Raw genomic sequence first — 144179 nt, 5'->3', positions numbered from 1 at the left:
CAGGAGCCAAGGAATGAGGACAGCTTCCAGAAGCTGTAACAGGCGAGCCTCCGGAAGGTCCAGCCCTGTCAGCACCTCATTTTAGCCCCTTTTAACTCATTTCAGACTTCTGACCTCCAGAACTGTAAGAGAATAAGTTTGTGTTGTCTTAAGCCACTAAGTTTGTGGTCATTTATTACAGCAGCCCTAAGAAACGAATCCAATAAGCAGCACTTATTGGATGCTCCCTGTGTACCAGGCACTGTGCTAAGTGCTATGAGGTGTCCTGTCTCCTTAGCCCGTGTTATAATCAGGGAGCTTGTCCCCAGCTACACAGGTGTTAGGTGCTGGAAGTCAGGACTCAGATCTGGACTTCAGACCCCATATTGTTCCCATCCTGTTAAGAATCAGAGCTGTACTGTTCTCCACTAAAATGCACCAGAGCCTCTTAGGGAAATTGCTGATTCTAAAACTGGAGCAGGGAAGACAAGGTAAGACAAGATGAGCCTCAAGCATCTTGCAGTGCCAGAGAGCAAGGAAGTACTCAAAAAAACAAGGATGGCGGCATGTCAAAGGGACACGGGAGCCAACCTGAACATGCTCCCAATGGCCGAAGTTGGAACAATTTGAGCCACAAAATAAAGTAAAGTCCACCAGTGTGGACTAGGTTTAGTGACTCATTCTAAGGACTAGAGGATGGACAGGGGAAAGTGGTAACTTTACGGTGGAGAAGCCTGGTAGACAGCACCTTATCCAAGTGGTCAAGGTTAACATACCAGTGATAAGTCATGTGGACATTATGTATCCCCTGAATTGATGTGATGAGAAGCGTACTTCACCTGCTTGGTTCTTTCCTTCAAAATCTGTATCTCCAGTCCAAATTATGAGAAAACATCAGACAAACCCAAATTGAGGAACATTCTAAAACCAGTCTTCAAAATCATTAAGATCAAGGAAAGTGTGAGAAACAGTCACAGACCAAAGAGCCTAGGGAGACATGACAGCTAATTCAATGTGGTACATTGGACAGGATCCTGGAACACAGAAAAGACATTAGTGTAAACACTGGTGAAATCCAAATAAAGTAAAAAAAAAAAAAAAAAAAGAAAAAACAAAAAGGGAGTGTGTGGGAGGTTGGTGATCTGAAGAAAGATGAACTGTGGTTATAAAACACTGTGTTAGCGTTTGTTATTCTTCATTACAAAGCAACAACAATTTGATGGAATATATCGCTCTTTCCCATGTGTCACAGCACCTGAAGAGGTAAAGTAAGACAGATTATATTGTCCTCATTATTTTTTGTTTTTTTTTTTAATTTTTATTGGAGTATAGTTGATTTACAATGTTGTTATATATTATCCTCATTTTACCATATAATTCAGTGCTCCCAATTTATTGGGCACAGTTCTAAACAGATTAGATTATAACATCATGTAACTTGTTTAATCCTTACAACAACCCTAGAGGGTAGTTACTATTTTCATCCCCATTTTCCAGAGGAGAACACTGAGGCACAGAGAGGTTAATTGACTTTCCCAAGTTAACACAGTAAGTGGAGGAGCCTGACTGTGAGCAGGAGGGTTGGCTCCAAGTCTTGCCCGTAACCACTAAGCTACAGTGCTTTAGGTCTTTGGGGCTCAGAGAGCCTAAGTGATTGGCTCAAAGTCACAAAACCAGTTATTTCAGGACTGAGACTAGAGTTGAAGTCTCCTCGTTTCCAGTTCAGTGCTTCACCCCTGTTTCCAGGCACCACCATCCACACTCGTTGTTCCTTTTCCAAAGCACAGTGAAACTCTTGGAATGTCACGAGCTAATCTGAACATGCTCTCAGGAACCATTTGAGCAACAGAATAAAGTAGTATTAGATTATAACCCAAAGTATAAGATAAATAGGCGTGCATCTACACTAATATCTGTAAATGACTGACGAAATAAATAAATTGGGGAGAAAAGAATTCTTTGACTTTCACTCTACCTGAATAACTCAAAAATAGGTAAGAAGTCTCAATTACATATATTTGTGGTCCCAGGTTGAAAGTCGAATAGAGAGAAAAACTTTGTCACTGGTTTAGTTTCCCGACAGGATTCTGATGATTGTCTCAGAGCTGATGGCAATTCAGAATTTCTTAGGCTTTGCAGATATTGTCCTGACCGTTCTTGACTTTTTTTGATCCTTGAGGTTTACCTTTGTTTACACTGACTTTATAATTAATATCTTTTGGCACCCTTGGGAGTGTTACCTTCGTATATGTTCTCTGTAGTTGGATAGTAGTGTTGATTAACACCAGTTGTTCTCTTCAAAATATTTCATTTTAAAATGGAAGCATGACTTTCAAGGTTTGTAGGCTTTGGGAATGCTGTTAAGATTTTTTCCAAACCTTGAAACTATCTTTCCTGCTGTAGTATTCAGATTGACGCTGAAAGATTGCGGAATACTAACGGTGATCATATTTTCTTTAAAAATACGTCAGTATCTCAGGGTTTCTTGGATTTTCATGGAAAGTGGGTTGAAATTCTTAATTGAGAAAATTATCACTTGGATTCATGATTTAATTGTATTATGGTCTGAAAATAATCAAACTGAAGAAAAGCATTTCCAAATTTAGCAGCAATTGTAATAAACATAAAATTTGTAAAGGGCATTTCCATTTCCAAAATGTTCTTATTCGTGTTTTCTCCCTAGAGTCTAACAAAACCCAGTGAAGTTGGCATTATTGCCTTTCTTTTTATAAGTGAAGAAATGACCCAAGTTCACTCAGCTAGTTGTGGGCTAAGCTGAGATACCATCATTTCATGTTACCTTGAGTCCTTAAAAAGAGAGGATTATAGTAAGGCAAAATCTTGGCAACATGTCAATAATCATTGCTTTGACAGATACTACATATTAATTCCTTATTCTTAGATATGCCACTTTCATCAAAATGACAACCAACATTCACTAGTTTATTATGGTAATAGAAGATGAAATAAAATCAAGATCAGTAGTGGCCATTTATTATGATTTTACCCACATTTCAGAAGTGGGAATTTTAAAAGTCATTGTGAAGCAAATGTCTACCATAACATAGTGGGATAACAGATCAAATCTCTCAAAGATAAATTTTGTAAAAGAAAAGATCACAGTGCCTTAAAAATACCTAGCATAAAAATTGATATTCAGTAATTATTTTTTAAAAATAGTAAGTGATGTATGGTGAGGGTGGGATCTTCAGTCTTGGACTTCAACCTCTGGGACTTATTAGTTGGGATGTTTAATAGGGATGATAGAATCTTCCTTGCAAGGTTGTTGTATTAGAAATGAGAAATTTTATTTCCCTTGGCTAAGACACTATCTGGCACTCAATATTCATATTTTTGTTTATATTTTTATTAAATCATTGAATGTCCAGCTACCTGATTTAGGTAATCTATGAATAAAAGCTTTCTTTTCCCTGGAGTAGAAAATGTCAACCTTGAGATTTGTTCTTTCTCCATAGTTGCTACCATCCAGTGCTTTCAAAATTAATGTGCCAGAGAATTACTTGTTTAGGGCTCATAAAACCACTTCTTACTCTATTTACTTGGAAATGAATTCCATGGAGGGGAAAACAGCAGGCAATAGGGCAGGAGGAGAATTTTCTCTAAATGTGATATCAAGGAAGTGTGACGAGTATTGAACCAGCAGGTACTTCCGATGAAGAAGTATACGCTTTTCAAATAATGACGAAAGCCACATGAAGCAGAACAGTAGAGACAAGTCCAATTTGTTAAACAATCTTAAGATGTAGAAGTAAAAGTTCAAACATATTCAGCCTCTGCCTTCACACCTGAAAGGAGTTTTCTTCCCGTAAACATGGTTACGTTATGTACTATTCAAATACTCATAAAGTGAAAGAGATGAGTGAAGAGTAAAGATAAGCCCTACTAAGGCAGGGACTGGTAAGACAATGGAATTTCCTTTTGCTTTGAAGATTTAAATTTGCATAGACACTGATCTATGCAAAAATTTTTTTTCCCTTTTTCTAAAATATTTATTTATTTATTTATTTATTTATTTTTGGCTGTGTTGGGGCTTCGTTGCTGCGCATGGCTTTCTCTAGTTGCGGTGAGCGGAGGCTACTCTTTGTTGCGGTGCACGGGCTTCTCATGGCGGTGGTTTCTCTTGTTGTGGAGCACGGGCTCTAGGTGCACAGGCTCAGTAGTTGTGGGTCGCGGGCTTCAGTAGTTGTGGCTTGCAGACTCTAGAGTGCAGGCTCAGTAGTTGTGGCTCAACGGTCTTGGTTGCTCTGCGGCATGTGGAATCTTCCCGGACCAGGGCTCAAACCAGTGTCCCCTGCATTGGCAGGCGGATTCTTTTTTTTTTTTTTTTAATTTATTTATTTATTTATTTATTTATTTTTGGCTGTGTTGGGTCTTCGTTTCTGTGCGAGGGCTTTCTCTAGTTGCGGCAAGCGGGGGCCACTCTTCATCACGGTGCGCGGGCCTTTCACTGTCGCGGCCTCTCTTGTTGCGGAGCGCAGGCTCCAGACACGCAGGCTCAGTAGTTGTGGCTCACGGGCGTAGTTGCTCCGCGGCATGTGGGATCTTCCCAGACCAGGGCTCAAACCCGTGTCCCCTGCATTGGCAGGCAGATTCTCAACCACTGCGCCACCAGGGAAGCCCGGCAGACGGATTCTTAACCAGGGTGCCACCAGGGAAGTCCCTGTTCTAGTTATTTGTGTATGTGTATTTTACACATTTGATCAGGTAGATAATAATGTCTTATAATCTAAAAACGCAAAACTTCTCATAGAAAAATAGTATACTAACTGGTGGTAGGAGAATGGAAATAATATGGCAGTAATCAATTAAGCATAGCATATCAATCGTAAGAAACACTACAAATCACAGTGTTTATGAGAAGGACACACAATTACAGTCAAGGATAAAAAAAAAATACAGGAACTCTTCCCCAGCATAAAGCAATAAGTGAGTCCAAAAAGCTGAATTGTGTTACTGCATGATGAATGAATCATTTGCTGCAAGCCTGTGCAGCTAGCTGACCACAAACCCATTCTTTTTTTTTAATTAATTTTTATTGGAGTATAGTTGATTTACAATGTTGCATTAGTTTCAGGTGTACAGCAAAGTGAATCAGTTATACATATACATATATCCACTCTTTTTTAGATTCTTTTCCCATATAGGTCATTACAGAGTAGTGAGTAGAGTTCCTGTACTAGTAGAGTTCCCTGTCCTTATTAGTTATCTGTTTCACAGACCCATTCTTGTCCTTGCTCTGGTTTAACATCACCTGGTGACAGTTGTCTGCTCCAGCTTCAATATCGATGGGGATGATTCTGGGTTCCATGGATGATTCTAAGAATCTTTCTGTTATATGGTACCCCTTTTGTTAACCCAATGTATGAAAGTTGATCCAAGAGAACACTCAGGTCACAAGGGCATACCTTCCACCTCTGCTTCCCAAAGTAAGGTTCCCTCCCATTTATTTTTCTAACAGGTAACAATTTTAGAAAGGCCCTTAATATTAGTTGAAAGTCCCACTAATAGTTCCTAGTCAACTCTCCTACTCTCTACAATGTCTAGTTTTCATTTTAAAAATGATTGAACTGAAGCATCTGCATAGTAAAAAGCAAAGAGGACTGGAGAGCTTATGAAGAAAAAGAATAATCTCTTACTTCACCCCATACTACCATCCAGTGATATTCCTTGATGGGTCTCTTTAACCATTTCTATTTTTAGTTCTCCTAGTGATGATTTCTGTAATTCTAAATAATATTCTTGACTTATCAATTATGATAATTTTACTGATACCTCTAGGAAATGTGAGAATTCGCTCATTATATACTTTCCTCCACCTGTTTCCCATATCCTATGTCCAATGTTTATAGTTATGTTATTATTGTAAGTTTTTCTTTTGGTTACTTTTGTAATTTTAAATAATGTATTTATATCCCTGTTCTTGTTCCATCAGGAATAAGAGATCCTTTAGTTAGATTCCAAACTTGATGTAAGATAACACTATTATGTTCCTGAAAAAGGGGAAATTAGCAACAGAAAACAAATAAAACAAATATTAAAAAATAGAAAGATGATAGATTTAACCCCAAACATAAAAATAATCACAGTATGTGACTTCCCTGGTGGTCCAGTGGTTGAGACTCAGCGCTCCCAGTGCAGGGGGCCTGGGTTTAATCCCTGGTCAGGGAACTAGATCCTGCATGCATGCCGCAACTAAGAGGCCGCATGCCGCAACTAAGACCCGGTGCAGCCAAATAAATAAATAAATAAATAATCACAGTAAATGTAAATGGTCTAAACACTCCAATTAAAAGACAGAAATCATGAGATTAAATAAACAATCAAGGCCCAACTGGGGGAAGGGATAGTTAGGGAGTTTGTGATTTCCATGTACACACTGCTATATCTGCTCAATATTATGTAACAACCTAAATGGGAAAAGAATTTGAAAAAGAATAGATACGTGTATATGTATAACTGAATCGCTTTGCTGTACACCTGAAACTATCACAACATTGTTAATCAACTATACTCCAATATAAAATAAAAAGTTAAAAAAAAAGACCCAACTATATATTGCCTACAAAAAAATCACTTTAAATATTAAAATACAAATAGCTTAGAAGTAGAAGGATGGAAAAGATATTTCATGATAACCCTAATCAAAAGAAATCTAGAGTGGCTATATTAATATCAAACAAAGTAGATTTCAGAATGAAGCATATTACCAATGATAAAAAGGCAAGTTTCAAAATGATGAAGGGATTAATTAATCAAAAGGACATCATAGTTCTAAATGACCTTAGACCTAAAACAGCTTCAAAATGCATAAAGCAAAAATTGATAGAACTCCATGGAGAAATAAATTCCCACAATTATAGTCAGAGATTCTAACATATCTTTCTCAATAATTGATTAGAACAAGAAGAAAATCCACAAGGATATGGAAGACATAACGTGATCAACCAACTTGACCCCTTGACAGTTATAGAACAAACTAGTGAACAACAAAAAGTGCACATGAAACATTGACCAAGATAGATAATATTTGGGGCCAGAAAACAAGTGTCAATAGATTTTAAAGGATTTAAATTGTACAAAGTGTATCATCTGGTCACGATGGAATTAAATGAGAAATAACTAAATATATCTGGAAAAATCCCCCAAATATTTAGAAACTAAATGCGTTAGTTTGCCAGGGCTGTTGTAACAACAATGACAACAACAAAAACAAAAACTGTGTGGCTTAAACAAGAGAAATTTATTGTCTCACCGTTTTGGAGTCTAGAAGTCCAAAATCAAGTTGTAGCAAGGTTGCTTCCTTCTCAGTGCTGTGAAAGAATCCAGGATCCCTTCTTTATTCTTTTGTAGTAGCCACTTTCTTTTCCTTCTCACCATCTATTTCTCATGTCTCACATTTCAAGCAACCCTCTATTTCCATTGGAGACCCATGGGTTTTAGGTGCACTTACTTTTCTCTCAGGCCTGTGAGTCAAACATGAATTCAGACAAGCTAGTCAGAACATTTCATCTTTCTGGCCATCTACTCATGGGCGGGCGCATCGCCTATGCCTGTCCAATGGAATGAATCTCAGGACTGTTGGGGGGAACTCTGAAACACAAACCCTTTCTCCTTATGGACACTTTGGTATGCAAATGTGAAGACTGGAACTTCTTCCACAGTTTACCATTATGGTGAAAGCCTGTCTTGGAAGAGTGCTGACTCCTGAAAAAGGGAAGGGCTGAGGGGATGACAAAGAAATGGAGCCAGAGCCCTGCTCAAACCACACCTGAAGCATGACATTTAGTCGGGTGAGCTCTCTATCTCTACCACAAATTCAGCAGATAATTTTCCCTTTTATTTCAAGGAGGAAGAAGAAATTATTAAACAGCTTATCACCAAATTTGCAAACCAGATTTACAGTGGTGGAATGCCTTTTCCTTTCTAAGCCGCAGGTGTCTCCCATGCTCTGGATCCCACGTCTTTCTCTCTCTCCATTAACATTCAAAGTCACTTACACCTCTCCCAGTTAAAAATCCCTCACTCTATCCAATTTTCATCAAACAGATGCTCTATTTTTTCTCCCTCTTCTCACCCAAACGTCACAAAAGGATGCTCAATACTTTCCATTTCTTCACTTTTCTCTCACACCTCACATTCTGATTCCACAACTTCCATGTGATCAAAGCTGCTTTTACCAAGATCATTGGTGACCTCCATGTTGCTAAATCCAGTGGACAGTCTTCAGACTTCTGACTTAACATCTCACTACCTTTGACAATATTGTGCTCTCTGTCTCTTTCTTGTAACTCTCTCTCTCTGTGGTTTATGTACACCATGCCTTTCTGGCCGCTCTAAGGCCCTCTTCTTTTAATCAACTCTTAAATGTTAGAGTTCCTGAGACACTGACCCTAAGCCTGCTTTTCTTCTTCATTCTTACTCTCTACGTGAATGATCTCATCACTTGCCATGGCCTCATTATTGTCTGTGTGTCAGTGGCTTCAGACTGGTTCTCTCTCATGAACTCTAGATACATTTATTATCTCTGGGGCGTATTAGGCTAATTGTATCTAAACTTGAACTCATCATTTTCACTTCCAAAACCTGCTTCACCTTCAGGGTTTGTATCTTAGTAGATAGCCTTCCATAATGTTGTCCAATGCTAAAAGCAGAAACCTGAGAGTCAAAAGTTGATGACCGCCTCATCCTCTATCAAGTCCTGTCATAGGAGTAAGAGAATGAGATAACCATACCATACGAAGTTATGAACTGAGAGCAGTACTTCAGAGTCTAAGATTTTAGAGGTGGAAAACTTTCAGGCAATGTTATGTTCCAAAAGGTGACTAGGAGTGTAGAAGTCCTAAGTGGATGGGGAGTGAAGATCATAGATTAAGAAGGTTAAGGCAGTTATGACATTAACATGTTGGAAGTTTCTACATCATTCTAGAAAAAGCTTAAATATCTGCATACATTTAATTAAAAACAAGCATTAGGGGGGCTTCCCTGGTGGCGCAGTGGTTGAGAATCTGCCTGCCAATGCAGGGGACACGGGTTCGAGCCCTGGTCTGGGAGGATCCCACATGCCGTGGAGCAACTGGGCCCGTGAACCACAACTGCTGAGCCTGCGCATCTGGAGCCTGTGCTCCGCAACAAGAGAGGCCGCGATAGTGAGAGGCCTGCGCACCGCGATGAAGAGTGGCCCCCACTTGCCGCAGCTAGAGAAAGCCCTAGCACAGAAACGAAGACCCAACATAGCAATCAATCAATCAATCAATAAATAAATCTTTAAAAAAAAAAACAAGCGTCAGTTTTTCTTAATTAACATTCCCTCAGTGCAAATTGTTTTGCCAGGAGTTAGTGGACACATGGTTCTAAATGATTTCCAGCAACATGCAAATGAATTCTGAGACAAATAGAGACATTCTATACAGTTAAACACTAAACTGCATACTTCTTTTTTCCCCAATTAGGAGAAAATGATTTTTTTTTTCTCCTAACCTTGCCCATTGAAGATAGAACTAATTTAAAAGCTCTGGTCTCTTAACAACCATAGCTGATTCACACACTTAGCGTGGATAGTACATGTGCTTTTCTGGAAAGATTTGAATTTACTATCTAAACTTCCCATAGAATGTTTTTAAAATGTATTTAAACAGGATAGAGCAAGGTATTTTAACAGAGATAAGAGTACTTTCATCTCAGTAGTCATACCTTATACATAATCTTCATGACAAATCTACTCCAAGTTTCTTGACTTCCCACTCTTACCTGGCTACAGTGGTAGAACACGTTGGCTTGCTCTAATTCAGGGATTTGCATTCAAATTTGGTCTTCTATGCCACTCACAATAAAATGTTAGTAAATTGTTATTCATTACAACACTGTTTTTCTAGCCACTATACTGGTTGATGCACAAGTACATTCTGACTATAGACTCACTCCCTTGTTCGGGATTCAACTTCTACACTTCTTAACTCAAGAGCCACAAACTTTGTTGAAAAATCTCTTGTCACAGTCAAGGTTATTAATTATGGTAGTAGAGGAAGCTGTCAAAAAATGGCACAGTAAGCTCTTTGTGGGAAATTTAGTCAAGGCCGCGTGTTTTGTTTTGTTCTTTTTCCACGGCAGAAATACACATTCATGTAATTGCTTTCAACGTACATCAGTAAGAGGAAGGTCAGAAGTTCTCAAGTTTGATTTTTGTATTTACCCCATAGGCTCCAACACTTAGTCAGGGGCTTTCAAATTGATGGAATTTGATTTAGTTTCCTCCAAATAATGAATGTTATAGGTGCTTGGTCAGTAGGTTAAGGAAATTAAGAAAAAACATTCTTACAGGCAATGTAGAAAGAGCACAAAGAACCAGAGAGAGAAGTCAAGCAATTTTCAAATAAGCTTGAGGATAGAGCTCAAACCTGAGGAGGAAATTCATTAGAGAATAAAGTTCCTCCCAGATGTAAGAGGTTTCTGGGACCATTTACAGTCTTTTGGCTCTATTCAGTCACCAGTTTTTCTGTTCCTTTCATCCCTAACTGGAACATGTTCCAATCATCCTCTGTTGATAACTCTAACTAAATAAAATCAGTGAAATTCCCTTAGTCTCCCTTGGTTCTCTTCTGCCTCACCTGGTTTAAATCATGAGCTATCTCTAGCACAAGCCCAGGTACCCTAGGCGTCCATTAAATATTTATGGCATAAATAAACTCATCTTTCTGAAATACCAGTGAAATAAGTTTCTTTAATGTTTTATCTTTTGATACAACATACAACATGTGCATAAGACATAAATATTTAGTTTAACAAATTATTGACAAACACCCGTGTGTCTTCCCTGCAGGTCAAAACATAGAATGGCATCTGCCCCCTAGAAGGCCTCCACCTGTCTCTTCCTGATCACAATCCCAAACTACCTCCTATTGGAGACCGTTATCCTGACTTCCACTGTATTGTTTTGCTTCCTTTGGAGTTGTGCATAATTATTATATAGTTATATTATCATTATTGTATTGTATAATAATAATTTAATTTGGCCAATATTTGAAATATAAATATATCAATGGGATCATACAGTATGTAGTCTGGCTTCCTTAGCTCAGTCTTCTGTGCTTAAGATTTATCCATGCTGTCGTATGGAGGTGTAGTTCATTCATTTTCTTGCTGTAGAGTATGGTGTGGACCTACCTCCGTTTGCTTACCAGTTCTACTGTTGAGTTGTTCTTATTTGAAGCATCTACTAACAATGCTATTGGGAACATGCTAGGGCATGTTTCCTGGTGCACATAAGCATGCATTTCTGTGGGATATAGAGAGCCAGAAATAGAATCGCTAGGTCATAGTCTGTACACATTTTCAACTTTATTGTCAGACACTGCTTAAATGTGATTTTACACTGTTTAGTCCCATCAGCAGTGCATGAGAGTTCTCATTGCTCCACATCCTTGTTAATATCTACCAGACCCATATATGTAAAAAAATCTTGCCATTCTGATACACGCGTATTATCAGATGCCACTCTGACGTGTATGTAGTGACATCTTGCTGTAGTTTCAACTTGCATTTACCTAGTAGCCAATGAGGTTGAACACCTTTCCATATGATATTGATCACTTGAATTTCCTCTATTGGAATGTGCGTGTTCAGGTGGTTTTCCTATTTTCCCCGTGCACTGTCTGTCTTTTTCTTATTCATTTGTAAGAGGTCTTTATATATCAATAGAAAGGTTGATCTTAATCTTCTAATTTGCCCTCACCAGGCACTGGACGTGCTAATGTGTACATTTTATCTGTATGTACTTTATGGTATTAATTTCCTTGATGGTTCATAGTGGGCTATCTGTAAAGTTGAAAAAGATTAAGATAATTAAGCTAAAATCTATTTAATTTTCAACATACCTTCCATTTTAATTCTTATGCAGTTCTATTATCAATATTTTCCTTTTGTTTTCATTATTTATAATGAAATGGTTTACTTAGCAACCATTTTATCACTTGGAAGTGTCTATCAATCAGTCCATCTAATCTCTCCCAAGTACAGGACAAATTAAAGTATATTTTTCAATGGAACCATGTTTACTAATACGTGTAATAATAACCTGAAAGTGATAGTATTCTAAAGTGATTAGCACATAGTATGAGCTCAATTGCACTAGTTATTAGATTCTATTTAAGAATAGCATTAATATTACCTTCCTAAATCCTGATTCCTTAAAAGTAGATAATCTATATCTCGTTAAAGTTTTAGGAAACAGAACTTTGATTAACCAGAATACTTTATTTCATCTAAACTATTGCATAACTGCACTCTCATTCAAATCTAGAAGAGAAAAATAGTTATAGTCTTTTATATCTGACTTACAATATTTCATTTTAATACACCTTCAACTATCCTATATCTTTGCAAACATTCTTTCTATTTTTCCTCCTCCTGAGCTCTACCAAAAGAGGAAGCATTTATCTGAGAACAATATCAGTTCTCTAGAGGGCTTGGTTTAATATGGAACCCTGCCTCCTGTGGTTACGTAACAAATTGCAAAAGGATATTTGCATAAATGAAAACATAACTCAAATTCCAATACATTACAAATTTCTCATCATTTTGCAACTCATTGGGCCTAAAACTTGTAAGACTAAATGAGAAATTTTAGTATTAGCTGTAGAAGGCAATTTCTGGCAATTCTCCCTGAAGAAAAAGAATTCTAACAGAGCAAAATATTTCTTCTGATACTTTCTGAAGAATTTCTGTTTGCTTTAGAACACACTTGGGACAGAAAGACACCAAGGGCTCCAATGATCAATGTCTCCTTGGCATCATGGGAAACTGTGCTGGAGGAAACTTATGGACTCCAGAACCTCCCTCTTTAGCAGTTACAGCCTAAGTGGCCCTCTTAGGTATTTTACAAAATGTAAATGCTCAATGCTTTGATAGACACCCTCAGCCTTAGAGCAGTGCAGGATCCTTTCATCATAAATGGTCTTTGAAAATCAAAGGTTCCCCATCCTCAATGTGAAGACCCATGAGGCTAACATCTGAAGTGCTTTTGTAACTTCTTCTAACTTACTACTTTAGCTCTAGGGCACCAGAATTTTGATTTCTCTTCCTTTTCAGAGAACACATTTTACAGTGGATTTAAATATTATATTCTCATACAAATTCAGCATGACAGAAAATGTATGGAGACTCTTTGAAGGCTTCGAATTTGATGGGATCCTTTCATCAAACTGTTGGAACTGGATGTTAGCAGCATAATCTATATTTCTGCTTGGAGCTGGAGTCTATATACTGTGATTATATTGGACCAGACTCTAATAGGATACAGACCCTCTATTAAGAAATGACTGAACTGTGAGAAGCTATCTCTGCTGAATTTGCATTACTATTCTAGGTGTAGATATGACTTTTTAATAATGAAAAAAAATATAATGACCCAAATACGTTCTGCCCATAGCATTCATGAATTACCAAGTGAACATGGAAATGGAATACTGAGATTATTGAGTTAAGCAGGGGTGCTTTGTAAAATAAAACAAAAGTTAGATATTTCGTGGTGAATAACTCACCTACACCACTGACCGCTAATGGCATATATCAAGGTCCCTTTTACTAAAAAGCACAGAAAGGCTGCCTATAAAACATGCCTGGGAGTGTCCACATCTTAAAAAAAAAAAAAAAGGAGGAGGGACTTCCCTGGTGGTGCAGTGGTTAAGAATCTGCCTGCCAATGCAGGGAACACGGGTTCAATCCCTTGTCCGGGAAGATCCCACATGCCGCAGAACAACTAAGCCCATGCACCACAACTACCGAGCTCTGTGCTCTAGAGCCCACGAGCCACAACTACTGAGCCTGCTTGATGCAACTACTGAAGCTCATGTGCCTAGAGCCCATGCTCCACAACAAGAGAAGCCACCGCAATGAGAAGCCCACACACCACAACGAAGAGTAGCCTGTGCTCGCCACAACTAGAGAAAGCCTGCACGCAGCAACAAAGACCCAACGCAGCCAAAAATAAATAAATAAATAAATTTATTTTTTAAAAACTCTAACCATTATTATTCATATTTCTACATATAGATAAGTTAGGAAGCTGCCATCTTTGCTTGTCAATAATGGTCAACTATCAGGGACTTCCCTGGTGGTCCAGTGGTTAGGACTCCGCACTTTCACTGCTGAGGACCTGGGTTCAATCCCTAGTCGGGGAACTAAAATCCCACAAGCCACGTGGTGCAGGCAAAAAGACAAAACGGAACGGTCAACTATCAGCACTTTCATACGATTCAACCTAACACACACCATGAGAGCCCCTCTGATCTTGGGACCTGGCAGTTTACCCTTTAAGGCTTTGATTCAGTGAGCTAGAAGCCAGCACCTGCTTTCCTAACCCTTAGCTACACTTAGAATTCTTGGAGCCTAAAAGTATTTATCACCTTGTACTATTTCTTGTGAGTAAGGCTCTTCGTGTCAAATTCCCCTTGTGAGGACCTGGGGTTTTGCTGCCCTCATCAAGCGGTGGGCAAACTATAGCCATGGGCCAAATGGGCTGCCACATGTTTTTGTAAATAAAGTTTTATTGGAACACAGCTATGCTCATTCATTCATGTATTGTCAGTGGCTGCTTCTGCACAGTAACAGCAGAGTTGTGTAGCTGCAAACACTATGTGGTTCACAAAGTAGAAAATATTTACTCTCTGCCCCTTTACAGAGGAAGTTTGCTGCCCCCTGGTCGAGACTAGAGATCTGTAAAAAATAGAGTCCACACCTTTTAGGGATGCACAAGATGTTCTAGTGTAGTACAGGGGAAAGAAAACTTTTCTTTACGGTTATTTTTCTCATTATTAATAAAAGGGAACAATTAGATCTTCTAGTATGTCCCCAGATGGGCTCATGCATATGGAGAAAGTACTGGCATCTCATAGTAGGGAGGAGTGGCCAGTGGCCCCTTTGCCTTCATTTTCTGGCTGTCAGTGTATCGTGAAATAGTGGACTTTACAAATGCCCATGCAGTGTGTCTCCAGATTGTATTATCGAGTTGTAACTAACTTGAACCCCCCCAAATGGACAAATGACTTTAAAAGATACCAGTAAACAACAATATATTAATAACACTAATAATGCCAGCACTAGGGGGAAGAAAATGAGATGTGTATCAGTCATGTTAGGAATGAAAACCAATCAAATCTAATTTTAAAAGGTCCGCTAAGAGAAATCCAAAATGATCAAGAAGTTTACTTGAAATAAAGTTTCTCATGCAGTGCAATTAAGAATAAAATTCACCTGAAACTAACACAACATTGTAAATCAACTATACTCCAATAAAAATTTTTTAAAAAATAAAAAAATTCACATTAAGTATCTGTTGTGTTTCAGACTTTTAAGATCTCTTTTATTTCATCTGTATCATATTAAGTTTGCAAATTTGCTTTCTTTTACAATCTATGTACTGTATCAACTATAATATATGCATATAATTTTAAAATAAATATACAACCAAGCATGTAACAGTAGGTGGGTACTCAAATTTCCCTTTATTTCCCCTTAGAGCAGTAAGGGGAATACAGTACATCAAAACTGGGCACCATAAGTCCAGGCTTCTGTGTGCTGGAGCTCCTTTGTAATGCCTGTATTCAATGGTGTTTCTGTGGGTGCCCCCTCCTCCCTTCCCATGTTGACTTGTACCTACAGTCTCCTTGTTCATCTAAGCTAGTGAAGTATCCAAGGCCTTGCTGGATGACTATTGGGTAACCTTTTTACTTTGAATCAATTTCCTCCAGACTCTGTCTTAAATATCTCTGTGGGGGTGGGGGGAAGCTGTAGCGACTAGAGAGCAATGTGTTAGAGTAGAAAAGTCATGCAAGTCCTAGGGATATAGTGCTAATGTAAAGCAGACTTTCCCAACTAGCCCAGTACCCACGTGTGCTAACACATTTATTCCCCCAGCCTCCAAGGTGGAGGGCAGAGTCTAGGACAGCCAGAGACCACAGGTTGGTGGCCTCTGGCCAGAAGTAGCCTCTTCCCCTGGTTATTGCCGTTTCCCTTATAAATATCATTTTGCTCCTTGTGCCATGATGCGGGAAAAGGTTAGGAAGCAATTAAAAACCATAGGCAAACCCCTAACCTCACTGAGTTTTCATCCTATTACAAGACCATACATATATTAAACAATAGTTTGTATAGTTATTATTTATGATTACTTCATTACCTTTGTGATAAGTGCTAAGAAGAAGTACTAGATGCTAAGAAATCATATAACGGAGGTCTCACCTATCTGGGAATCAGGAAAGAGGTTTTTTGGTGGAAAATAAACTGAGAGCTACATAATGAGCAGAAAGTTTTCTATGTTGGGGGTGGAGGTTTGGAGGAAGGAATGAGGATGTGAAATACCCTGGTAAGAATTTTGAATTTTATACTAAGGAGCAAGTGGAAGAAATTGAAATGCTTCAGTATGAGCAGGTTTGCGTTTTAAAAGGTTATCATTAGTAAACTAATTGAAGGGGACAAATTGCTTTTAAGGAAGACAGTATTGTTGTAGCAAGCCAGTACTAGGCTGGGGCCATGGGGATGGAGCAAAGTACAGAGTGTCAGATGTTTAACTGTCTGGATTTGGGATGTAGACATGAAGAAGGAGGTATCAGGAGTGATTCCTGGGCCTCTGACTTTTCTAAACTGTGTGGGTAGGTGATGGGGCCATTCCCAGAGAGGGGCATCCCTAGGATGGGAGAAAGGGCGCATGTCCAGTTTGCAGCATGTTAAGATGGAGACGCTTCTGCAACAACTGGATAAAGATGGCAAGTTAAGAGTTAGGCATACAGGTCTTTAACCCGTGGCTGAGCGAGGTACAATGGGTAAATCAAGCCAGAGAGTGAATGACACGGGTAGAAAGTAGGAAGAAGAAAGGGGAGAAACAAAGGGGAAGGACTAGGCTTCAAGGTCAAATAGAAGAGACAAGGGGATTCCGAGGGAGCATCCAGAGCCTTAGGAAGACAACCAGAAAAACTGGTGTCATGCCAGCACCATGAAGAGGATGCTTTCGGAAAGGGAGCAGTCACCTGTGTTTAGTGATGCCAAGAACTCAGGAAGGATGGGAGCCGAAGAGTTTTTCTGGGATTTAGTGGCTTGCAAATCCTGATGACACGAGAGGGAGTTGTTTGGTGAAAGCCTTGTTGGGAAGTGAATAAATGCTGAAAGTTCAGACACAAAGTGTAGTTTAAAGGGAGAGGGAAAGGGGAGCACTTTCTGGGGGTGGGAGGTGGGGTCGAAATGGACTCGAAGGAGGTTTTCTTTCTTTTTATCCAGATGAGAGAGACTTGATCATGATCAAAACCTAATAGAAAGGTTCTTTGCTCAAAAGTCAGCTGCATTCTAATTTTAATACCGTCTTATTCACGTGGGGAACACTGGTTCCCCCTAAATGCTAGATTAATGTCACCTGGTCCCTAATTACGAATGCAGAAAATGGGTTGAAATAGTTAAATAGGGGGCTTCCCTGGCGGTCCAGTGGTTAAGACTCTGTGCTTCCACTGCAGGGGGCGCGGGTTCGATCCCTGGTTGGGGAACTAAGATCCCGCATGCCGCGCGGTATGGCCAAAAAATTTTTTTTTAAAAATAGTTAAACAATAGCACATACTTTCTAGTAAAATATATATACATATTATTTCTAATTCCAATTCTCCATATCTTACATTCATTCACTATTCAGCAAATATTTATTGAGCATGTACTATGTGCCAGACTCTGAGCGAAGCCTGGATACAGAGGTAACCAAGATCTTCTTGTGGAGAAGACAGAATGTAAGTAGGTTAAAATAAATAATTTATACATATATTATTATTATTAAAAATAATATAATGATTTTATTATAATATTATGAAAATAAATAATGTATTTTAAGTGGAGTTCAGTGCTCTGAGGACAGTAAAGCAGTGTAAAGATGTGGAGAGAGACAGATGACAGGGGTGGAAGCAATTGACAAGGGGTGGTCTAGGAAGGCCTTTCTATGAATCACTGTTGGTCAGAGACCTGAATTATAAGGAGGAAGGAGGCAGCAATGAAAAGACCTGGAAGGAGAGCATTCCAGGGAGAAGGACCAGAAAACAGAAGTCTGAGAAAAGTGAGTGAAGGCAGCAGGATAAGACCTGGGTGACGCCCCAACCTGAGATGTCGCATGTAAGGCATGGCAAGGGCTTTATTATATGTGCTCCCGGAAATCACTGGAGGCTTGTCTGGGGGAGAATGACATCATTTTAACCTTGCTCAGCTTTTGCCAGTAACATCTTTCCCACTCCAACTTTAGTAAAGGATCAGTTTTGTTCCACGGGTGCAGAAGTCTGTCCTAACAGATTTTCCATGAGATTAAAGTCTTGCTTTGGTTATTCTTGGTGTGTAAAGCAAAGTCATTCTTGAGTGCAGTATTAGAGAGAGGAATTATGGTGTGTGATTGTATAGTGATTTCTGCCTATTTGCAACATCCACGGAGAGCAGCTGGTTGGAGGGTGACATGAGCCACAGGGAACTGCCCTAGTGGTGCTTTGCAGCTGATCAAGGCAGCAGAAGCATGCCTGGCAGCGTCAAGATGTCCATCACCTTGGCCATGTTCATTAATTAGATAGGGGGAATCCTTTCACAGTATATACGTGTATCAAATCATCATGATGTACACTTTAAATATTTTACAATTTTATTTGTCAGTTGTACTTCAGTAAAGCTGTGGGAATAAAAGGATATCTGTCACCTGCTTGCTCGCTGGCATTCGAGGAAGAGAGGGAGGAAAGGAGTTAAAGATGGCATTGAATTCAACTTGAGAGTGTGTCTGAATTCCCGTGAGGTCTACTCAACTCCAAAAGAGTTCTCTGAGGATGCGAGGCCAGGTAGCAGGTGTTTATTAAGCAGCTGACCTCTCACAGAAAGACACATAAACCAGTGGAGTAGAAATTAGACTTGTGGGCTTTTTAGCATTTGGAATATGTCAGAACATTTGCAATCATCCCCTGCTGCTCCCCAACCTGGTTTTGTTTTATTCATTTTGCATAAAAGTTTGCCTCTGGCTTTGGATTTAAATCTCTTGATAGGAAAGGATGCCCCAGAGCTGGCTTCAGGCATGATTGTGCGGCTTTTACAAGGCGGGTCTCATAGTCATTGTAGTGAAATTTCTACAGGAGAATGACTGGACCCAGAAATTATGGAATGGCCCTAGAAATCTCAACAGAATGCAGAGGGGGCATGTGACCTCTGTAAATTCGGGCTAAGAATGCAGATGCTGCTTCTAACTCAGTGTTTCTGATTCTCTACATAAAGCAAAGGGGATTCGTCTGGAACTAGGCTCAGGGATGGATGTGTGCTTAATGGTGGAATTATTCAGTTAAGTAATGAACGGGAATGCAATGGGTGAGGGAAATGCTGGAGGATCAGTCTTCCATAGATGGCCCAAGATCTCGTTATGCGACATGAAAAATGATGGTTGGCTGTAAACATACCGTTTCTTGAGGTGTTTCAGTGTTCAACTCCAAGACTTCTTATGGTTTACCAGACTGAGAAGTTCATTTCCAAGAATTGCTTTTCTTCTTTCTTCAGTTCTAAGAGTCCTGATCATAGTTCTGGAAAAATGAGCTTTTCAAATGTACTTCCTAGGCTGACAAGAAAGAAGGAAATCTATAAAGGTCAAAGGGGAAGGGAAAGTGGGAATCCCAAGAATTGAGGCGGGCTCAACCTGGTTTTCACCCTGAGGGTGTCTGATGACCCCCAAGTTCTGTTTTAGAGGCTTCATGGGGCCCAGGGAGCAGAAAATAAAGCTTAGGGAATACTAAGGTAGAGACTTTAATAGGAGAGCCCTCCATAAGGCTAGGATCATGAAGAGTTTCACCCTTAGGGTTAGAGTGAACAAGAAATCCACCCATAATGCAGAGGAGACAGCTCAGAAACTCCCCTGTCTCCACCTTTTCCCCAGATGGAAGGAGTGGGGAACCTGGCATATTGATGTGGTGGAATACTATACAGCAGAGAAAATGAATACACTATAGACAGCTCCATGCACCAGCCTGGGTAAATCTCAGACACATAACACTGATCAAAAAAGCAGCAAGTCACAGAAGAACACACGTATGATTCCATGTATGTAGAGTTATATGACACCAGTCATGCTGGATTAAAGACCCACCCTACTCCAGTATAATCTCATCTTAACTAATTACATCTACTACCACCCTATTTTCAAACAAGGTTGCATTTGAGGTACTGGGAGTTAGGACTTCAGTATATCCTTGGGGGGGGGATATAATTCAACTCATAACAGCATAGGCCAGCACCCCACAACAAAAGATTATCCCATCAAAAATGCCAATATTGCTGCTACTGAGAAACCCTGGAGTATGGCAAAAAAGAAAGCAAGGGAATGATTGAAATAATTTTGAATACCTTTTGGGGGTGGGGGAGTAAAAATATGAGACTAGGGAGGGTACTTCAAAGATCCTGGAATGTCTTCTAGCTTCAGCTTGCTGGTGGGTACACAGATGTGCATTTTATAATCCTCAAATATACTTATATATTGCATACACTTTTTGCCTGTATAATTAAATTTTTACAAGATAATAAAATTCAAGAATTATGGGGATACAGATAAGTTATAAGTGTAAGAAAACAGGCATAGAAGAAAATGAGCCTATTCTGATGCCTGCCTGCATTAATTCATTTAAGGTTCCCATAAGGTTATGTTTGAAGGTGTTATTTTGGGTCTCAGCCAGGAGCAGTCGTGAAAAATAGACCACGTAGTTGGCCAGGTGTGAGCTACCTGAGAGCTTCTTCTTATGACTATGCCACATGTGTTGAGGGTTCCCCAGTTGTTGGGGTTCCCTGATTCTGCCAGATCCCTGCTCTGTTCAGCTGCAGTTTCATTCCTGAGAGAGAAGAGAAACCACACACACACACATTACCTTCCACTGGTGGTTGGATCTCCTCTCCCAGACCCTGAAACTGCCTAGTTCAGTGGATACAAGCATGAGATCTGGAGGGAGACTGCCTTGGCTCTTGGCTCTGCCACTTGCAGAGTGGTCAAGTTCATTTCTCTGGGCCTCTGTTTTTGCCCTTACAAAAGGAGAATATTAATAGTACTTAATAATCGGGTTGTTCTGGAGAGTAAATGAGGTAATCTGTGTAAAACTGTGTAACAGTGGTGGCACGTGATTACCCCTTAATAGTGTTAGTTATCTCATCATCATCATCATCATCATCATCACCATCACTGTTATTATCCCTGCCTTGTCTCCTCTGGTGAGGTTACTTGGACACTGTGTGAATCCATCTTTTCATCATTCTCATCCTTTTTTTTTTATTGAAGTATAGCTGATTTGTAATGTCGTATTAGTTTCAAGTGTACGGTGAAGCGATTCAGTTATATATATATATAATATATATAGAAAAGAATCTGAAAAAGAATATATAAATATATATTAATTAACCATATGTTAATTATATAATTAATATCAATATCTTAATAATTATTATTTATTAATAATTTATTAATCACTGCTTATTGTTAATTGTATAATTAATATTGATTATTGTTTATTGTATAATTAATATTATAAATTATAATATAGTTATAATGATATTACTAACATATTCTTAATATATTAATAAATGATATATTAATAATCATTCCATCAATCAATTAAAATTAATATATTAATTATTAACTAATATATATTAATTATTTATATTGATATGTATATTCTTTTCCAGATTCTTTTCCATTATAGGTTATTACAGGACAGTGAGTATAGTTCCCTGTGCTATACAGTAGGACCTTGTTGTTTATGTATTTTATATATAGTAGTTTGTATGTGCTAATCCCAAACTCCTAATTTATCCCCCCACCTTTCCCCTTTGGTAACCATAAGCTTGTTTTCTATGTCTGTGAGTCTATTTCTATTTTGTAAATAAGTTCATTTGTATCATTTTTTTAGATTCCAGCTATAAATGATACCATATGATATTTGTCTTTGTCTGACTTACTTCACTTATATGATGATTAATCTCTAGGTCCATCCATGTTGCTGCAAATGGCATTATTTCATTCTTTTTCATGGCTGAGTAGTATTCCATTGTGTATATATGTACCACATCTTCTTTATCCATTCATCTGGTGATGGACACTTAGGTTGCTTCCATGTCTTGGCTATTGTAAATAGTGCTGCAGTGAACGTTGTTGGTGCATGTATCATCATTCTCATTCTTAAAACCAACACAAGAAGTAGACCTAAGCAATCAGCTTCTCCTTCTTTGGCTCCCCATACTCTTCTCTTAGTAGAGGGACTCTCCCAAGCCCTATTGCAACAGTCTAGCAGCAGAGAGGCATAGCAAGAGGGGTCCACAAGGAGGAAGAGACTCTCTTCCAGTCCTCTGACAAATACCTTGCTCTCTAGGATGGGATGGGGGCTGTGCTGTGAACTGGGTGACCCATGGTTCTCTCTCCACATCCCCAAGTTCTGCTTCTCCATGGAAGGTAGACTGTGTTGGTTGCAAGGTATACTAATTAAAATATGGCTAGCTGCTGTAAAGAATTACAAAAGGTGGAATGATTCAAACACAAAAGAACTGTATTTCTCCATAAAGTCAAAAAGAAGTGTTCCTAATTGGCAGGAAGCTCCCTTTCCATCTTGTGGCTCTGCCACCTGCAACACATGGCTTCCAAGTTGCTGAACTCATTTGCACAAAGTTGGCAGAGGGGAGAGCACTTAGAAGATCACGGGGAGAGATTTTTATGGGCCTGGTCTGCATGCCACGCACATTATTTCTACTTACATTCCATTGGCTACAATCCAGTCACATGACCATACCTAAGAGCAAAGGAGGCTGTGATTGGTAGACCACTAGGGAAGAAGATGATGGGATTTGGTGAACAGCTAGTGTGGGAAGGAGGGGGGAGGAATGTCATTGAATAACATGTCCAATGCAAATCACACATTTCACAGAATTTTGGTGGTGGAGGGAAAGGGGAATGCCTGACGACTTAGAAATTCATTTGCAAGGCTTAGGCCGATGCACATCATATGGAAGAATATCCTGTCCTCTGAAATCTGATTTCACTGAGCAATGCTAAACATTGGATTGCTAAGGGCTCATTGAATCCAGCAGTCTATCCAGAGGGGCACAATATTCTATGCCAGGAAATCCGGAGCATTTCATGCAGTGAGGCTAGGTGAGAGAAATTAGTATTTCAGCTGTTTCTGGAGTTTCCTTGCCTCCTTACCAAAGACAGGATATTAACACGCTCAATGGGGCTGAACAGCAGACATCCTCCTGACATTATCTGGGGTTTGCTCTGGCTCCAGGCAAGCAGGAGGGTCTCAGCAACAGGAGATCTTTGCATTCAGTGGAGCACAACTTTGCCAGTCATTTTGCTGCTTTTCTTGCACTTGAGATACATTGCGGCATCAGCCCCATCTAGGAGCTTGTTAGAAATGCAGAATCTCAGGCCCCACCCCAGACCTACTAAGTTGGAATCTGCATTTTAGCAAGATCCCCGGGGGAATCCTATGCAATTTAAAATGTTAGAAGTGCCCTTCAGGACACTGACTCTTGAGCTTGGTTGCACATTGGCATCACCTGGGCAGCTTCAAAAATGCTAATGCTTGAATCCACCTGCAGAGATGATATTGTAATAGGTCTGGGCTAGGGCCCGGGCTTTGGATTTATAAAAGCTCCCCAAGTGATGCCGTTTTGCAGTGAAGTTCGAGAACCACCACTTTAAACAGCGCACTCTTCCTCTCCAAAGATTCCTCCTTGGTCAGTGTGGGCGCTTGTTTAAAGGATTGTTCCAGTGCGTGTTTGAGAGCTAATCCAACAGTCCAGAACCATTCACCTGAAACTGAAAAAGACTAGGGGTACTGTGTGGACCGTGGTCGGCAGAGCAGCAGCTGACCACGGTGTCACAGCTGGGGGCTATGTTACAAAAGGCTTGGGCTGATAAACAATGACTACTTTTTCCCCTAAAGGCCACTGCAGGTACCCAACACCGCCACCAGCACCTTCTTCCTGTTTGGCACAGGCTTGGATAGAAGAAAAAGAGTTTCAAATAATTTTTTTCTGTTCCTCTGTATCATTTTCTCAGAACACACAATTGATATAATGTTCTGATTTGAAGACCGTCCTGTATTTCAGGTTTGAAATCTGCACAGAAATAGGTTACTGGCATTTTTTCCCATTTCTTGCAAGATCCTAATAACGCTAGAAGACATCCTTTCCTTTAATTTCACGCTCCGCCCCAATCCCATCATACGCTTAATAAACAATGAAAGAGTAAACCTGGGTTGCTCCTGTCTGCTTGGGAAAAATGTATAAGAAGATCGCTCGCGGTGTATAAAACTTGGCCTGCATTTCTTCTTAGGTTGTGTTGCCCTGTGTTTATTTTTATTCACTGTTGGCCGGCAAAGCCTAGAGCAGTGGTTCACCTGTGGACTCTAAGCCTGCATCGTCATTATCCCTTGAGAACTTGCTAGAAATGCAAATTCCACAACCCACCCCAGGTGTTTTAACAAGCCCTCCAGCTGATCCTGATGAACACTCAAGTTTGAGAACTGCTGGGCTAGAGGTTGAGTTCAACTCGAGAAGCAAACGGACCATGCTCTGCCGTCTTCTGTCTCCGTAAGTTTTTCAAACTTTGTGAACCACAGTTTCCTCAACTGTAAAGTAGCGATAATAATAATGGTACCTAATCTGTGGAGTTGATGTGAGTTTTAAATGTCTTAGTGCAAGGAAAGTTATTTGCATGCAGATAGCCAATGTCCTATGAATGTTAATCATCATTGTTTGCTATTATTCAGTTACGTACTTTTGTATTAAGTATCATTTATACATTTGTAAACAGTTTTAAGTACATTCCACATGCCAGTGGAATTGTCTTAGGTAATGTAGATGCCAATTGGGACAAGGTCACACACTCACCCCCAAGGGGTTTGTTAACGCAAGTTCATGTGCCCGAGAGACACAGTGACGCCAAACAAACTGAAACGTAGGAGTTTGGAGCAGAGAGAGGTTTATTGCCAGGCCATGCAAGGAGACAGGTGACTTATGCCCTAAAAAGCCCTGAGCTCCCCGAAGGGTTTCGGCAAAGCACTTTAAAAAGCCAGGTGAGGGGTGATGTCGCAGGGTCTGTGATCAGCTTGTGCACAATTCTCTGATTGGCTGATGGTGCAGTAGCAGGGTGGTGTCATAGGGGTTAACATTATCAGTCCTTAGGCTCCAGGAGGCCTGGGGCTCTGTGCTCATGGTCCTCAAGTAGTTCTTCAATTTTTTGGAGAGGGGGAGGGTTTTTTTACATCTGCAAAAAGACTCAGGAAATCTGCATCAAATGCTGTCATCTAGGTACTTCAGAGAGGAGCTAAAGCAGAGGACATGGCGGAAGGCCCCCATGGGGTTCTGCTCGGTTACAGGTTCTTGATCTAAAGGAAGAGTCAGACAGGACAAGCAGAGAGTTCCTAACTGGAGTGAATCAGGCCTTGGGTGGTGTTCTCTTCAGGGAGTCTGGGGAAGGGTAGGGAGGGGAACACTTTGTTCATGAGGAACACGAAGGAGAGCGGAATACGCCGCCCCAAAATATGCCTCTTTGGCATAAGGATTATTTTGAGCTGATTATTGTTAAGAAACAGCTGACACAGGAGAAGCTCTGAGAACAGAGTAGAAGTTACCCTTTTATTAGAGACATTAACATTTATAAGGGAAATCTCCATTTGTAAAGGTGTCTCCCTCTCTGTACCAGGAAGAAAAGGATGACTGTAAATCTCTAGAAACTCTCTCGGTGGCGAAGGCATCAATTTAAATCTGCATAACAGTTTTACCCTTGTTTACTGTGCTTTGCCTGAAAACCTCCCCTTAACCCACTCCCCTCAACCCGACATCTTTTGTCTTTAGCTGAAGATGGTATTTAAAGTGGTGGCTTGGGCCCTTTTGGGGAGATACTCAGTTTTGCTGGGTCTCTCCCATGTATACAGGAGGTATACATGCTGTTAAACTGCTGTTTGTTTTTATCCTGTTAATCTGTCTTTTATTACGGGGCTCAGCCAAGAATCAATACCTGGAAGGGTAGAGGGAAAATTATTTTTCCCTTCTACAAACACAACTTAGAGTCTGAGTCTGGAAGCAGAAATTCCAATCCCAGTGGAACAGGGAAGAGCCAAATCTGACTACATGTTGGATCTGTTTCTTTTACTTTAACCTTTGCTTCCCATTGCTTTTGTTCACTGAAAGTATACTGTCTACACATAATGGCCTGCCTCAGGGAACCCTGCCCCTCTGCCTGAATGTTAAACCAAAGTGCCTCTGTTCAGGGAAACATCCGGACCCTGTCCACCTGTGAATGGCTACAGGCAAGAAGAAATTAACACATCCCTTCCCCGAGGCTGGCCATTCAGGGGATATTTGCAAATCCTATGGCCTTTTTACTTTACTTCCTCATCTCCTCCCCCTCTCTGTGCTATAAAAGAAACTGGCATCCAAACCCCGATAAGATGGTTTTTCAGAGATTCTAGTCCGCCATCTTCTCGGTCTGCCGGCTTTCCGGATAAAGTCGTCTTCCTTGTTTCAACACCTCGTCTCTGATTTATTGGCCTGTCATGTGGCGAGCAGAGCGAGCTTGGTCTCGGTAACACCAGGTCAGCTTCACCTGGCTGTGAGGCCCCAGGGCATGTCACTTACCTCTTGGCATTGGGTTCTTAACCACAAAATGATGCGGTGATCCAAGATCAGTTCCAAGTGTCCTCCCGCTACAGATACCTAAGTTTTAAAACTAAAAACAAAGGAACCCAGTGATGTTGTAACCAGTTAAGCCATCCATCTGAAAAACAGACACGTTTATGGATCAAGAATATTCAAATGAATATGCAAATGGAGACTGATATGTCATACTTTGGCTGGCCTTTGTCCCCGTAGTTCCCGGGAGGGAAATTTTAATCCTTGGAATTTCCTGAGTGTTTGAAGCGTCTGTTATTCATGGTGGGTCCTTGGACCACAACTGGGTTTATGCTAAGGAGACGACTCACGTGATTAGACCAACCGTTACCGAATCCAGGCTCGCTCTGCTCGCTGCACGACAGGCCAACATATGGAGAGATAAGGTGCTGAGACAAGGAATAGCGACTTTATTCGGAAAGCCGGCGGATCAAGAAGATGGTGGACTAGGGTCCCCAAAAAGCCATCTTATTGGGGTCTGGATGCCAGTTTCTTTTATAGAACAGAGAGGGGGAGGAGGTGAGGAAGTAAAGTAAAAAGGCCGTTTATCTTGCAAAATAGGAGGGGATGTGTTAATTTTTTCTTTTCTGCAGCCATTCACAGGTGGGCAGGGTCAAAATGTCTCTCTCTGAGTTGAACAAAGGCCTTTCGGTTTAACAGTCAGGCAGAGGGGCAGGGTTCCCTGTGACAGGCTATTATGTATGCTTGCAGCTATAGACAGTGATTATAATAACAAAAGCAATGGGAAGCAAAGGTTAAAGTCAAAGAAACAGATCCAATATGCAGTCAGAATTGGCTCTTCCCTGTTACACAACCTTGTGATTAGAGGGTTGGGGCTTTGAGCCAGGTGATGTCAGCTGGACCTTCAGGGAGCGGAGGGGGACTGGATATTGAGTCCAGTCATGTAGCCAATTATCCAATTAATGATGCCTATGTAATGAGACCCCAGTAAAAACTCAGGACACCAGGCTCCAGTGAGCTTCCTGGTGCGTGAACACACGTGTGCTGAGTATGACGTGCCCTGATTCCACGGGAAGAAGAAATAGCGGGCTTCCCTGGTGGCGCAGTGGTTGAGAATCTGCCTGCTAATGCAGGGGACACGGGTTCGAGCCCTGGTCTGGGAAGATCCCACATGCCGCGGAGCGACTAAGCCCTTTAGCCACAATTACTGAGCTTGCGCGTCTGGAGCCTGTGCTCCACAACAAGAGAGGCCGCGATAGTGAGAGGCCCGCGCACCGTGATGAAGAGTGGCCCCCGCTTGCTGCAACTAGAGAAAGCCCTAGCACAGAAACGAAGACCCAACATAGCAATCAATCAATCAATCAATCAAATAAATAAATCTTTAAAAAAAAAAAAAAGAAGAAATAGCACTTGAGACATCATTAAATCCATTCTCCTGCATCTAGGACAGTCTAACTAAAACCAGCTCTGGCTGACCAATAAACAGTGGTCAAGTCCCAAATTTAAATCTTCAGGGAAGATGAACTCCACTTCCACTGGCACCGTATCCCAACATCACAAACCTCCTAACTATGATATTCTTTCAGATGTGTAACTCAGCACAACCCTGTGCACCCTGTGGGCATTAATAATCATGAAATTAGTAAATAAGTAACCAAAACCCTCCTGCTCCATCCCTCAAGGCTGGTCTGTCTTCCATATAAAAGATGAGCATCTCATCCACAAAATAACATCCCTTCATCTTCTGAGTCCTTCCCCAGTCCCACACACACTCTGCATTCTCCATGTGGGATTTGGTATTTCCCTTTATGCTCCCACCAGTTTTTTAATGTTATTTTTCTTGTTTTGCAGTCAGCTGCTGTTTTGTATATGAAACCAGAAGTTGCTGTCACACCAGTCACATCATGGGCATCCACAGTCAGAATCTTCCATGTGACTCCAAATCCTGTGCTCACTTGACCTACTGGGGTCCCAAATATCTACAGAGAAAGAGGTACTTGGGTGTAAGTGCTCAGAGTCATGTGTAAGTCATCCTTTGTGGTTAAAAAATACCCAGAGTTGTCCTCAGAGCAGTGGCTCGCAGAGTATGATCCCTGGCCCATCAGCATCTCCCGAGGACTTGTTAAAGATGCAAATTCTCACGCCCTAGCACAGACCTGCAGAATCAGAAACACTGAAACACTGGGGGTGCATCTTAACAGGCTCTCCAGGGGATTCTGATGCACGCTGAAGTGTGAGAACCACTTGTATAGATTTTTAATTGTACTGGAATTTGAAACTCAGTACGGAAAAGCCAGTGAGCTTCATGAAATGTAATTGCTTCTCGTCTCTCTATTTCTGGCTGTAACCTGGAGACAGGTTTGCCAGCAGAATCTCCTGAGCTTCCCGGCTGAACCTAACAGAGTCATTCTATTCCCTGGTTGAGTCATCTGTTTACCCCAGGACAGACTGCCCTTTGTGTGGGAAGAGGACCATGTCAAACCAGTGGGAAGTTTAGAAGTAACATTTTCCTTCTAACCCGCATTTTTCTCGAGTCCACATCTCCATCTGCATGTGGTGAGAGCTTCCAGGGGGCTCAGCTGGGCGAAACCACCACAGTGTCTCCCAGATGTTCTGTGTGTTTGCTCCCAGATCGCTCAGCCCAAGAAAATCTGAGGCAGCAAGATTTCATCCCACTTGTCTGCCTTTAGCCATGGTTCAGAAGGCCCCTGTTACATGCTGTTCCTTGCTATTCACATTCACATCCCACTCGGTGTGACTCATCTTCTGGCATTCATCCCTTGCAGGCAGAGGATGGACTTTTAGCCACAGTGCAAAACACCCGATTCTCTCTTATGACATTTATTTAAACTTCTCTTCCAAATCTCCCTAAAGATTGCTGCCAGGGGTGGCACCTCCTCTCGGATGCTCATCTGGAAACTGAAGGTGTCCTCTGAAAAGGGGCAGAGAGGATATTTTAACTGGGGAAAATGTCTTCCACTACTGTGGAACCTGGGAATGAACGCAGGCGGATAGCTTCAAAATGAAGCTGTGTAATTAGGCACGTCTGGTGGAAATGACAGTCCGCAGGTGGCACACCGCTTTGGAGGTGTGATCACAAACACCAGCCCCCCTCGGGAGATGAGGTAGAGGCAGTTAGGACTTAAATTAGTTTATCTTTAATTTGCATTTGATGTTGGTATAACATTGGCCCACCAGGAGGTAGAGAGTTGATGAGTTGAGAGTCACTGTTTTGCATAAGAAGTACTTTGCCTTCACATCTGTAGAACTGTGCATGCGCGTGAACTCTGCATAGATCATGCCAGAGACTCTGATACACTGTAGGCCTCTTGGCTGTGGGAGGGGGCGACTTAGATTTGGAATACGGTGTTCCCAGGAATGATTCACCTACAAGCATTCTCTTTTGCATTTATGAACGCTTCACCACATTGTTTAGGAGTCCTTAGCTTGAACATACGACACATTCTGCATGCCTGCTTACCTTGTTGACTATTTTTGTTAGGATCTTTTGGTGCAAAGTCAGTTTCCCAACACTAAATCAAATCTCAGTTGGATCAGTTGTCTTCAAACTTAGCTGAATCTTAGGATCCGTGGAGAATCTTAAAAATCCCAAGGCCCTGGGAATTCCCTGGCGGTCCAGTGGTTAGGACTCCATGTTCCCACTGTCAGGGGCCTGGGTTCAGTCCCTGGTTGGGGAACGAAGATCCCACAAGCCTTGCGGCACAGCAAAAAAAAAAAACAAAACAAAAACAAAAACCCAAGGCCCAGGTTGCACCCCAGACCAGTTACATCAGACCATCTGGGGTTGGGGGCCAGGCATTGGTATTTTTTAAAAGTCTCCAGGAGATTCTAAAACGCAGCAAATTGAGAACCACTGACTTAGGCAATTTACATGGCCATTGGATGGGTGGTTGGGAAGGGTCTTGTGGGCTCAGGATAGGTGAATCCATTTCACAAGGGAAAGGGGATATTGTGCTATGCCCTGGTAATGAGGCTAAGTGGCAAAAGTTGCCCAGCCTTAAAAACAGGTAAAGTAATCAGTGATTTTGGAGAAACAGACAGGGTTCTCTCCCGCCCCCCAGCCTGTAAAGTTTTCTCCTACCTATGAAAGCATTCACTCTTGAATCCTGTGTGCCAAAACACAGCTGATATTGAAGCCAAATCCAGCCTCTGTACCCCAACACCAAATTAAATCTTGGAGGTAGAGTTTTGGGTGAAGTAGAAAAGAATAGCTTTATGGCTTTGCCAGGCAAAGGGGGACACAGCAGGCTAATGCCCTCAAAACTGTGCGTCCCGACCTGGAGGGGGTAGTGAGGAGTTTTATAGTAATGGTTCACAGAGGGCATGATCAGCTCGTGGACATTCTTCTGATTGGCTGGTGGTGAGGCAAGTGGGCGTCAGCATCATCAACCTTCTGGTTCCAGCTGGTCTGGGGTCTACGTGCTTGTGGGCAGCATGCAGTTAACTTCTCCCACCTGGCGGGGGTTTCGCTATGTGCTAAACAGCTCAAAGATATTGTTATGTGTGTCCCTTGAGGGGAACCAGGACCCTGCCCCAAGGCTGCACTGTTGTTTCTCTTGACTGTTCCTCCCTTGTCTCCACATCCCCTCCCTTCCCTAATTAGCATCGGTTTGAACCTGCTCCTTGGAACTCAGGGAAGGTCAGGGAGGCTGAATGAAGCCTATTTCCTGTAATCAAGAAATGGGGGACACAGAAGGGCTTTTGTGCTCAGGAGCCCCACAGGGTCCTGCTCCGTAAGGATATTGCTGTTGAAGATAAGGGAAGATGAATACCTAAACTAGTGGTTTTCAATCTTGACTCCATGTTAGAAGCCCTTGGGGAGCTTGAAAAATCCAGCTGACCTGACCACACCCCAGAGCAATTAAATCAGGGTCTTTGGCTGTCAGGCATCAGGATACTGAAAAGCTCCCATAAGTAATTCCAACTTGCAGGCAAGGTTGAGAGCCAGTGGCCTAAAACAGTGGTCCTCAAATTTCCTTGCTGTAGGGGAGGAAAAATAATTTCCCTCAACCCTTCCGAGTTCTTAGCTGAGACCCTGTGATAAAAGATTAACAAGAGAAATACAAAGAGAAGTTTATTGACATGTATACCTCATGTACACATGGGAAATACCCAAGGAAAATGAGTAACTCCTTGAGGTGGCCTCGAGACGGCCTAAGTCACCACCTTAAATACCACCTTCCACTAAAGACAAAAGAAAAGTGGTGGGGAGAGGGAGTCCAGTTATGGGAGGTGACCAGGAAAAGCACGGTAAACAAGGGTAAGTTTTGTTACGAAGACTAAGGCAGTGCCTTCTCCACTGATGAGTTTCTGGTGATTTAGTCATCTTTCTCTTCCTGGTAGAGAGAGGGAGACCCTCTTACAAATAGAGAGTTCCCTTGTAAATGTAAATGTCCCCTACAAGAAGGTAACTTCTACTCTGTCTTCAGATCTTTTCCTGTGCCTGCTGTCTCTCAAAAGAATCTTTGTGCCAAAGAGTACAGCCTCTCTGTACACTGGTGCCAAATCGAATCTTGGAGACAGAGGTTTGGGTGAAGTAGTAAAGGGTAGCTTTATTGCTTTGCCGGGCAAAGGGGGACACAGCAGGCTGCTGCCTCGAAAAACTGTGTCCCAACCCAGGAGGATTTGATGAGTTTTATAGCAATGCTTCCCAAGGGTGGGGTTGCTGACAAGATTAGGGTCTCAGGTGGTCGGTCTCCTAATCTTGATGAGCTTCTCTGATCCCTTTAATCTTGCCTCAGGTGGTTTCTTGGCTGTTCCTCCCTTGATTAGGAACTGTTCTAATGTGTCCTTTGGAACTCAGGGAAGGTCATGGAGGCTGGTGTCTTGCCTACAAGAAAGGGGGACCAAAAAGAGGCCTCGATGCCTGAGAACCTCACAAAGCCCTGCTCGGTTTCAGAAGGTGAGAGAATATAAGAAGGCATCACAATTTAATCCCACCTGGTCAGTTTGCCCAAATCCTGTTCTTTCTAGTGGATAGAAATAGCTGTGTCTCTGGCTAGACATTATGCTGGAACATAAAACATCCTGAGAACAAGCCGCATTCTCTTATTTGGGGACTGAGTGTGAAGATAACCCTCAATCAGAAAGCTCCAAGTCAGTACCTTCCCTCACCTGCCTTCAGGCTCTATTTTATCAATTCCTATTAAGCTACATTCTTTATCCCCGAAGAATTGTCCTTAACCTTAGCCACACGTTAAAATCACGAGGGGGAGATTTTAAACTCTCAATGCCCAGGCCATACTCTAGACCACTTAAATCAGAGTCTAGAGGAGTGGGAGGATGGGAAGGGGGGTGGTAGTACTTTTTAAAATTGAAATCATTGTAGATTCCAGTGCAATGGTTTTAATTTGCATTTCGCTAATGGTTGATGATGTTGAATATCTTTTCATGCGCTGATTTGCCATCTCTGTATCCTCCTTCAGTGAAATATGTGTTCATGTCTTTTGTCCATAGTCTCATTAGATGATTTGTATTTTTACTGTTGAGTTTGAGCCTTCTCTGGGTAGTCTAGATATGCGGTTTGCCAATATTTTCTCCCAGTCTGTAGTTTGTCTTCTTCAGTGGGCTTTCACAGAACAAAAGCTTTTAATTTTCATGAGTCCAATTTATCCATTTTTCCCTTTATGGACGGTGCTTACGGTATAAAGTCTAAGAACTTGCTGCCTAGCCCTAGATCCTGAAGCTCTTCCCCTATGTTTTCTTCTACAAGTTTATAGTTGGACATTTTACATTTAAATCTGTTGATCCATTTTGAGTTAATTTTTGTATAAGACGTGGGATTTAGGTCTAGAGTTTTGTTGCTTTGTTTTTGCTGATGGATGTCCAAGCATCAGTAATTTGAACAGGTCTCCAACGTGATTTCCATGTGCAACCAGGGTTGAGAACCAGTGGCCTGGTGATTGAAGGGCACACCTGTTAGAAATCTGAACTCTGAGATTTTTCAGGAGCAACATCACAGTAGGATTTAGAAACAACGACAGGAAGAAATGTGTGCTTTTAGAACAGCACTGTCCAATAGAAATACATAGTATATAATATATTAGTATATTTTATATATATATATACAAAATTAAAAATTTTCTAGTAGCCCCGTTCAAAATTAGGCCAAATTAATTTTAATAATATATTTTATTTAACCCAGTATATTGAAAAATTACTTCAACTTGTAATCAAACTAAATATTGTTGAGACATTTTGCATTCTTTTTTCTGGACTAAGTCTTTGAAAGAGAGTATGTATTTTATATTTATAGCGCATCTAAGCTGGACTCACCACATTCTAAGTACTCAACAGCCACATGTGGTTGGTGACTACTAAACTGAAAAATAGAGTTTTAGACAAAGACACCCTTGTTCCCCACCCCCTGTTCTTTGCATGTTTGCCGACTGAATATGAAATTCTTGCGCTATTTCTACCTGGCACAAATGAAAGGCTACTCATTTCAAATAATACAGGCTGTATTTAGAAAACCTTGCTTCTTCTTACAGCCGCGTGAAACAATTCTCTTCTAGACACATGCACTCGCGGTGGAATGTACTTTCATAAATATTTATGTTGCGCCAACAGTGATGGGCCCCCAGCCTTGGAGTCACGATGCTCTCCCCCCACCCTTGGATTCTTACCTTATTTTCCGTCAACTCAAATTATTAAGTTCACATGAGTGTGCAGTGTTCTGAGTTCATGAGGACCCTGTTGATAGATGGAACTGTGCAGCAGTGAGGGCGGAACAAGATAAATTTTACATGTCATCATTTAAACCGTCTAAGGAACAAAGAGCAGAGCAGGACTGATTTCCATTCGACCAAGCACGGCAGTTTAAATAAATGTCCCCTTAGCCGTACGGTGTGGGCTAGAACCGAGTTTCTCATCCTCGGCGCTGCTGACCTTTTGGATTGGAGCACTCTTTGTATGGGGACTGGTGGAGCTCTTCTCTGCACCGGACGATGTTTAGCAGCGTCTCTAGGATCTACACATTCCACAGGTGTGACTACACACAGTGTCTCCAGACATTACCAGATGTTCCCTAGGGATCAAAATGGCCCCCCCCCCCCCCAAGCTGAGAATCACTGAGCTGGAATGAAATGAATTTCTGAGTCATGTATGGCCTTTTTGGTGGATTTGGTTTTGTTTTGGATTTTTCTGGCCTAATTCGAACTTTTACATGACTGTGTTCAAACTCTTAAAAGATAAACTGAGGCTTATTAAAGAATTTGAGTTTATTTAAGCAACAGTGATTAAAACTGAGCATCCAATTTAGCAGACAGAAAACTCTGCAGAGCTGTACAAAATGAAAAAATGAAAGACTCTCACAGAAAGAAGGGAGTGGAAACAAGGAAGTTACATAGGGGAGAAAAGCAGGTTGGTTACTGCAAGGTGACTTTCCTTTCGGGCAGGTGACCTAACTAGTGCTGATCGGGTGATTCCTGATTGACTGGTTTAAGATTCCATTTTGGGGAGAGCTAAAACTGGAATTAACTCTTGGGTTGGTGATGTGGAGCTTAGCGTAAGCCACTTCATTTGGGGCCTGTTGTCTGGTTTTGTAACACTTCAAATTGTGGAATATTTCATTCTCCAATTTGTTTTCTTCTTTGGGAGAAATTATGTTTCTAAATGTACCTATAACAGACTTTAATCGTTGGGAAAATGGCACCCTTAGTTTCAGGCCACGGTACTATGGACTCTTTGAGACGCAAAAACAGATTCTCATCTACTCTACGATGTAAGATTTATCTTCGAAAAAGACCTCTATTGGCTGCTTGATGAATTCTCTCTCATCCTGTAAGGCCAGCCCAAATGCCACCTCATTTGTAAAGTCTTTGCTAATTTCCACAGAAAAATGACGCCTTTGTCAGAGGTCTGAAGCTCCGCTAAAAGCATCTATTCGTTATTACAGTTATCCCTGCATAGTGAGCGAATGAAGGAATGATTCCAAGTGACATTATGGGCAGGAGCTGGAGGATGAGGCACAGCCAACTCTTATTAAACCAAGAAGCATGTTTCATGCACCCACAGTCAATGGACAGAGCAAAAGCAATCAGAAGTAGATGCATGCTTGGAACATGGCCGAGAAGCTCTCCAAAAATATTTAAAAATTAATTAAGGGGGTGATAACATCCATAAAGTGAACACCCAAGACCAGAATTGTTAAGAAAAATGGTCATCAGTGCTGTTCATACCCTTAAGTAAACTGGAATCAATGTTGCAAACTCCTCTCGCCCTGTAATTTGTGACTTTCAAGATGTCTGAACTGACGTTCACAGTAAATGTCCTTTAACAGTCAAGAATCTCTATAAAAAGTTATTGTGCAGATGCTGAAACACTCATTTACACAAAACATGACACTACTGTCACTAGATGGAAATTTTATTTTTTTATAAACTTATTTATTTTTGGCTGCGTTGGGTCTTCGTTGCTGTGCACAGGCTTTCTCTAGTTGCGGCGAGCGGGGGCTAATCTTGGTTGCGGTGTGCGGGCTTCTCATTGTGGTGGCTTCTCTTATTGCGGAGCATGGGCTCTAGGCGTGCGGGCTTCAGTAGGTGTGGCACGCAGGCTCAGTAGTAGTGGCTCAGGGGCTCAGTAGTTGTGGCTCGCGGGCTCTAGAACGCAGACTCAGCAGTTGTGGTGCACAGGCTTAGTTGTTCCGCAGCATGTGGGATGTTCCTGGTCCAGGGCTCAAACCCGTGTCCCCTGCATTGGCAGGCGGATTCTTAACCACTGTGCCACCAGGGAAGCCCAGATGGAAATTTTGGAGTTTTACTTTATTTCAGTGCACATCAGGGAGATGGCTAAACTCTCCAAGTAGGTCTGTCTGGCTAAGCTGGAATGTTTGGAAGAAACATAAATCAATTCACTTCCACCTGTGATCAAGAACAAGGATTCCAAACATGCCGAATTTTGCTTTCCTAAGCACCAACATCAAATTCAATTTGCCTTTAAGAAGAAATACTCAATTCAGTCGTTCTCCACCTTGAAGGTACTTGAGAATTTCAGACACTCAAGCTGCCTGATTTCCTGGAGGATTCTGATTCAGGAGGCCTGCTGGGGCTTAATAATCTGCTTTTCAAATAAGCCCTGCAGATAATTGTGATGTGCATTGGCCTATAATCATTCTTGCAGAGAGAATGATGACCTCTAACCCAGTGATTCCCAACTGGGGGTGATTTTGCCCCCACCCCCATTCCGCCACCAGGGGCGTTTGCTAATGTCTGGATACACTTTTGGCTGTGACAGCTGAGAGAGGGGTGCTATTGGACAGAGCCCTGGGTTGCTCCTAAACATCCTACAGCGAACAGAAGAGCCCCGACAATAGAGAATGATCTGCCTCAAAATGTCAGTGTTGTCACAGTTGAGGAACCCTGTGCAAACCCACTGGTTCTGAACCTCGGCTCCATACTGGAATTACCTGGAGAGCTTTAAGAGATTCTTATGCCTATGTCTCAGCCCCAGAAAGTCTAATTAGTCTGGCATGTAGCCTGGAATTTAGGACTTTTAAAACTCCCAAGGTGATTTTTAATATGCAATTAGGGTTGAGAATCATGAATCTATGCCAGTGGTTCTCAAACTTGACAGTGCATCAGAATCACCAGGAGAACATTAAAAACAGAGATTGCAGGCCTCCACCCTTAGCGGGTCTGATTCAGTAGGTCTTGGGTGGGATCTGAGAATCTGCATTTCTGCAAGTTCCCAGGCTGTCCTGGGAGGCATTGAAAAGTAATTCTCACTCTTTGGTCTCATTCTGAGCTGCGATTTTAATTTTGAGACTGCTAAGCTACAAATAGTCCTGACGACATGAAGAAGAAGAGAGGAAGAAACTTTAATTGACATGTACACACTGCTATATTTTAAATGGGTAACCAACAAGGACCTACTGTACAGCACAGGGAACTCTGCTCAATACTCTGTAATGACCCAAATGGGAAAAGAATCTGAAAAAGAATAGATACATGTGTATGTATAACTGAATCACTTTGCTGTACACCTGAAACTAACACAGCATTGTTAATCAACTATACTCCAATATAAAATTTAAAAAAAATTTTAAAATAAGTAAAATAAAGACCAAAAAAAACCACAGAAACTTTAGATACCTTGACTTGAAGGAATGAAAAGCTCACCAGGGGGAGGGGAGGCAATCCTAACCATTGTTCAGCATCCCTCCCCTCTTTTGCGGAAAGGGGCCTGAGACTTCCCGTCCCAGGGCTGAACAGCAAAGGTGCTCAAGATTTTGTCTTTTAATCTACCTTGAACATCAGCTTCCACGATCCCTGCTGAGGACGAACAGGCAGCTAGAGATAGTGACAGCGCGTAGCACAGATGTGTGACTGTGGCTCATGGGTTGTCCTCAGGGTCTGCCCGGGGAGAGAATGCCTGGTTTCGTAGCTACTGCTTCCAGACCAGACTTGCAAATTACAGAGGGGTGAAGATGGAGTGAGTGGAGAACAAGGATGTGAGTGACCAGCTCCTAGTGTGGGGCAACGCTCCCGATACTGACTGCCCGCTCGTTCTGTGAGAGGCACTCTTATGGTACCCAACAAGCCTGTGGGAGAAACAAGGATGGGTTAGATGCATTTCCTAAAGGTACGGAACTTATTTACATTAGTTTCTTCATGGTGCTTCTCATGACCAGCCTGAGAGCACACAAATCATAACTTCCAATTTCTTATTCTACTGGCATTTCTTGTTTAAGTGACTCTCACCTTGCAAGACAGGGGAGATGGGTAGAATCGCAGTTTTGGATCCATTGCGCTTGGGTTGGAATCTTAGCCCGGCTGCTCACTACTTTTATAAGCTTGGCCAACTCTTGTCACCTCTGTGTGCCTCACTTTCTTCATCGGTAAAGAGGGAACAATGATAGTACATATTGTGTAGGTTGGTCACAATGATTAAGTGAGATAATATATTTAAAGTGCTTAGCACTGTAACCCACACATAGTGAGCTCTCCAAAAGTATTAGTTCTTATTATAGCATCCCAATCAGAACTCTTATTATGGAATATAAGCTTTATGAGCAGCATTTTAATAAATCAACAAAGTAAAATCAACCATGTTCTTTATTTTTAAAAAAATACCAGGCAATAGCAGAGGGCAGATTATTTTTAAGAAGAGCTTCAGTAAAGATTGCAAAGACCTCATTTCCAAGAACTTCAGGAAGTCTGTTAGGTTCAGTTGTTCACATGCATTGGCCCAATTGCCAATGAGCATGTTTATCTTCAAAGAGTCATTGACCCTGCCAAAGTGAAAAAAGGCTCAGGTCATTGAATGAAAACTCTCCGAAATGAAATGATTTCTCGGAGCAATGCAAATAAGCATGAACAACTTTAGATCCATCGCTTCCTATTTTTCTTCAGCAAAACTTGTGAGAGCCTATTGACATGTGTTTGGAAAGTTATATTCAAAGAAGCTTAAACAGCAACTGCAAGTCCAACAAGAAAAGAGTTTTCATTTAGTCCTGTTCGAGATGGTTGCCAGAAGGGTCAGCAGAGGATTTTGTGTAACATGAACATCTAAGCATGGCTTTCACATTAGCGCTCGCACACATTCTAAATGCAAGATTGAGAAACCAAAGAGCCAGCTGTCAAAAAAAAAAAAAAACTGATGAGAGGGGAAAAGAGTCATGAGGCCCTCTTGCAGCAAAATCATCAGACTGTGCTTCTCTTTTTGCTCTGCCTCGAAGGAATCAAGGGTGTCAGGAAGAGGGAAGAATCTTTGACACAAAGAAGAAGAAGGGCAGAAGATTATTATCAAGTCTAACCCTGTGAGCATGTTGAGCACGTGACTTTTCCGTTGGTGGTTCTGATGGGAAGAAGCAACTCACCAGCTGAGAAGAGGCACAAGAAAACAAAAGTCTTAGGCCCTAAACTGGCTTCAGATTGTGGGTTTAGATCTTTAGGTCAGGGTTTCTCAACCTCACACTACTGACATTTGGGGCTGGATCATTCTTGGCGGGCGGGGGTCGGGGGGGTGGCTCTGTCCTGTGCATTGTGGGGTGCTGTTGAGCTGCAACCCTGGTCTCTCCCCACCACATGCTAGTAGGACCTGCCCCTCCTCTGCGGTTGTGAGGATCAACAATGTCTGCAGACATTGACTGGTGTCCCCTGAGAGGCAGGATGACCCCCAAGTTGAGCACCACTGCTTTAGATCTGACCCAGATGAGAAAACTTCAGAGCAGTCCCCAAATGATCTGCAGAGAAAACCGGTTTTGAAAACATTTCCAATCCATTGTGAACCAAGACATTCTGAAACACAATAAAAATGAATTACTTAAAAAAAGTAAAGTAGCAAAAGGACGTAAAATACAAACCAATTTTTTAGTGGTTAGATTCAAATGAAACAAAATTACTCTATGAAGTTGGCAAAAAGGTTTCCAAATGCTTACTCTCCATTTCTGTACTTACCTCATATGGATGAGTAATGACCAGTAGACTGGCTTCAGTCCTCAGTAGTACTTATTTGGAGCAAGTTCGACTTAGAAAAAATGCATTGAATCAAGTAATTGCAGCATAGTAAGAAATTGTTCTAAAGTCTTTATATCATGTTCAACATTTCGTTACCTTTAAATTAGATGATTTAGGGCTTCCCTACTGGCGCAGTGGTTAAGAATACGCCTGCCATTGCAGGGGACATGGGCTTGAGCCCTGGTCCGGGAAGATCCCACAGGCCCCGGAGCAACTAAGCCCGTGTGCCACAACTACTGAGCCTGCGCTCTAGAGCCCGTGAGCCACAACTGCTGAACCCGCATGCCACAACCACTGAAGCCTGCACCCTAGAGCCTGTGCTCTGCAACAGGAGAAGCCTCCGCAATGAGAAGCCTGCACACTGCAACGAAGAGTAGCCCCCGCTCACTGCAACCAGAGAAAAGTCTGCATGCAGCAACGGAGACCCAGTGCGGCCAAAAAAAAATAATAATAATAAAACAAAATAATAGAATAAATTTATAAAAATATATAAATAAATAAGATGATTTAGGTTAGCTTTAGTGGTTTTGTTGGTGACTTCTATTTAGTTTTTTAAAGGAGTACATGCCTTTGGAAAGGCATGATAATTTTGTTTGTTTGTTTTGTTTTTTTGGCATGATAATTTATAGCTGTTATCCACCAGAAAGCTGGCTATGAAGACTCCCGCTGAAAAATAGCATTTGTCTTGTAGATAGTACATCATTTCTTTGATTCATTCATTGATTCATTAATTCAACATGTATTTGTTCAACAATCCACAGTGTACCAGGCATTGGGTTGGGCACTGGGGATCCAAAGATAAGTGAGGAAGAAGTTCCACCTCTGAGAGGAGGGTAGTGGCATTCAGAGAACCTTCCTGGAGGAAATGATATCCAGCAGGACCCAATGCATGACTAACAATTCACAGGACGAAGCAGAGGAGGCAGAGAGTGAGTTTCAGGCAGAGGGTACTGCATGCGAGGCAGTCAGCAGTCACCACCCTTTCAGGGAAGTGAAAGTAAAGCATGGCTGGAGTTGAGAGTAGAAGGGGAAGAGGCAAAAAAGATGATGCTGTAGAAATAATGCAGGGATCAGATCATGAAGTCCTTGTCGGCCCTTGCCATGCCAGCTATGGTGCCAAGGACCAGTGGCACTAGCATCACCTGGGAACTTTTTGGAAAGGCAGACTTTCAGGCCCTACCCCCGGATCAGCTGAATCAGAATCTGTGTTTTGATAAGAACCCCAGGGGATTCTCAGTAGAGCCTGAGAAGCACTTCTGAGACATAGGAAGGCTGAATTGTTTATTGAGCCTTTATCCTGAGGGATACAGGTAACAATTACAAGGTTTTTAGGCACTGGAGGTTGGCTAAACTAGTATCCCCAGGCACTCTTGCCTGCCTTTGCCATAGGTGCCAGGTAGATGTGCACATAGCTCAATATTGACTTTCCCAGACTCCCTTGCTGCTGGAGGAAGGGCAGAGCACCTCAGTGGAGATCTTTAAGAAAGCTACTGCTTTCCTGATTAAAATAACACGTGTGGCCGGCAGGTCCCTTGGCTGTTTCTTTCTACGTTTAATGAGGTTGTATTCCTGGAGCTGTGGCAGCCATCTTGACTATGGGAGAAAGGCCAGTGTTAGGCTAGCCTTGATCTGTTGGACTGTGGAACCGAAGTCAGGAGACGCTTCCTCCAGATACTATTTGTGTTTTTTTTTGTTACTTGCAACTGAAAGCCCTCCTATGACTAGCCTAGAATGATACATCATTAATATATCACTTAGTGTTGTGTTTGTACATACACAAAATCCAAAACAACATTTACTTAAGCAAGAAATATATTTACCGCTCTCACATAGAGAAAATACAGCAGTATGCAGTCTAGACTAGAATGGCAGTTCCTTACCACAGAACACCAGGAACTATGTTTATTATCTTTGTCTTTTTCACTGCTTGACTTCTATCGTCATGATAGCTGCTGACATTCCACCCATCACATCTCCCCTCCAGGTCAGTGGACCACTTCCTAATTTTTCAGGAGTCTTCCTTGAAATCCCACACCATACTTCTACATACAGTTCATTGGCCAGGACTTGCTACGTATTTACACTTTGCTGTGAAGGAGGCTAGGTGATGTATTTGTTTTTCTGGGTTGCCATGTACTAAACTAAAGACTAGAACTGTATGACATAGTAAGTGGGAGGAAGAAGATGTTTGATATCCATACCTCTCTGGAAAATTCCATCACAGTCAGGTTGACATTTCAGGAAGATCATTCTGCTAGCAGTGAGGAGAACAGGTTGTAGGGAAAGAACACTGGAGGTGGGCAGAACAATGGATTAGGCGGTGGAATACTCGAAGGCAGAGGGTGACAAACTACTGGCCATAAGCTAAATTTGGCCTCCTGAGACTTCCCTGGCGGTCCAGTGATTAAGACTCTGCACTTCCACTTCAGGGGGCGTGGGTTCAATCCCTGGTCGGGGGACTAAGATCCTGCATGCTGCGCACGCGGCCAGAAACAAAAAACAAAAAAAACCCAAAAGAAACCCCAAACAAATAAATAAATAAATGTGGCCTCCTGCTTGTTTTTGTAAAGAAGGTTTTATTGCATCATCGTGAGGTCACACACTTAGATATAGTTGTGTAGAGGGAAACAATCATTTTTTCCCTGTATCCTTCTGAGTTCTCAGCTGGGAACCTTGTAATCAAAGACAGTTTAAGAATAATGTATACCTTCTGTATATATGGGAGAGACCCAGAAAAATTGAGTAAGAGTCCCTGAAATGGCCCCAAGCCACCACTTTAAATGTCTTCTACTTAGTTAAAGACAGAAGGCAGATGTTGGAGAGGGGAGGGAGCCAGTTATGGACGGTTAGCAGGAAGTGAAGCATGGTCAACAGGGGTCAGGTTATGCGGATTTAAGTCCCTGCCTTCTCCATGGAAAAGAGTTTCTGGAGATTTAGTGTCATCCTCTTCCTGGTACAGAGAGGGAGATGTTAACAAATAGAGATTTCCCTTAAAAATGTAAATGTCCTTTACAAGAGAGTAGCTTCTACCGTGTTTCTGGAGAGTCTTCTGTGTCTGCTGAATATTTTATTTCTTAAAAATAATCAGCTCAAAATAATCCTCAGGCCAAAGAGGCACATTTTGGGGTGGCATATTCTGCTCCCCTTCAACTGCTTTCTCTGTATGACAGCGGAGTTGAGTAGTTTCTACAGAGACTTGAGATGTATCATTATTTATGGTCCATTAACTAAAGAACCAGAAAAGGGCTTCCCTGGTGGCGCAGTGGTTGAGAATCTGCCTGCCAATGCAGGGGACACGGGTTCGAGCCCTGGTCTGGGAAGATCCCACATGCCGCGGAGCAACTGGGCCCGTGAGCCACAACTACTGAGCCTGAGCGTCTGGAGCCTCTGCTCCGCAACAAGAGAGGCCGCGATAGTGAGAGACCCGCGCACCGCGATGAAGAGTGGCCCCCACTCGCCGCAACTGGAGAAAGCCCTCACACAGAAACGAAGACCCAACACAGCCAAAAATAAACATAATAAATAAATAATAAAGAACCAGAAAAGTAATTCAAGTTTTGAGATCTTGGCTATAATGAATAAAAAATGAAAGGGCCCTAGTGCTAGAACGGCCATGGAAACATGGAGTGTCTACAACATGTCATAGACTGTGCTAGAGTTGTGTTTATGCTGCTTGTTAATACCCAGTGACAGTTCTTTTTTTTTTTTTAATTTATTTTATTTATTTTTGGCTGCATTGGGTTTTCGTTGCTGCGCGGGATTTCTCTAGTTGCAGGGAGCGGGGGCTACTCTTCGTTGCTGTACGCAGGCTTCTCACTGCGGTGGCTTCTCGTTGCGGAGCACGGGCTCTAGGCGCGCAGGCTCCAGTTGTTGTGGCACGTGGGCTCAGTAGTTGTGGCTTGCGGGCTCTAGAGCACAGGCTCAGTAGTTGTGGCACACGGGCTTAGTTGCTCCACGGCATGTGGGATCTTCCTGGACCAGGGCTTGAACCCGTGTCCTCTGCATTGGCAGGTGGATTCTTAACCACTGCGCCACCAGGGACGCCCCAGTGACAGTTCTTTTTAATTTTGTTTTTTGATGATTGATAGTTAACATTTTTAAAGTATCAAAATATCATATAACTAACGTAAGTCACAATTTGTTTTTATTTTGTCCTGTATCTTTATTCTTTGTCATTGTATGATCTTTACCTTGTTTTGAGTTCTGTTAAAAAACAAAATTCAAGTGAGTAAATTTGAAAGATCTTATTGGCTTTATTCAACGATTCATGAAGGGCAGCATCCTGTCTAGCAGATAGAAAGGAGCTCTGAGGAGCTGTACTAAGTGAAAGACTTTTTATAGGCAGAAGGGAGCAGGAACAAGGAAGTCATTCTGGACAAAAAAGCAGGTTGGTTATTGCAAGGTTACTTTCCTTCAGGGGTGGCAGGGGTCTATCACGTGGATTACCTAACTAGTGCTGATCAGGTGATTTCCTTATCGACTGGTTTAAGTTTCTGTTTCTGGAAGAGCCGAAAATGTAATTAAGTCTTGGTTCGGTGACATGAGGCTTAGCATAAGCAATTCCATTTGGGGCCTGCTGTCTTGTTTTGAACAGTTCAAAACCATTCTGAGGATTTGTGGGAGGTGCCTGGATTTGCACAGACCTATGTGAATTTCAAAGGTCCTATATTTCCTAACCTGGAGAGACACGTCCTGCACATAATATCCTGAACATCCCACCATCTACTCAAAGGGCTTTTTGAGCCAAGAGCCCTTTCCAGTACAACCAAGCACTTTCCTCACTTGGGAAGAAGGAATCTAATCGTTGTGTTGGCAGCAAAGCCTGCGAGTTGCTGCTTTTGTTCAGTGGCTATTTGTAGAACCTATTTGTAGATGCAAACTTGCCCTTTTACTCTCCCCTTACAAGTGACAGGCAGGGTTGCTATAGTATGCAAAACAACTCTTCTTTCCCCATCTGCCTTCCAGTGACATTTCTTGGCTCTAATCATAATCTAAAAGCCCTGCCCTTCTCTCCAGTCCTGGCAATACTTGGTAGCTAGCCCTAGATTCAGGAATCCCCCCCTTTTAAAAAACATTTATTATTTGTTTATTTATTTATTTTTTGGCTGCATTGGGTCTTAGTTGCAACTCAGGTCTTAGTTGCGGCACGCGGGGTCTTCGTTGAGGCGCGCGGCTTTCTCTTTAGTTGTGGCGTGTGGGTTTTCTCTTCACTAGTTGTGGTGCGAGAGCTCCAGGGTGCATGGGCTCTATAGCCGTGGCACGCGAGCTTAGTTGCCCCAAAGCACGTGGGATCTTAGTTCCTTGACGAGGTATCGAGCCTGCATCCCCTTCATTGGAAGGCAGATTCTTTACCACTGGACCACCAGGGAAGTCCCTGGGAATCCCTTTTTGATATAAAGAAAATAAAGGAGACAAAGTAGTGGAGTTACGGGTTATCTAAAGGAGCTAAATAAGAAATGGAGTAATTTCACAGATCCAGCAAAGCAAAAATCCATTTAATTAGCACCCAAAGAAAACATACTTAATAGGAGCGATTGCCAGGAGAGGATTCGGTTAGTATTTTCTGTTTCCGAGGACCATCTTAGAGGGTAGAAAGTTGTTAATGGCACCTGTTAAGGTGTCTCTTTTATAGGTGCTTTGGAGAGCCTCAGAATGTTGAATAATTGGTCCCCAGAATAAACTCTGTTTAGCTAATGGGTTTCAAACATTAAATGAATCCATTAATTCTCAGTGGAGCATTAAACATCTGAATTCGTTTTGCAAAGCTGAATATCAAAGTAATTTTTGAAATGAGAATAAACCTAGAGCCACTTATTACTAGTGATTACATCAGCAGTTCTAACAACTAGACCCAACCAAATAGAGGTCAGGCCATACCCTGCCTTTTTTTTTTTTTTTTCCACTGTGCAAGATGAACCCTGCACAGGGGGTATGCTTCCACCAGTGTGGAAGAGGGTAATCATTAATTGCCTCAAGACCAGTGCAGGGATGTGTTATGGTTAGTGTTCTAAGCTGTTTCCCCTAAGGCAGATTTACATTTTCATTCATTCAGCAAATATTTATTGAATGCCTCCCCTGCTTCAGATGCTACATTTCCAGGATGAGTTTTGTTAGAATAAGGTCAACTATTTTCCACATAAGTCTTTTAGAAATTTGCCTCTCGTGTCCTTCTGCCTCTGAAAAGCCCACACTCTCTAAGCAGTGTGCTTCATTAGCCAGCTCCCAGCATGACACAGCTGTATAAGTGGGAAGGAAAGAGTTAACAGCTGATCTGCAATCCAGCTTTTCCCACCTTGGGGTCACACCAGGGGAAAATGACCTGAGCAAATCTTGTAGATTTGCTAGCTGGACTTCATGATGGTATTTGCTAATGGGGAGTCCTTACCTATGGAATGTTTTTGTCAGGATATACCAGGTTTGTATAGGATTCCTTATGGTAAATGTACCTGGAATCTATGGATTTCACGGCCAGCTGGAAAATGTCAGTGTCATCCTTTTAATTATCAGAGTATACAATGAATAAGTTTCATGACAAAAATAGCTCCTTTTGTGTAAGTGATACCCCATATGTTAAACCTGGGCCAGGGCCACCCCATCCGAAGGCTGTGATTCCCTGAGGATATAGAGCCCACGTCTTATTCCTCTTTGTAACACTGTGCCCAGCACAGTACCCAGTACCTAGAGAACAGTCAATAAATGTTTAGCTTATTTTAAAGAATATACATATGTAGCCCACTTATAAATGGCCACAAACTATTTAGCTAGCAAAATCCATAAAAAGAGCATAACAGCTTCTAACCAAAACTGTTGCAGCCAAGGGAATGATGAAAAGTCAAATAAAATGGGAAGGCCCTTAGGAAAAAGGACTTTGGAGCAAAAGGAAGGAGTTTAGATCAGTGTTTTTTAAACTTTAATGTGCATATGAACCACCTGGGATCGTGTCTATATGCAATTTCTAATGCAGGGGATCTGCTGTGGGCCCTGAGATGGTCTTTTCTAACATTTCTAAAGCCTTGTGGTCGGGAGCTGCAGCATCAGCATGACCTAGATGCTTGTTAGAAATGCAGAATCTTCAGCCCCGCCCAGCCTTTCTTAATCAGATTCTGGCTCTTTTTTCATAGGTTCTTGATTCCTTCGAACTCACTCTTTGAAAAGGGCCAAGGACTCTCTATTGTGCTTGCTGTCTCTGTCTCTGTCTCTCTCAGGTTACCAAGTCCTTCTTGAGAAGTGATATTTTCTTTGGTGCCTCTATAGGTCCTTCATAATTGATTGGCTTTTCCAAGCTTATGGTTGAGGGGCAACAAAGCAGATTTCTATCTCTTGTAACTTCCTGAAACCATAAAACTTTGAACTTGCAGTCCATTTGATTCAAGCCGTGTTTGTTTAGGGGCTGCCTGGCAAACAGTCTAATACTATTATGCATGCTCTTTACTGGAGGACGGGCAAATCCAATATTGAATAATGAGTCCTGTGGGCAAGGAAAGGCACGTGGAAATTTCACCTATAATTGAGTCAAAGAACATTAGATTCAATAGCTAGAGAAAAATGTACCTGGAGTAAATAAAATGCATTTGTATTTAGGTACCTCACAGGAGTCAGTCACCTTTTTATTCTCCCCTGAACCTTGAACAAAAAATGTATACTGATTTTTTTTTTAACGTATTTATTTATTTTGGCTGAGTTAGGTCTTCGTTGCGCACGGGCTTTCTCTAGCTGTGGCGAGCGGGGGCTACTCTTCGTTGCAGTGCTCAGGCTTATTGCAGTGGCTTCTCTTGTTGCGGAGCATGGGCTCTAGGCGCGTGGGCTTCAGTAGCTGTGGCTCGCGGGCTCTAGAGTGCAGGCTCAGTAGTTGTGGCACACGAGCCTAGTTGCCCCGCGGCATGTGGGATCCTCCTGGACCAGGGCTCGAACCCATGTCCCCTGCATTGGCAGGCAGACTCCCAACCACTGCGCCACCAGAGGAGCCCCTGTATACTGATTTTTAAGCCATGAAATGGAAGGGTTAATAGGTACAAGTAGCCAAAGATCAGTGCCAGAACCTTTGAAATTCAAAGATGTAAGTGAAGAAGAAAGTACTACTGGCATGAAGTGAAGTACTCAGCAGAATTTCTGTCTTCAGAGAAACATCAAGATGGAAAAGAAGACTCAAAAAGGAAATGCCATTAACACAGGGAGAGAGGCAGGCTGAGATGATAGGATTATATGCAGTTATATCCAAGTCTGCCAATACTTAGAAAATGCCATTAACTTGAAACATACTTACATTTAGTGGCTGTAATGAAATCCCCTAAATTAGGATTCTCATAATGGCCTTGAGGTCTATTTGGATTTGCCCTTAGTGAAGGAAAGCCAACAAAAGCGGGTGTGTTTCCCGGAGGTAATAGCTGCCTATGGGCTATGAGCTGGGGCTCAAAGTCATGCATGGGTTGGCTGAAATCCTGCCGAGCAGAGAGCAACAATGGCTGCCATTCATGATAAGCTTCCATCTAAGGGAGTCCCAAACACGTTTCACATATTTGATCCACAGAAATGTAGCAGACAAATATTGGTCCAGATAGGGTTAGGAAGGAAGGAAGGGAGAGTCAGACATAGGCAGTCTGGTCATGACTAAAATATAAGCTAGCTATAGGGGGGAAAGTGGACATCGAAATGCAAATCCACAGGAAGGTCTTGGAGCGTGCAGGTAGCATTGAGTTAAAATACACTTTCTGCCATATTCAGTTACTTTTACAAATGGAATTTAGAAAATGAGAGTCTAAAGAGCTATACCAGGCTGAACAGTATAGATCTTTATATTTACATGTGTCATGGCATTTTAACTTGGAAGCATCACCTTTGGCTCTGACAAATTTCTGTTGCAGGCTGGGCTTACAGGCATACAGGATCCCTTCAACATGTGTTAATACTCCTAACACAATGTTTTCCCAAGTGTATTCTTAGGATACTTAGTCCCAAAATATATTGCTTGAAAAGAGGATTCCATGGTTATAAAAATTGGGGAAATACATAATATTCTCAGAGATTTGTCAGGCACATTAGTACACTAAAGAGTCTGAGAAAGTTTATGGGGGAAAACTTCAGTTTTGTTTAATAGTGTTTCTCAAAATTGTATGACGATGGAAACCTTTTGGCCCAGAGTAAACTATAGAATTAGTATTCTAAGGGGTCTCCTTGGGGGGAAATGCAGGCCTATGGAGAGAGAAAGCAGCACTTTAGAAACTGCTCGGGCATGATATTAATGAAGCTATAGTCATTTCTGCTGAGATGCGAGTAGGGTAAGAAAAGCTCGGGGAAGCTCCCTGCTCACTCAACATCTGGGTGAGCCTGAACACTGTCCGGCTCTAGTGAGCCCATGACGAATGACGGAAGGAATTCCATCATTGTGACGCTTGGAAAGACAATGGCCTTGCTGACCTATAATTCCCCTCAGGGCTGCAAACCAGCTATTCTAGGTTCTTTGAGAACAGCCACTGTCTCTTTTACTTGATATTTTTCCTATGCCACCAAGTTACATGCTTTGCCTAAAGCTGTGCTTGGTAAATGTTAATTAATTGACATGAACAATTAATTAATTCTTAATTAACAAAAGCTAGAAACGAGGAAGGGAAAGGCTAACCTTGAACTTCAGAAGAGTCTATTTTTTAAAGCTAAAGAATTAATTCCTTCATCAAGTAGGCTCCACCCGTGTGGCAGGTAGGTGCTAGGTGCTAGGGACTGGAGGGTGAATGTCATCCCTTCTCCTTGTGGAGTTTATAGTCTAATGGGGAGAAAGTCATTAATAAATGTCACACAAGCAGCAACATGGATGGACCTAGGGATCATCATATTAAGTGAAGTAAATGAGAGAAAGACAAATATCATATGATATCACTTATATGTGGAATCTAAAAAAATGTTACAAATGAACTTATTTACAAAACAGAAATGGATTCACAGACATAGAAAACAAATTTATGGTTACCAAAGTGGTGGGGGGAAGATAAATTAGGAGTTTTGGATTAACATATACACAGTACTATAGGGCTTCCCTGGTGGCGCAGTGGTTAAGAATCTGCCTGCCAATGCAGGGGACAAGGGTTCGAGCCCTGGTCTGGGAAGATCCCACATGCCATGGAGCAACTAAGCCCATGTGCCACAACTACTGAGCCTGCGCTCTAGAGCCCGCGAGCCACAACTACTGAAGCCCACGTGCCTAGAGCCTGTGCTCCGCAACAAGAGAAGCCACTGCAATGAGAAGCCCACGCACCGCAATGAAGACCCAAAGCAGCCAAAAATTAAAAAAACAAAAAAATATATACACACTAATATATATAAAATAGATGAATCTGAAAAAATATATATATGTGCATATATATATGTATAACTGAATCACTTTGCTGTACATTTGAAACTAACAAAGCATTGTAAATTATACTTCAGTTTTAAAAAAAGTCACATAAATATCTAAATATAAGCAGCAATAAGTGCTATGAAGAAAACATGGTGGTATCATGGGAACATCTGATAGTGGAAACTGATCAACCACGTCCTTGGAAAGAGAGAGGCCTTTTCTTTTTGAGATATCATTGATACAGAACATTATATTAGTTTTAGGTGTAAAACATAAGGATTCAATATTGATATATATTGCAAAATGATCACAACAAATCTAGTTAACATCTATCACCACATGTAGTTACAGAATTTTTTTTTCTTGTGTTGAGAACTTTTAAGATCTACTCTCTTAGCAACTTGCAAATATCCAATACAGTATTATTGACTGTAGTCACCATATTGTACATTACATCCCCAGAACTTATTTATTTTATAACTAGAACTTTGTACCTTTTGACCCCTGCACCCATTTCACCCACCCTCCACCTCCATGCTCCGTAGCTATGAGCTCATTTTTTTGGTGATTTTTTTTAAGAGTCCAGAAATAAGTGAGATCATATGGTATTTGTCTTTCTCTATCTGATTTATTTCACTTAGCATAATGTCCTCAAGGTCCATCCATGTTGTCATTAATAACAAGATTTCTTATTTTTTTATGGCTAAATAATATTCTGTTGTGTATATATTTTGTATTTATCCATTCATCCACCAGTGGACACAGGTTGTTTCCATGTCTTGGCTATTGTAAATAATGCTGCAGTGAACATGGGGGTGCGTATATCTTTTTGAATTAGTATTTTCATTCTCTTCGGATAAATACCCAGGAGAGGAATTGCTGGATCATATGGTAGTTCTGTTTTTACTTTTTTTGAGGAACCTCTGTACTGTTTTCCGTAGTGGTTGCACTAATTTATATTCCCACCAACAGTGCGTAAGTGTTCTCTTTTCTCTACATCCTTGCTAACACTTGTTATTACTTGTCTTTTTGGTGATAGCCATTCTGACAGGTGTGAGGTGATATCTCATTGTGGTTTTGATTTGCATGTCCCTGATGATTAGTGATGTTGATCATCTTTTCATGTGCCTTATACAGTTGACCTAAGGTACCTTGCTTACTGGCCATCTGTATGTCATCTTTGAAAAAATGTCTCTTCAGATCTTCTGCCTATTTTTTAACTGTATTGTTTTGTTTGTTTGTTTGTTTGCTATTGAGTTGTATGAGTTCTTTATGTATTTTGGATATTAGCCCCTTATCAGATATATGATTTGCAAATATTTTCTCCCATTCTGCTAGTTGCCTTTTTTTTTTTTTGTCTGTGCAGAAGCTTTTTAGCTTGATGTTGTCCCACTTGCTTATTTTTACTTTTATTGCCTTTGATTTTTGGTGTTATAATCCAAAAAATCATAGCCAAGACCACTGTCAAGGAGCTTACCCTCATGTATTCTAAGAGTTTTATGATTTCAGGTCTTACATTCAAGTCTTTCAGGTCTTACGTTCAATTTGGAGTTAACTTTTGTGTATGGTGTAAGATAGTGGTCCAGTTTCAGTCTTTTGCATGTGCCTATCTAATTTTTCCAACACCATCTACTGAAGAGACTATCCTTTTCCCATTACATATTCTTGGCTTCTTTGTCATAAATTAATTGACCATATATGCATGGGTTTTTTTTCTGGGCTCTCTATTCTTTTCCATTGATCTATATGCCTGTTTTTAATGCCAATACCATACTGTTTTGATTACTATAGCTTTATAGTAGAGTTTGAAATCAGGAAGCATTATGCCTCCGCTTTGTTCTTTGTTCTCAGGATTGCTTTGGCTACTCAGGGTCTTTGTGGTTCCATACAAATTTTAGGATTGCTTGTTCAATTTCTGTGAAAAAATGGACTGGAATTTTGGTAGGGACTACATTGAATCTGTAGGTTGCTTTGGGCAATATGGACCATTTTAACAGTATTAATTCTTCTAATCCATGAGCACAGAATATCTTTTCATTTATTTGTGTCTTCTTCAGTTTCTTTCACTAATATTGCTTCACTGTACATGTCTTTCACCTCCTTGGTTAAACTTATTCCTTGGTATTTTATTCTTTTTGATGCACTTGTGTATGAGATTATTTTCTTAATTTCTCTGATAGTTCATTATTAGTGTATAGAAATGCAACATATTTTTGTATATTGATTTTGTATCCTGCCAGTTTATTGAATTCATATGTTAGTTCTAACATTTTTTGGTGGGGTCTTTAGGGTTTTCTATATATAATATCATGTCATCTGACAGTTTTATTCTTCATTTACAACTTGAATGCCTTTTATTTTATTTATTTTTTTGCCTAATTGCTCTGGCTAGGACTTCCAATACCATGTTGAAGAAAAGTGGTGAGAGTGTGCAGAGAGGTACCTTTTATGAACAAATGAGGAGCTGAGAGCCACCTTGAAGAGGTGAAGGTGGGAGGTTGGGATGGGGGGAAGTTCCAGGCATAGAGATGGAACCAGACTATTTAGAGGGAGAGAGAGGGGGAAAATGAGGCTGGGAAGGTCGTCCTTCAGCAGCTTGTAGGCCAAGTTAGGAAATTTAATCATGGGCTGAGAGCCATGGAAGACACTTAAGGTTTTAACCTGGGGAGTGATATGATAGGATGTGCATTTTCAAAGAGTCCTCAATGTCCCTGACTACAATATGAAAGAATGACTGCAGAGAGTCAGAGGGGAGGCCCAGACACTGCCTGAGATTGTTGCAGAAGTCCAGGTGAGAGATGCTGTGGATTGAAGAAGGGGGATGGCAGTGGAGAGGGGAGGGGCCCTGTACGGTCAAGGATGAAGGTCAGGTTTCTAGCTGGTGTAAATGTGTTACTGAACCAAACTGGGTTCTGCTCGCTCACGTGCGGTAAAGCCGATCTATTGACACTGGGTTGTGGTGAAGGAAAGTGCAGCATTTATTGCAAGGCCAAGCAGGGGGTATGGGTGGCTAAGGCTCAAAAGACCTGTTGGCTTTCAGGGAAAGGTTTTTAAAGATGAGGTGAGGGAGAAGGTTCTAGGGTGTGTGATCAGCTCGTGGACATTCTTCTGATTGGTTGGTGGTGAGGTAATCGGGACTCAGTATCATCAACCATCTGGTTCCAACTGGTCTAGGGTCTATGTGCTTGTGGCTAACATGCAGTTAACTTCTTCCACCTGGTGGGAGTTTCAGTATTTGCAAAACAGCTCAAGGATATGGCTCAGAATATTCTCTATAGTCCTTGAGGAGGAACTAAATTTGTTCCATAGCTAAACTATTGTTATTTTGTCTTGCTTGTTTCCCTTTGTTTCTGCTTTTTCTCACTCCTCTGATTAAATTTGCTCTTTGTAACTCGGGGAAGGCCTAAAAGGCTAAAGTTTTTCTATAAACAGGAGGCAGGCAGAGGACCTGGCAGGGGGGAATGTCTGTCCCAGGAAGGCCCCATAGGGTCCTGCTTGATTACAGTCCTCCCTTTTCCTTGATACTCCTAAATCTTGAGGGGGAATAGGTGTGGAACAAGAAAGGGAATAAAGTTTTAGATAGAGAGGTTAATCATAAACTCAGCAGAGGAACTCAGTTTTAGGGGTACTTGGTTTTACATGGATGGAGGGTGGTACCATCCATTGAGATAGGAACTGGAAAACTAGGTCTGGGGGAGGATCATGAGTTGTTTTTTGACATTTTGTGATGGACACCTGGAACTGCTGAGTTGATGATGGATACATATATCTAGACCTGGAACAGGAGGTATGGTTAGAATATCAAAGGGTTAATGGCTTGCTGGTGCTAATTGCAGCCCTGGGTGTAGAGGAGATCACCTATGGAGAGAAAGGAAAGAGAGCCCAGTTCTAACTTTAACGTCTTGAAGACTTGGTGGAGGAAGGTGAGCCAGTAAAGGACACTAAAGTGGGAGAAAAGAAAAGCAGGAGTTTGTTGTCTCAGAAACCTAGTGGTTGATACAGCCAAATGCTGCTGCAAGAACTCACTTCGGATTCAGGCTGAAGCAAGTCCAATGGAAGAAGTGATAAGGAGGTCGTTGCTGGACCTTAGCAAGTACTGTTTTGCTAGAATGATGGGAATAGACACTAGGATGGAGTGAGACAGCAGGGAGCAAGGTGGAAGAGGAGATGTGGTGAGGACCCTTGTTAAAGAGGTTTGTCTAAGAGGAAGCCCATATTTTACTTCTGATTTTGGCCTTAACTATGTGAGCAACCTCACTTATATCTGGCTCTCAACTCTTAGAATCAAGATGGTCTATTCCACTGTATATAGAAATGGTAAATATGAATGTTTTCCTTTCATTCATTCCCAATTCTCTTGTGTCTCTTAAGAGAATCTTGCTGATGGTGATTCTAGTTTTAAAGACAATACATATATTTATTATACTACATGACCCTCCCCCCACCCCCCACCACACACTATGAAGCAAACCAAATGCTTTATCTGGTGTTAGAAAGGTTTGGACTCACCAAGATATGGTTACTATATCCATCTCTATTTTGGCACCTTCCCAATGAATTTAGGAAAGAAAATTCTGACTATACTCAATTCTACCCTAAGCACTGAGTTTAGGATATAATTCCTCTATAAGGTACACCTCCACCTTTAATGACTAAGATCTTAAGTGGTTTAAGAGATCTCAGAGCAGTAAATACTGGGTTTACAAGGAAGCTTTGCTTTTTACATCAGTTTCCTTTTAAGCAACTTATTAGTTCAGCCACATGAAAAAAATTTAAATTTTGGTAGACTGCATCATACCATTGTTATTCCCCCTAATTATAACCTTCTCCCTCTCCACCCCTGCAAAAGGAAGTAGCTGGAGTCACGGAGTATTGGAAAAGAACCTAAAACACATTTTTGACATTTAGTTTATGCCTGAGAACAGTGATTTGGTATTTGACTCAAGCACATTTGCCTGTTAGTGGGTGAAAGCAGTTCAGGGCAAATTTAACTGTAAATAGTAAGTTCTACTGAATGAATCTGTATGACAATATTAGGGTGAGGGTTTGCTGCAGAAAAGAGAGAGGAATATTGGCATGGGAAAGACAAATGATTCACGTCTTAGTTTGTTATAGTCCCAGATCCTGCAAAAGGGGACAGTCATAATATTAGTAGTTTTAAAGTTTCTTGCCGTCAGAAACAAACATACATAGAAGATAAAATCAAGTTTGAATTCATGGGGCAATAGCAAATCCATGCAGAAGGAGTTTTGGGTGACTTACAAAAGCTAGTGACATTTTCAACACACATATACATACACTGCTCTATAATGACCTGAAAATTTGCAGGGGACTTTTTGGAATAATAGAATTCAAGGCACTGGACTTCGATACAAAGTAAATTAGACAGTAAATATGCTGGGAATCATGATGCAAGTCTCCATAAGAAAAGGATTTTTTTCCTTTCTTAGTTTTAATCTTTTCTCATAGCTACCTTAACAGAGCATATGTATGTCCGAGAACACTAATTTAAATAAACTAACTGAAATGGATTATTCGGAAAAAAAAAAAAAAAAGGAAAGTTAAAAAAAAATGAATTGTTTTTCACTACAGCTTCGTTTACAAAAGCACACAATTACTGGAAGTCCTCTTTGCCCTAGCACATTAACTCATCGTGAGAATGTTTCTCGAGTGTTTATGATTGAATCAATGTTTAAAATAGTGGAGACATACTTTCCCTTAACAAATGATTTATAAAAGTTTGAATATTTGTGTGCACTGAAGTTATGAGACTGGAGAAAGCCAACCAGGATAGAGACATACTGTCCTCCACGACTATCATTTGATGCGTAACACAGAAGTTCTAGTTCTAGTCTATTTCTTTTCATGTGAGGACATCTGTGAATTCAAAGCAGTCAGTCAGACTGGGTAAGATTGGGTTCAGCTTTCTGACCCTCTGTCTCCTGGTCTGCAAAGTGAGGGGACCAGATTGGATGAACTTGCAGGTTCTACCAACACACACTCTAAATAACCCTTTCCCTTGAGTGGGGGCTGGGGCTAGTGAATGTGATGGGATAACACTCCCATGATTTAGGTAAGCTTACACAGAAGGAGGGATTTGTCAGATGTAATGTTTCTAATCAGTTACCTTTGAGTTCATCAGAAGGGAGATTTGTCCTGGGTGGATCTGATCTAATCAGGTGAGCCCTTGGAAGTCGATCTTTATCCAGCTGAGCCTCCACGGAGGATGCCATTGGCTGACAGTCTTGTGAGACCTTGACCAGAGAACCCAGCCATGCTGTACCAGACTCAGCCCACACAAACTATGAAATAATTTGGGTGGTTTTAAGATGCTAACTTTGTGGTAATTTGTTACGTGGCAATAGAAAACTTCTATGATCTGATTGTATTCAACACATGACTCCTTGAGGTGACTAGACTATGGCTGAGACGACTAGTAGCGACACACCCTACTAGGTGCCCTTCTACAGAGTGATGGGTAAACCTCTCAGAAGGTTGATGCTGCACAACACAGCCCTCCATCAAAGTAAACAGTACATTAACCTGTACGTTTCAAACCTTTCACAAAGTAAGTTCTGTCTGTAGCTTAGAATACCAAGTAAGTTTCCAACCAAGGGTCTTGAGTGGTTATTTGTGTTTTGTCACCTCTGCTTCTCAAGTATTCTATCTTCTCTTTTTCCTCTCCTGCTGTTTAGGGTAGGTAAAGTTCTCAGAGCTGTCCTTTCAACATTGTAACCTGTTACTCAGATGTGGCAGTTCTGAGTGGTTGTAACAAGCAGTGGACTTGGGAGACTAGTTCAACTCTTGGCTCTGAAACCAACTAGCCTGTGACCTTGGGAAAAAGAATTATTTCTCAGGCTCTTGATTTCCTTATCTGTAAAACACAAGGTCTTATCAGGTATTCTCACATTATTCAGACAAAGGAACACGAACAACTGGTAATTTCAAGGATCACTCAAATTCTCACTCTAGAAAGACTTGAAAGTGTGCATGATCTTGTTCCTATGGGTCAGAGAGATGTTCCTCTGTATTCTTGCCAGTTGAACCAGTTGTCTCAAATATTTTAACACGTGCAAGAGATTGGCTTTACTTTGCATGGCAGGGGACATGAGTAGGGTAGGGAAGAGAATCTTTGGACATTAGAGGGAAGTAATTATATTCAGCGTTAAGGATGAAATTGTTACGAAGATGTGAAAGATCCTATGTGATATTTTTATGGAATTGTTCCAAATGTAAGGGGAAACTGTTATGGGTGGAATGTTGCAAGATGAATTCCAGGTGTGGGTGTGGTGTTATGACGGGGTGTGGGTGCAATGGTGGAAGGAAGCATCAAGCCAAGTCTTCCTCAGACTGGTAAGGGATCATCACTGGCCATCTACATGCGTCCCTTGACCTGGGCACCAGAATTCAGAGTGAAGTACCAAGAAGGCAAGGATGGGAGTACAAAGCAGGGAAAAGTTTGGAGAACTGACATTTGGCTTTGAGTGAGATGGGATATTCAGGACATCAACCCACGTGTGAAAAGTTCTAGGGAGCTGGAATGGAAGGTGTTGGAGGCAACATCAGCAAAGCCAGGCTAGCCTCTCCGGGGCTGCTTTTAAAGGCAAGATTTCCTCTCACTCTCACACTCATCCTGGGAAGTTGTACTTTGATATCAGAGGCACTTAGGGATGAGGAAACTGAGGCTGAAAGAGGTTAATTAACATTCCCGGGGCACACAGGTAGCAAATGTCAGAGAGGGGACTTGAACCCGGGCAGTCTTCGTTCAGAGCCCTCACTTCTGACCACCACTCCCTCAGCTGGGACAAATGGGAGGACTTCCATTCCGTGCCCTTGGGCCAGGGAGAAAAGGAGCCCTATGCTTCTGGGGACCCATGTTGTTCTGACGTCAAGAAACCTCGTTACTGGTAAAATTTAGAGAAGAGCTGGGTTGCTGTAAAGTAACTAATTCTTTTCTAGCTGGAGCTTTCCCCACAAAGGAGCTCTTTCCTAGAAAATTGCATCTTTCGGAAAAGGAGGCCACACCCTCAGAGTCCTGGGTAGGTGTGGGGCTCCTTGGTAGGTTACCGGTCTGTTTTTGTGGCTTCGTTTTGAATGGTTTTGTATCTCGACCTCTTTTGCAGTTTAGAAGATGGACCTGTCCTTTTCATTCTATTTTATGGAGCTGCACATGGGAGTTGTGTCTTCCAGTGGCGAGGGGAACCACACCAACAATCCCCAGGGCCTTTGCCATCACTATCCGGGGCCGCCCCTCCTGAACCACACCCACGTCCCGTGCTCCGGTGCCTTCTCGCCGGGACCACCTGCCATGCGCCCGGCAGCCAGGTAGGACTTCTTGTCAGCCTGCTTCCTGCAGGTTCCTGTCAGCAGGCAGGTGTATAGGTACTAGGATTGGGGGATGTAGGGCAATTCTGACACGTGTGGCCACTCTAGTGATAGGTTCTGTGATGGAGCCCCCAGCTGTGACAGTGAGGCCAATGCTAAGTCGGGAAAATGGAGAGCTGCCCTGAAGAGCAGCCAGACCCTGACCCAGGGCCGAGGAGAAACGGGACACACAAAGGACGGGTTCACCTGAGGACACAATTGTGTCTTTGGAAGTTTGTGGTGCCGTCCTTATAAAAAGGTAAGTAGGTCCAGAAGAAATTAATGTGATCTTTGAAAGGTCAGAGTGAACCTGAGCATTGATTTTTAAGATGCTTTATCAATTAGAGACCAGAGGTTTTTCCTGATGATATTTATTGCATAAATGTAATTATTTTTCTAAAACATATTAAAATAGAAAACATGTTCTTTTGATCAATTTATACAAAGAAAATACCAATATAGTAATAAAAATACTGAAAATATATGAAAAGCACCAGAATATTAGAGAAATTACACCGGCGACAATTCTAGGAATATATTTTTTTTTTTTTTGCAATTGTACAATAAAGTGCTATTAAATCCAGTCAAAATTAGTGGCAAGATATAAAAACAGTTATGGTATATTATGAAATTTGAGGCTAGGTTTACCAGCAATTGTATTTTTAGGCTACTTGCCTATAATGATATTTCATTAATGTTTTCATGGAAACTCTATGAATTTCCATTCCAAGTGAAAATAATTTAAATCTGAACGTTGGTCCTTGGTAATTTGGTCATGAACAGGTAATGACATATTAAAAAATAAAATTATTAGTTATAGCGTACTCAAAATAATCATACAAATGTGATTAAATAAAATCAAATGAAGACAATAAAATCAAATGTAAATGTATGTGATCAATTAAGACAAGTACAAAAGTTTAGATGCCTTTGATTTTATGGTTAATTTTCAGTAAATTTTGCTTAGTCACATTTAATAGACACACAGATGTTAACAAGAAATGTTATTAAATTCAACTGGCCAGACATCAGGGAAAAACATTTTAGTGAGTCAATGTAATTTTCATGTGAAACATTAAAGGGACACCGTTAGGACAATACATTTCCAATTTTGACTATTTCCTCGCTTATTTGCTGAAGAACAAAACACATACACAGATACTTTGGGATTAGATTATAACAAAGCCAGGAATCTAACATATAAGGGGAAACCGCTGTGCACACACACAGGGAGATACTATGGACAGTACTTAGGGTGGGCTGCAGTCACTTTCACGTCTGGAGGTGGCAAACTGAAACAGAAAAACCCAAATTAAGACAAAGTATCAGACCAGTGTCCATTTAAGGTTTTATTTCCTAGGCCAATTTTGAAGGAACTCTATTTTTTCATTCTTCATAACGCCGTTTTGGATCACGTTCTCAAGATGAAAGCCGCCAACACTACAACCTCAGAATAAAACATTCTCCAAACATGGCTCAATCAAAACTCAAAATTTATTTTACAGGCAGACTATTTTTTTCCTTCATATAAAGTAGATTTATATGTGAACCAACATGGACCGAAACTGGTTATATTAAATGAGAAAACAAACTACTTTTATTAGGCTCTGCTCCTGCGAGGTGTATCATGTTACGAATTGAGGAACCGTCCTCAGTATTGCTGTGACAAAGGCAGACTATATCAAGTGAGTCAATTAACCCTGGTCTGAGGTTTTTACAGTATTTTTCACTCTTAAACGGAGAAGTGACACTTTCGATTTTTTTTTTTTCACCCTTACCGATACTCCAGTCTTTCGTCAAGTTCCCTTCTCGTGGCTGATTTTAGCAAGGAATTGAAATGTAAATGAATTATACTGCTATGCATCTCAAAAACTAACTTAATTTTCAAAAAAATTTTATCTAACTCCTTTCATTTAGAAAGGAGGGTGAAGGGGGTCCAGTGGAGGATCAGGCCTTTAGAATAAGTGAAGCAAAAGGGTCCAAGTCCAGCCAGAGAGAGCAACGTGAAACTGTGTAAAAAAAGACTGGAGAGTTTCTTCTTCTGGACGTTACTGACTGACAGAATTTAGAGAAAATCCAACCAGACTTAGTTCCCCAAATCCTAGCTAGATGAGAGAGTGTGAGTGTTCATTAAAAAGTCTGAGATTAATAAAGGGCAGGCAGGCCATTAAGGAAGACGGATAAGAAACAAAGGCTAAAGGTGGTTTGGCATTAAGTAGTTGTACATTCCAAAAGAACATCGACTAGCATCTGTTAGTAGTTCTCAAAATTACAAAGTCATGGTTACAGAAATTACTCTGTATGTTTTTTTCAATATACATGTTCTTCTATATACATAGTATAGAAAAGCTAATAATAAGTTGGCTCAGCTATAATAATTCTGTCAAAAAAAAAAAGCACAGATGACAGTTTTTGGCTGCAACAAAGCATGTTACTTTTCCGTTCAGCTAACATATATACATGATAAAACAAGCTTTAAAAGTACTAAATCAAAAGGGAAAAATAAATTATCTCTATTAAGTCACACAACAGATATGCCTTTACTTACTTGACTAACTACCTATAGTCTCTTATAATCAATACCTTCAGCGTTTCCTTATTCTAACAGTTCATTTTCAAGACATGTTTCAGTTCGCCCCCTAAATGCCGTACATTTCCTTGGAGGAAGCACAGATGTGCGACACTTTCAGCATGGTGGAGAAGTTCTGGGTGTTACTTTTTCCAACTAATGAACGGAAAAGCCATGTTTCCTACCGAGCACCGCTTCTTTAACTGTACAACAAATAGAAGAAAGAGATGACAAAAGCAAGCGAGAGCACTGTTAAGGAAAGCAGCCATTGCTGGAACCAGATACAACGCTGAACTTGGTCTTCAAGCTTCCTACTGCTTTCTAGTAAACGATTGAGCTAAAGAGGGGAAAAAAGGACGAAAGGTTTGTATCAATAAAACAGTACAATAATCATGTGCATGACAAACGGGAATATTAGAAATCCCACAAACATTTACGGGATAGAGTCCATCTACTCTGAAAGGCTGGGAGCTGGAAATGCAATGCAGAATTAGATTGGGTTGGTGAACGGATGTGTATCTGTTTATTCTCATTTTGAAAAGGTCTAATTCTCTAGTTGAGAAAGGAACAAAGCAATCATTTCCTGGAGGTACTGAAACCAGCTATTCAGAAAGAGAGCCCCTCCACCTTTTTCAAATTTAAATGCACTACATGGTACCTCTTCCATGAGATCAAGTTCTTCGATACCCCCCAAAGCACCATGTGCTTTGCTATAAGGTCCCTAGCCCAAATTGAAATAGCCAGAGCTTTCAGAAAGTTAGTTAGAAGATCTCCAAAAGTAACTCACCACTTACCATTTCTGATCTGGCTTCCCTTCACAAAGAAGAGAGCATTTCTGTCGTGTCTACGCCAAAGGTTTTCTTTATGTCAGTGGGGAAAAAATGGATTTCTAATATTGATTAACATTAAAGACTTTTAGTTAGGAAGAAAGAACACTTACTTGTAGATAGAGATCCTCACTGGTTTTCTCTGACATGTTAAAGGCATGGTCTTTTAATGTAAGAGTGGTTGGCTTAGTACTCTCAACAATATGGCATCTTAACCTATGAAAGTACAAAGGAAACATAACTTCTTAAAGTTTTTAATGAATTTTTGGATAGTAAAATGTAAAATGAAAAAAGTTAAACACAGAAGTGTATGTAACAGAGGTGAAAGTACTCATTCCTCTCGCCAGATATACCTAAGGGAGCAGCTGGCTCAGTGTGTGTGTATCTTTGAAGGGGAGCAGAATTTGCCACCCCAAAACGTGCCTCTGTGGCACAAGGTTTATCTTGAGCTGGTTATTTTTTAAGAAAAAGCAGACAAAAGTGGAAAGCTTTTTCACTTTTCTGTAAAAGCTCTGAAAAGTGAATAGAAGTTACCTTTTTGTGAGACATGTACAGTTACAAGGGAAATCTCCATTTGTAAGGGTGTCTCCCTCTCTGCCAGGTAGAGGAGGATGACTTTGTATCTCTAGAAACTCTTATCAATGGAGAAGGCAGAGACTTAAATCCGCAGGACAACCTTAGCCGTGTATGTTGTGCTTTTCCTGCCATCCTCCCAGAACTGGCTCCCTCACCCCCAACATCATCTTTTCTCTTTAGCTGGAGGTGGTACTTAAGGTGGTGTCATGGGCCATTGCGGGAAGTTTTACTGTTTTCCTGGGTATCTCAAGTATACAGGAGGTATACACGCTATTAAACTTCTGTTTTTTTCCTGTTTTCTTCTGTTCATCTGTCTATGATTACGGGGGGATGGGGGGGAATCTTAGCCAAGAACCTAGAAAAATAAAGGGAAAATTATTTTTCCTCTCCTACAGTTTGGCAACCTACCATGGGAGCTGCTGAGATACCATACTCACTTGGGAGCCTGCAGATGGGATTCTGGAAAACTGGCAGAAGCCCGAGAAGGGTAAGAATTCTTACCAAAGGCAGCTCTCCTGGATCTCAGTCTGGTGCAGTTGAGAGAGGAAGGTAAAAATTTCACCTTGTCCCTTCTTTTCCAAATTGAGATTAGCAGGAGAAAATATTTGTGTCAGCTAGTTCCTTAGGTATTGTGACTTTGGTAGAGATTTTTGTTATGAGTATTTTTGTCTTCTACTGGTCCTCTTTCCTCCCAGAGATGGTCATTGTTTTCTTTTATCTCTGTCTTTTGTGTTGTCATAAGGAGAACCATAGGACAGATGAGATTTTCCTTTTGTTTTATTCTGTCTTGAGAGCTTGGCTTTATGACCAGTGAGAATATTCTGTCTGGTCTCTGCCCTCTGGATGATGCATGTGTCTGCATGCATCTGGCGACCACCTGAATAGGCTGGGGATCCGAGACACTAACTGATAAGCAGCATTCTCCGATGGTACCGGCTCTCGTGGGCGTCTGTCATGAGGGCCCCTTGTCGTCTCAACCTTCTTGTCTTATTTAGGGCTGGAAAAGTCCTATTCCAGTAGCGCTTACCCAGTGTCGCAGGTTTGTAACTGAAGGCATATCACATTCTTATGGGAAAATGGAGACACTTTTCACGACCCCATTCTTACCACCTGTGACAATGCAGGTCTTTGCTTTCTTAGGCTAACTCTGGGAGTGAGCTTTCTGAATCTTGTGAGGGCTGCATCTTTTGCACCCCCTTTCGGGATGCCTCTTGCATCCATGGTTAAGCCACAAAAAGGCTTATAGGTTTGAGTTGCTATTGAGATTAATATAAGATCCTACTACTCATCATTGGCCAAATGATGGATCTTTTGAATTGGAAAAACTTCTGTGTTCAAACATTTTTTAGAGAGCTCTCAGCCTAAACAACTGTCTTCTTGGTATCTATGGGAAGACCAACTTGAAAGGAGGACATGAAGGAGTATGGTGGCCAGCCTTAGGGACGTCCTTAGTAAGATGAAATTACAAAGCTCTTTTTACCTCCACTTTCAGAAGATATCTACCAAATTTAGAGAAGAGTTAAAAAGATCAGTGGCCATTCAGTTCCCCACTCACAGGGACCTTGATTGGCTGCTAAGGGGTGTTCTTCACACCCATGATTATACTGTAGTTATCAGACAAGCCCGATGGCCCCCTAGGGAAAACAGGCACACTCACACGGGCAGCATGACCAGAATTCCTCCCAAATTATCAGGAAATGGATCAGCTGAAGGCCAGTATTCAGGGGCTGACAGAAGCAATAGTAGGGTCTTTTTCCCCTAAGGTGAATTGGTCCAAGGTTGAATTGTGCACTCAGAAAAAGGAGAGCATTCAAAGGCCTTTGTTGAACGCTTTATACAGACTTTGTAAAGGCATGCTGCATTAAGCCCTGAAACTCCAGAACATAGAAATCATTTGATTTCCATCTTAATTGGAAATCTCCCTGATATAAAGCAAATTGAAGAAAATGTAGTTGGATGGGCAGGTCAGTCCCTTGATGTCATTCAGGCTGCAATCCAATTTTTTGAGGAATTAAAAGCAACTGTCTTTGTCTTGCAAATCTTCACAAAACCAGAAATTCAGCTCTAGAAGCAATTCAAAGTTCACCTATTCTAACCATTCCAAAACCTGCCCTATTTATCTCAAAATACTTGTAGGTATTATAAAAGACCAGGTCACTGGAAACAGAACTGTTCTGTACTTAGAAAAGTAAGAAAAAATTTAAATGGTAATTAATTACTCTAAACCTCTGATAATAGGTAAAGTACCCCCAAAACTCCAGGAAAAAAACTTACTTTCTCTGTCCCTTTGAGATATAAATTTTCTACCCCACCTTCTCTAGGACCTGATAGCCAGCTCTTAGAAATGCAAACTTTAGGAAAATGAAGCTCATCAGAAGTTAAAAAAAAGGAGCTATTTTGAAATTGGGCAAATGAGAAAAGCAAAACAAAACCCCCCCCCCACAAATATCAGTTTAAAAAGAAAAAAAGCTTTAGCACTCTAAGTAGGTAAACTTATTCCAACTGCCAGAAACACAGTTCAGATTGAACTGTTCTTTTATAAGCTAGTGAGTTTTGTCATTCTACCTAATTCATGGCTAAAATTTTGGAACCAAAGCTATAAGGTCTCTGGTTTGCATCTGTATGTTTACATGTGTTTATATATGTATGTTATAAATATTTGATATTTTTCTACTTCTGAATGGTACCGCCAAGATTAATTCATAAAAACTATTCAACTGGCTTAAAGAAAAATAAGTGCTTTTCAAATTAAATATTCCTAAAACTCTCAGAAATGTAGAAACTAACCCCAAATTTTTTTCAAGTTCACATGATCTGGGATAATCTTTCTTTGGTAAATAAAAGCTGGGTTAAATCAAGACAGTATGGTACTGGCACAAAAACAGAAATATGGATCAATGGAACAGGATAGAAAGCCCAGAAATAAACCCAAGCACATATGGTCACCTTGTCTTTGATAAAGGAGGCAAGAATATACAATGGAGAAAAGACAGCCTCTTCAATAAGTGGTGCTGGGAAAACTGGACAGCTACATGTAAAAGAATGAAATTAGAACACTTCCTAACACTGTACAAAAATAAACTCAAAATGGATTAAAGACCTAAATGTAAGGCCAGACACTATAGAACTCTTAGAGGAAAACATAGGAAGAACACTCTTTGACATAAATCACAGCAAGATCCTTTTTGACCCACCTCCTAGAGAAATAGAAATAACAAAAATAAACAAATGGGACCTAATGAAACTTAAAAGCTTTTGCACAGCAAAGGAAACCATAAACAAGATGAAAAGACAACCCTCAGAATGGGAGAAAATATTTGCAAACGAAGCAACTGACAAAGGATTTATCTCCAAAATATACAAGCAGCTCATGCAGCTCAATATCAAAAAAAAACAAACAACCCAATCCAAAAATGGGCAGAAGACTTAAATAGACATTTCTCCAAAGAAGATATACAGATTGCCAACAAACACATGAAAGGATGCTCAACATCACTAATCATTAGAGAAATGCAAATCAAAACTACAATGAGGTATCACCTCACACCAGTTAGAATGGGCATCATCAGAAAATCTACAAACAACAAATGCTGGAGAGGGTGTGGAGAAAAGGGAACCCCCTCTTGCACTGTTGGTGGGAATGTAAATTGATACAGCCACTATGGAGAACAGTATGGAAGTTCCTTAAAAAACTAAAAATAGAACTACCATATGACTCAGCAGTCCCACTACTGGGCATAAACCCTGAGAAAACCATAATTCAAAAAGAGTCAAGTACCACAATGTTCATTGCAGCACTATTTACAATAGCCAGGACATGGAAGCAACCTAAGTGTCCATCGACAGATGAATGGATAAAGAAGATGTGGCACATATATACAGTGGAACATTCTTCAGCCATAAAAAGAAACGAAATTGAGTTATTTGTAGTGAGGTGGATGGACCTAGAGTCTGTCATACAGAGTGAAGTAAGTCAGAAAGAGAAAAACAAATACTGTATGCTAACACCTATATATGGAATCTTAAAAAAAAAAAAAAAAAAAAAGGTTCCGAAGAACCCAGGGGCAGGACAGGAATAAAGACACAGACGTAGAGAATGGACTTGAGGACACAGGGAGGGGGAAGGGTAAGCTGGGATGAAGTGAGAGTGGCATGGACATATATACGCTACCAAATGTAAAATCGATAGCTAGTGGGAAGCTGCCTCAAAGCACAGGGAGATCAGCTCGGTGCTTTGTGACCACCTAGAGGGGTGGGATAGGGAGGGTGGGAGGGAGGGAGACACAAGAGGGAAGAGATATGGGGATATATGTATATGTATAGCTGATTCACTTTGTTATACAGCAGAAACTAACACACCATTGTAAAGCAATTATACTCCAATAAAGATGTTAAAAAAATAAGATACAAGGATGTAATGTAGAGCACAGAGAATACAACCATTATTTTATAATAACTTTAAATGGAGTACAATCTATAAAAATATCAAATCACTATGTTGAATACCTGAAACTAATATAATGTAAATCAATTATACTTCAATAGAAAACAAACAAACTGGGTTAATTGGTTGGTTTAATTAGACAGGCAGGTCTTCAGAGTTAGCAACATTAGATATAATAGAGACATGCAACCTTTATTCTACCTGGGCTTACTATTCAAATAAGTTCATGTTATCTCTGTTACAAAATTTGTCAGCAAGAACACCACCTTGGCATGATGGCTGATTTTGCGTAATGTCTCCTGGCGTTTGTGTGAAGAGTCTAAACAATTGTTGGGAGCAAGTGATTTAGATACATGTCAGCGAGATAAAAGTTAGGTGAACTTATCAGCAATGAGTATGTTTTATGGTATATCTTTAAAAACAGTTTTCCAAATGTCTTTGGTAAGTTGAAACTTTAGAGTTTTGCTCAGTTAAATGATAGGAAATTCACTGAATATCTAGATCATTTCCAAATAAGATAAAATACTTAAACATTAATTACTACACATAGGTTTATCTACTTTTGGCTTCTTATTACAGAATGAAAGCTATTTGGGTATATTAGTAAACATATCTTGTGCCACAATGAAATACTATGAGGAAGTATCTACTTCTAGAAATTATGAAATATATTCATAAATTTGCCAATCTAAAGAATGCTGGTGTAACAGACTGCAAATGCTTATTTATTAGTTTTCACTAGAAAGTAAGGTTTCTAAGGATTATTAAAACGACTAGAAATAAGTATATCAACCCTGTACATAAGAATTAGGATGTGTTTTTGGCCAAGAGAAGTAGGGAGATGCATTTTTGTTAAGGGAAGTGAAAGTGATTTTATCCTAAAGTAGAGCTATAGTTATTTCAGAGTAGAAAGTAGGAGAATAAAGGACAAACTAAATGGATACAGAAAGTTGGGAAGAGAGAAAGAGAAAATTTTACCTTGTGTAGTCAAGCTGGCTAAAATTGAATAAATTTGTTTTAAGGGTATTAAAAATAAGCTTAATAAGCTTAGTGTAATTACATAAAACTAAATTTTCTTTTTTTGCTAAGAGGACAGTTTTACTGGGCTGTTGGTCTGGTCTGCTCCTGATAAGAGATTGTGAAAGGTTTTTCTTTACCTTTTTAAGTAATCTGCCTAGAAAGCAAAGATTTTGCATTTTATCAAAATAATTTCCTGTGCTTCATGTTATCTTTATCATCAGGTCTTTGATTAAAAGACTCAGTTTTAAGATTAAGGCTAAGTTTTGCTCGCAACTATGTGACCTTCTGTATTTGCCTTTGAAATGTTTTTAACTGTCACTTTGGTTAACTGGATAATTAAGTATTGTTTCATAATGATTTATGATTCTATTTAGTCAAGCGTCCAAAACCTTTTGATATTTTTGACAAACGTCCCCAAATCAAATTCTAAATGAAGTCTTTTTGACCTCAAACTAACTTTGGGATTTTCCCCAGGGCCCCTGGAACATCTCAAAAGATGTGTTCTCTCTCTTTATAAAAAGATATTAAACCACTTAGGCTTATTTGATATGTTAAATTACATGGGACACATTTTCAAATAAGAATACTAAACCTTCTTGATTGTATTTGTATAGAAACATGTTTCACCTTCAAAGAGATTCACAAAAAGGACTCTGACAAGTACTCTAGAACACAGGTTTCTGATAACTTGAAGATTGTAAAACTGAGCTGGGTAAGAATTTCCAGAACTAATGGAAAAAACTGAATTCAAGCAGAAAAAAAATTAGTAACGTGGGATTGAATGAATTGATGAGAATGATTATACTTTTTATGACTTTTTGTTTGAAACATGTTTTGTTTCTCCAGATTTAAGGGAAACTTTTCCTCTTAAGCTATCTATGATTTACTGCAATTTGGTGAATTTTACCTTTGTAAGCAGAATTGAGACAATTTTTCTCCATACCTGATCCCTCCAGAATTTAGAAACTCTTAGTGAATATTCTCATTTTCATGGTGATATAGTTATTTGCACAAGTTCAATGAGAATCTGCTCTCCTTGTAACAGGACACAATTGGAAACATGGTTGTATTATCAAGGTTTTGACTTGAATGTCATATTTGAAAATGAAATGCATAAAGTCGGATATGACCAGATGGCTTTAAGGAACTAAAGACCCTTGGAAACAACTGACCTGGTACCTTGCTTACAGGGTTCCAGACAGCCTTACTAGGTGAGTAAGGAAAGTCACTTCCTGGCAAGCTCAGGAACCTCAATATTTTGGGGACCTCAAGAAGAGAGGAATTTGCCTAAATTGGCATAATAACCTTACCCTTGTTTACTGTGCTTTTCCTGATAGCTTTCCTCCACCCCACAACATCTTTCTTTTGTCTATCACTGGAGATGGTATTGAACGTGGTGGCTTGGGCCATTTGGGAGAGTTACTCAGTTTTCCTGGGTCTCTCCCACATATACAGGAGGTATCCATGTTATGAAACTTCTTTTTCTCTCCTGTTCATCTGTCTTTTATTACAGTGGGTCTCAGCCAAGAACTTAGAAGGGTAGAGGGAAAATTATTTTTCCTTTCCTACATCCTCCAGCTTCTTAATGCAGGTATAAATAACACAATTACACACAGTGCTCAATAACCTAAGAAAAGTTTTTTATATGATATTCAGTAGAATTCACCTGATCTTACGATGTGAAGGAAACCACCCTTTCTAGATGGGAGGCAGTGCTTTCACCTGGGCCTTCAGTACCAAACCACCAAGTCTCCCTGTTTCTGTGAGGTAAGTGATTCTCTTTTGACAGTTACAGAACAGCAAGCCATTAGAAGTTGATTTACAAAGCAACTCATGTATAACAAAACCAAAAAGAAAGAAAAAAACCCCATAATTTTGAGGTACTGTTTCATAAGAACTTCAAAAGTAGGCCCTCCTGAAACGTAACTTGAAAATTTAAACGTCTACTCCATCTAAAAACACGTCACAACTGGCATGAGCCTTATCTAGATCTGTGTTCCTTCCTACCTCGGCTTTAGGTTCTGTTCCTTCTAACTTTCTCAGGAATTTCACTGTCAATGGTTTATCTTGTAAGGTCAGCCTCTCCTTCTGAAATGGTCCTTACTATGGTTTTAAACAATGCTCAAATATCTCCCATTACAAAATCCCAAACAACCCCTTCTCAACAACAGTCTTCCTTCCAACTATGACCCTGGTCCCTCCCCAACAAGCCAAACCTCCAGAAGTCTTACTACCTCTGTTTCTTTGGCATCTGGCTCCTACCAACTGAAAGTGTTCCCCGTGAGGTCATCAATTATCTCCATCAGGTCACCAGCAACGGCCAACTCTCACACCTCATCCTTGACTGACATTGGCAGCACTTTGTGAAACACACTCTAACCTGGGCCTTAATGACACAGCTCACCTACTGCTTTCCCTCCTGACTCCCTGTATGGTCCTCCTTCATTTGGCTACTAAATATTCCTCTGAGCTCTGTCTGTCTAACTTTCACCCTCTCTCGCTGGGTACAAGTTAGAAGCCTAGAGGAAATAAAGCTCGTCTTCCCAGGCCCATTCTTATTCTTCTTGTTCTCCTACGCTCTATGAATTGCCCGCAAAGGGTAATCTTGTCCAAGGCATTTCAGACCAGGTCGACGTTCTCCCAGTGGTTTTACAGTGGTGCCCAAGCTGCTCCTCTGGGCGCTGTCTGCCTCCAACATTCTTTCTTACTATGGATGGGTCCTCTCACACTGTTCCAGCCACATCTGTATTCTTTCAACTCCTTATTTGAAGATTCAACTCAACCACAACCCTTACTAGGTTTCTCAGCTTCTCGTCTATAAAATGGGAAAAATAACTACCTATGACCTAGGGTTGTTTTAGTGACTAAATGAATAAATAAGGGTAACACACTTAAATAGAACTTGCTATATGCCAGCGCTAGTCTAAGTGTTGTTAACTCAGTATCACTCTTTCACCTATGTCTGCCCACAGTCTATTTTTCTACAAAGCCTCCCAGAGTAATCCTTTAAAAAAAAACAAAAAACAAGCCGATCACCTCACGGCTCTGCTCAGCACCAACTAATGGTCTCTCCTCTCAAAATCAGAAGTTCTCACTATGGCAATGATCTGGCATCCCTTACTGGATTCAGGCTACACTGACCTCCTTGCTGTTCCTCACCCAGGCCAAGCACACATCTTTTTCATTTATGGTTCCCTCTACCTGCAAAGCTCTTTTCCCCATTATCTATGTGGCCTATGCTCATTTCCTTCAGGTCCTACTCAAATGTCATCAGTGTGGCCATCCTTAACTACCCTCAACTGAGCTTTCTCAATCTTGGCACCACTGCCATCTTGGGCTGGATCATTCTTCGTCATGGGGAGCTGTGCATGGTGGGATACTGAGTAGCATCCCTGGTCTCCACCCACTAGATGCCCACAGCACCCCCCTGTCCAGTTATGACAACCAACAATGTCTCCAGGTATTGACAAGCGTCCCTTGGGGGGCAAAACTGGGCACACTCCGAAAAAAAACCCCACAACCAACCTTCTTCTCTATTCTCCTCCTCTTTTCTATACATCTTTTTTGCACACATGCACAGACATACATGTGTATGCCTATATAGTCACAGCGTTTTCTATTAAATAGGATAATTGTCATACATATTTTTCTGTGAGTAGGTTTTTTTCTTTTCCTAATAGTATATCACAGATGTCTTTTTCCTGTATCAGAACAAACAGACGTACTACACTCTTTTGAATGGCTTCAGAGTACTCCTTCTCAAATGCATTTCACTATTACTCTACTGATGAACATTTAGGTTCTTTTCCATTTTTCACTACTACAAACAATTTTTGTGAAACAGTGTTTCACTGCAGCAAACATTCTAGTACATAAGGTGAGCATTCCTACAAAGGTAACTGCTGTAAGAGAAAATCTGTGTTTGTTTGTAATTTTGACACATCCAGATTCTTGCACAGGCTGGCAAGCAAATCTCTATTAGCAATCTCCTAGAGAAACTCCAGGTCTTATTCACCTGGGTACCCCAGAGCCTTGCAGGGGTTGGGGCCCACAGTGTAAGCCTAGATATCTGCCAAATGCCAGGAGGAAGGGATGCCTGCTTAGCCCATGTAGGCGCATTCCTCTTTGGGATTTTTCCCATTGCAATTTGAGAGCCTGTAAGGGAAAAGCATACCTATGCTCCATTACTTTGTTTCTAGGAACTTCTTTCCAGAACTGAGTCAATTCTGCTGGGCCCGTGCCAGATGACTGTTCCATTTCTGCAGCCATGATCAGAAAACGGTCTTGGGCAGAGACTGTTAAACCTGCATTCCAAAAAGGTAACTTATATAACAAACAGGAACCTTTACAAAGGGACAAATGGTTGGCTATGTGGCTTAGGCATTATTCTAGAAAACAACACTAAGGAAAAAGAATAATATGGAACTATCTTAAAAAAGGAAAAAGTTCTCCTAAAGAAGATGAATTTTTTTTGTTTGAAATTCAATTTTACTTGTTAAAAAAAATTTTGTTTTAATGACAGCCATTCACCCGTCTCATTTTACAGGTGAGAAAACAGATGCCCAGAGTGTGGCGAGGTGACTTGCTGATACCCTGCTAATTTCTAGATTCCAGTCCAGCTTTGCTGAGTCATCACCCATCCCCAGGCCCCCCATAACACCCCACTGTGGCCAGCCAGGTGACAACTCACCCCCGTGGGGAGACACAACTATATCAACTGATGCACCCGGGTCACAACTGCTGTTGCTTGGCTTGACTCTGTACTTTTCTGGAGCAGTTGTTCTCACCTGTTTATAAAAAACAGTAGTCACATGACTTTTACACTCTCTGGGGGCAAATGGCTTTAAAATGACTTAAAAATCATTAATAAAGTCTATAAAACAATCTTGGTGGTTATGTATAGAATATATATTTTCCCATCTGCAGGAAAAAAGCATCTCAATCTAGTAGAAAAAAACACTCATCAGTCTGTCACTTAGCCTTCCTCTTAAATTAAAAAAAGAAATCCAACTGTTAAATATTTATCCTGTTAATCACCTGAATTTAATAATTCATGTTCAAAAAACAACACACATTAGAACACATGTTACAATAGTGTCCAGAAATTTAAAAGCAGTAATCAAAGGACACTAGGAAGTAGATGATTTAAGGAAGGAATACCCTACAATATGGGGCAGTGGTGGGCTCAGTCCTGTTACACTTAATGCTCAGTGTCTGTCAGGTTAGTATCCAGTATAAACTATACTCCAGAATATACCACACTTGGGGGAAAATGCACTTTAGATTTTATAGTTTTATTTTTTCACTCTCTCTATGAATTAAATTATTCATACAATGAAAAGTGATTTTTTTTTTTAAAACAAACATTAAATCCTGGGACTAATTTGGACAGTACCCTATTACTGCACACTAAAGACTAAGATACAGACCTCGGAAAATTTTAGATAAGCTGTGACACACGGTTAGAGATAGAAGGCAGTATAAGCCTAAAAATATAAATAAAAATACTGTGCAACTTCAAAATTATCAATCTTTCAATTTTCACACATAATTTATGTCTTTCAGATATTTACCTTAAATGCCACTATGTTTTTCGTTACATTTGTCAACACTATTAAAGCTTTCTTCTCTTCAGATTCTGTACTTCCAAAATACAGTTCTTCCGCTGGGCTAGGTGGCAACAAAAGCATAAGCCAATGGTATTGCTCAGAATAAATGACAATCTAATCATCAGCTTGAAGAAAAATATTTGGTTAATATTTTACACTCATTTGTATAAAGAGATTTCATCAAAGAAGATTACAAAACAATTACCTAATATATTTTGTATTTTAATCTTACTGATTCAATGCACGCTATTTAAATGTCCTATGGTTTCCCCCAAGATCTAAAAGCAAAATAGGAAAGAACAGGAGTGAATTAGGAATTCTGAATTAGTCCTATAATCAGCACCACCTTAAGGTTTATTTATTAAAACTCTTTGGTAGGTGATTGATTGATAGATAAAAATCAGAGAAGAAATTCCTGCTTCAACTTTACCTAATTACAAACATTAGAATGGGGCACATTTTTATACATCAACAGAAAAGAGTATAACTTAAAAAGAATAAGTCCTGACTATAGAAAGGTTTTTTCTAAGTAATATGGAAGGAGATAAACACAAAGTATGGGGTGGGAACTACAGGAAAAAATTGTCAAAAAATCAGTGAGGCTCAAAATGCAAATTTTACTATTATTGGCCACTGTATATTAAAAATAAAAAGACTCAAGCAAAGTTTGTGTAGTTTAATTACATGAGCCAAATCGGGTGCCTCCAAATAATGCAAAGGACTGTGATTTTTATTTATTTACTTACTTTTAAAAAAATTTATTTTTATTTTTGGCTGCATTGGGTCTTTGTTGCTGCACATGGGCTTTTCTCTAGTTGCGGCGAGCTGGGGCTACTCTTTGTTGCAGTGCACGGGCTTCTCATTGGGTGGCTTCTCGTTGCAGAGCAGGGGCTCTAGACACACGGGCTTCAGTAGTTGTGGCTCTCGGGCTCTAGAGCACAGGCTCAGTAGTTGTGGCACACGGGCTTAGTTGCTCCGCAGCATGTGGGATCTTACCGGAGCAGGGCTCGAACCCGTGTCCCCTGCATTGGCAGGCGGATTCTTAACCACTGTGCCACCAGGGAAACCCGGACTGTGATTTTTAGATAAAAAGGTGAATTCTTCAGATAGCCCTTGCCTTTGAGCTCCACCTTTAAATAGATTCATTTTATATCAGGAATATCTGCATATCAGAGACATTTATTCATGTAAAGAACACACATTTTAAAATAAGTGCTCTCCCAGGAGAGCTGTGCCCAGCTTTGGACAAGACATAAATTAGCATGGTTGCTGGTGTCTTTTTAAAACCCAATCTGAAATATACCACAGAAAAGACAGGAAGGTTATGGATCTCAGAACTGCTCTCAGTATCCAGCACAGAAACCATGAAAAGCTCTAGGGAGACAGAGGTTGGTTAGGTCCCTGTGTGTGTGTGTAGGATAAGCACTGATTTTCTGGAGGGATGGGTGGGCATTGCAGAGTTGGCTTTCTCCCTAGCCGGATCTTCTAGCCATACGTTGATAGTTATAAGCCAGGACCTATGGTTTTGACAGGCCTCCAGAGAAAAAACAGTAACTTCCAAACTAGTAGAGGGAAAAATGGGAAACAAACAAATTCCAAAGTGGGGGAAACGACAAAGAAAAACCATGGAAAAGAGAACATGCACATGTATTTCCCTCCTTCCCTCTCACACACACACTCATGCAGATGGTGAAGATAAATCCAAATAGAACAGTAATCAAAATATATGTAAACAAACTAATCTTGTCAGAGAATTTCAGATTTGATGTTTAAAATGTCTGGCTCTATTGTTCATGAGTCTTTAACAGTTACATAGAAAGGTTTCAAGTAAAGGGATAGAAAATGATACAGTAGGCCATTACTAAATAAAGTTGGTAAAGCAGTATTAACATAAGGCTGTACAGATTTACCAACCAAAAGCATCATTAGTGAGAAAGGTCTTTACATAACGATAAGGAAACAATACTGAATTTTTTGGATTGAACAACCTAGAAAGAAAAATAGAGATGTGCTGAAATTTGGCTTTGGTAAAAACCCTATTTTTCTGGTTCAGCTTTAGCTTTTGGAAGGTCAAATCGATAAATGGCTACTTCAGTGTCCTTTCTGGCAACCTCAAACTTGTGCGAGTCAAACACTATCAGTAAAATGAGAAAAATACATGTCATTCAGATTTGTTGTTAATATATGAATATTCACTCTTATTACCTGATGTGGGATAAAGGCCCTTTAAACGCACTCAACAGAATAAATAACAAAAAGGTAGCTACAAATATCCACTGTATCTGGAAACCAAGGTGAGTCTTCAGATAACCCTTAATTTTATATTTCCAGTTTCAAAAACAGTCCAGAAGTTTTCTTAATTTTGCAGTTCCCTCAAAATGATCAAGATACATTATGAAAGCACAGCTAATAAAATCCTCAACTAGTACCTGATGTGTAATAAGGGCCCTTTAAACACACTCAATGGTTTCTTGAAAGCTTTCATTTTGGAATCAACTTTTTCATTCTCTTCTGCTTTGGAAGTAGGTTCCGTTATGTTAACCTAAAGACAAAAAATATATATATATGAAGAAAGAAAGAAAAAGAAATTGAATTTCACACTGATAGGAAGTTCATTAGGTCAAAAAGTAAGCATTATAGTGACTCAATCCAAATTACAATCTTTAACATAGGTTTATTATATCTAAATTATATATTTAACATATAGTAACCTGATGATTAACCTATATTTGAGTGCCTACTATGTAAATAGGCCCCTTTAGAAAATGTAACATGGTCTTTCCCTTAAGAGTTTTTATTTTTATTTTTTTGGCGGCCCCACACGGCTTGTGGGATCTAAGTTCCCCAGCCAGGGATTGAACCAGGGCTCTTAGCAGTGAGAGCACAGAGTCCTAACCACTTGACCACCCGGGAATTCCCCTCCCTTTTAAGCGTTTTAAAATCTGTTCTACATTGCAATATATTTATCCCTCTATCAAGTCCCTGATATCTCATAAAAACATAACTAAGTGTTCTTTAAAAATGAAAAAGAGAAAGTAAATCAAGGTAATGTTTTCAGTTAATTACTTTTTATTTATTTTAGATAGATAAAAAATATTTTAGATAAAAGGATTCTTTTAAGATGTGTTTAGCCAATTTTTATACAAAAGCAGAGAATCAACCTTTTATATACTGTAGCACACTACCAGTCAACTAGTGCCATCCTTCTTCTTTCTTTCTTTTTTTTTTTTTTAATTATTAGCACCTTTAATTATTATTTATTTATTTATTTATTTATTTGGCTGTGTTGGGTCTTCGTTTCTGTGCGAGGGCCTTCTCTAGCTGCGGCAAGCGGGGGCCACTCTTCATCGCGGTGTGCGGGCCTCTCACTATCGTGGCCTCTCTTGTTGCGGAGCACAGGCTCCAGACGCGCAGGCTCAGTAGTTGTGGCTCACGGGCCTAGTTGCTCCGCGGCATGTGGGATCTTCCCAGACCAGGGCTCGAACCCGTGTCCCCTGCATTAGCAGGCAGATTCTCAACCACTGCGCCACCAGGGAAGCCCCTTCTTCTTTCTTTTTACGTACAAAGATGTGGAAGGGCAGCAAGTTAAGTGAATTACCTAAAATTACATAGCCAGCTAGTGGCAGAATTGGGGCTAGGTCACAGCTTTTGTCTCAATTTCATTTTTTTTTGTGAAAATTACCTTTTTAAGAAGAGCTGTTTGTTCTTCATTAGAAATTGTTTCCAAGGTTTCTTTGCCATCACTTTCTATATCTTCTTTACTTGAAGCTTCATCCTCACTGGCAATAGGCCCATTTTCACACAACGGTGTCTGGAAGTCATCATCTACAAGTGGTGGATAGCTATACTTGAAAGGATCCTGAGAGAAAAGAATTTTGTATCAGCTTGCTAAGAGGTGGGTGGAGAAATAATTCTCTTAGTAAAGTTAAAATCCATTCCTCTGGCCAAGAAAACAGAGTTAATTAGATAGTGAAATTTAAAACAAAGCAAGCATTTCGAAACAGCAAGGGAAAAAGCAGGATGTGGTGTGGGACAACTGGCCAGCCATCTGCAAAAGAACCAAATTGGATCTTTAGCTCATTCTTTTTTTTTTAGAAAAATTTATTTATTTTATTTTTTTGGCTGTGTCGGGTCTTAGTTGTGGCATGTGGGATCTCTCGTTGCAGCGCACGGACTTCTGTCTAGTTGTGGCGTGTGGGTTTTCTCTCTCTAGCTGTGGCGCATGCGCTCTGCAGCTGTGGTGCGCGGGCTCCAGAGTGCATGGGCTCTGTAGTTTGCCGCATGAGGGCTCTCTCATTGAGGCACACAAGCTCAGTAGTTGTGGCGTGCGGGCTTAGTTGCCCCGCAGCATGTGGGATCTTAGTCCCCTGACCAGGGATCGAACCTGTGTCCCCTGCATTGGAAGGTGGATTCTTTACCACTGGACGACCAGGGAAGTCCCTAGCTCATTCTTTATACCAAAAAGAATTTCAGATGAATAAAAGCTTTAAATGTGTGTGTATATTTTTAAAAAACAACGTAAGCTCCAGAACAACACATAGGAGAATTAAAAAAACAACAACAAAACCCGAAAAACACAAAACCTAAGTAAGGGAAGGCCTTTTCTAAGTAAAACATGAAACCTAGAAGGCATAAAAATATTGACAAAAATTGAGCATGCCAAAATGAAACATTTCTGATTGAGGGCAGAGACAAGACGGCAGAGTAGAAGGACATGAGCTCACCTCCTCTCATGAAAACACCAAAATCACAACTAACTGCTAAACAAACACTGATAAAAAAACACTGGAACATACCAAAAAAGATATTCCACATCCAAACACAAGAAGCCATAACGAGATGATAGGAGGGGTGCAATCACGATAAAATCAAATTGAATACCTGCTGGGTGGGCTACCCACAAACTGGAAAATAATTAGATGGCAGAGGTTCTCCCACAGGAGTGAAAGTCCCGAGCCCCACATCAGGCTGCCCAGCCTGAGGGTCTGGCATCAGGAGGAGCCCCCCAGAGCATCTGGCTTTGAAGGCCAACAGGGTTTGATCACCGGAATTCCACAGGACTGGGGGGAAACAGAAACTCCACTCTTGGAGGACACACATAAGGTCTGATGAGCACCAGGACCCACAGGAAAAAGCAGTGACCTCACAGGAGCCTGGGCCAGACACACCTGCTAGTATTGGAGGGTCTCCTTATGAGGCAGGAGGCAGATGTGGCTCACTGTGGGGACAAAGACACTGCTGGTGGTAGTTCTGGGGAGTGCTCATTGGCATGAGCCCTCCTGGAGGCTGCCATTTTCTTACCAAGACCTGGCCCCACCCAACAGCCTATAGGCTGCAGTGCTGGGATGCCTCGGGCCAAACAACCAACACGGTGGGAACACAGCCCCACCCATCAGCAGACATTCTGCCTAAAGTCTTCCTGAGCCCACAGCTGCTCACCAGAGGGACAAGACCCAGCTCCATATACCAATGGGCAGGAACCAGTACCTCCCACCAGGAAACCTGCACAAGCCTCTTAAATAAATGGTTTTTTTTTTTCTTTGACCACACCGTGTGGCTTGAAGGATCTTAGTTTCCCCAACCAGGGACTGAATGTGCACCCTCAGCAGTGAAAGCATGGACTCCTAACCACCGGACTGCCAGGGAATTCCCTGCAAAAGCCTCTTAGACAGGCCTCATCCACCAGGGGGCAGACAACAGAAGCAAGAAGAACTACAACCCTGTAGGCTGAGGAACAGAAACCACAATCACAGCATGTTAGACAAAATGAGACCAGCAGAGGATTATGTCCCAGATGAAGGAAAAAGATAAAAACCCCAGAAGAACAACTGCATGAAGCGGAGATAGGCAATCTACCTGAAAAAGAATGCAGAGTAATGACAGTAAAGTTGATCCAAGATCTTGGAAAAAGAATGGAAGCACAGACCGAGAAGATACAAGAAATGTTTAATAAAGAGCTAGAAGATCTAAAGAAAAAACAAACACAGATGAACAATATGATAACTGAAATGAAAAATACACTAGAAGGAATCAATAGCAGAATAAATGAGGCAGAAGAACAGATGAGCTGGAAGACAGAATGGTGGAAATCACTGCCATAAAACAGAATAGAGAAAAAAGAACAAAAAGAAATGAGGGCAGCCGAAGAGACCTCTGTGACAACATTAAATGCACCAACATTCACATTAAAGGGATGCCAGAAGGACGAGAGAGAAAGGACCTGAGAAAATGTTTGAAGAGATAATAGCTGAAAACTTCCCTAACATGGAAAAGGAAATAGTCACCCATGTCCAGGAAGTGCAGAGAGTCCCATGCAGGATAAACCCAAGGAGGAACACCCTGAGACACATAGTAATCAAGGTGACAAAAATTAAAAACAAAGAAAAAATATTAAAAGCAATAAATAACATACAAGGGAGCAGAAGCAAGAAAAACTACAATCCTGCAGGCTGTGGAACAGAAACCACACTCACAGAAAGACAGACAAGATGAAAAGGCAGAGGGCTATGTACCAGATGAAGGAACAAGATAACACCCCAGAAAAACAACTAAATGAAGTGGAGATAGGCAACCTTCCAGAAAAATAATTCAGAATAATGATAGTGAAGATGATCCAGGACCTCGGAATAAGAATGGAGGCAAAGATCAAGAAGATACAAGAAAGGTTTAACAAAGACCCAGAAGAATTAAAGAACAAACAAACAGAGATGACCAATACAATAACTGAAATGAAAACTACACTAGAAGGAATCAATAGCAGAATAACTGAGGCAGAAGAACGGATAAGTGACCTGGAAGACAGAATGGTGGAATTCACTGCTGCGGAACCGACTAAAGAAAAAAGAATGAAAAGAAATGAAGACAGCCTAAGAGACCTCTGGGACAACATTAAACGCAACAACATTCGCACTATAGGGGTCCCAGAAGGAGAAGAGAGAGAGAAAGGACCAGAGAAAATATTTGAAGAGATTATAGTCGAAAACTTCCCTAACATGGGAAAGGAAATAGCCACCCAAGTCCAGGAAGCGCAGCGAGTCCCATACAGGATAAACCCAAGGAGAAACACACCGAGACACACAGTAATCAAATTGGCAAAAATTAAAGACAAAGAAAAATTATTGAAAGCAGCAAGGGAAAAACAACAAATAATATACAAGGGAACTCCCACAAGGTTAACAGCTGATTTCTCAGCAGAAACTCTACAAGCCAGAAGGAAGTGGCAAGATATACTTAAAGTGATGAAAGGGAAGAACCTACAACCAAGATTACTCTACTCAGCAAGGATCTCATTTAGATTTGATGGAGAAATCAAAAGCTTTACAGACAAGCAAAAGCTAAGAGAATTCAGCACCACCAAACCAGCTCTACAACAAATGCCAAAGGAACTTCTCTAAGTGGAAAACACAACAGAAGAAAAGGATCTACAAAAACAAACCCAAAACAATTAAGAAAATGGTCATAGGAACATACATATCGATAATTACCTTAAACGTGAATGGATTAAATGCTCCAATCAAAAGACACAGGCTTGCTGAATGGATACAAAAACAAGACCCATATATATGCTGTCTACAAGAGACCCACTTCAGACCTAGGGACACATACAGACTGAAAGTGAGGGGATGGAAAAAGATATTCCATGCAAATGGAAATCAAAAGAAAGCTGGAGTAGCTATACTCATATCAGATAAAATAGACTTTAAAATATAGAATGTTATAAGAGACAAGGAAGGACACTACATAATGATCAAGGGATCAGTCCAAGAAGAAGATATAACAATTATAAATATATATGCACCCAACACAGGAGCACCTCAATACATAAGGCAACTGCTAACAGCTACAAAAGAGGAAATCGACAGTAACACAATAATAGTGGGGAACTTTAACACCTCACTTACACCAATGGACAGATCATCCAAAATGGAAATAAAGAAGGACACAGAAGCTTTAAATGACACAACAGACCAGATAGATTTAGTTGATATTTATAGGACATTCCATCCAAAAACAGCAGATTACACTTTCTTCTCAAGGGTGCACGGAACATTCTCCAGGATAGATCACATCTTGGGTCACAAATCAAGCCTCAGTAAATTTAAGAAAGTTGAAATCATATGAAGCATCTTTTCTGACCACAACACTATGAGATTAGAAATGAATTACAGGGGAAAAAACGTGAAAAGCACAAATACATGGAGGCTAAACAATACATTAGTAAATAACCAAGAGATCACTGAAGAAATCAAAGACGAAATAAAAAAATACCTAGAGACAAATGACAATGAAAACACGACGATCCAAAACCTATGGGATGCAGCAAAAGCAGTTCTAAGAGGGAAGTTTATAGCGATACAAGCCTACCTCAAGAAACAAGAAACATCTCAAGTAAACAATCTAACCTTACACCTAAAGAAACTAGAGAAAGAAGAACAAACAAAACCCAAAGATAGCAGAAGGAAAGAAATCATAAAGATCAGAGCAGAAATAAATGAAATAGAAACAATAGCAAAGATCAATAAAACTAAAAGCTGGTTCTTTGAGAAAATAAACAAAATTGATAAGCCATTAGCCAGACTCATCAAGAAAAAGAGGGAGAGGGCTCAAATCAATAAAATTAGAAATGAAAAAGGAGAAGTTACAAGAAACACCACAGAAATACAAAGGATCACAAAAGACTACCACAAGGAACTCTATGCCAATAAAATGGACAACCTGGAAGAAATGGACAAATTCTTAGAAAGGTATAACCTTCCAAGACTGAACCAGGAAGAAACAGAAAATATGAACAGACCAATCACAAGTAATGAAATTGAAACTGTGATTAAAAATCTTGCAACAAACAAAAGTCCAGGACCAGATGGCTTCACAGGTGAATTCTATCAAACATTTAGAGAAGAGCTAACACCCATCCTTCTCAAACTCTTCCAAAAAATTGCAGAGGAAGGAACACTCCCAAACTCATTCTATGAGGCCACCATCACCCTGATACCAAAACCAGACAAAGATACTACAAAAAAAGAAAACTACAGACCAATATCCCTGATGAATATAGATGCAAAAATCCTCAACAAAATACTAGCAAACAGAATCCAACAACACATTAAAAGGATCATACACCACGATCAAGTGGGTTTTATCCCAGGGATGCAAGGATTCTTCAATATACGCAAATCAATCAATGTGATACACCACATTAACAAATTGAAGAAGAAAAACCATATGATCATCTCAATAGATGCAGAAAAAGCTTTTGACAAAATTCAACACCCATTTATGATAAAAACTCTCCAGAAAGTGGGCACAGAGGGAACCTACCTCAACATAATAAAGGCCATATACGACAAACCCACAGCAAACATCATTCTCAACAGTGAAAAACTGAAGGCATTTCCTCTAAGATCAGGAACGAGACAAGGATGTCCACTCTCACCACTATTATTCAACATAGTTTTGGAAGTCCTAGCCATGGCAATCAGAGAAGAAAAAGAAATAAAAGGAATACAAATTGGAAAAGAAGAAGTAAAACTGTCACTGTTTGCAGATGATATGATACTATACATAGAGAATCCTAAAGATGCTACCAGAAAACTACTAGAGCTAATCAATGAATTTGGTAAAGTTGCAGGATACAAAATTAATGCACAAAAATCTCTTGCATTCCTATACACTGATGATGAAAAATCTGAAAGAGAAATTATGGAAACACTCCCATTTACCACTGCAACAAAAAGAATAAAATACCTAGGAATAAACCTACCTAGGGAGACAAAAGACCTGTATGCAGAAAACTGTAAGACACTGCTGAAAGAAATTAAAGATGATACCAACAGATGGAGAGATATACCATGTTCTTGGATTGGAAGAATCAATATTGTGAAAATGACCATACTACCCAAAGCCATCTACAGATTCAATGCAATCCCTATCAAATTACCAATGGCATTTTTTACGGAACTAGAACAAATCATCTTAAAATTTGTATGGAGACACAAAAGACCCCGAATAGCCAAAGCAGTCTTGAGGGAAAAAAACGGAGCTGGAGGAATCAGACTCCCTGACTTCAGACTACACTACAAAGCTACAGTAATCAAGACAATATGGTACTGGCACAAAAACAGAAACACAGATCAATGGAACAAGATAGAAAGCCCAGAGATAAACCCATGCACCTATGGTCAACTAATCTATGACAAAGGAGGCAAAGATATACAATGGAGAAAAGACAGTCTCTTCAATAAGTGGTACTGGGAAAACTGGACAGATACATGTAAAAGAATGAAATTAGAACACTCCCTAACACCATACACAAAAATAAACGCAAAATGGACTCGAGACCTAAATGTAAGACCGGACACTATAAAACTCTTAGAGGAAAACATAGGAAGAACACTCTTTGACATAAATCACAGCAAGATCTTTTTTGATCCACCTCCTAGAGTAATGGAAATAAAAACAAAAATAAACAAATGGGACCTAATGAAACTTCAAAGCTTTTGCACAGCAAAGGAAACCATAAACAAGACGAAAAGACAACTCTCAGAATGGGAGAAAATATTTGCAAACGAATCATCGGACAAAGGATTAACCTCCATAATATATAAACAGCTCAGGCAGCTCAATATTAAAGAAACAAACAACCCAATCCAAAAATGGGCAGAAGACCTAAATAGACATTCCTCCAAAGAAGACATACAGATGGCCAAGAAGCACATGAAAAGTTGCTCAACATCACTAATTATTAGAGAAATGCAAATCAAAACTACAATGAGGTATCACCTCACTCCTGTTAGAATGGGCATCATCAGAAAATCTACAAACAACAAATGCTGGAGAGGGTGTGGAGAAAAGGGAACCCTCTTGCACTGTTGGTGGGAATGTAAATTGATACAGCCACTGTGGAGAAAAATATGGAGGTTCCTTAAAAAACTAAAAATACAATTACCGTATGATCCAGCAATCTCACTACTGGGCATATACCCAGAGAAAACCGTAATTCAAAAAGACACATGCACCCCAATGTTCACTGCAGCACTATTTACAATAGCCAGGTCATGGAAGCAACCTAAATGCCCATCAACAGACGAATGGATAAAGAAGTTTTGGTACATATATACAATGGAATATTACTCAGCCATAGAAAGGAACGAAATTGAGTCATTTGTTGAGACGTGGATGGATCTAGAGACTGTCATACAGAGTGAAGTAAGTCAGAAAGAGAAAAACAAATATCGTATATTAACACATGTATGTGGAACCTATAAAAATGGTACAGATGAACCGGTTTGCAGGGCAGAAGTTGAGACACAGATGCAGAGAACAAACGTATGGACACCAAGGGGGGAAAATCGCGGTGGGGTGGGGATGGTGGTGTGCTGAACTGGGCGATTGGGACTGACATGTATACACTGATGTGTATAAAATTGATGGCTGATTTAAAAAATAAATAAATAAATAAATAAAAACAACATTAGCAAAGTAAAAAAAAAAAAAAATAACATACAAGGGAACTCCCAGAAGGTTATCAGCTGATTTTTCAGCAGAAACTCTGCAGACCAGAAGGGAGTAGCACGATATATTTAAAGAGATGAAAGGGAAAAACCTACAACCAAGATTACTCTATCAGCAAGGATCTCATTCAGATTCGACAGAGAAATCAACAGCATTACAGACAAGCAAAAGCTAAGAGAATTCAGCACCAGCAGACCAGCTTTGCAACAAATGCTAAAGGAACTTCTCTAGATGGGGAAAAAAAGGCCACAACTAGAAACAAGAAAATTATGAATGGAAAAGCTCACTGGTAAAGGCAAACTAACAGTAAAGGTAGGAAATAATCCACACACAAATATGCTATCAAAACCATCAATCATGAGAAGAGGGAAGTAGAAATGCAGGATATTGGAAATGCATTTGAAATTAAAAGACCAGCAACTTAAAACAATCTTATTCGTATATAGACTGCTATATCAAAACATGGTAACCGCAAACCAAAAATCTGCAATAGACACACAAAAAGGATAAAGGAATCCAAACAGAACACTAAAGTAAGTCATCAAATCACAAGAGAACAAAAGAGGAAGGGGAGAAAAAAGACGTACAAAAACAAATGCAAAAAACAATTAACAAAATGGCATTAAGAAGGGAATTCCCTGGTGGTCGAGTGCATAGGACTTGGTGCTTTCACTGCCATGGCCCAGGTTCAATCCCTGGTTGGGGAACTAAGATCCTGCAAGTCATGCAGCATGGCCAAAAAAATAAAATAAAATAAAAAATGGCAATAAGAACATACATACAGATAATTACCTTAAATGTAAATGGATTAAATGCTCAAACCAAAAGACATAGACTGGCTGAATGGATACAAAAGCAAGACCTGTATATATGCTGTCTACAAGAGACCCACTTCAAATCTAGGGACATACAGACTGAAAGTGAGGGGAGTGAAAAAAGTATTCCATGCAAATGGAAATCAAAAGAAAGCTGGAGGGCCAATACTCATATCAGACAAAATAGACTTTAAAATAAAGACTGTTATAAGAGACAAAGAAGGACACTACATAATGATCAAGGGATCAATCAAAGAAGAAGATATAACAATTGTAAATATATATGCACCCAACTTAGGAGCACCTCAATACATAAGGCAAATGGTAACAGATATAAAAGGAGAAATTGACAGTAAGACAATAATCGTGGGGGACTTTTAACACCTCACATCAATGGACAGATCATCCAGACAGAAAATCAATAAGGAAACACAGGCCTTAAACGACACATTAGACCAGATAGACTTAACTGATATTTATAGAGCATTCCATCCAAAAGCAGCAGAATACACATTCTTCTCAAGTACACGGGGAACATTCTCCAGGACTGATCACATGCTGGACCACAAAGTGAGCCTTGGTAAATTTAAGAAAACTGAAATCATATCAACAATCTTCTCCGACCACAATGCTATGAGACAGAAATCAACTACAAGTAAAAAACCGTAAAAAAACACAAACACGTGGAAGTTAAACAATATACTACTAAACAACCAATGGATCACTGAATTAATCAACGAGGAAATCAAAAAATACCTAGAGACAAATGACAATGAAAACACGACGATCCAAAACCTATGGGATGCAGCAAAAGCAGTTCTAAGAGGGAAGTTTATAGCGATACAAGCCTACCTCAAGAAATAAGAAAAATCTCCAATAAACAATCTAACCTTACACCTAAAGGAACTAGAGAAAGAAGAACAAACAAAACCCAAAGTTAGCAGAAGGAAAGAAATCATAAAGATCAGAGCAGAAATAAATGAAACAGAAACAAAGAAAACAATAGCAAAGATCAATAAAACTAAAAGCTGGTTCTTTGAGAAAATAAACAAAATTGATAAACCTTTAAGCAGACTCATCAAGAAAAAAAAGGGAGAGGGCTCAGATCAATAGAATTAGAAATGAAAAAGGAGAAATTACAACAAACTCCACAGAAATACAAAGGATCACAAAAGACTACCACAAGGAACTCTATGCCAATAAAATGGACAACCTGGAAGAAATGAACAAATTCTTAGAAAGGTAAAACCTTCCAAGACTGAACCAGGAAGAAACAGAAAATATGAACAGACCAATCACAGGTACTGAAATGGACACTGTGATTACAAAATTCCCAAGAAACAAAAGTCCAGGACCAGATGGCTTCATAGGTGAATTCTATAAAACATTTAGAGAAGAGTTAACACCTATCCTTCTGAAACTATTCCAAAATATTGCACAGGAAGAAACACTCTCAAACTCATTCTATGAGGCCACCATCACCCTGGTACCAAAACCAGACAAAGAGATCAAAAAAAGAAAATTACAGGCCAATATCACTGATGAACATTGATGCAAAAATCCTCAACAAAATACTAGCAAACAGAATCCAACAACACATTAAAAGGATCATACACCACGATCAAGTGGGATTTATCCCAGGGATGCAAGGATTCTTCAATATACGCAAATCAATCAATGTGATACACCATATTAACAAATTGAAGAATAAAAACCATATGATCATCTCAATAGATGCAGAAAAAGCTTTTGACAAAATTCAACACCCGTTTATGATAAAAAAAAAAACTCTCCAGAAGGTGGGCATAAAGGGAACATACCTCAACATAATAAAAGGCATTTATGACAAACCTACAGCTAACATCATACTCAATGGTGAAAAGCTGAAAGCGTTACCTCTAAGATCAGGAACAAGACAAGGGTGTGCACTCTCACCACTTTTATACAACATTGTTGTGTACAGGACTTCCAAAACTATCAGAGAAGATATAAAAGGAATTCAAAATGGAAAAGAAGTAAAACTGTCACCGTTTACAGATAACATGATACTATACATAGAAAATCCTAAAGATGCTACCAGAAAACTTACTAGAGCTCATCCATGAATTCAGTAAAGGTGCAGGATCCACAATTAATACACAGAAATCTCTTGCATCCCTATACACTAACAATGAAAGATCAGAAAGAGAAATTAAGGAAACAATCCCATTTACCATTACATCAAAAAGAATAAAATACCTAGGAATAAACCTACCTAAGGAAGCAAAAGACCTGTACTCTGAAAACTATAAGATGCTGATAAAAGAAACTGAAGATGACACAAACAGATGGAAAGATATACCATGTTTTTGGATTGGAAGAATCAATATTGTCAAAATGACTACACTACCCAAGGCAATCTACAGATTCAATGCAATTCGTATCAAATTACCAATGGCATTTTTCACAGAAGTAGAACAAAAAATTTAAAAATTTGTATGGAGACACAAAAGACCCCAAATATCCAAAGCGATCTGGAGACTATACTACAAAGCTACAGTAATCAAAACATTATGGTACTGGCACAAGAACAGAAATATAGATCAATGCAACAGGATAGGAAGTCCAGAAATAAACACACCAACCTATGGTCAACTAAACTAGGACAAAGGAGGCAAGACAATCTCTTCAGTAAATGGTGCTGGGAAAACTGGACAGCTACATGTAAAAGAACGAAATTAGAACACTCTCTAACACCATACACAAAAGTAATCTCAAAATGGATCAAAGACCTAAATGTAAGACCAGATACTGTAAAACTCTAAGAAGAAAACATAGGCAGAACACTCTCTGACATAAATTGTAGCAATATCTTTTTTGTTCCACCACCTAGAGTAATAAAAATGAAAATAAAAATAAAGAAATGGGACCTTATTAAACTTACAAGCTTTTGCACAGCAAAGGAAACCATAAACAAAAAGACAACCCACAGATTGGGAGAAAATATTTGTAAACAAAGCGACCAACAAGGGATTAACGTCCAAAATATACAAACAGCTTATGCAGTTAAAAAAAAAACCAAAAAACAAACAAAAAAACCCAATCAAAAAATGGGCGGAAGATCTAAATAGACCATTTATCCAAAGAAGATATACAGATGGCCAAGAAGTACATTAAAAGATGCTCAACATAACTAATTATTAGAGAAATGCAAATCAAAACTACAATGAGGTATCAGCTCACACTGGTCAGAATGGCCATCGTTTAAAAAAAAAAATCTATAAACCATAAATGCTGGAGAGGATGTGGAGAAAAGCGAACCCTCCTGCACTGTTGGTGGGAATGAAAATTTGTACTACCATTATGGAGAATAGTATGGAGGTTCCTTAAAAAACTAAAAATAGAACTACCATATGATCCAGCAATCCCACTTCCTGGGCATATATCCAGAGAAAACCATAATTTGAAAAGATACATGTACCCCAATGTTCACTGCAGCACTATTTGCAATAGCCAAGACATGGAAGCCTAAATGCCCAAGAGAGGAATGGATAAAGAAGATGTGGTACATATATATAATGGAATATTACTCAGCCATAAAAGGAAAGAATTAATGCCATTTGCAGCAACATGGATGGACTTAGAGATGATCATACTAAGTGAAGTCAGACAGAGAAAGACAAGTATCACATGATATCACTTATATGTGGAATCTAATAAAAAAATGATACAAATGAACTTATTTACAAAACAGAAACAGGCTCACAGATCTCAAAATCAAACTTATGGTTACCAAAGGGGAAACATGGGGGTAGTGATAAATTAGGAGATTGGGATTAACATATACACACTACTATATATATAATAGATAAGTAACAAGGACTTGCTCAGTCGCTTGTTCTACTGTATACAACAGGGAACTCTACTCAACGCTCTGTAATATATGGGAAAAGAATCTGAAAAAGAATGGATATATATGTATATATATGTATAACCAATTCACTTGGCTGTACACCTGAAACTTACACAACATTTTAAAGCAACTATACTCCAATAAAAGTTAAAAAAAAAAGACAGAAATAATTGGATGTTTAAGGGGGAAAAAAGAAACATCTCTGCAGCCATCTTTAATGACCATCATTCAGTAATAATAGAGACTTTTCATTTGGTTTTTCAGATGTCTGGGAATCAAGATACTTGTAACCAGTTTAAGGTCCAATTTGGCTGAAGAAATAATTGTGCATGTCTGTATAGGAAAATTTTAATTTTCTGTTACCCCCACCCCACCCAGTTTCTCTTGCAGTGAGTTGAAGTGTGTTAGGAGTTCTGTGGAGGATTATGTTGAGTTCTGATAGTCTGGAAACAGAATCTCAGACCTAAGGATAATATATATTTGTTATCCTTTAAAATAAATCTGAGTCTCAGATCATAAGTGTTGTCTAGGGACTTTGTACTATTTCTTCTTTTCTTTTTTTTCCTTTTTAAAATCATCTTTAGCTGGTTGCCAAAAGCTGCTGAGAACTTTCTGTATAACACACCATCCTCGTGGAGAGTAAGAGTAAATTGTGGTTTAGATATTTTATTCAGTTGCTGAGATGATCTTTGATAGGTTCCAGATGTATTGTACAAATAAAAGATGTATTGTAAAAATAAAAGGTTGATAACTCCCCCCAAAAAATATTGGTTCAACTTTTTTAAAATGAAGGAAGACAAAGTAAAGCACACACCAAAACTTTTCATTTTGCTAGTCCTTTGGTTCTAGTTGAATACAATTTTGCCAGTACAAAGTAGATTGTAAAAATCAAATAACTGAAATATTATTAATCAAATTAACCCAAAGCATACCAAATCCATAGGTTTCACAGTTTACTTTAAACAGTCATTATCCAAATATGTTTCATTGTTATGGAGTATTAAAAATTTAACACATATCTACTTACTCCTGGTCTCTTACTTCTAAGTAGTAAGATCATTTCCAAAAAATGGAAATGACAGTATATATTACATTTTAAATTAAAAACTGTTCAACAGTAAACAACTGGAAGCAAACTAAAGACACATCAAAAGGAAATTAAATAACTTATGGTTATTCCTTAAACAATTTATGGTTCATCTCTAGACACTGGAATACTATGCAGCCATAAACAAGAGTAAGACAACTTATCACATATTGATTTAGAATGATCTGTAAGACGTGAAGAAAAAAGCAGGATACACAAGTGTATAAATACACTACTTTTTTAAAACAGGTGGGAGCGAGAAAGAATTATATATATACTATAGTTGCTTATATATATACTGCATATTTACTATAGTTGCTTATATAGGTAACAAAGATCCCTGGAAATAAAAATAAGAAATGAAACTAGGGAGGGGAACAGTGTGGTTGGCATAGCAGTCCAAAGACTTTTTACTGAATACTTGTTTCTGAATACTTTTACTCCATAGGTTTCAGTTTAGAACCATGTAAAGACATGACCTATTCACAAATAAAAATTTAACACCTCGAAAACTTAAATAAAAAGTGTCTGTAACACTGCTTGCTATTTTAGGGTATCTATGATTTTTCTTAGGATGGTAAGATATTGCTTTTCCTTTTTCCTTGAGGAAAGAATACAGCCTCATGTGCCGTGACCCAGTCTTATTTTAGAAACAGGTTTCAAGTACTGTACTTACAGTTCCGCCCATGTGAAGAGGCAGGTATTCTACACTGACATAGTCTTGGACGTCATTTTTACTTGTAAACTTCAACAAACTCACTGCTTCTGGACCAAGCCAGGATTTCACAATTTTGAAAGCAGCTGAAGAAAAAACAGTCACTTCATTAAATTCCTTTCATTCTCTTTCTCGATTTACTTACTGTATGTGCTAACCCACGTCCTCTGAAATTAGTTCAGGCTAAAATCTGTTAATATGTATTTTTCCATGGCACAGTACTTAATTCACATTCTCTAATCTCTGTAGGCATCTACATTTTGACTGTCCCTTATGGGTTTCAAATGTTCCAGGAAGATTCAGGAAGATTAAATTATCCTGATGTTCATTAATAAACCTATCAGGGTTTTGGCCTCTGTACAATCCATCAATGATCCCAACTACTAAGATTTCCAGACAATGAATCAAACAGCATTGTGATTCACTAATATGTACAATAGTATGAGAAGAGTCATTTGCCTTATGCCTCTCTGATAAACCCCCAATCTGAAAAACCTTCTCAAATGAGAAGTCAGGAAGAGAAAAAAGCAGGCTTCCTCATTATGCGTGAGCCAGACCCAGACTTTCCATCCTAAGCCTAAACTTCTGTGCCTTTCTCCCAAGCCCTGCAGCTTAGAACTGTGACGATCTTATAGAACCTGCAAGAATAAACTGTTATCAAACACAGCTGTTTAGTAATTACAATTTTGTTCTGTCATGCCATTCTGATTTATACTTAAACTTTTAAACCTCGTTTCCATCATGACTTTCTAAGCACACTTTAAAGGAATAAAAAGAGAAATCCAGCATTAAATTTGCAAAAGCGTCAATGAAAAAAAATCAGGAAATAAAACAGCATGATAAACATTAAACAGTAGTTCAGAAAATTGCATTTTTACTTTGGCTAATTATGCTTAAAATTTTTTTACATAACATTTACATTTTCATTAATTTCAATTTAAAAAGTCTGAGTTGACATGTTTGAAGCTATGCTACTTGAATTAACTGAAGTGCAAAATCTGACTTTTTATAACAGCTTTATGGAGATTAAACTTACATACCATAAAATTCACCCTTTTAAAGTATACACATCAATGGTTTTTATTTAGTATATTCAGAGTTGTGTAACCCATCACCACTATCTAATTTTAGAACACTTGTCATCACACCGAAAAGAAATCTGCACCCACTGGCAATCTCTCCTTATCCTCCCTTCTCCCATTCCCTGGCAACCACTAATCTAGTTTCTGTCTTTATGGATTTGCCCATTTTGTATAAATGGAATCATGCAACATGTGTTTTTTTTTCCTACTGGCTTTGTTCACTCAGCATGCTGAGGTTCATCTGTGATGTAGCATGTATCAGTATTTAATTCCTTTTTATGGCTGAATAACTTTCCATTTTATGGATATGTAACATTTGTTTATCCATTTATCAATTGATGAACTTTGGATTGTTTCCACTTTTCACTATTATGAATAATGCTACCATGAACATTTGTGTACAACTCTTTGTGTAGACATATGTTTTCAATTCTCTTGGGGATATACCTAGGGGTGGAATTGCTGGGTCATATGGTAATTCTATGTTTAATGTTTTCAGGAACTGCCAAACTGTTTTTCCACAGTGGCTGCACCACTTAACATTCTCACCAGCAATGTATAAGGGTTCCAATTTCTCCACATCATTATCAACACTTTCTACTTTAGTCTGTCTTTTTGATTACAGCCATCCTAGTAGGTGTGAAGTAGTATCTTATTTGGTTTTTACTTGCATTTCTCTAATGACTAATGATGCTGAGCATCTTTTATGTATTTATTGCCCATTTGCATATCTTCTTTGGAAAAATGTCTATTAAAATCTTTCACCCTTTTTAATTTGGCCATTTGTCATTTTATTGTTGCATTATAAAAGTTATTTATGTATTCTAGACCTAAGTCCCTCATCAGATGTCTTATTTGTAAATATTTTCTTCCATTCTGAGAGTTGTCTTTTTACTTTCTTGAGAGTGTCCCTTGAGGTACAAAAGTTTTCAATTTTAATGAAATACAATATATCTATTCTTTTGTTGCTTGTGCTTTTTTGGTGTCATACCTAAGAAACCACTGCCTACTCCAAAGTCATATAGATTTACTCCTATGGTTTTTTCTAAGAGTTTTATAATTTTCACTCTGACCCATTTTGAGTTAATTTTTGTATATGATGGAAGGTAGAGGTCCAACTTCATTCTTTTGAATGTGGATATTCAGTTGTCCCAGTACCATTTATTAAAAAGACTGATCTTTCTCCACCTAATTGTCTGGGCACCATTGTTAACAAATCAATTAAGCATAAATGTTAGGGTTTATTTCTGGACTTTCAATCCTGTTTTACTGATCTATTTGTCTATTCTGATGTCCACACCACAACATCTTAATTACTATAGCTTTGTAGTGAGTTTTAAAATCAAGAGGTACAGGACCTCCCTGGTGGTCCAGTCGTTAAGAACCTATCTTGCAACGCAAGGGACGCTGGTTCAACCCCTGGTTAGGGAACTAAGATCCCACATGCTGCGGGGCGACTAAGCCCACACATCACAACTAGAGAGCCCGTATGCCGCAACTACAAAGCCCACGCGCTCCGGAGCCGGCACGCCACAACTAGAGAGAAGCCTGTGCACTGCAACAAAGAGCCCGTGCACTGCAATGAGAACAAAAGATCCTGTGTGCCTCAACTAAGATGCAACCCAGCCCAAAAAAAAAAAAAAAAATCAAGAGGTGTTGAGTCCTGCCATTTCACTGTTCTTTTTCAAGATTATTTTTACTACTCTGGGTCTCTTGCATTTCCATATGAATTTAAGGACAAACTTGTCAATTTCTGTAAAAAAAAAAAAAAAAGTGGGGGAGGCAGTTGGGATTTTGACAGGGACTGCATTGAATCTTAGCAATATTAGGTCTTCTAATCTATGAACAAGAGATGAGTATTTACTTAGGTCTTGAATTTCCTTTGATGGTGTTCCGTAGTTTTCAGCATATGAGTCTTCAACTTCTTTTATTATTTCTAAGTATTTTGTTCTTTGTGATGCTATTATAAATGGAATTGTTTAATTTCATTGTTGTATTATTGATTGCCAGTGTACAGAAATACAACTGGTTTTGTGTATTGACTTTGTATCCTGCCACCTTGATGAACTCATTTATTAGTTCTAATAGGCTTTTGTGTGTGTGTATTCCTTAAAATTTTCCATATAGAAGATGTCACTTGCATATATAGATAGTATGACTTCTTCTTTGCCAATCTGGATACTTTTTATTTCTTTTTCTTGCCAAAGTGCCCTGGCAATGTAAGTGGTAAGAGCTGACAACCTTATCTTGTTCCTGATCTTAGGGGGAAAATATTCATTCTTTTACTGCTAAGTATGATGTTAGCCGTGGGTTTTCATAGATGTTGGTTTTACATAGATGCCCTTTATTGGGGTGAAGAAATTCTCTTCTGTGAAAAATTAACTTTACCCAAAGAAAGGTCTGGCCTTTACCCTCAGCTTCTGGAGGTAACCTTCATGCCTGTTGGAGTGTCTTTGTTTGCCTAGGGACCCTGAGTCACACTGGAACGATACAATTTAGGGTGGGGGCTTTGGGTCACACAGTATCTGTAGACCTCTGGAGAGACTGGAGACGGAGATGAACCATGTGATAAACTGATCAGGCCTAGGAAATGGAGCCCCAATAAACACTCTGAACACTGAGGTTTGGGTGAGCTTCCCTGTTTGAAAATACTTCATGAGCATTGTCACATACTGATGACGGGAAAGTAACACACTCCACATTTGGTACTTCCCTGGATTCTACCATATGTTTTTTTTTTTTACCCTTGGCTGATTTTAATCTGAATTGTTTCCTGGTAATAAACCATAACTGTGAGTACAATAGCTTTCAGTGAGTTCTGTGAATGATTCTAGTAAACCTGAGGGTAGTTTTGGAAACCGCTTGAACTTACAATTGGTGTCATAAGTGAGGGTAGTCTTGTGTGAACTACTGTGATCCAACTAACTTTGCAGTTGTCCCAACTCTTTGCACCTTCTATTCCTAGTTTCTTAGGTGCTTTTATCAGGAGAGTGTAGTGGATTTTGTCAAATACTTTTTGGGTCTATTAAGATGATCATATGGTTTTTTTTCTTTAGTCTATTAATATGTTGGATAACTGGTTGATTTTCATATGTTGAACTAACTTTGCATTTCTGAGATAAATCCCACTTGATCATAGTATATAATCCTTTTTATATGCTGCTAGATTCAGTTTGTTACTTTATTGAGGGCTGGTCCATTTATATTCATAAGGGATATTAGTCTAATATTAGTTTTCTTTTTCTGTGATGTCTGTTATTAGGGATATACTTGCCTCATAAAATGAGTTGGGAAGTGTTTTCTATTTTTTGGAAGAGTTTGAGAAGAATTGGTGTTGATTTTTCTTTATATGTTTAGTAGAATTTACTAGTGAAGCCATTTGGGGTCTTAGCTTTTCTTTGTGAGAAGTTTTTTGATTACTAATTCAATTTCTTTTTTTATACTTCTATTCAGAATCTTGAGTCCATTTTGATAGTTTGTGTCTTTCTAGGAACTTGCCCATTTCATCTAGGTTATCTAATTTCTTGGCACACAACTGTTCACAGTATTCCCTTATAATCCTTTACATTTCTGTAAGGTCAGTAGTAATGTCTCTTCTTTCATTCCTGATTTTAATAATTTGAGTCTTTTTTTCTTCATCAGGTTAGCTAAAGTTTTGTCAATTTTGTTGAACTTTTCAAAGAACCGAGTTTTGATTTCATTGGTTTTCTCTACTGCTTTCTATTTAACAATTGATTGGCAAACACAAATGAAAATGCACATTCTGAAAATAACATTAAATTTACAACCACATCCGAGTTGGTAAAGAATGTTTTTCAATGGTTTAAAATTTTTTTTTTTTTTGCCAAAAAATATACCATGACCGTCCTAAGGATTATGTGACTATAGAGATTTGGACTAAATTTTAGATTCATCCCATTTTCTTCCTCAACACCTGAAGCCCATGAGAGAACCTAGCCAAGGTCTGCATTCTGTGACATATCCCATCTGTAGATGACAAACAGGCTTCTAGCTATAGTTTTACCTGAATGACTGACATTTTAAAACTGTTTTTAGACAAGACTAATGGGTATCCCCAGAGCCTGGGGGTACAATGTTAGCCCAGTTTGCTTAGGAACAGCCTTTGCGTGTTCTAGCTCCAGCCTCTTAAAATTACACACCAAACACAATAACATTCTTTTGTAAACAACCATAGAAATATGGCTAAATTGGCAAAGAAAAAAAAAAATCAGACGTTTTATGTTAGGAAAGTATAAGTAATATACTCACCGTTCATTATCCAAGGCATATCAAAGATCACCATTTTTGCTGAAAGATGAAAAAAAATTCATTGTCTGTGACTTAGTACAACAATAGTAGTCATTTATACCTGGCCTAAAAAAAACTAGTGATCTAAATGTATCTAAAAACTGAGATGGATGACTCAGTTTTAATTCCGTAAAGTGTGAGTGGTGCTAGAACTAAACTGACTTCTCACAATGGTGAGGGGCTCACCTAGGAGGATGGCTTGTGTGAAATGAATAATGTACTATCACTGCCCTTTGGCAAATAGCGTGTTCTTTTATTCATTTATTGCTTTTGTTGTTTGCAGAAAGGTACCAAAAAAAAAATAGTAAGTGGGTAAGTGGAAACTCTGGATGTGGCATGTCATATTAGTGCTAAAGTCCACTGAGCTTTAAAATGATTTCAATGTCTAATTTATGGCTTCAATTCTAGTTTTTTAGATATTATATTGTTAAACCCACTCTGACAGTTGCCCCATTTTTAATAAACCATTATGTTTTAAGAAACAAAAATTATTTCAACTTTTCTTAATATTATGAGCCTCAGGAAGCCAATAATTCCAAAGTATACAGAAATTTCATTTGTATACTTAGATGAAGATATTAAGCAACCCTATTAACAATTGTGAGAAAGAATCAGAACCCACAGAGGGGATTTTTGATAACAAATTCATTCTTCTATTCCAGATGAATCAAAACATAATTTCATTCTTCCCTGAACAGAGAACTTCCCAGAATGATTATATTAATGTAGGACAAATAATGTACATGTAAGGAACAAGGTACTTGCAAAGAGGTACACTGGTGCTCAATACCTCAGTCTTCATCTGAAATATGCCTAAAAAGATTTGGACTCAAGATTTTAAGAATATTTATATTTCATGACAAATTTTGAAACATGATCAACTTAAGATTCTATAAAATTCAATGTCTGCAAAACATTATGTAGCTAGAATAAATACATTATCTCTAGTTATTTGGAATGAGTGTTCAGTTCATCTTTATACAGACCCATGAATTTATTAATAGTTTTCTCAAAAGAATCTTAGATGTGTTTTATAAAGTAATAGTAATATTTATGCTCTTTATAAATAGCTCTTCACAAACCCCTTTGGATATTTCAATAAACAAGTGGATATTTTATTTTCATTTTGTACATGAAAGAAAAAATCTAATAATACAGGGCAGTGATTCCCTACTGACCAATGACTGGCACCACTCAGCAAGTCTTAATGAATCAGGGTATATGCCAGATCCAGGAAGAATTCAGAAGGAACAGCAGATCCTACAGGTTCCCCAAACTAGACATTCCTTTTACCTAAAAATGTTCATGACCACTCTCTCTGAAGACACGAGAGCACAGGGCTAGGAATGGCACTGATCCTCCATATCCACCATGCTTTCTGTCTGTTTCTCACATCACATTAACACTAATGTGAAAGCACATCAAAATAAAATGACTTAGGCATTTCATGCTTTAGTGTCACCTGAGTCACAAGTCCCCAAAGATGCTAATTGTGGTATTTGCCAGGGGTGTGCCCAGGCAGACCTGTGAGTTTCCATTTCTGATGTCCCTGTTGCCTCTCTTCTGTCTCTTCACTTTCAACCCACTGGGGTTTTTAAAAATATTTGACTGTTTACGTGGAATGGCATCTTGATTTTCCTAGGGGGAAGCCATCATATAAACCTATTCAGTCAAAAATGAATATATAAGATTTAGGAGTTCTTCATTCAGGTAATTAATAGAAGAGTCACAATTAAAAACAAACTCCAAATGCCAGATTCAAATGTCGTGCACACTAGTCAAGTGTTTTCTTAATGACAATTTAAAAATAGCAACTAGAAACACAATGTACTTTATGTATGAGTATTGCCTATCACACAGTATACTTTACTTACCAATACTGCTCATCTGTTTCTTGCATGTAAGAAGTTCCAAATAATATTTAAAATTAATTTCTCAATTGAAAAATTAGTAAAAATGGGATAATCTTGGAAATAAATGTATGTTTTTACGTCTCTACGTGTGTGTGTGTGTGTGTGTGTGTGATAGGATGGCATATACACAGATTATAACTTGAACTCTTAAAACTAACTATAAAGGACAATGATTATTTATGAAAAATTTCTTCTGTGCCTACTAGGATATGTACTTCAACTTCTAGAACACATTTAAGCTCTTCACCAGAAAACAATGTCTCAGGTATTAAAGTCTAAAATAATACAAAGCTCCACAATTCTTAGACACTGTCTACGATTTCGCTATATTGTATTTTTATAAAGGAGGAAGTTACTTACAGAGGTATTTAGGGTAATAAACCTTAAAGCAGTTGATGATGAAGCGTACAAAGTCCATGTCCTAAAAGAAAGATTATACATTTAAATCTTTAAGACTGTCCACATTAGAGAATTTTAGATTGCACATTTCTAAAGGTGATAAATTATTAAATATAAATGAGGTAATTATTAAATTCTTTTAAAAATAGCTCATAAATATTTATATTCCCAGGAGTTAGTTTTTAAGTTATTAAGCTACTTATAATAATCAGTCCTAAAACTGAGTTAAAGAAATTAGCTTAAACATCATTCATGTTACCTCAGACTAGTTAGATACTTCAGGCTGCTAAGGTAATGTGGCATTATAAAACGGATCTAAAGAGGAACCCCCATAAAGAAATTCTAAAAATCTGTTGAACAATTAAAGAATTATTAGAACAAGTATATAGTTTACAACCTGACTACTTGGTACGACAATATATATGCATGTTAATTCTGATATGTTTGTTTTTTAAACCTAATTTCTATACCTCATAATAGAGTCAATAAAATATATTTTATTGATCTTTTATACAAGTTAATCTGATCATATTGGTCTGCTGTATCTACTTCACTTCTAGCTTCTTTCCTCTTGTGTAGGAACCCAGAATAAGAATTAGAGTTTTTTAGTTTATATTTAAATGTTGTTCATTGACTTCAATTTCTAGGAGACACAGCTGACTATTGGTTCTACTGCACTGAACACAGCAACATGAAACTAAACTATTAGGGTTACTATTCACATGGATCATTTCATTCTGTGTGTTTCCACTGACCACAGGCTGACTTACTGATCAGCCATCTTATAAGGACTGTAGGATGAAAGATACAACCAGGCAAACTTAAATCCATCAGTTACTCAAAGGTGAGCTGCCCTAGAGATCTGAGTCTATAAAGTTATTCCTAGCATGTGAGTTGCAGCATCTTTAACGCTAATAAACTGAAAATAAGCAACCATAACTATATTACGTATTTATTATGGGATAAATCCTAGCATATAATAATACCTTTATAACTAATCATTATATCCACTGTGCACAGAGTTGAATAATTTGTAGTTAAGTAAGAGTCAAAGAAGATATCTCAAAATAATTAGTTATGTAAAGATTTGGTTACCTATTATATGATCTGTGGCCTCCAGACTTTGCCCCAAAAGTCTCTGTCCAATATTCTTTTCATCTTTAATTGAATAACCGTGCTTATAAAATCCCAAATTACTGCTAATTCAAGTCGATTTGATAGGATGCCACTGGTGTACGTGTATTAGTGGGTACTACATAAAGAAGCTCCATGAAACCCATTGCTCTGCATTCTGTGAGGATGTTTTCAAGGATGCTATTCATTATCTTGTAAAATGTCTTCCCTTTGAAGACCCACGAAAGACTTTTCTGGACTTCCCTGGCTGTTCAATGGTTAAGACTCCATGCTTCCAATGCAGGGGGTGCGGGTTTGATCCCTGGTAGGGGAACTAAGATTCCACATGTGTGCAGCCAAAAAATAAAAAATAAATAAATAAATCAAAAAAAATTTTTTTTAATTAAAGAATAAAACTTGAAAGAAAAAAAAAAGAAAGACTTTTCTTCTGGTTCAAGTATCAGCAATAGATACACTTCTAAGATGCTGGTTTTAAAGTATGTCCACTGAGTTATTTTATTTTATTTGTTTTATCTTTACTGGAGTATAATTGCTTTATGATGTTGTGTTCACTGAGTAATTTTAAATGATTCCATTTCTTTCAGGCAAGCTTAAAGCCAAATTAGTGGCCTAACTGTAGTAAATAATTTAAATTTTGACTTGCAATTATGTATACATCTTTAAAGGTTGACTTAAATCTTTTCTGAATTACGAGGGTCATGTATAAACATAATTCAGTAAGATTCTAGTATTTGAAAACATTAATGATTTAACTACTTAGTAATGCAAATAAACTTTATAAATTAAAGATAATGAAATAGTATATAAGTAGCTTGAAAAATAATCAGCTCAATTCCTTGCCCCTGTATTTGTCAATAAAAAACATTAAGATTTATTTTTTATGATTCTGGGTTAATAAATCATACATAAAGGATAACAAAATCATAATTTATTTTTATGCAATATTTATTTATCTAGGCATTTTGATTTAGGTTTTGGGTATAAAATGGTTTAGTCTGTAATCTAGAACTCATTGACATGGAAACTAGATTGAAAAAATAATCCAGGGCAAATGACTCTTAGAGACAAAGAAAGATGAAAAAAAACTTGTAGTCCCACGGCCTAAAAAAACTCTAGCCTGTTTTTTGTTTGTTTGTTTGTTTTTTTAATGTCTAAGGTTTCCCTTTTGGGGGCTATGTATCACTATGATATAACCCTGTCGCCCTTTTCTCTTAAAAAAAAAAAAAGCTATTTTCCAATATTACTACAAATTCTTTACAAACACCATTTTACATAGCTACACATACTCCATCAATTAGATACACCATAATTCGCCACTTCACTGTGTTGACATTTACATTTTTTCTAATTTTTCACCATTTTAAATGACACTCTGAGAAAACATTTTGATGTACACTTTTTCTACACTCAGGTTTATTTCTTTAGAATAGATTTCCAGAAGTTAGTTACCAGGCAAAGAGTATGAATACGATCACTTCAGGGATATTAACATACTTTGCCAATTGGATTTTGAAAACGATTTCAACACTGCCCCACGCACGTCTCCGAACGCCACTTCACTGCTACCAGAATTAGCCCAGCTTTGAGTGTTAGAGACAACAGCTCTAATAAATGTGCCAACAAATCCCCATCGCTGCTGAAGGGTTTGTAGTTAGCACTAAGGTCACAAGGGCCCAAATTAAAGACCGGTAGGTTTTATTTATTTTTTAAGCTTGGCAAAATCACCTGAAGAAAACTGGTTTCCAAAGCTAACCAAATCAAACAGAAAGTGAACCTAAACGAGCACACAAAAAACCTCAACAAAATCACAAAGTGCTGGATGTGCAAAAATGCAGGTGAACATCTCGCCACTGCAAAACATGGCATGCGGGTAATGGTACGCTGGAGAGCATACATTACTGTACTCCACATTTCCTGAGTGCATTACTCTGCGCCAGGCACAGGGGAGGTGCTGTATAGGGTATTATTAGCTCTGATAGAAAAGTTCACTGTTACCACATCTACTCATTACCCTGTCAGCCTCGACGTCTTCCTTCCATATCCCGTGTATCAGACAAGGAACATTTCTAGGAAATCTACAGTTTCAATGCCAAATACTGAAGCACATTTAAGTTTTTGCAAATCCTATTCCACGTTTGACTTCAGTCACAATGCAGGGGGTGGAAATAAATCCCAAACATGACTTGGTTAGCTCTATTTTATAGGACTACTTGGTCAAGGGGGTAGTGGCAGGGAGGACAGGAGAGAGGGAGGATGCCATGATAAACAATGATTTAGAATTAATGAAAAATGCTTACTATGCTATTTATTCCAGTCTCTGACAGGTCAAACATCACTGTTACAGGTTTCCCATTTTCTCTCTTAGCATACCGTTCCAACCAGAACGCAATAAGCTTCTTTTTGTCCAATATGGTCTTATGGTCTTTTATATGATACTTCACCCTGATCCAGACTTTAAGCAGGTCATAAGATAAAAATAAGAAAAAATATTTATGGCATTATAATATTATTTATGCATATATTATATCATTCCTTTTCCTTGACATTTGTCTTTATTTTGTTTCTCAGATTAAAAACATCTCTTCGAAATAGTATATACTTGGGAACCTTAAAGAGTAGCAGAAAGGTAAACTATTTTCCCCCCTTAGAAAATACACTTCCCCCCTTAGTAAGTAAGGGAAAAAACAATATTTGGTAATAACCTAAAAGTACTCTACACTGTGCTTAACAAAAAACAGAGCACTAGGAAAATGTTCCGTCCAGAGGAAAAGCCCAGATGGAAGCACGATGGCAGCATGAGCGGGTGTCGTGTGTGGGGACGGAGCCTGGCAACCGTTCACAGTGGTGGCAGCTAGGACAAAATGTGACCAGCGGTGAGAGGAGCAGCTAAACAGAGAGACAGGCGGGGCTTGAAGGACTCTGCATGAAATGCTAAGGGGGTAGGGGTTGGGAGTGAACTGAGGAAGTGCTACTGAAATCAGAGGAGGGGCTAAAGTGAAGCTCTGTCAGAGGAAGAGCCGATGGCTGTGGGCCCGAGCTGGGAGTACAGGGAGGGCGGGTGGTGGGACGCGTGTGGTTCAGCTGTGTGTTGTACTGAAGGCAGCCAACCATCAATGCGGTGGGCAGCTGGATGTGTACATGCATGTGGCCTGGGGACAGCCTGGGGTCACCGCTGTTGGGGGGAAGGCAGCTGAAGGTGCCAAGGTACTTGAGATCACCCAAGGAGACTGCATCAGCTGGAAAGTAAAAGAGGCCAAGAAGGGAACAAAGCCTGGGAAGCACATGTGAGATACAGGTGGAATAAGAGGAATGGGAAAGGAAGATTGAGGAGGAGGAGCCAGCAATGGGAGGAAAATGCTACAGAGAGTATGTGGGAGGCATGCAGTCTTAGCCGGAGGTAACTCCTGGAGGAGACAGTATGTCTCTCACAAAAAGCAAAGCCCTTACCCTTGACTTGGAATGCACTCTTTGTCCCAGGCCTGAGGGATGTAAAAGAGATTAGCAAAGCTATCTCAGGCCAGGAGACCTCAGGGAACTGAGAGTCCTGGTTGTTCCTTATGGCTGGGGGCTGTGTGTGTGCCTGGTTAGGGGAAGATAACGTTCAAGGATGGTCGTTGTAAACTTGTTGACGTCCATGGTGGTGACTGAACTGAGACGATAAGCAATTCTATGGGTTCATTGTCTAATAATGTGTTCCTCTTCCGTCTATATAAGATTCAGTAGATTCTAAATAAAGTATCTTGCAACCATCAGTTGTCTTGGTCCTTCTGACCCCATACTCACGGTGCTATTCAGTCCCTTACCCCTCTCCGTCGGGGACCTGGAAGACCCCCTGCGGTGGCTGGACCATCGCAAGAGTACTGTTACAACAGGAGCCAACCACGGGCCACACACGGGGTGCGCAAGGCGGGCACGACCGTGCAGGAAACTGCCTTGGCAGGACATCTGCTCAGGATGGGGCTCTGACACTCCTGCTGAGTCCCAGCATTGGTACAAACCAAGTTATTCCTCTATCCCCTTTGCCCAAAATCCGGCTTGGTCCATTTAGCCACCCTTAGTGACTATCAGAAAGATTTTCCATAAAGATACTGGGTTGAATTTTAACATCAGTAAATTAGAAAGAAGATAATGACTCTGAGTTACATCATTTTGGCTGTGTGATGGGATGTGGCATTTGCCTTCACAGCCTACTTTATTATGATGCAAACGGTACATTCAACTACTACGTATCTGACGCTTGGTGCAGCTGGCCCTAACAATCCCTACTGTAGGAAACCTGATGTGTGGTACATACGTAGAAAGCTCTGCCTATTGTTAATTCAGTTGAGATGGGTGGCTACATCTCAAAATCCTGAAAAGCCAGTACATACATTATACTTACACAACTTGTTGCCTTCTTTGTCATAACCGTGGAGATAAATACCACCAATTTCCAATAACCACCTGGGAATGGAGGCTTCAGTCAGGTCTAAAAAGTGATAAAGTTTCATGAGTAATTGTAACTTAGAGGCCTTTTAAAAAGAAAACTTACAACATAAAGGTTACTGTTAATATAGTAGCTCTGATATAAAAAAAGATAAACTTATTAAAAAAAGAAAAAGCTTATGCAAACATCTGGAAAGAACCTCGGACGATAAAAAATGGTGTTTCTTACTAAGTAGAAAAAAAACTACATAAAGATACAGATGACAGAAATGGAAAAAATCCATTTCCTTTTACATAACAGCCATTATGATGTAGACACATCTTCATGTTCTAGTTGTATTTCACATAATGACTTGCAAACAAATATTATCACGATTGGACAATTTCAAAAGAACATGGCAGTAAATATCCACATTATAGCCTCAGAAGTGGTATAAGAAATCAAAGTTTGATAACCAGTAGAGTCTAATACATTTATAATCTTGGGGCAGGTGGGAAATACTTCAAGAAAAATGCTAGATCCTTCAGCAGGAGGTCCACTCTCTAGTGAGGCCGAGAAGCAACACAGCAAGGCAGCAAATGTCAAGGCTTTTGTGTCATTCATCGGTACTTCTCCGAGAACTCTCAAAGATTTCTTTATCTTTCCCCACCCACCTTTCATCATCTCTCTGCTGTCTGCTACTAGAAACTAGCAATTCTATGTAAGAGAAAACAATTGTTGAGTTTGAAGGTTTATTCTGTACTTAAATGATTTAGAAACATCAGGTTTACATTTCTTTGCTTAATAAATGCTTCACTGTTGAAATTACCTACAGTTTTTATATTTCCAATCAAATTATTTTTTAAATACTCTCCTTCTGACAGATTCCTTCTCCAAGTAGGATGACTGGGGAGAGTAGCTGCTCTGGATTTATTTGTTGACTATTTTGTATTAAGTCTCCAGACTCAGTCACTCCAGAGTTTATAATCCTCAAGGTCAGGAAATCCTTCTTTATACCTCATCGAAACTAGTAGTTGTGTCAGTTTCTTCCTGTTCAATTTTTTAGGAGGAGAGAGATAATGGGTAACCTTTCCTGAAAAGAGTTCTCCATTTACTTGAACACTATTATAAAATCCCCTCTAAGATTTAAAACTCCTTTTTTGGGGAGGTGGGGAATTTCAATCTAGAACTGGGCCTTGAAATCAAGAAGTTAAGAGGAGGCTGCTATAGGCATCCTTGGGGATAACCTTGCTTTTTGGGGACTCCCATTCGTCTAGTAATTCCACATGGAGCACCTATTAGCACAAGGAATTCTGGGAATAGAGACAGACACCAGGCAACAACTGAGAAAAACAGGCAAATGGTATCCCCTTATTTCTAGGCCTAGTAGTGAAGATGCTGTCTTGGTATTTTAATGGTTCTAAACCAAATAGACACAGAATAGGAGACTCCGCTGTGAGTGAAGAATGTGACTGTGATTCTGCTCCTTGGTGATCTGATTTCCTTATGAATAATCCTATTTTAAGATTTATTCATAAGATGTTCCTTTCAAATGTTACTGGGTCTTTATAAAACATTATATTCTGATATTTATGATGACTGCCAAGAATATCTGCAAATACGCTATAAGTGTAAAATAGTAACATTTATGCAGGGGATATAGTACACGGTCAAGGTTAAATTGAACAGCTTACCATTGACAGACATTTCTTTCCTCCACTGAAAACTCTCATCAAGCATCTTCAATGTTTCGTCTACAACATTATGCCTCCAACATAAGTAACTCTCAACCCAGTTATCATCTTGTTGTAGTCTTTCAACATCACGTGGATCATACTTATCTGACTTATCTAGGGGAAAAACAGTAATAAATATCCAAGTGAGATAAATTCAGCAGTGAATGATAACCAACACTAATACCAAAGGAGAAGAAAGACCTGGAAGATAAAGCTAAGCTACTTGAAGATAGACACAGGGATGCAGTTCAGAGGAAAATGCAATTTAAAGGATTGATGGAATTTCTAAGTGTGACTAGAATAAAGTTATCTAAAAATTGCAGCTTTATTTTAAGACAAGCCACCACAGATTTAAAAAATAAGACCATAGTAAAATATTTTGCATAACCCTCTAAAACCATAAACCAACATCTGGGAAGATCGATTATGTTATCTGAACTTAAAATACTCACCCTAGTCAATGAAAAATGAACTTTTATGTATAAAGAAAGAACTAGGTTGTACTTAAAAAGACATGTGTTTGCCAAGTGTCTTTTTTGAAAATGAGCTAAATACAAAATGGAAAACTATGTATGTAGCAGTCAACATTTCCCATAATTCATTGGAATAATTGTTGCCAATAATTTCTCATTATCCACCTACACACATGCTATGTTCTCGCCAACCTCTACATACCTCTATATCCTCCTTCCACGCCCCGCTCTATTTTTCTGTAACTGAATTTTCCTTGTCTCCTCACAACCACCTTTGCACATCCAAATTCTACCATTCTGCAAGACTCCTTTCAAATGCTTCCTCGTCCATAAAAATTTTCCCTGGGCCTAGAAGTATTTCCTTCCCTCCTGTGAATAGCTACAGGACCTAAACTACGCACTTAGCACCCTTGAATCAGAGTTACTCGTGTTTATGCCATATCTTCCCATATATAGAGATCGTAACAGCACAGTCTATATAGATCCTAAGAAGCCCCCAGAGCGGATTACATAGTGCCAATGAAAAGGCCTTCAGGAAACATTTGTTGATTGAATCTATTTTTTATTTTCTCTGTCAATGGTACCCTCCCAGGGACCCAAGGAAGAAACTTCAGAAAATTGCCTGGCTCCTTCATCTTTTTTTTTTTTTTTTGCCCCTAGTTAGTTGCCAAATTGTATAGATTCTCTCTCCTCTCCAGTAGTTCTGAGCTATTTCAGGCCCTCAGCGATAATAGCTGAAAGGGCAGGGAAATATAAAGAGCATCCATGGAATTATCTTCTTTGAGTCCCAATTTCCTTATCTTTAAACTGTTTTAGATACTCACAGGGTTGTGTGAGGATCAGAGAAAAATGTATATATGAAAGTACTTGAAAGTTTCAAGCACTATAAAATATAAGATGAGGCCATAAATCATGTATCTGTAGAGTGTTACCTTGGATATGGCTTTCAATATCTGGGCTCTATTTTTCTAATCTTTACAATGAGTGGTTCTGGTGTAGGTAAACCTTGGAAAATGGTATTTTAGCTCTGTCTATTCAAAAGTTCATCAGTATTCAAAGGACAACTTTTCTTTAATTATGATTTATAAACACGAGTTGAGATATAAAAGAATTTATATACTGTTTAGCAGCAAAAAGGACCCTGGGAGCACCTGCCCCTAAAGTCAGATCATCCAGTTTGGCCACTGGACAGCTCTCTCCACTGGACCAATATAGTGTTTTCCTTGAAATTACTGTCTGACTTCAAGAAAATTTCTCCCAAATACCCCAGTCTGAATAACCATAGTTTACTTAACAGTTGTTCTTTTAAATAAAAATGGTGGTCCATGAAAAATGTGACTAATTTAGCTAGCAACTCAAATACGCATAAGTATTTAATGTGTACTTCCTGATTTTGTTAGCCAGAACATTTAAAGTCCATGTACTCAAGGGTCAAGATTTAATACAATTTAATGCTTCGTCGGGGGCTTTCTAAAATAAAACTGACTTAAAAAAAAAAAGTTTTAACTGAGAGTGCTGACAATGCCTTGATTCGGGCCAAGGAGGCAGCAGTTTTGCCCACCGTTGCTTCCGTGCAATCAGAGCAAACGAAAAAGGGAAAAAAGCTTCTTAGTATCACTGTGAAAACAGCTTTGACCTCACGGGCTCCTGAAGAGTCCTGGGCATCTCCAAGGGTCCGCAGACTACCACTTCCCCAGGACAACACGTGGCAAGTGGTGAAAACTCAAAAAATATTAGCCATAAGAAGAAGAATCAAACATTATTGTTGTTATTATCATTATTCCTACCACTGCTGATATTACCACTACGGATACCATAAACAAGACAGTGCCCATTACCAAGAAATGTAAAGCTTATTGCTCTTGGATAGCTTTTAGGGATGCAGATCTTTGAAATTAGAAATCTCCATTTAGATTAAAATGATTAATTATTGTTATTAATAGGACATGTACTTACATATGAGACACCTGTTGTTAAACATTTACCCCTAGAGACAGGTAGAGATGGAAGCAGCTAGAAAAGACAGAGCAAGAGAGGACTGGGGAGGAGGTCACGTAGGAGTGGAGGGAGAGAGGCTGGAGAAAAGTAGGGGCAGAAGAGGACAGAGAAGAGGGCTGAGGGGAGGAGAGGGAGAGACAGAAGGACACACAGGGAGAAACAGAGAGAAAACTGAGCATTCAAGGTAAGGAAAACTTGGCCTGGGACCACAAGGCCAAGTGTAATAATAACTGCTTATGACAACACAATTTGCTGCTTTCAAACACAGCTCCCAGACAACTGAACTGAGGGGAAGCAAACTACACAGCCCAAAACATACCTCTTTGGCATACTGATTATTTTAGGCTGATATTTTTAACAAACAGCACATACAGGAGTCTTTAAAGTGAGTAAAAGTCACCCTTTTATAAGAAACATTTACATGTATAAGGGAAGTCTCCATTTGTAAGTGCCTCCCTCTCTGTAACAGGAAGAGGAGAATGATTGGAAATCTCCAGAAACTCTTATCAATGAGAAAGGCAAGGACATAAATCTGCACAACCATGCCCTTGTTTACTGAGCTTTTCTTGGTCACCTCTAATAACCGACTCCCCACCCTAGCATCTTCTGTCTTTAGCTGGAGATGGTATTGAAGGTGGTGGCTTGGGCCACTTTGGAGAGTTACTCAGTTCTCCTGGGTCCCTCCCACGTATACAGTGGATACACATGTTATTAAATTTTTGTTTTTCTCCGGTTCATCTGTCTTATATCAATTTAATTATTAGGCCAGTCAAAGAACCTAGAAGGGTAAAAGGAAAATGTTTTCCCCTCCACAGAACCCTCAAGTGTTAGGGAGTTTTCTGAAAACCAGTCCTTCAGTAAATCCAGATGTTACAGGAAGAAGCTAAAGATGTACACTCAAAAGGTATCTGAAGATATCAAAACACACATGTGCGCACAACCCTCCCCCCCACCTAAGACACATCACTTTGAAAGACTTTACCTCTCAGTGATTAAAGCATAGAGATGAGGAAGAGATCTGCCTTATACATAGATATATATGGGTATACTCTCATAATACCTTGTCCTTATTACTTTCACCTTGCTGAGGACCAGGGAAAACTTCATCACAAACCAACATTAATCTCAAGTGGCGGACTTTTAAGCCTCATCCTTACATTTGTTCAAAATAGCTCAAAGCTCATTTTTGGCCACTCCTCTGTTAAGAAACCTCAGTGAACTATCACCACATCTATATGGTTCACTGTCTCTTTCTACTATTTATTTCTTCTTCCATAAATTTTGCTCTGTAAATTGGTCTTATATTTATGCAGTGTATCCCCACCAAACAAAGTGGAAAGTTCGTAATTTTGCAGAGAAAGAACTAGATAAATGGCAATGGTAATTCACCTCTGGGTTATTTAGACAGGACTAAATGTTCCAGGGTAAAGATGACCTCTCAGCTTTTTGTTTCTTCCTCTCTTCCCTGCGTGTGCATGCTCACCTCCTTCACGCTCTCTCTCACATACACAATTTTAAGTGTTGCAGGATAAACAGAATACAGTGCTTACTCATAAAACAGAGAATTCCATTATTAACTTTTCTTTTTCTCTCTTGCATTTGTTGGCTGGTGAAATTACCAACCAGCCAGAAACTGTGTTTTAAGGTTAACAGGTGTGAAAAAAATTCATAGCCAGATTCAGGATACCAGGCAGAGTGATGAAATCAGAAGACCCCTGCTACTACGAACTATGTACAGGGAGACTGAGCAAGTCACTCTGCGCTTGATTTTCTTCTCTGTAAAATGGAGATAAGGTCTGCCTATCCACAGTCTAATGAAGATCAAGGGCACTTTGAAAATTTTAAACACAATACCAATGAATTTTCATTAACATAAGGTAGAATGCTCCCTATGAACAGAAGATTAAATTCTAATTGACCTATTAGTCGGTTGAGAAAATCTTGAAAGTATATTATAGTTATTATAAATGTGCCTAGAATTCATATAAAAAGGTTGAAAAAATACAAAAGTATTCTGACAATGAAAACCAGAAAACAGTTATGAACTGGGTGTCATACCGTTCAAAAGCAGCAAATATACAGCTATCAAACATCAACAGTAGTTTAAAACCTCTTAGCATCTGTTATTTCTCCAAGGACTCTGAGCACTGATGCACTTAAAGTCCTGGTGGGACCCGGGAAGAGCATTTGTACTGACCACTTCTATTGGCTGGACCATGTAAATGTCAACAATGGGCGTGATCAGGCTGAAATAACGAAATATTCCCTTTAGGGCATCCTCTGCTGGTTGGCCACAACCTACCCTGCATCTCCTCTTTCCTGTGAAGCTAGCTGGTGAGAGACTGAGAGGCAGGTGATCATCTACGATGGGATTAAGCCATTGGCCTATAGCGGCGATTCTCAAACTTTAGCACCTCTCAGAGTCAGCAGGAAGGCTTGTTAAAACGGGGATAACTGGGCCCCACCTCTCGAGTGTCTAATTCATGGGTGGGATCCCAGAATCTGCACTTACAGCAAATTCCTACAGGATGCTGCTGCTGCCCCAGGGACCACACTTTGAGAACTACGGGTCTATCACAGGGGTTGGCAAAATTGTTCGGTAAAGGGCCAGATGGTAAACATCTAAGTATCTTAGACTTTGAAGCCACATATGGCCTCTGCTGCCGATTCTTCCTCTTTTTTTTTTTTTTAGCAACACTTTAAAAATACAAAAAATATTCTTAGCTCAAGGGCTATTAAAAAACAACAACCATGACAACAGGACTTTGCTGACCTCTGGTCTGTTGTAGAGAGGGGAGGTGCTTTGTGCTTCAGCTCCTATCCTTGAAGAGCTGAATTCATATGCTGGATATGTATGAGATATTATATCTTGAATGACTTATCTCCCTTTTTATCTATTGTTTTCAATGTTCTTTAATAATACTTTATAATTTTCTCCATAAAAGAAAAAAAGTTGTGTATTTCTTCTATCAGATTATTAAGCAGTCTAGAGATTTTTGTGTTGCTACCATGAGCCAATAATGACAAGACTGGCAAACGTTATACCTCTTATATTCCTTGCCATATTGATAACTAGGTTATTTTATATCCAGTAGAATTACAGAAATAATATTGTAGATCACTGTCTTTTTCCTGACACTCTGGGAATCATTTTGAAGGTTCATAATTAACCATGACCTTTGCTGTAGAATTTTAGAAGGCACACTTCAGAGCTAAGAAAGTTTATCTTGTTTGGTAAAAGTTTTGTTTGTTTTTCATAAAGGTGAATTATAGCCAGTGTGGTTTCTGTCTTTACTGAAATAAACATTTTCCCCCTCATTTAATTTGGTAACTGCAAATATGTTTGTATTTGCTTAAACAAATATAGCAAAAAGAAACAGAAAACAAATATGGCTAGCTAAAGAAGGAAGAGGAAGAGGGAGTGAAGAGGCACAAGAGATGTAAGACACTTTGCAATGTGTACCTTTTTATATAGTTTTGGTTGTGAACTGTGCCCGTTCAAAAATTTCACTGAGAAGCATTTTGTTAACATGGTAAATTCCTCCGCTGCATTTTCTGATTATGAATTATCTTTGTATTCCTGGGGCTAACAAAAGACCTTGGGCCTTATGTGTATGTGTGTGCCTTTGTGATGGGTGGGGTGGGAAGAGTGGTAGAGGTCTGTGACTACCAATTCAATTTCTTTAATAGTCATTGATGTATTTAGGTTTTTTACTTCTCGTTGAGACAATTTTAGATGATTTTCTTTCCTCCAGAAAGTTTTCCACTTAATCTAAGTTTTCTAACTTACTGTGATAAAGCTGGTCATTGAATTCCTATGATTTTTTAAATCTCTACATCTCTAATTCTATCTGCTTTTTGTTCCTAGTGTATGTGTTTGCCTTCTCCCTGTCTTCTTAATCAGTCAGCCTAGGTTTGTTTATTTTATTAGTCCTTTCAAAAGGCCAACTTAGGTTTATTATACCTACTATCTTTCTTTCCTATACCATGAATATCTGCTCTTTTCTCCTTCTACTTTCTCTGAATTTACTCGTGTTCATTTTTTAGCTCCTTGAATTGAATCTTTAGCTGATTTTTATTGGGCCTTGTTTTCTAATAAATGAAAGTGAGACCACAGATATTCTCTTGCTCAGCTTTTAAGTATTTTGTAATTTCCATTGTGATATCCTCTTTACCCTACGAGTTATTTAGCAGAAGTAAGAATTACACACATTGCTGGAAAGTTGTTAACCCATGGGTTATTTAGAGGTGTTATTTTAGTTTCCTAACATTTGATTTCTTTTTAAGTACCTTACCTCTCATTTAGTTGCTTAATGGGGTGAGAATATGGTCTGTATGATCTAGCTGCTTTGGAATTTCTGAGACTTCCTTTATGACTTAATATGTGGTGAATGTTTGCAAAAGTTCCAAGAGCACAAATATATATTCTACCCACATAAAGTTACAACATCATATTATACTCTCTATTATCAGAGGCTTGATATTTTTAGACATGTATTAAGGATAAAAATTGATAAACTCTTAACACACCTTTTCCTCTTCTTGTGATCATGAGAACTTTAAAACGCAAAGATGAATAAAGCCTGAGCTGATCCCTTGCATGGTTCATAATCTAGAGAGTTTACGTAAAATGTCCAGGAGTGTAGTTCCACTTTGTTTTTCTTAACATTTTTATTGGAATATAATTGCTTTACAATGGTGTGTTAGTTTCTGCTTTATAACAAAGTCAATCAGCTATACTAGTTCCACTTTAAATGCCATTTTCCTTACACCCTTCCTTTCCAGAGAGGGCAGTTGACAAGAACAATCCCGTTTTTATGTACCTTTACGTACAGAGCTTCCTTCTATTCACTGATCTTCCTGTCCTTGAAATTCTCCTCTCAGAGATCATCTATGATACTAACATTTCCTAGTTCTACTTCTCTAACTACTTTGTCTCCGTCAGCCTAATAAGACGAAGGCATTCTGCAAGGTTAACTGCATAATTTAAAGAAAACAGAGAAAATAGAGACATTTTCAAAATTAAGTTTACCACCAAGACCTCACCAAGGGAAAATCTAAAGGTTATACTTAAGATGAAACAATAATGCTACCAGATAAAAGATCTGAAACTTAAGGAATGATAGATAAAGATATTGGCAAATACATGGTATGTAAGCAACCACTGATATATAAAACAACAATAATCAATTGGAGGAGGGGTGATTTATGGGAAACCAGGTTAGAACTCCACAATGACCATACCTTTTAGGGAGTAGAAAAGAGGAAACACTGCTAACTCATTTTATGAAGGTTGCATAATTTTGATGTCAAAGTCACACAAGAAAAGTGCAAGAAAAGAAATTTACAGGCCTATTTTTCAATACAGATGCAACACGCCCAAACAAAATATCAGCTAACCGACTACAGCAATATATTTTAAAAACCTGATTAATATAATTTACCATATTAACAGATTAAAAGCGAAAAACCAAGTGAACATTTCATCAGATACAATGTGTTCAATAGATGAAGAAAATGCATTTAGTAAAATTCAACCCTCAACTGTGATGGGAACAAAACAACAAACAAAACCCCAAAACTAGCAAAGCAGGAACAGAAGGAAACTTCTTCATTTTGATAAAAGATATCTACAGAGATCGTGTTCGGGGGTATCTCTCTAAGACCGGGAATAAGACAAGTAGGCTTTTATCAATGCTTCAATTCAGCAGTGTTCTAAATGTTCCAGTGAGTATAAAACAGAAGCACTTTAAGCTCTAAAAATTGCAAAGTTAGAAAGAAAACTATCATTATTTCAAGGTGATATTTTTGTCTACATAGAAATACAACTTATCTAGAGATAACTTATTGAAATTAATAAGAGTCAGTAAGGTTGAGTCCAATATTAATGTAAAAAAAGTCAAATGTACTTTCTATAAACCAGCAACAATCATTTAGAAAATAAATTCTGAAGAGATACTGTTTAAACCACCACAAAAATAAAACATATAAAGTACCTGGAAATAAACTGAACAAAAATGGGTTAACCTTTATGGAGAAAATTATAAATCTTTCAAGAAGGAAGAGTTCAGCAGATGGGTATACCAGGTTCTTAGAAAATTTAACCATGATGATGTCAAGTCCCCCAAAACTGATCTTCTGATTTCACATGATTCCACTCAAAATCCCAAAAGAGGTTTTGTTTTGTTTTTTGGGGGTTTTTTGCAAAAACATGATAAACTGATTCTAAAATTTATATGGAGGAACAAAGGGCCAAGAAGAGCCTGAAGAAGTGATTTTCATAAGCAGAAACCAAATGGCCCATAAAGATATGGAGAGATGCTCAAACACACTGGTACTTAAAGAAATGCAAATTAAAACCACAATGAGATATCCCAACACCCCCATCAGATGGGCAAAAATTTAAAAAAACACTAACAATGCCAGATTTCAGGGTGTAGAAAAACAAGGACACTCAAAAAGTGCTGGTTAAAATGAAAACAGATGCAATCAGTTTGGAAACTAGTTTGGCATTATCTAGTAAAGTGGACCATGTGCCTATTCTACTACCCACCCGTTTCACTGTTGGCTACAAACTAGAGCAGCAGTTCTCAAACTTCTTGGTCTCCAGACCCCTTTTACACTCTTAAAAATAACTGAGGGCTCTAAAGAGTTTGTTTGTTTATATGGGTTATATTTACTGGTAGTTACTATATTAGGTATTATAACAGAAAAAATTTAAATATAAGGACACACGAGCACACATTCTGTCATCTGTCAGAGCAATATCATCACATGCCATGTAACCTCTGGGAAACGCCACTGTATGCTTGTGAGAGAATGCCAGTGAAAAAGGAAAATGATGTCTCAGTGTTATTATGAAAATAGTTTTGGAGTCTCAAGCCCCTTGAAATGGGCTCAAGGAACTATAATTCCTAGACCAACTTTGACAGCCACTGCCCTAGAGAAAGTCTAGGCACCAGGTATATCTAAGAATGTTTATAGCAGCATTGTACATGATAGTAAAATCTAGAAAGAACCCCAAATCCATCAACTGGTATTTTCATTCTGTGAGCTACAACACAGCTATAAAAAGGAATCAACTACAGTATGAATGACTCTTGAGCAACAGAAGAAGCAAGTCATGGAAAAAAAATATTCAGCTTTTATTGATATTTCAAGTTCAAAAAAGAGGTAAACTTAATAGAGTACTGGTGAGGAGTACGTCACAGGTGGTAAAGCTAATGAAAAGCAAGAGAATGAGTAACGGCAAATGTAGGATAAGCAGCTGCCTTGTGAATATCCGGGTTGAGGATACTCACAAAGTTCTTTTTCTTTTGTTGAATAGTGAGTACAAGGGTGTTTATTTCATTCATGTTTTATACATTTTTTACATAAAAGATATTTCAAAATTAAAAATAAGAGGCCAAGACAAAACAAAAAGACTAGAAAAAGTTATTGGACGAGAGACAATTATTAAACTTAACAGCAATGGGAGAAACCACAAAGGAATGGATAAGTTTGAATACATTCAAAAAAGGAAAAAAGTCAAAGTGACATAAACAAGAAAAGCCCAAAGCAATTTTAAAAGCCATACTAAAGAAAAAAAATTTTTAAACTACAAATGGATGTAAACATATGAAAAGAAGTTTATTCTCATTAGTAATCAAATGCAAACAAAGAGGCATGAGTTAAATGGTCCTAAGGCTGTGCTGAGACTAACACTTTCATATGTGCTGGTGGGAATGAATCGTGGTGCAACTTGTATGGAGGAGAATTAAGCATACATATGAAGTATCTTAAAATATTCACACTCTTCAAACCAACAATTCTACTTCTACACATGACTCTTAAGGAAAAAATCTGAACTACTGTGCAAAATATTGTATTAACAAAAAACTGGAAAGAATCTAAATGTCCAAAAGGGACTACTTCAGATAAAACATAAGAAAATTCTCTTTTATTTATAAAACTGAATATTAAGTAGTAATGTAAAACATGGCTTACTTCGTAATATGGGGAAATAAGATCATGTCAATAAAAAAAATGCAACACAGAAAAACTACATACAGAATGACCTTTTAACTATTTTTTTTAATGTATAGAAAAAAAGGCCAGAAAAAAATGCACCCACTGTTAGAAGAGCTATCTCTGGATGATAAGCTTATGGGAGATTCTCCAGACTGTTTCTGGTATCACCCAAATTTATTTAAATGAATTCATATACTTACAGAGTCAGAAAACAAACCTAAAATTACAAAACCCACAAACCTCTCAGTTGCTCTTAAACCTCAATAAAGAACAAATGCATCGCTTTGGTGGCCAAGGCTCTCTACACTATATTCCCACTGTTTTTAGGCAGGTGTGCTTACCCTCCTTAAGGCTCATCAAAGCGGACTTCCTATGGCTTCCCGAACAAGCCCCACACCTTCTCACTTAAGCATCTCAGCTTGGACTATTTGAGCCACCTGGATCACATTCTCTACCTAGCCGAATTCTAGCATCTTCCAAAGTTCTTGCGAAACACCACCTTTTCTAAGAAGTTTTTTCTAACTCGGTGCTAACCCAGTCACCCCCACTAGATGTGATTTCTTCCTGCTCTTTGACTCGTACAGAAATGATTTTAGCACTCATTCCTCTTGATAGAGCTGTTTTAATGACTCTACTAGATTGCAGTAGTTCAGGAAGGGGCTCTATCCTTCTTCGGCTCTTTCTCTAATATTGACACAGCTTCCCAGAATTAAGCACATAGTAAGTATGTGAGGAACTGAATACATTATTGTCACAAGGGATTAGTCTCTTTCCTTGGCCACAAGAAGGAGGAACAGAGAAGGGAAAATGTTTCTCAGTCGAGACTCAGCATGAAATTTCTTACAGAAACAATGAGGACAGAAACAGTAGTAGTGCTACAACAATTATGGACTTAGATTTTATTCTTTTTGCAGCTACAAATCTATCCATAATTGGTAACTTAATTTCTGTGGAAACAAAAACATGTTCGGAATTCCCAAGAACCTACTCCCCAAAGAGGTGTTGGAGTACAGCCAGTGTGTAAGGCGACATACTTGCAAATAATAAATATTTTCCTTTAGGAAAAACATCATGTTTGCTTAAGTCTGCCTTAAGCCTCTTCTGAAACAAAATATTGTTAACAGTAAGAGAAAGGGGAAAATGAAAGACAGAGGAAGGAGGAAAGTGGATGTTTCTCAACACCTAATTTCTAAAAAGTAAACTTGAAAGGGAGAACACAGGCAAATCAAAAAACCCTTTTCACCACTTTCCTACTCTACCTTTACCCAGCGTTGTATTTCAGGAAACAACTGAAACTTTAAGGGGAGAAAGTCTTTAAAGAATTTTTATTTTCCTTTCCAACGCAAGTCTTTAAATTAATTAAATTAATATTTGCAATGGCTATGCAGATAACTGACCCACATACATTCACACATACCCAGGTGTGACAAAACCCTCCCTATGCTTAATGCCAGACAGTGCTTTACTTTGAAATAACACTGGTCTTTAGGAGACATTTTGTGAGGGCTGCTCTTTGCCAGATTTTGGTGGGGGGGGGGGGACGGTCAGAACAGCTCTTAATCTAGACTTGGACTCATCTTCATATGTATGTATTTAAGCATTGCTGTATTCAATCAATGACTATGTATTCAGAGCTAAGTATACAGAGGTGAGTCAGACCCTGCCCTCAAGGCCCACAGGCTGCCCCAGACCCACAGACATTCTACTGAAGGAAATGAACAATAAGGAAACAAATGAACAGGGAATTACAGGTTATGGTAAGAGCCGTAAAGGAGACAAGACAGGGAGGCTACTTAATAATTGGCAAAGGCCTCTCAGATACATGTAAACCAAGATGGAAAAGAAAAGAAGAACGTAGCCATGCTCACTCCCTATAAAGAGCCTTCCAGGCAGAGAGAAGTGGAAAGGTCCCGAGATGGAAACAGACTCAGTCCATCTGAAGTGCGTAAAAGCAGCAGTGTGGCTGGTCATGTTATTCAAACTGTGGGTCACATTTGTAGGTTGAGATGTCAACTTTGTGGGTCATTGTATCAGGGAGTCATAGGTTTTCAGCATAAGTATTCTTTAATGAACTTTTGCTTCAGTTATGTGTGTGCGTGTGTGTACTAAGTTACAACGTATAATACGTTTCTTACTGTGGGCAGTGGTGAAATCTGTACTAAGCAAGAGGATTAGTAACAGATGAGGATGGAGCTCATCCAGCTCGTGCATAAAAAGATTACTAGAGTGAATTCAGAAGACCTGAGCACCAGCCCCGGCCTAGCTCCTAACACTAGGGCGTTTGAGCAAATCACTTCATCTCTCTAGAGCTCACTTTCTTCACTGTAAAAATGAGAAGGTTGGACCAAGATGACCTTCAAGATCTTATCTATCGCTAAATTCCATGACTATATCCTGCTTCCTCCCTCGGGCCTAAGTAAATGACCATTAGGGAGCACTAGCTCATTAGGTCAAGTTCTGGGTTACTTCTTACAATGTTATAAACCATGTAGCTCTAAGAGTTACATTTCTACAGAAAGCAATTTTAGAATTCTCTCTTTACTGGAACCAGCTGTCTTATTAGAAATGAGATCTCTGGGCTAAAAGTGAATCAAGTGCTTTTGCAACTCTCTGGTACAAAGTTTGGAATGTGAAGAAAACTGACAGGGAGGGATGAAAAGATTTACTGACTAGGTTATTCCGAACAGATTTCTTTATTTGTTCTAGGTTATTAACTGACATACCATCTAGGGCAGTCTAAAGCTGTAGGGAACCTCCGCTCAGCACTAAAGTCAAGATGTAGAAGCTGAACTTTCACATAACCAAAAAGACTACTGAGGAAAAATACTGAGAGCCTACACTATATGTTAACCCCATGCTACACAGTTTGATATATGCCTTTTCATTTAATTCTCCTAACCTAATTATTCACATTTCACACTTATGGAATCAGGGGCTCAGAGAAGACAAGCAAGCTAGTAAGTGGCAGGATCTGGATTAGACTACTTATTCCATATTTATAATACATTATCCTGCAGGCTTCTGAAAATTACTGTAATCTTTAATTACAAAGATTAAATCATCAGTTAAATACTGGACTACTCAAGTTATCTGTGACATCTGGACACAGAACGTTCACCCAATAAATCAATTCTGGACTCACAGGTACTTTGCTACATACAGTGTGGGATGAAAAGATAAGAACTTGCTCCAGCACGAGAGGGCCTACTTCGTGGGGAGCCTGCTGGGTTGTAGGAAGTGGAATTAGGCAAAATGGCCGAGGAATTCAGATCCCCAATTAAGCACACGTGAGTAGTATTACAGCTGTTTCCAGGTTCATTTTCTCGATTGTTGCTGGTGAAAGGTCATCAGAGGAACAGTGTCACCTGAGCCGAGGGCCTAACAAGTGTCCTGCAAGTTCCATAAACTCGAGACGCTCAAAACACTTCCAACTTACGTTAACCCTTTAGGAAGCAATGGACGCATCACTCGCCCAATTGGAGCAGTGTCCTTGCCATATTACGGAAAGTAAAACCTGGCAAACGTGGAGGGCACGGTCCCTAACCCCGTGAGGATCGAAATGGTCCCTAACGCCTCCCACAGAGACTCCCGCAAACACCCCAGCAAAGTTGGGGACGCTCATTGCACACCTGCCTCAACACCGAGATTGCGGTACCCACCTGTCACATACTCAGCTTCGAACCTCCGTCGGACGTCAGAGATGAGCTTGGCTTTATTCTGGGCTTGATACTATAAGGAAGACACGAAGGGACGCTTAGACATTACGCGCACCATCCCACTTCCCCGCAGCCCAGCCCACCTGCACCTGGGCGCGCGGCCCCCGGGCCTCAGAGGCGGCTTCGGGGTCCGAGTTGGAGGGGCTCGGCAGCGGTGCGGTCCGCTCCTCACCTCGGCCATGGTCGCGGTCGTGGACGTGATTGCAGTTGCCGTCGCCACTTCCACGACTGCGGTCCGACTATCTCATCACAGGCCAAGCCGGCCCGGAGGTAAAGAGGGAAGGGCGGGAGGTGGAGGCGGTCGCGTGACAATGGAAGGCGGGCAGCAGCGCCGCCACGCCGCCCAATCCGGCGCGGCCGCCTGGGAATGGAGGCGGGACCAGGCCCTCAACCTGGCTTCCCATTCACTTCCCGTTCGGACGCCGCCCCCCGACGTCTCCTGCACTGCGGACCCGCCCCCGCCAGCCGGCGGATCGCGGGCGCTTCCCTCTTCAAGCTCAGCCCGGGCTATCTCCTCCTGCCATTCGCTTTCACAACATTCCCCGGAGGCCCCGCCTCCTCAGCCTCCCTTGGCAACCGAGTCCTGGCCGGCTAGGCAGGCTCCGCCTCCTCTGCGCTGGACGCAGCCTCCGGCCTGGGCCTCCCAAGATGCAGCGCGCGGGCGGGAGGTTTGGAGCCGACTGGTGCTGAGCGGGTTTTCGGCGTCGGGGACGTGGCGGCCGCGGTGTGCTAGAGCCTCACACGCTGAGGTAGGGCCGGTGGCGTGTTCCCTGACCCAGCCTTCGCCGAGGGGGTGGCGACGGCGGCGCAGGGTTTTGCTCCCCTAAGTCCCTTTATTGCGGAAGAGCGCGAAGGAAGTGGGCTTCCCGGGGCCTGTGCCCACCCTTCTCTGGAAGGATAACTAGATTACTCCAAGTGCTTACTCTGTTCGGGGATTATTTCGCTTGACACTTTCTTCACCTCTGCAGCATCTTTCTCACTTGGAGGGTGAAATACTTAACAGAGGATATATCTTTGACATCTTTAAAACAGGTATATAGAGTTAAAAGATGTAAAGCGTCTTACGGTTTAAGTAAGGTAGTTCTCAGCCGGGGCAATTTTGCCCCCCCGGGGGACATTTGACAATGTCTGGAGACATTTTTGGTTTTTGCAACAGAAGACCACCAAGAAATTTTAAGAACGGCCCCCATATTCCCACCAGCCATAGTCAACCACGATGGACACTCTTTTGCCCCAAATTTTGTTTGTATCTTCACTTTTTTTTATGGGGGAAAAATGAACACTGTTTAATAAGTATTTGAATACGTCCTTGAAATAGTATTTCAGATATGGCTAAAGTCTCTCTCTGGCTCCACTCGCCTACTCTGATATTCCTCTTCTCCAAAATCAACAGTCATTGGGATTTGGCATGAATCTTTGCACCTTTGCTTTTTTGTGTTTTGGACCAGGCTGCCTAGGTTTGAATCCTGGCTCTGTCACTTCCTATCTGTAGGCCTTAAACTCCATGCCTCAGTTTCCCCATCTGTAGAATGGGATAATACTGCCTACAGCATAAGGACGTCATGAGGAATGAGTTAGTCCAAAGTGCTTAGAACAGTGCCTGGCATAGAGAAAGCAGTCAGGGAATACAGCCATTGCAGGTAAACAAAATATATCATGCTGTTTTATGTGTTTTGATTTTGATACATAATGTACTACGGTATACATTTTTCTTCAACTTAATTTTTTTCATTTGACTTTTGAAGTCTAGCCACAATGTGATACACATCTAATTCATTCCTTTTAACTGTAGTATGATATTCCATCTGTATTTATTCATTCCCCTATTGGTGGTCATTGAAGTTTTTGCTTTTTAAAAAAAAATGCAAATAACAGCAAAGTGAACATTCTAGAGCAATGTCTTTGTGCACTATTATGTAGGATTATTTCTCTGGGTTCATATCTAGAAATGAAATTGCTGGGTATATGCATTTCTGTTTACTGCCAAATTGCCTCCCAAAGTCTCCCTTTAATTAAGTACTTGTAATGATTTCCTAACAGATGGCTCCTCCTCCAATCTCAATTCACTCCCCCATCTTCAACACTGTCACCAGGATCGTTATTATTCAGAAGTACAATCCTGTGATTTCTATTTTTGAAATCTTTCAGTGATTTATCATTGCTTAGAGAAAGCTAGAATTCCTTAGTATGGTATCAAGAACCTTTAATTTCATCTTTCCTGATTCTCTTAGTGCATCACCATCCCCCCACATTCATCTACATTTCAGGTACACTGAGTGTTGTTGGGAAAGGGAAAGGGGAGATTGATTCTGGGCAAGCCCCAACAAATGACCTAGGTATATAGGTAGAAAAAGTTTTAACAGTGGACCCATTCTGTAGCCAAGTTAATTTACTTAGGTAAACAATGTCCTGTATGTTGGAAAAATGATATCTATGGGTATTACGCTCATAAGTTTATGTTTAATATTATTAGGTGAAGTTTTTCTTTGGGAGTCTTAATTCTATCTTTTTTCCAAAGGTAGGATTCCAAAGACACTTTCCATTGGTCGCAATCTATCGATTGGTTTCTTAGAGTTTTATAGCTTTCATTTGCAGGTAATATAGTGTCTTTTAGGATCTTCCTGAACCAGACTTGTAGTTTATTTAAGAGTTCTGAAATTTATAATGCCAAATGTTATTATTAGCATTGAACAGGAACATTGTTTACTTGGTGGGAGGCTGGGAGAGAAGGGTGATAATTCGTTGCCCATCTACTATATTTAGGTTAGCATGTATTGTTTTTCTAGTATACTCACACATCTGTTTTCATTTTGTATGTAAAATATATACAGTCAACTTTGATGTGTGGTAATACAGAACAGGAAAAGCTCAAATTAACTACCTAGTATTTTGCAAATAATCTGCACCCAAATCTCCCCTCCCTCCCTCCCTCCCCCACCCTCCTCCAGAGCTGAAACAGGAGGTAAAACTTAACTGGTTTGAGTTACCTGTTTTATTCTGCAGCCACTGTTATAAGAGTACCAAGTAAAAAGTCAAGTGACTAATAGGCTGGAATACTAAGCCTGGTGTCCTGATTTGATTAATCAAGGCTTGTTTATATTGGTTTAAGAACCTCTAAATTGAACCTGGGTTTGTTTCCAGATTATTTCTATCTGAAAAAAGAACATTATCACTTATTCCATAGCCTTAAAGATTTGTCTTATGAACATATACTCAGAACTTTTACTTTTAAAAAAGATGTTGCATAGTATAAAATAAAACAGGTGTTCACAGATATGTGAATTCAGTAAGCCTTGAGATTACAGAAAGTTTGAGGAAAAAATTTATCTTTATAAATATATTAAAGTTTCTAATTTTTAACCCTGAAGATGGTCCATTTAGAATAACTTGTCTTAAAAATGTGCATGTTTTTGCAGTAGTAGTTAAAAATAAAAAAATAATGACCTTTTATGTAACAGTTATGTTTTTTAAATCTATTTGAGTCTAAGTCCATGAGAAGAACTTTGCTTTTTGCCTACAGCTCATGCTAAAAGCATGTTGGGTTAGGATTATAATAGGGCTTTGAATGCCATGCCAAGCTTTTTAGCAGTGGCTTGCACCCGTTTATCTCTATGTCATTCATACGTTCAATACACTGTTTCGCATCTGTCTTTCCAGGTAGTAGTTTAGGGATCATAGATCGTAGATCTGGGCGGTGGCGGGGAGTGGCGGTAAGTGCATGCAAAGCTTTTAAGTTAGGGGACAGTTACCCAGTCAAGTTTGTGTTTTAGAACAATAACTGAGGTAGCATAAATGAATGGATATATTAGAGGGGAGAGAGACTAGATTAAGGAAGACTGATTAAAGGGCTTCTTTTATCGCAACGTAAATGAGAGATGAAAGCCTGATTCATCGTAGTGGCAGTTGGATCAGAGAATTGGAAGAAAGAAGTTTCTAAGTTAAGGAACTTGGTGATAGCATTAAAAGAATAGAATGTAAGGGGCCTGATTTTCCTAACTCACTACTTTATGAAGGTGCAACAATACATACTCCAAAGTTTTTTGAAGGGGGCGGTTCTGTAACCTTTTACTTAGTGGTCTTACCACTAAGATCCTCCTTACTCCTGTCACACTTGGGTGTTGGTGAACAAGAGCATTGTGTTGATGACACATTAGTTGTGACATTTACTATTAAAATAACAAAATCCTTTCCTGGACAGAAGGTATTTTTGGTTGTTTTTAGTATTAAGAAATCTGAACACCTTTTGAAGTGAGTAGGTAGTAAAAGATAATGAGTTCTTAGATCTTTACCTCAGAATATATAATTTATATTTACAATATATAATGCTAAAAAAAGAATATATCATTTAGTGCTAAAAAAGGAAACTTTCTTAGAAGTCCTCTAAGAGGTCTGAGATGTCTGTGGGAAATTTGAAATAAATTAGTAGTCATACATTTTGATGTAATATAACCAATATGTGTATTTCCTTTCAAGTAAAACGTAGTTTCATAAGTAAAAGCCACACCTTTGGTTACCCTGCCTATCTTCTTTACTGATGAAGCTGAAACTACTCTGGGGTACCTATTGTCCCAGATCTTCGCATGAATTGCCTAACAACAAGCCAGGAAACTGGCTTCTGCTAGTTTGTATTATGATCTAGTATCTCCAGTTACTTCACTAATACTTCTTGAAATTCTCAAAAACAATATCATCGATTTGAAAAAAAACCCCAAATGGCATAGAGGAATGTATTTATCTGTTGCTGCATAACAAATTACTCCCAAATTGAGCAGCATAAAACAACAAACATTTATTAACTTAAAATTTCTGAGGACCAGGAATTTGGGAGCCGCTTAGCGGGGTGGTTCTGCTCAGAAAGGCTTGACTGGAGCTGGGAGATGGGATCTCTGGAAGGCTCACTCACATGGCTCTTGGCAAAAGGCCTCAGTCCCTTGCTGGCTGTTGGCAGGAAGCCACAGTTCCTTGCCATGTGTACATCTCCGCGGGGCTGCCCGAGTGTCTTAATGATACGGCAGGTGGCTTTCCCCTGTGCAAGTGAGCCCAGGAAGAGGTCACTGAGGAAACCACCATGCTCTGTCACCCAGTCTTTTGCTGTATTCTGTTGGCTGGAAGTGAGTCATAATGACCAGGCCTCACTCAAGGGGAGGAGAATTCCTTCTTGATGGAAGGAATTTCAAATAAATTTGTGAGCATATTTTATTTTATTATTATTTTTTTGGCTGCACTGGGTCTTCGTTGCTGCGCGCGGGTTTTCTCTAGTTGCTGCGAGCTGGGGCTACTCTTCTTTGCGGTGCATGGGCTTCTCATTGCGGTGGCTTCTCTTGTTGCGGAGCACGGGCTCTAGGTGTGTGGGCTTCAGTAGTTGCAGCACGTGGGCTCTAGAGCGCAGGCTCAGTAGTTGTGGCGCATGGGCTTAGTTGCTGTGAGCGTATTTTAAAACCACATGTATTTGGAAGTTAGACAATAAGGTGCAGCATCTCCAATTCGAATGTAGATGCTGACTAATCTAGTCTGCTTTTAAGTAGAATTGCCTCTAAATCAAGTCATTTCAATAAAATGCAGGCTATATTAAGTTAAATTTATAGATTATGGTTCAGTGATTTTTTTTCTAATTCGACTATTGGTAGATTTTTATATAAAAGAACAAAACCTAAGCCTTTGGAGTTTGCTTCTCATTTGAAACAGGAAAACAATATTACTTCCTTGTACATGACCTAGTTTTCATTTATTTCTAAAGTACTTTATTTTCCTGGTGTAAGTGATCCACAAATAAGAGAAAAGAGAGAGTATGAGTTAGAGTTACTTATAGTGAGTGACGAGAGACATTTCAGCATTCACAGACCATTAAGTATGCAACTATTCTGATGTTTCTAAGATTAGGTACTGTATGAGCCAGAGCCGGCCATGATGATGAGAATGATAGTAGCTAGCCTTTATTAGCACTTTCTGTGTGCCAGCTTCTGTTTCAAGTGAGTTGTATTAGCTAATTCCAGCACCTTGTGGGGTAGATACTGTTACTACACCCCATTACATAGATGTGGATGCGAGGCACGAAGGGGTTAAGTAACTTGCCATAGATCACACATCTAGTAAAAGGCAGGCCCAACGTTCAGAGGGTGTTCTAAAGGTGCACGGTTCTTAGCATATGCTAAGCATTTGGTAACTGTTACAGGAGTGACTCAGCATATATAGCCACTGGATAAAGAGACATCAACATCTTTTTCTTACATGTTTTCTTACATGTGTTCAGTGGAGGGGGTGTTCCTTTGTTCTGTATTCTACTTTGCTAATTCTCTCAAGTCGCCTTTCTTATAACCAGTGTTCAGAGTAAGGGAATGTGTGCCAGGACACTGTAGTGGTTAAAAGTGTAGGTTCAGGAGCCATGGGCCCCTCTTCCAAATCTAGTGCCATTGCTGATTAGCTTTGTCAGCTTGGAAGAATTTTCTAACCTTTTTTAAAATACGGTTTTCTTGTTTATAAGATGGGATAATAAGAATACTTACTTTAAAAGAGTAGTTGTGAGCTTTAAGTGAAATAATGCATGTATTGTACCTGGCATATAATAAGCATGAATAATTGATAGCTATTACTTAATTCTTGTGTTCATTATAATAATGATATTCTATTTTAATCCTCTGTTTTATAGAGGATCCTCTATTTTATAGATCCTCTATAATCTCTGTTTTCTTCTACTTTGAATGAGGATAGTGACTTCCTTAGGGTGTAAAACTGCACTGTTTTTGCCAAGTAAGATTTAAGATTTATTTCTGTTACTCTTATGGAGATTTTTTAAAGCCATGTTACAGCATCTCCTGTTTTTCTTTCTGGGCTTTCATTTTGGCCATCGAGTCCGTTCAAACTCCTTTCTCAGGGAAGCAGGAGCCCAAGCGCCTGGGCTGTGGGAGTGCTCTAATTTGAATCCTTGACTGACTGAGTTGTCATTGTAGAGGGGCTGAGGCCGAGAGGGAGAAACCAGATTAGGTCGGTAGGTTTGAGAGACAGAAGTAGAACCCTTAAGAAATTCCCTGAGCCAGAGAGAATGTGTGCAGTTCCTTATAATAGAGCACCCACACCTTTTAATAGATGCTGTTAACACATTCGGTTATCTTTTGTGGTGCGATTATTTGCAAACTGTGTTTTTTAAGGGCTGTACAGAAATAATATTTGGGATACAGTTTTTTGATAAGCGTGACATTGTTAAAATAGCATGAAAAGCTTAAAAATGTCAAAGTTTATAGTTACCTATGTGATAGTTCTCTAACAAAAACATGTGTTTTCTTTTCAGCTCTGCCTACTGGATGGCAGTTTCCCTCATTTCATTTTTAGGTTTAGAAGCATCAACTGGAATCGATTTACATTCGAAAATTGGACTTGATACTCTGGCTTTACTAGCAAACAAGCAATGTCATCTAATGAACAAGAAAGGCTCTTCTGTTATAATGGAGAAGTCCTTGTTTTTCGTTTGTCTAAAGGAAATTTTGTAGATGAAGGGCCTACAGAAACACCTGTGTTACATGTCAGAAGAATGGTATTTGACAGAGGAACAGGAGTATTTGTTCAGAAATCCACTGGATTCTTTAGCATAAAAGAAGAATACTCTCATTTAAAAATTATGGGTTGCGACTGTGTTTCAGATTTCAGAACTGGAATTAATCTGCCTTATATTATGATACAGTGCATTAAAGAGACTAACATTTTCAGATATTTTCTACTATTTCTTCACAGTACCAATAAATTTGAAAAGCGTTTGAGTTTTAGACTACTCTATGAGTTGAAGGACAGCATAAGGGTCCTTAATGGCCCTTTAGTTTTATGGAGACGTGTCCAAACATTATTTTATATCTCTTCCCAAACTGGCAAAGTTGTTACTGTGTCCATTAAGTTTTCCTCTATTGAGTGGGCAGGGGAGATTGAAAATGTAGGTATGGTTTTGTTAGGACGAAAGACATGTTACTTATCTGAGGAAGGATGTACCCCACAGCCTTCAAAATCAGATTATGCAACTTGGAATACTCAATTTTGTGTATACTCCCTTGAAAGGGGAGAAGTAATAAATGATACATACATTATTCCTCCTGCTTATACCAGTGTGATAGCATGTGTGCATGTCTGTGCAACTGAGATTGTCAACAACCAGTTAAGAGTGTCTCTGATTGCTCTTACTCAAAAGAATCAGCTGATTTCATTCCAAAATGGGACTCCTAAAAGTGTGTGCCAGCTTCCTTTTGGAGATCCTTGTGCAGTTCAACTTATGGATTCAGGTGGAGGAGACCTCCTTTTCGTCATATCCTTTAGGTCCAGTGATGCTTGTGCTGTTTGGGAAAAGAACTTTCAGGTATGGTACTTTTAATCATTCAGTTGGCATAGTCTTAGAGCAACTAAGCATCCCTGTGCTTCATAGGATTCATCCTGGAGTCTTATTATCCAAATCAATTTTTGGTGCTGCACTAAAAAGAAAATCATATATGTTACATCATTCTTTTTTCTTAAAATTATCTGAATATTACTTGATAAAGATCTTGCCTTGCGATTTTGAGTCATAAAACCCTTGAGTTTTTGGAAATACATAAATACATAACTACAATTATTATCTATTTATTTGTCTTTTACTATAACTTTCTAATTTTCATTAATTGGTAATAATTGGCTTTGTATTTTTACTTAGAATAAGATCATAAACCTTTCTAGAAAACTCAAATCAGTCGTTGAGCTTTTTAAAAGTTGGTCATTATCGTTTTAAACTTAAAATGAAATCTAGAGGAATTCCTTGAAAGCTGTCACTGTCCCTTTAGAGACAAATAATTGTTCTCCAGAGAAAAGTGATGTGTTAATTTTTCTAAAAACCGTTGCTTAGAGAATTTCATTATGTTAAATTTTGAAACTCAGAGTTGTCCTTTGAGCAAGCATTCACATTTTATCTACATGTACTCATGTCTTTTAATGTAAGGTTGGGAAATTGCTTTAAAATACTCAATGGTATTGAGCGTTCAATAACGAGTAAAAAGGTGCAGAAAATGAAAAGGCAATTGGAGGATTGTAACGATAATATTTCTCTGACCCTGGTGTTTTGTTAACATTGCGTCCTCCTGGCTTAAGATGTTTATCAGCACATTCAGTTATGTGATATGAAGTGTCTATAGTTTAAGATCTTCCAAAGTAGTTTTTTTAGTACATCATACAACCTTTTAAGTTCTTGTGCTGCTTTGGGAAAAAAAGCAGATACTGCCTTACTTGATGTGCCCTGTCCATTTAATTAGAAGCTCAATTAAAATTTCTATCACAGGACTTCCCTGGTGGTCCAGTGGGTAAGACTCCGTGCTCCCAATGCGGGGGGGCCCGGGTTGGATCCCTGGTCAGGGAACTAGATCCCGCGTGCTGCAACTAAAGATCCCACATGCCACAAGTAAGAAATTGTCTCTGCAAGTTTTGACAAGTATCTATGTAGCAGGCATTTCAAAATTGAGATCATTGTCAAGTATATGTGAAACAGATAGTGGTGTGTTGTAGATAGAAAGAGGCTAATATGTTCTAGAGGTGCGATGTCTGATACGGTAGCCACTAGCCCCAGGTGGCGATTCAACATTTGAAATGTGGCTGGTGTGAATTAGAACGTGCTGTCCATGTCAAATACACACCAGATTTCAAAGGCTTAGTAAAAAATGGAAATAAAATATCTCTTTAATAATTTTTATTGATTATATTGCATTGAAATAATATTTTAGATAGATTAAATAAAATAAGTTTCACCTTTTTACTGCTACTAGAGAACTTTCTTTTATTGGCTACTGGAAAATTTAAAGTTATATATGTGCCTTGCATTTGTGGCTCACGTATATTTCTTTTGGATGGCGCTATTGTAGAGCTAGAGATCGCAAGCGTGTGTGTGCATGCATGCGTGCACAGCTCTATGGTGTTTGCGTGCTGAGCACATTCTTGTTACCAGTGTCTCTTCACATGGTTCATTATAGTCCATGCTATTCATGGCGGGGCAGTGGGAGGAAGGGAGGATATGAGTTTACAGCTTTCTCCCTGCAAGAGTGAAAAATCACTGCTTTGGAATTAACCTTATAGGGGAAAGATTGATATTTCATTATATAGATTGAGAGTCTTATGTTCTTGCTCTAATGCCGGCTACCCTCCACCTAGGGGAGGATGTATCCGTGCGGGATTCTAAGTGGGAGTTTCAGCTTTTCGGTCTGAGGGAGAAGGGGTTTCTGATCCCCATGGTGTTAGTTTTCTAGGGGACCAATCTGGAAGCTTTCAGCTTTATGGATCTTTAAGAAGTCGTCTTCTGTTTTAAACTTGGGGTCTCACGTTCTTGTATAAACTTAAGAAATCATTTCATTAGGCTAGGATGATTCTAGGTGCCCCACTATTAGGATCCCTCCCTTTCTGTGCCCCTCATAATGACTATGTTCTGTCCTACCAGAGTTTAGGGTATTAATTAATTTCATATGGACTCTTAAACGTTATTCTGCTTTGAGAGCTCTTAAAGTGTTTGCTAGTACCGTCTAGGTACCTAATGCCACTGAATTCTTTGTTTAATTGGTTTGATTATAAATACATATCCACTAAGGCTTATGGGAGTGAGGGTCATCCTTAAATTAACCAGTTAGAGAAAGAATCTTCACTAGAATTAGTCATGAGAAGTGTTAGAATTTATAAATTATAAAATTTTAATATAGAAATCAGGAACGTGACAGTCCCTGGACAAATGTTGATAAAGAAATTTCAGTACCTTGCTGTTTATAAATTGATGACTCCTTATGTCTTCTCATCTCCCAATATCTTTATTTTAGTTTCGTTTTCAGTGTTTACCCTACCATTTTCATTGCTTGTTTGTAAGATTGAAGATGACAAATTAGAACTACGTGCAACAAAAGGCTTTAGCTTACTTCACATCTGATTTTTTTCTTTCTCTATTCCTTCTTTACCACTCTCTTTCAGGTTGCTGCTAAGTGGGAGAAAGTTAGCTCAGTACTGATAGATGACTTTCTTGGAACTGGAACTGAACAAGTACTGCTACTTTTTAAGGACCCCTTGAATTCAGATTGCCTCAGTTCCTTTAAAATAACAGACCTGGACAACTTAAACTATTCAGTAAGTTCTGTTTACTTTTTATGCATTACTTAAGAACATTTTAGAAAATTTGAGCACTTTAAAGTTTTTGACTTACCCTTTAAATATTTTTGATTTCATACTTAAAGTAAGCTTTTAGAACTTTAAAAATACATACATTGAATCTTTTAAATAGTACAGTGACTCTTCTTTCAACAAATGTTATACAAATTGACTTTTTAAAAATATTTATTTATTTATTTTTATACAGCAGGTTCTTATTAGTTATCTCTTTTATACATATTAGTGTAGGTGTTTTTGTTATGAATTTGGAATATAGTATATCTGGTATTCACTCAAGTGACAATAATACTGTAAATTAACTTTATCATTGCTTCTGAAAAGCACATTTTATACCAATAAACATGATAATATTGGATTAATTAAGGAACAAAATAAAGCGAAACTGCTTTACTAAAAGAAGTAACAGTTCATAATATCTTAAGATTTTGAGCATAAGGAAAATAATACTCTGGAAGTTTCAGATCTATATAAAACATCTCTGAGCCTCAGTTTTTTTTTTTCTGTTTTTTTTTTTCCCATTAGTAAAATGAGGATAATTCTTATTTTCTCTAGTTAAGGGATTTTATAAAAGCCTAGTAAGCTGATACTTTTTGAAGCAGTATACAAATGTTAGGTGGGTGGTAATAGTGGAAATAATAATTTCTTTTTTCTAGTTATGAGAAGATGAGGGGGAAAATATGTATCTTGTCTTTTATATAACAATGTGTATTGTGGCACACTGCCTTTTGGATAAACTTTAATTGTATTTTGTTAATCTTAAGAATTTTCAATTTATTTCAAAATTTCAGTTTTAGTGTATTGTTTTATTTATTAGAGTGAAACATTGGATGACAATGAAGATGACTTACTTGACAACAAAAAGAATTATTTGGTGGTTCCACCTCTGGAAAGAAGATTGAAAGTTAGTGTCTTTGTTTGGTTTTTGCTTTTGCTTTTTTGGATTAGTGCTGTTCTAAATGAAGGAAAGAACATTGAAAGAAAGGTCCTTGAAGTATAAGAAACTGAGTGATTGGGAGGGAAAAATATGGTACAGGTATCACCTGCTTTTTGAAAGTTCGCTTTACGCCACTTTGCTTTATGCCGCTTTGCTTTATGCCACTTTGCTTTTACGAAAGACCTACGTTAGCACCTGTTTTTGCTAACCGAAAGAAATCCAAAGAGGACTCACTTTTATGAAAACAGGCGAAAGCGAAAATAGCACTCAGCATTTGTTTTGCAAGAAGCTGGTTACAGAGGCAGCGCGCATCCCGAGAAGCGAGAGTGGCCCCACCAAGCTCCTTCCTGGGGACTGCGCTCGGCATCTCAGCATCCAGCCGCCATAGCTCTGACCTGTGTCTGTGAGCACCTGTGCTTTATCTCCCATTTATTCTGTGCATCCCTTAGCAAGATGTGTCCTAAGGTAATTGCTTCTTTGCTTTGCATCATTTCATAATGGCTTTCAAAAGGTTTCATAGGCATGATCTACTTTTGGGTAGTGGGGAAACCTTTATTTCAAAGGATCTATTTCCTTTTTTGGTACCTCTGTAAAAGCTGTTATGACATTGCTTATAAATGTGTCATCTAAACATGATACCTTTTTGTCGTAAGATTATGTAAATTTAATAAGCCTTATAAGATAAAATAGAGGCTGACTTGTGAAAACGCATTCTTCCTAGTTTTTAGGATCAGTATACCATAACTCTTAAAGGAGCAGCAAATATGATGAATCATGACATGCTCTAAACATGATCAGTTTACCTTCAAGTTTTCCATACAAAGCTCTCTAAAAAAGTTTTTGATTTTTTTCCAAATGTACAAAGGTAACACACATTCCCTGCAAAATACTCAGACTATGCCAAGAAATATTCAAGAGACACTAACAATTACCTATGATTCCACTACTGTGATATAGCCAATTTTAACACTTTGACTTGCATATTCTTGTTGATGTTTTTAATGAATATATGCAAGTTTACATGGAAATGTGATTATACGATGCCTGTTCTTATGTAACCTGCCTTTTTTCATTTATAAAAATTTTCCAATATACAGAAAATTCATAGACTAAAACAGTGATTATCTCTAGTCCCCATGTAGATTCAACTATTGTTATTTTATAAAAAATCACATTTGCCTCATCTGTTTCTGCTTGTGTGTGTGTGTGTATGTACATGTATTTGTACATTTCTGCAGAACCATTTGAAAGTTGCATATATTCTAATACTTCACTCCTATGTGTTTTAGCAGGAATCTCCTAAAAATAAAGACGTTCTCCTATGTAACCCCGATACCATTATTCACTTAGAAAGTTAGTATAATAATCTCTTAATCTTATTTACTATTCAGTCCATATTCAGGTGGCTTCAATTGCCACAAAAATGTTTTATATGGCTGCTTTTTTCAGGATCCAATCAGTTTACACTTGCACTTGATTATTATATGTCTCATTGGTCTTTTTATCTAGAATTATGCCCTCTCCCCCTTTTGAAAAAAGTGACACTAATGAGGAGGCCAGGCCAGTTGTCCCTCCTTTCTGATTTGTCTGTTTCCTTGTGTTGTCATTTATCTTTTTCCTTTATCCCTGGCAAACTTTTTTGGTGAAGGGCCAGATAGTAAATATTTGTACTTTGCAGGCCCTTTAAAAGTTTTTTTTGCAAGTATTTTAATATTAAAGTGAATTCAGTAAATGCTTAGTGAACACATATTAGATGTGAATGTGAACAGTACATAAATAAAACATAATGGACATAGAACCATAAAGGAAAAGGTTGATTACATTAAAAACTTTTGTGCTCCAAAGTAAAATAAATAAAAAGACAAATTATATAAAAAGAAATTGGAACATATTTGACAAAGGATTAATTTTCTTAATATAAATAGGCATTCTAAAACAGTATTGTTGAGTATGTAAAGTGGTCCAACCTCCTCAGAAGGAAATTTGTTATAGCTATTAAAATGTGAATTGCACATATCTTTTTACTCTTGCAGTTTCACTTCTAGAAATCTGTTCTAAACATATACTTATACATGTAAGCAAAGCTGATTTTACAGGAACGTTTAAGTAGTATTAATAAAGTTCAATCAAAATCTAAATATCCATCATTAGGAGTATGGTAAATAAATTATGATATAACTGAACCATGGAATACTATGCAGCTGTCAGAAAGAATAAGGTACCTCTTTATACTGATTTTTAAATGATGCCAAAATAATTTAATTTATGAAAGCATGACTTTTAGAAATTCCACTTCTGGTAATATGTCACTTAATTTATTTGGATCAACTCTGATGATAAAAGCAACTTAAAATGATAGGTGAAATATGTTTTTAAAATCTTCTTAAAGGCTTCAAAAAGCTGAAAATATGAGAATAAATTAGCGGGCCAAACTCTAAAGGCTGGAACCCAGGGAGACAAGCAGAACACTGATGCTACTATTGCCCTGGGGGCGTTTGTATTTAACATAAAGCAAGAGTGCCCTAGTCACCTGGCAGAAACCACATAAAATCCTCTCTAGGAATACACATTTATCCTAGGTCTCTTCTGAATCTCACAAGTAATTTTTTTTTAACATCTTTATTGGAGTATAATTGCTTTACAATGGTGTGTTAGTTTCTGCTTTATAACAAAGTGAATCAGTTATACATATACATACGTTCCCATATCTAAATCTCACAAGTAATTTTTTAAAGAAAATGAGCCACCTACAGAATAACTAAGCACATGAAGAAACAAGGCATCATGATTAATTATTCACAGAAAATAACCATTTCTATAAACTAAAAATAAATTGAAATTAAAAAAAAAAACAACAGATGAGTTTAACAGTTGACTCAAAGAGATGTGGAGCAAATAAGCAAACTGGACTGTTAGAAAAATTATCTAGAAGGTATCAACAGAGACAAAGAAGGAAAATATGAAAGAAACAGAGAGGGAAGGCAGGGACATACGAAGGCAGGGACCAAGAGATAGCTGAGCGTCCATGTTGTTTCAAGTATCCACATGTTACCACTAGCTCTCAATGTGGCTCAAAACATTTCTAAGCGCTGGAAGGCCTTTTAGAGATGAACAAATCTACCCTCTCTGCCATTTTGCATACGAGGAAGCAGATGGAGAGCCAGAAATGTGAGGTGGCTTGCAGAGCTAGAACTAGAGTTCGGCTCACTGTTCTTTCCCCTATGCAGTTTATTTTCCAGCCACTTGTTGGAGGGGATAAGGAGAGGCCAGGACCTTGGAGACACTTGTGCATATGTACAGGAATGTTCACAGCAGCATTGTTTGTAATGCTCCACAGCTGGGTATTAACCCAACTGTCCATCAGCGGGAGGAAGGAGAGGGGAACTGGTGTAGTGAGCCGATGGGGTGCTACAGAGCAGTGCAAGGCACGAGCTACAGCTACTAGCGACAAATAGACGACTCGAAAAGCGATTACATACAGAACGATTCCACTTACAAAAGCTCAGAAGCACAACACACACACACACTAAACATATTCTTTAGGAGTTCATATGATGGTGGTAAAATGATGAGGACCAACAAGGAACTTATCCTGAAAGGCCAGGGTAGTGTTGCCTCCGGCAGAGAGAGGTTCTCCATCGGGGAGGGCCCATGGGCTGCTCCTAAAGTGCTGCTTTTTTGACCTGGGTGTGGTTCCAGGGGTGTCTACTTCATCATTAGTCTATGAACTGCTTTTTTGTCTTGCACACTCTTCTGCACACATGAAAGAGATCACAGTAAGAACAGGAAAGCAAGATTCGGTGTCACGCAGTGCAGTGTGCTCCTGTATTTGGTTTGGGGTAGGTTTTGTTTATGGGGAGGAGAATGAAAGCATACCTTAACATATACATGGAAAAGTTCTGGAAAGGTAAGCAATCTTTTGGCTGTGCAAATGGGATTGAGGGTCTAGGAAGGGAAGGTGAGATGTCTTTTTATGTTGTTTAAATTTGTTATCTTGGGCTTATTTTCATAATTTTATAACAAAACTTGTAACAACATAGAATATTTAAGTAGTCTAATGACACACGATTTATTCCTGGAGTGGGGGTCACATTGAAGAGAGTAGGGAAGAGAGACCACGGATAATTTCTGAGGGTGCCCTCATTGTCAGTCTGCCCGTGTATCCTTCTCTTCCACTCCCTGCCCCTCCAGCAGCCTCAGACTTGGCTCTCCACCCCAGACAGGTACATCTCACGGCCCCACAGTCATGAGTTACTCGACTAATGAATGATGGAACGTGAATGACGTGGAGCCCTCAGAACTAGGCTAACAGATGAAGTTTTAAAACGTTAGGTAGACACTTTACATACTTTGTGCACCGAGGGAAGATAGAATTCAGTCTTTACTCTCCAACTTCTATTCATTGATAAAAGGAAAAAGAATTTATCTGCCTTAAAATGTAATTTAAAAGAAAGGCAAATAGAGGTTGCATCTTGTTTTTTTTCAGTCTAGAAAAACATGTTATATTAAAAGCTGGATTAATACTTAAACAGTCTCAGATATCCATCTGAAATGAAACAGCTTCTAAACGTTCAGTGACGCGACTCTTTTTAAATTTTCAGGAGTAAAATATATTTCATGAATGTTTCATCCTTAGTGCTGAAATCTATTTACCTGGTATAATAAGAGGAACGGTTTGCTGTATGCCCAGTTCAGAGCCAGTTTTTACCCCCGGTAGTTAAGACTGGACCCGAGCACTGAGTTTATTTGCACAACAATTAACGTGTGACAGTTTGGGATCTGTTACATGTTACCTTTAAAATTTTGCTATGAAGGTCATATGAACAGAGGATTTCAAGCAGTATCAAATCAAAAGTAAGCATTTCTGTTCATAATGATACATCTTGCTTTTTGAAGCAGAAATTATTTCAACAAGAAAAACAGTTTTCTTGTTGGAGTAGGAGTGTTGGTAGGCCTTGCTTTTTATTAATGTTGATTGGACTTATTCATATTCATATTGATTCATTACTTAACTCAGTAGTGAAACAGATGCAAATACATTGGCATTCTCTCAATTTGATATGTAAACTATTGTAATTATTTGCTGTGTTTATTTTCCTTTGTAATTAGAGACTCAAAATTTGTAAATAAAATAGTTTTGCTCTGAGATGTATTCTTGTCTATAGAAAAATGAATTAGTAAGCAAATTTGGAGAAAATACTTACGTATTATTGGTATGTTCGGTTTCATTTGAAATTATATCTCTGGCAATGATTTTTCTTTATACTCTACAGGTTGGTTTGGTTTCTGTTCAGGAATTACAGCAGCATCTCTTGCTTAAGGAAAAAATTATTTCAAAATCTTACAAGGCTTTAATGAACCTGTTTCAAGGGAAAGATGATAGTACATCAAGTGCAGAGGAGGTAAAGTTGATCATGTGACCATTTTATCATTTTATGAATTGAAAACCTACAAGCTATTGAAGGTTCTTTAAATTAGAATATTGGAATATATTAGAAAATGCTGCACAATGGATCAAGAAGCAAAGTGGCAGGGATTATGTAATGGTGGGCTTTTATGACATTGAAAACTATTTGGTTAAAAAGCCAATATTTTACCAATTTGCGGATTATTCTGTAGGATATTAAAATCTCAGTTATCAGGAACCTCGGGGAACAAGTCCTTTTGTTTAAACAAGGTTTAAATATTAAACTGTTTTATTTGTATAGTTTGAATAGAAATTACTCCTAAGTGAACTACAGATAACCCTAGAACAACATGGGGGTCAGGGGCGCCGACCCTACACGCAGTGAAAATCCACAAGTAACTTTACTGTGGGCCATCTGTATCCCTGGTTCCCCATCTGCAGATTCAACCAACTGGGGATCAAGTAGTACTGTAGTGTTTACTATTGAAGAAAATCCGCATGTAAGTGGACCTGCACAGTTCAAACTCCTTTTGTTCAAGGGGCAATTGTATATGTTTTCTGACTTCTTAAACAGAATATACTGAGTATTATTTTACCTTGTATTAATGGTGACATAATTTCATCATTAATATAATTATTCTTTTAGTCTGTTGCATGGTTCATTTCTAAGGATATTTATACCTCTACTTAATGTCCCTAAATTGCTATGCTCTTCTAGTCCTCATATCTGCTTTTTATAATTTTACTCTCGTTTCCTTTGTGGTTGACCATCGTAAGAACCTCTTCAGGTACCTTGCAGTTACTTGTGCCAGTATAGTAATGTAGAAAGTGAGCAAAAACTGCTTTGACTTCATAAAAAATAGGATTTATGCACATTTGTTCCCTACAGAGAAAGATAGCATAACAGAGTTACAGATAAATCAAGAAAAGCTGGACATAGACACACTTGAAGTTACATTTTCTTCCCTCAAGTCACTCTAGTGCCTTGCTTTGACTTCCTTTAAGATTTACTGTTCTTGTAATGCTCTTTGCCTTGTGTCTGTATTTCGGTCTTAGCCATATGATGATTTTGGCCCAAAATATTATTCCATTAACATAAAAAACAAAAAGCACATCGTCTTGCATTTCTGTATTACTGTTCTCATCTCCTGGGAAACCTAATGCGAGTCCTTGTAGAAAGTCACTGTTCAAAGTCTTCCCATTTCCCTTCCCCACTTGACCCCGGTGATTTTGCTGGTGTTAGAAAAGGGGAAGAAATGTTAGAAATTAATGCATTGAAGCCACTGCGTGCAAGACACTGTTTTGGGCCCTTTACATTGTTAACTTTAAGAGCATTTCTGGCAGGTAATAAAAATTTCTGCGGGTTTCAGGTGAATAGCCTGCCTCAAATCTGACAGCTACTGGCAGAAGTGTCAGATTCCTAGGAACATGTTTCGTTCACTGTAATGTAAGTGCCCATATCTTTTTTCAGTAATTACCACATAGAGGGGCAGTATAGAGTAATGGTTAATATGCAACATGGGCTCTGGAAGCAGTTGCCTCTGGTTCAGATTCCAGCTGAGTCTTGCTAACTGTGTGACCTGGGGCGAGGTACCTAACCTCCCTATGCCTCAAGTTTCCTTATCTGGAAAATGTAGATAATAATACTACCGACCTAGGGTACTAGAGTTACTGTGATGGTTAAACAAATTGACGCATGAATGGCATTTAGAACAGTGCCTAACATATAGCAAGCATTCAGTAAGTGTTGTGTATTATTATTATCATTACTCCTCCTCCTATTTCCATTTCTATTATAAATCCATATGTGTGCGGAAATAAGTGAGTGTGGCCTGGACTTTAAAGAAGAAAATTTTAGCATCAACTCTACTAGAATTTTTTTTAAAAAAGGATAAATAAAAGAAGAAAATTTTAGCAATAATCGATCAGCTGTCCTAAGATAGTTTAATCACTGTTATTCATACAAAAGTTTCCAGTTACATTTTAGAGTTAGTCACTGCTAAAATAAAGATTGGATTGTTCTCAGCATGCCTTGAGCACGTATTGTGAGATTATTTTTCAAAATGGACTCCAGGTTTACATCCCTGCTGGCTCTGTGTTGGGTACCCAGAGCCCTGTTTACAGTCAGGCCATGCTTCTTGATCCAAGTAGATGGTTAATTGTATGTTTTATAAGTTTTATTTTAGTGAATTATATATAATCTATAGTATATTATTGATGATAATTTATTTTAAAATATGTAAGCCGTAAGGCCCAGCCAAAAGCTGGTTTACATTATTTTTTTTAGTTTTGCTGCATTTGGCAGGTTGTTTTTTTTTTTTTTTTTGTAATCAGTTATTTAAACATTTTTCCATAAGGAATGTCTTGTCACTCTTTGTGGTGAAGAAGAAAATCCTGTCTATACCTTTGATGAAAAGTTATCAGATAATTTTCAAGATTCAGAACAGCTGGTAGAGAAGATATGGTATCGTGTAATAGAGGATAGCTTGGTTGTTGGAGTGAAAACCACATCTTATTTGAAGGTGTAAGTAAATTCTAACATGATAACATTATCTTGATGCTCTACAACAGCACTGTCCAACAGAAATATAGTGCATGGAGGTATTTCATTCTAAATAATTACCAAAATCGACTCTTTTAAAAACTTAGTAGTTTTTTTTTTTTTTCTTGTTTAAGAGGAAAGGAGAAAAATCTACCTCAAAAATAAAATACAGGCATTACTTTACCTTTCCTTTCTCCTAAAAAAATTACTTCCTGAAGTCCAGCATATTTATAATGTCTTTGCTTTCCTATTTCAAGAGAAGTGCTATTACAGAATCTTTAAAAATGTGTTTGGCTTTTACACTTCATTTTCTGATATATTTTACATTTGAAATGATGTTTCCTAGGAAAGGAGAGAATAAAACTTTTTGGTTGTTGTTTGTATGGCATTTAATCATCTGTTTGATTTTAAAGAATGAGCTTTTAGAGTAAACAGAACTCTATTTTTTACAGGTCCCTGAATCATGTGACTTTATCGCTGTCAATGGATCAAGCCCCTAACTCCAGCTTTCCGCTCATTAAGTGTCAAAATAGGGTGATCAAGTTGAGTAGGATATCTTCCCCAGTACCAGGCTCAGTGCCATATGAAATAGGATCAGAGGTAAAAAAAATCAAGTTGAGTGTTGAGAGTGAGAAAGAGGAAGAGAAAGAGGAAAGCATTGTTTGTGTACAACCATCTGAGAAAGAGTATGTGCAGATGATTACTGCTGTAACATCTCTTTCACCACTTTTAGCATTCAGTAATTTTTGTTGCATTGTGCTGCTACAAATTAGAGAGAGAGAGAATGGTAACCATTCTGCAACTCGTTATGTTCAGTGTGGCAGAATTTTTTTAAGTCTAGAAGATCTTTCAAGTGGGAAATACCTGCTGACATTTCCAAAGAAGAAACCTATAGGTAATTTTTGTGGGTCCTTTTTAATCATATACCTAATTGAATCAGAAAATGTTAAGAATTCCCTTTATGTGATAATGGGCAGAGTTTAATGACAGCACTTGTGACATGTTTTTGCCATAGAACACATGGAAGATCTCTTTGCGCTTCTTGCGGCCTGGCAGAGAGCTTGTTTTCAAATCACATCACCCAGCTATGCTCTGACTTCAATGAAGGTGTGGCTCTTAGAACACATGGAATGTGAAGTTATCAAAGAATTTCCAGAAATTTGCTTTTGCAAAAGGCCAGGAAGTTTCTATGGGACACTCTTCAACTGGAAACAAAGAACACCATTTGAAGGGATTTTAATAGTCTATTCCAGGTAATGCACATCAAATTGGAATTGGTCCAGGGAAGTGTGTGTGTGTGTGCGTGTGTGTGTGTGTGTGTGTGTGTGTGTGTCAACAGGGATCCCCGTGGTAGTGTTCTATACCACTGTGGGACATGTCCAGGTCATCGCCTGGTACAACATGAATGAACAGGTGGTCTCATTTAGAAACTGAAGCCGTTTTGATTTTATGTTTGTTTTTGGCTTTTTGGTGGGGTTGATTAGGGCCTAATAATGACTTTAAGATTTCCCCTTGGGCTTCCCTGGTGGCGCAGTGGTTGAGAATCTGCCTGCTAATGCAGGGGACACGAGTTCGAGCCCTGGTCTGGGAAGATCCCACATGCCGCAGAGCAGCTGGGCCCCTGAGCCACAATTACTGAGCCTGCGCGTCTGGAGCCTGTGCTCCGCAACAAGAGAGGCCGCGATAGTGAGAGGCCCGCGCACCGCGATGAAGAGTGGCCCTCGCTTGCCACAACTAGAGAAAGCCCTCGCACAGAAATGAAGACCCAACACAGCCATAAATAAATAAATAAATAAATTAAAAAAAAAAAAAGATTTCCCCTTACTGCTCCCCCACAATGAAGTTTTAAAAATATAATTTTGATCGTATTACTCAGAGAAAGAACTTTAATCAGGAAGCAACCTGATTAATACTGAGTTGGTTTAGGATATGTATACGGCTGTTCCTCTGTATCCATGGAGGATTGGTTCCAGGACCCCAGTGGACACAAAAATCCACGGATGCTCGAGTCCTAGAAGACGGCGTAGTATGGTCCGCCCTCCATACCCATGGGTTCCACATCTGCAATTCAACCAACCAGGGGGCTGACTGTATTTGATTGCTACAGTCTGAATTATGTCAGTGACCACATGAATGCATTATTGGTTCTGATGATTACTAGAGAGTTTAGAAATGAATATTAATTGATTACTACAGTATGTTGTACGTGACCATTTTGCACTGTCCTAAGTTGTGTAATATTGTGTTTGGTTTTTTATTCCAGGAATCAAACAGTTTTGTTCCAGTGCCTTCATAATCTCAGCAGAGTTCTCCCTATAAACAGTTTCTTCAAATATCTAAAATTAGGAAGTGAGGATTTCCTAATTGGTCATTTGGCATTAGCTTTGGAGAAGGAGTTGGTTACCCTTGGTTCTTTTTCTTCTGCCTTAGTTAAGGTTGAAAGCAACTTGGTGCAGAGTTGTGAAGCAAGCAAAGAAAAGAGTAGTGGTGATGTGGCTGCCTTATCAGACATAGAGGAAAGCATCCATCCCTACAGAAAAGAACTTCAGAGAGAAAAGGAGCAAATGTTGGGGACGAACCTAAAAGTGAGTGGTGCCCTTTACAGAGAAAAGACTTTGAAATTAGCTGAGGTTCAGCTGAAATCAGACCTTGCTGCCCAGAAAGTGACTGATTTATAATTACAATCTCAGCTTGGTTATATTTTAGAATACTTTTCCCTGCCAGAGTGTTTTGGTCCTACTTGTTTTTATCTTACATTGTATGCCTTCTCTGTAAAAATAAAGATTTAGGCTTACTGTAGAATCTTTGGTTTTGAAGATGCACAAAATAGCATGCCTTAGAGCAGCACTTCTCACCTGGGCTCATTTTGCCTCCCAGGGGTGTTTGGCTACGTCTGGAGATATTTTTTGGTTGTCAGAAGTAGTGGCAGGTGGGGAGGGCAAGAGAGGGGTGCTATTCAGATCTAGTGGGTTGAGGTGAGGGATGTGGCTAAACTTCCTACACAGCACAGCGCAGCCCCCGACAAGGGAGGGTCCAGCCCAAATGTGAGTAATGCCCGAGGTGGAGAAATCCTGCCTTAGTGTTTCCACTTAAG

General features: G+C 39.2%; 2 protein-coding genes and 1 long non-coding RNA gene across 10 annotated transcripts; 2 read left to right on the top strand and 1 right to left on the bottom strand.

The window, feature by feature from the left end:
- Positions 1-59858: 59858 nt before the first annotated feature.
- On the bottom strand, positions 59859-121365 carry MOSPD2 (motile sperm domain containing 2). 3 transcript variants are annotated; one of them, XM_082447183.1, is made up of 15 exons: positions 121233-121356; positions 121004-121073; positions 106822-106977; positions 105104-105190; positions 103020-103174; positions 99550-99610; positions 97238-97276; positions 91848-91972; positions 77549-77725; positions 76296-76408; positions 73831-73927; positions 72948-73044; positions 72432-72561; positions 62331-62433; positions 59859-60113 (listed from the first exon to the last, which is right to left on the bottom strand). In XM_082447183.1, exons 1-15 carry the CDS (start codon positions 121239-121241, stop codon positions 60072-60074), a joined length of 1461 nt encoding a protein of 486 aa, XP_082303309.1. In that variant the 5' UTR covers positions 121242-121356; the 3' UTR covers positions 59859-60071. The 3 variants fall into 3 exon arrangements, with proteins under 3 accessions (XP_082303309.1, XP_082303310.1, XP_082303308.1); XM_082447182.1 differs by lacking the exon at positions 59859-60113 and adding an exon at positions 60298-61727 and having other exon boundaries at positions 121233-121365; XM_082447184.1 differs by lacking the exon at positions 62331-62433 and having other exon boundaries at positions 121233-121357.
- On the top strand, positions 61669-72941 carry LOC309652983. 4 transcript variants are annotated; one of them, XR_014258942.1, is made up of 4 exons: positions 61669-61753; positions 63189-70024; positions 72457-72576; positions 72804-72941. It is a non-coding gene; the product is annotated as an uncharacterized lncRNA (long non-coding RNA). The 4 variants fall into 4 exon arrangements; XR_014258943.1 differs by lacking the exon at positions 61669-61753 and having other exon boundaries at positions 62440-63342; positions 69303-70024; XR_014258945.1 differs by lacking the exon at positions 61669-61753 and adding an exon at positions 71511-71717 and having other exon boundaries at positions 62440-70024.
- Positions 121366-121679: 314 nt separating the features above from the next.
- FANCB (FA complementation group B) lies at positions 121680-143887 on the top strand. Of its 3 annotated transcripts, XM_082447014.1 has the most exons (10): positions 121680-121809; positions 128346-129395; positions 132008-132160; positions 133017-133103; positions 138410-138538; positions 140901-141067; positions 141538-141980; positions 142101-142338; positions 143349-143434; positions 143516-143887. In XM_082447014.1, exons 2-10 carry the CDS (start codon positions 128463-128465, stop codon positions 143761-143763), a joined length of 2484 nt encoding a protein of 827 aa, XP_082303140.1. In that variant the 5' UTR covers positions 121680-121809; positions 128346-128462; the 3' UTR covers positions 143764-143887. The 3 variants fall into 3 exon arrangements, with proteins under 3 accessions (XP_082303140.1, XP_082303139.1, XP_082303141.1); XM_082447013.1 differs by having other exon boundaries at positions 143349-143887; XM_082447015.1 differs by lacking the exon at positions 143349-143434 and having other exon boundaries at positions 121712-121809.
- Positions 143888-144179: the final 292 nt, after the last annotated feature.

This window comes from Balaenoptera physalus (genome assembly GCF_965194825.1).
Source record: "Balaenoptera physalus genome assembly, chromosome: X".
NCBI classification, from domain to species: Eukaryota; Metazoa; Chordata; class Mammalia; order Artiodactyla; family Balaenopteridae; genus Balaenoptera; species Balaenoptera physalus.
This window is presented reverse-complemented; position numbering and strand designations above follow the sequence as displayed.

Bases quoted from the DNA above. Each gene is read 5' to 3' on its own strand.
- MOSPD2 (XM_082447182.1), bottom strand. The intron at 91,973-97,237 runs GTGAGTATATTA...TTTTTTCTTCAG, and splicing joins TATGCCTTGGATAATGAACG to CTGCTTTCAAAATTGTGAAA. The intron at 73,928-76,295 runs GTACTAGTTGAG...GTTGCCACCTAG, and splicing joins GGGCCCTTATTACACATCAG to CCCAGCGGAAGAACTGTATT.
- FANCB (XM_082447013.1), top strand. From the start codon at position 128,463: ATGTCATCTAATGAACAAGAAAGGCTCTTCTGTTATAATGGAGAAGTC. The intron at 132,161-133,016 runs GTAAGTTCTGTT...TTTATTTATTAG, and splicing joins TGGACAACTTAAACTATTCA to AGTGAAACATTGGATGACAA. The intron at 138,539-140,900 runs GTAAAGTTGATC...TTTTTCCATAAG, and splicing joins GTACATCAAGTGCAGAGGAG to GAATGTCTTGTCACTCTTTG.